A 144,179-nucleotide genomic window follows, 5' to 3' on the forward strand; every position below is an offset into this window, starting at 1 on the left:
GGACACACTGACACTCTCACACACAACCAGAAGTTGAAGACACACACACATTTACGCACATACATTTTCTTATTTGTTATTATTTTTCTTGAAATGCCATACATGGTAAGTTCGATTCTTAAGTCGTATGATTGAATGCTCAAGCCATCCCGGAGACTGTTGTTTAACCTATGTCTATAAATATGACCCTTCTTCCTGAATAAATCGGAGAATGCTTTGTACCACACTTGATCTGTGTCTGCTTGGTCATTCTCCCGAGGCCTCGCGCTGCTGCTGCCACACATCACAGGGGTTCAGGCGCCTGTTTCTTAACTGATGACCGGAATTACAAATATTCTACCTATTACTGAGATTTTGATCTAACAGTTTGGGGGCTCGTCTGGGATATTCCCAAGAAACACGGGACTGGGGGACTGAGAGGTCATCCTTCATCACAGGTAAGTTGTTTTTTAATAATTTCCTGTGGTGGTAGGATTGATTGAACTCATCCCATGTTATCCTTGGATGCAGCTCTAAGAGTTAGTCCAGGAAGATTTGTCTGGAAGGGTACTGTTTAAACGCACAGCTACCTGGCAAATATTTTGGCAATCCCTCCGGTGCGAGGAAGATCCGTGCAGATCCGCTCTGACGGAAAATAAAGTGTTGATGGGAATATTCCGGTTGATAAATTAATAAAATTGGCTGAATAATTATAATTAAAGAATTATAAAAAGACCCCTTTGGTGTGGTGTGGCAAATTAAAAATCAAATTAAGTGAAGGATGGGTCAAAAGATATCAAGACCAATACAAGATGAGACACCCCGAAATTGGATGTTTAGAAATAATTGTGGATATTGGACTGAACCTTATTTATCAAATTTAAGTGGGTGGACTCAAGGAAAAGTACAATTGGATCCTTTCCCCAAAGAAGGCTCTTTTAAGCCAGGGGATATGGAAAGTGCAAATTCAATGATGAATGGGGGCTGGGGAGACCCAGAGTGGAATTATAAGTACATGAAAGAGTCATACAGTAAATGGAAAGAAATTAAAACATATTGGGATAAAGGTCCAGAGAGGCAAAAATTGCCCCATGCCTCAGCATCCTCTTCAAATATTTGTCAATATAAGGCTCCTACAGTAGAGGAATTGAAACAACCTCTCATTCCATCAAAATTGTATCCCACCCTGCCAGAAAGTAAAGACGGCTATGCAATGATGAGTGAGACAAAACAGTGTGCAGTGGCAGCTGCAGCTGCAAGTAAACAGGCAGATGGTGAGAAATGCGAGAAGCCAAAAGATGAACAAAAATCAGAGCCTGCTTTTATGTTTGTGAGACAGGGAAATCAAATTTCCATACGTCCCGCTAAGGCAAGTGACATCGAAAGCATATGTAACAATCTACCTTCTCCCTCTCATCTGGTGAAATTTGTGCAGATCCTGAAAAGTCATACCCGTTACGCACAACTGACGGGTCCAGATTTTAGAGTAATACTCCTCAGAACTTTGGGGGATGATGTGACAGAGACAGAGATAATTGATGCGTGTCCTTCTCTGAAAACAGAAAATGATAAAATGACTGGAAAAGGGAAAGGAAGGCGAGAGAAATGTCATTATTGTGGCAAACCTGGTCATTGGGCACAAGAGTGTAGAAAACGAAAATATGATGAGCAAAGACGCAGACAGGGAGAAACAGACAAAAAGGAGAATTAAAAACTCCAACCAAGGGTAACAAATACCAAACAGAATGGAACCCCCAATAGGGATGCCTACGGAGTGAAGGAACCCCAAGTACTTCTATGCTCACTCTAAAATATAAAAATAACAAAACTGATTTACCAAATTTGGAATTGAGTGTAGATGGGAAAAAATATTGCTTTCTTATTGATACTGGTGCCAGCTGCTCATCAATTTCTGGTTTAATGTATGAGGGTCCAGTTTCTGCAAAAAGTACATGCTCTGTGGGTATTGATGGGGTTCCAATATCCTGCTCAGTTACCCACCCTTTGCCTGTGGTCACAAGTAATGGTCAACATTTTATGCACAAGTTTACTATCATTCCTGAATCACCTCTAAATTTGCTTGGAAGAGATATTTTACATAAATTGGGAATGGAAATTGTGTTTACTGAAAATGATGTTTCTCTTTTCTTCCCTTCTGTGCTGATGGTGTCCACTGAGCCACACCCTCATCCTGCTGATTACATGCTGAGTGAAGCTGAGAGTGAGGGAGAAGAGATAGAGTCACTGAAACGAGTAAATCCAAAACTGTGGGCTAAGCACAAGGACGAAGCAGGTTTTATCAATGATAAACCGTACACTGCGTTACTGAAAACAAAAACACCAGTCTATGTAAAACAATACCCCCTCTCTCCAGAGAAAGAGAAGGGCATTGAACCTGTGATTGAAAATTTGTTGAAACAGGGCATTATTATTCAGACACACTCGCCATATAACACACCTATTAATCCTATTCTCAAAGCAGATGGACAAAGTTGGCGACTGACACAAGATTTGAGGAAGATCAATGACCTGATCATACCGCTTTCACCAGTGGTACCGGATGTGGTAACTATAATAAATTCAATACCACCTACACATAAATTCTATAGTGTCCTTGATATATGCTCTGCTTTTTTCAGCATACCGATATCTGAAGAAGTACAGCCATTATTTTCGTTTACGTACAAACAACAACAATTTACATGGACACGTCTTCCTCAGGGCTACGTTGACTCGCCTGCTGTGTTCTCTGCGATCATGCACAAAACCCTCAGCAACATCAAGCTCCCACCGACTACATGATTACTACAGTATGCAGATGACCTGCTCATCTCAGCCACAACAGCAAAGGACTGTGAACAGGCCTCCATCATTGTCTGCAATGTGTTGGCAGAAGCAGGGTTTAAAGCTTCAAGAAAGAAAGTGCAGTGGGTGAGACCACAAGTCTCTTATCTGGGACACATTATCTCAGAAGGCCATTGACACCAAGCCTCACCACAAGTCATCAAGTGGACTGTTGAAATGAACTACAAAAAGACTTCCACCTTTACGTGCACGAGAGCGGGGGCATTGCAGCGGGGATACTGGCCCAGGAACACGGTACAAGTTATCGCCCTGTGGCGTATCTTTCCAAAACATTAGACAACATTACACAAGGTCTGCCTTCGAGCAGTGGCTGCTGCTGCCCTGATGGTACGAGATGCTGAAAAAACAGTCCTCTCACACCCACTGACGTTACACACCTCACACCAGGTAAATGCAATTTTACATAATCTTAGCACGCAGCACATGATGGCACAGCGTCGTTCAGGTTATGAAGCAACGTTGTTAGCGACTACAAATTTGATGATTAAGCCAACATCTGTGCCACACACTGATGTTATTGCTTTGAGAGAGTTGCTCGGTACGGCCGACCAAACCACTGACAGCACTGATGAGGTACATGATTGTTTGAAAACAATTGAAACTGAAACTGCTTGTAGGACTGATCTGTTAGATACGGCCCTAGAAGAGGGGGATAGTCTATATGTTGACGGTTCATGTTCTAAACCATCAGATAGTGTATATTTATGTGGCTATGCAGTTGTTAGGCTCCCTGATGAAGTGGTAGAAGCAGAATCATTACCATACACATCAGCACAGGCAGCGGAACTAGTGGCACTAACGAGAGCTTGTGAACTTTCAAAAGATAAAATTGTCACAATTTATACTGATTCTAAGTATGCGTACAGTGCAGTCCATGACTTTGCCAACACATGGAAACAAGAAATTTTAAGACAGCAAATGGAAAACCAATAGCGCATTCTGATTTGATAGGTGACTTAATTAATGCAGTGCAGTTGCCGAACAAAGTGGCCATAGTCAAGGTGAGGGGACATGCAGCAGGTGATTCAGAGGAAATAAGAGGTAATCAATTGGCTGATACAGCTGCTAAAGAGGCTGCTAAAAAAACATGCAAAAGGGCAATTGAATTTGGGGAAGTTGCTATGATGGCACACGTGACTAATTTGCCTGATATTGATGTCAAAATATTACAGAGCCAACCAACAGATGCTGACTTACAATACTGGGCCTCAAAAGGCTGTCAGCCAGATAAACAGGGAATTATCAGAGACTCTGAAGGGAAAGTGGCCTTGCCAAAGTCAACACTTGTGCTGCTTATACGTCACTATCACGGTCTTTCACACACAAGTGCTGCAAAGACAGCCCAAGCAATTAATGCTTTGTATTGCATTGCAGATGTACACAAGACAACCAAATTGGAGTTAGATTCGTGCTTTATCTGTGCAAAAAATAACATCCATCGACCTGTAAGTCATTCAGCTTTACCATTTCCAGAGGCTCCATTTCAACATTTGCAAATAGATTTTACACATATGCCACCTGTTAAAAATTGTAAATATTTGCTTGTGATTGTTGACAGATTCACAAAGTGGCCAGAAGCTTTCCCATGTGCGAGGGAGAATGCAAAAACGGTGGTTAAGATTTTGTGCAAAGAAATTATACCCAGATTTGGAATACCAAGTGTAATTGAAAGTGATAATGGAACACCTTTTGCATCAAAGGTAACACAATTATTGGCTAAAACTTTAGCTATTGATTGGCATTTTAACATACCGTACAATCCAAGATCGTCCGCAGTTGTTGAAAGATTTAACAGAACGATCAAAGATCGATTAACTAAAGCGTGTTTAGAGACGGGAAAAAATTGGATGACTGTATTACCAGCTGTTTTAGCTGAAATACGAATGACACCATCCTCCACTACTAAAATGTCTCCTTTTGAAATTCTGATGGGTAGGCCTTTCCCGACACCATGGGTCAAAGGCCGCGCTGGCGTTTCTTCTTTAGGTGAAATGGAGGTGATCCTGGATGACTATGTCACAGAGCTGGTCGAAAAATTGAATTCTATTAATGGTGATGTTTCACTAACTCTTCCTCTCCCCTCAGAGAAACCAACACACAAGTTTGTGCCTAACCAGCAGGTGCTGATAAGAAGTCTGAAGCCAGTCAAAATAGGAGAGCCAAAATATCTGGGGCCAGCCACAGTGATTGCAGTGACGAGGACAGGAGTGTTGACTGACCTGCAACCGCAGTGGATACATGCGAGTAGACTGAAGGCTGCCCCGTGCCAAGGGGGACGTTCAGATTAACTAGGAGAGTAAACATATGGGCGGAAAGGAGCTGAGACACGCAGCGTTACGTCCATATGCGATCTGATTAGTTAATCTGGACCAACAACTTCAAGGATCACGGAAGGAGAAAGCAGTTCAGTGACAGGCAGTGTTGGAGAAAAATCCCCTAACAACTTTGCACAATGGGACTTGTAACAATAACTTTGACCACGATTTTGTTAATTGCCATCAGAGGGCAAAGCTGGACAGGATACAACACCACCCATTTAAAGAAATGCTCCGGGAACACTGCCTGTGCTCTGTCTGCTGCCATGGCGGAGAACATGGACAACAAGGACTGTTTGATTTGTCATGCCATCCACAGCGTCTGGTCTGTTGTCCCCCTAACTTACAATGCTGCCAAGACAATCAAGATGAACGATGAAAAAAGTAATCAGACTTGCACCCTGCCAATCACCATCATAAAGATTTTAGCATTAGGAGACTGGCATAGAGGAGGACCTCAGCTATGGAATCGGAATAATGGAGCTGTGACTGTTTAAAATGAATGTGAACCTTCAACAAGGCGAACTGACCTAGAAGAAGTTAGGGTGCAATGGGAGATGGGGGACACTTGTGTGTGTAGTCAGAATGGTAAACACAAAATGGGAAATTCAGTCTGCAAAACGACGATTGACGTCACACGAACCAAAAATGGACTGAAATGTTCAATCAGAGAGATGAATGTCTCTGGGTACTGCCCATTCAGTGAACTGTTTACATCAGATAAGACACCTCTATACTGGGTGTGCGGTGGTAAAGGAGTTACTACTTTTCCCAAGGACTTTGCCTGGAGTGGATGCTGCTATCCTGCTATAGTAGCACCAGGAATTCATTTTGTTGAATTACCAAGTTCACACCCTTTGTTCAGACAGAAGAGAGAAATGCCTACATACAGAGGATACATCCTTGCAGATCCATGGACATCACAAGCGACGAGTGCAGGTTGGGGAATGTTCCCCTTTGGGGGAGTGGTTGCTGCCTTGCAAAAGATAAATGAACTGGCTTTGATGTTAGAACAAATGAAGAATGACACTGCTGATTCTATCACTCTGTTAAATGATGAAATGAGAGCAATAAGAAGTGCTGTAATTCAGAACAGAATGACCTTAGACCTTTTAACAGCTAAGGCCGGAGGACTATGCAAAATGTTGAATTTGTCATGCTGTTTTTCTATTCCAGATTACTACAACAATATTCTTGACTTGATAAATCACATGAAAACCATAATTGTTGATCCACCTGAAGCATATGACTGGGGTAAAGGGATGAGACAATGGTTCTCTAACTGGGTGACATACTTTAATTTGTTGTTTCCTGTTCTAATAATGATTTTACTACTTTTATGTTTGGCTCCATGCATATTACAATCCTTACAGGGAATGATTAAGACAAGTCTTGGAATAATCCATAGATCACAGTATAAGATTATGATTGTGTTTAGATTTTGCTTGCTATTATTTGGAAAACAGATTGATCAATTTTCTTTAAAGGGAAGCACTAAATCATAAATGATTTAAAGTGGCCATATTGTTAAATATTTTCTTATTTCTTGGGCTTCACTTTCTGACTTTCTCTGTGTCTTGGGATTTTTCCATTGTGCAGCTCATGTGCCTACCTAGACAAAACAACAAGCAGTAGTCCTTGGACACAATGACACTCTCACACACAACCAGAAGTTGAAGACACACACACATTTACGCACATACATTTTCTTATTTGTTATTATTTTTCTTGAAATGCCATACATGGTAAGTTTGATTCTTAAGTCGTATGATTGGATGCTCAAGTCATCCTGGAGACTGTTGTTTAACCTATGTCTATAAATATGACCCTTCTTCCTGAATAAATCGGAGAATGCTTTGTACCACACTTGATCTGTGTCTGCTTGGTCATTCTCCCGAGGCCTCGCGCTGCTGCTGCCACACATCACAGGGGTTCAGGCGCCTGTTTCTTAACTGATGACCGGAATTACAAATATTCTACCTATTACTGAGATTTTGATCTAACAACATTACATAAAGTACCTTTACAACTGTTTACAACAGAACTTAGGTTGAACATCATAAACAACGACTGAGATGGAGTGCAGTTGAATAAAATCCTAAAGTACTGGGCTGGGTTTCCCGAAACCTTCTTAACTCTACGTCGTTCTTAAATTATACCTTAAGCTGTACCTTAACGTTAATACGTGTTTCCCGAAACGTTCTTAGTTAAGTATACCTTCTGTAAGTCATACTTTCGTAAGGTTGGTCTGGACCACTCTTAGCTATACCTTATCACTGTTTATAGTCAATACGAATATAATTCTGAAGCTGTAATACACCCAGTGTTCGATTAGGATTATGGCAAAGAATAAAATGCAAAAAAATTCAATGCTAAATTCAAATGTGCTTTAGCGCTGATCCAGAGACAGACGCGCGCTCTGCGCTTGTCATGTAACTTTATCACAACTATTCGGTGTTTTTTACCTCATCGCACTTTATTTTAGGTTTCAGACATTTAAATACACATTTGAATTAAGTAGGCTACTGCATAAAAAAAGACATTTATAGTTTGTTAAATTCAAATTACACTGATGTCTACGGAAGCTGCAACAGTAACCCTTTTTTCATATTTGATATGTTTTATTCATATCAGATACACATTGTTTATGAAACAATAAAGTTTACTCCATTCTTCTCCCAGTTCACCGGCCACATACTTTTATGTATTTCGGGGAAGATTTCGTATAGGCTATCCGACAGCTCTAACTGCCGTGCAAACTCATCGCGTGACACAACACATTCACTTCCACATATTTTACAATCGTAAATTCATCATATAGTTAACAAGTTTGTGAATATTAAAAAAAAAAAAAAAAAAAAAAACGATATAAACGAGATACCTACATGTCTGTCAGCTGCATGACGCGTCTCCAAGGAATTAAAACTTTATTCTAAATAAAGGTCGCCTTAAACTCACGCTGATGGGAGCTCCGCGCCCCCAGAATATAGATAAATTACAATATAGATTTAGTTTGCAATTTAGATTACTTTTATAACATATCATGAGTCCTGATAAATGCAATTTCTACTTCTGAAGTGCTTATTTTTATAAAGAACACTGATTTCTCACATAACGCACTGAAGCAGCGACTGTATAGAGTGAATTATCGATTCTCGAGCCATCGATATCAACCAATTCAGCACCGCCACCATGGACAGCACCTGGTAACGTGGCACTTAAGAAGATATACCTTAAGCAACCTCCTAAGGGATAGTTCGGGGAACACGCCTAGAAACGGTACATCTTCAGTTAAGGTCTACCTTTAGAGTCTTCGTAGCGCGCTAAGAGACAACGTTATCGGGAAACCCAGCCCTGTACTTTAAATTCAGACTTAAATACAGAGTAAATGTATAAATATGAATGTATATATTTTCACAGTTAACATAAATTTAACATAAAAAGCAAACAAGATTAACTAGTTGCTAACGATATAAACCTAACATTACATAGTTTAACCATACATATTTTGGTCCAGTGTCCCAATAGAAAAAGTCATAAACTTTAAAATGCACACATAAACGTCAACTGTCACGTAACTACGCTCGGCTCATTGTTGCCATGTCTGGGATTGGGATACTTTTACACTTGTGCTGAGATTACACTACTTTTGGGATGGTTTTGTTGCGCAGACCTGGCAACCCTCCACTCCAAAACCCCACCCCTTTCATGCACTTCGAAGTGCGCGGACCCTGAATTGGGACACAGCTTGAGACTCCCGGCCTGAGATGGTGTCCCAGACGGCAATAAATAGTTCGTGAATTTGTAAATATTCATGGCTTAAACAGCTGGAAAATTGACTGTACTGCAGTTGTGGATGTTTTTCCAAGGCAGGGTTATTATAGTTAACTAAGAAAAAATAAAACTAGCTATTAAACATTTATGCTAATCGAAATAAACCTGAATATAAGAAAAAAAAATATTAGTTTTAAAAAAAAACTTAAACTTAACGAAAACTAAATGTTGCCTTTGTCATTTCGTTTCCTCCCCTGAATTTCAACCGACGAGATCATTATCTTTTCATTAACCGACAAAGTAAAATAAAATTAGAATTAAACGAAATTACAATGAATACGTGTCTGTGGCCCATTAATAAAATCCCAGGGGTTTAGTTTTAGCCTACATGAACAAATAGCAGAATAAACAACAGAACAGGATTCATCATCATCATCGGGCAGCAGCGCTTCTGAATGGAGAAATCCTATAAAAGGAATAAATAACCTATGCGCGAAATTTATTTCACCTAAATAATAAACATAATAACAAAATGAAAGGAACAAACTGCGACAAGTAAGTTATTTGAGTTTCATTTTTGAGAAGTCCATAGAAAGGAAATTCTTTTTGCTTTCTTTATTTTACAGGCATTTTTTTTCTTGTGAAATAATAGGCCTATTTAACCCTTCACAGATTCGAAATGTTACATAAATGTGACCATAAATGTCTGAGTATTTTATTTTTTTCCCGCTTTTATAAGAAAATGTAAGTGATCGCGTTGGCACCTCACGCACACACAACATTATTTATTTTTTTTATGACTGAGCACTGTTCTTAATTCACTTACCCAGCAACATCACCTAAAATATAACTAAAGCTTAAATATAATAATTCAATTTATTGCATTAGACAAATCGAATGCAAGCACATGAGAACAAATAAATAAGTCTAAGGCCTATAATAATTAATGCAACACATCTCAAACGAGCGTGTTTAACCATGCAATATATTTGTTTATTTCGTTGTGCTAACCTTAATGTTTTTTATGCCATTGCAGCACTTTTACATTATTTTTCTAAGTAAACATGCGTTTAAAAAACAAAAAAACAAAACAAAAACCTGTTTGACCATTGAGTTCGTCTCTGCTGTTTTATTTGTTTAGCTGCTTCAAGCCAAGCGCGCACTTGCAGTACCATGGCCACTTATGCATTTTTGGGCTTGTTATTTTATTATTATTATTATTATTAGCCTATTATTGTTATTATTATTTTTCCATATTAAGGCGAGACACGGCAGGTGAAAACATCATTTTTTCATGCAGTGGTCAATTTTGAGATTTTGGGCCAGTTTGCTCCCTTAACATGTAAGCTTTCATGTCAAAATAAAAAATATGTCAACATTACACATTAAGGTGGTTATTTCATAACTTGCGCCTTTAGATTTCTATCGGAAATCACCAAAAGTTAGCATTCTAACGCGAGCTCCCGTGCCGTCTCCATTCACAGAAACATGTCATGCCTCGTATCATTGTAAAGCTCTCAGTCTCATTAACAGCGCTGTCTAATCCAAATATGGATATTTCCTTTGTAGAAATAACCAACTGCGAAAGTTTGCCAGGGAATCTACAGCCGAAAACCACATCTGATTGATCGATGTGAATTTCCGACTACGTGATTGGTTCTCAGGCGTCACGCTTCCTTGTTTATTCTGCGACTGAGAGAAAATGCGACAGCACCGAAATCAAGTCAGAAAGTTTCACTAAAAATACGGCAACCGCTGTCACTTGCAAAAGCTAGTAAAAAAGAAAGTAAACAACAGATTAGACGATGAAACCCCATCAGCGAGTGTCTCATCGCGTAACCTATTGTTTGGAAAGGGAAAGAGTGTGTTGGAGGGATTGGGAATGACAGCCGCGCCACACAGGAATGGCTCATAATTCACGTCACACGATTGTATGAATTAGTCAGTGGTTTGTTGTCCTAACTGTGCTGGATCAGGGCTGAAAATTAACATCGATCCACAGAATCATGGGTTCTGTTAGTGTGTTGCTGGAGTGTAGTCTGCGTGAGAGAGATAGGTACTGCAGAAGTTTGCAGTTTTTGTGACTGCTGTTATGTGTGTTTGTTAAGGTAGTTCTATTCAGCTTAAAGGCCTGTTCACACCGGGACGAATATCGCGCACGATTTTCGCCGACGTTTAACGCCTCGTGCGCCAATGTGTGTGTGCACACCGACGCGAAAAACGCGAGGCGTAAAAGCGTCATTTTTTGAAAAAACGCCTCGGGTTCGTTTTTTTTTTGGTTTGACGCGCCGCGTTAAAAACTGGCCGACCAATGAGATTGGCGCTTTTGTTCACGTGCCTGGAGCTGCTGAAGTTACAGTAAAACACGACTTGGTGGCGCTCAAGCACAAAACGGTCTTGCCGAGCACACAAGACGACGAAGAGAAAGTAAGTAGACGAGGAAGACCCCTACAAACTATCCTTGCATCTCATTCAGCTCCCTAGCTTCCTAGCTCGTGTTATACCATATAAATGAATGTGGCCGAATCCCTGATCAGTGCCCTGACTAGTGAAGTAGAGAGCTGATTGAGACGCACACTATGGGTGCTCTGCCACAGATTTTTTTTCCCTTTTACATTCAAGAAATATTGTTGAGAATGTCTGTTTCATAAATATGTTTATTTACACTACCGTTCACTTGCACTATATATATGTATGTATGCCATTTTGTATATGCATTTTTTTTTAAATCTTCTTTTACTTTATTAATATCAGTTTATTTGCACTATCGTTAAGCACAAGCGCTACTGTCAGGGAGTGAATTTGCACTTTCACTTGGCGCATCGCCGGTGAAAATTGCTTGGGTGTGAACACAAAAAGCGTCTCGAAAAACGCTGACGATAAACGCGTGCGATATTCGTCCCGCGGTGTGTACGGGCCTTAAGGCTATTGTTATTAATAATTTATTCATTTATCAATTTCCATGTGTTTTAAATATAATACTGATATTAATAAACTGAATATTTTGTTTGTAGTTTGGGTTTCAATAGAAATAAATGAAATTATACAATATAAAAACTTTAAAGGCCGTTTTCTCAAAATGAGTTTTTTCTCACACTCAGAGTCAGATATCTCCACTTCAGTAGCACCTACAAGCACCAACTTTTCCAGACTTATACTTAGCTATATTCTGAAGACTTTTACAGAGGGATTTGTTGATATATCATTCCTATCCTGAGTTACAGGTCATTTTACTGAAAAAAACATGGCGAAAATAGGTTTTTTAAGGCTATTGTCAGTGTTCTCTAATTTACTAAAGCACAAAATAAGATATCCAGAATCCCTTCTGTAAAAGCCCTACCGTTGCGATCAAATTTGACCTCAGACGAAATTCTGGCAGTCTCAGAAGATTTGGCGCACAATCCTCCAGTGTGACTTCTACGACGAACGTCAAATTGTCTTCTTTTTTCAAGACAAGCAGTGATCAAAATTAATGATAGAGATGTCGTTGTTAGCCACCATTTCAGTCCCGCGTGTAATGCAGCTCACTGTCAACGAATGTGTATATTTTGATGATGTAAAACTCCGGACAAGTTTTCATGTGCGCGTCCATTTTTAACGCGTTTTGACTGTCTGACATTAATGACAGCTGAGATCCCACAGTGTGACATGAGGATCATGTTCGTACAGTCTACAAGTAACCATCCCAAAGGACTATTATAAATCGCACAGTGTGAACCCGGCTTTAAGTAAACAAATCGTGAAGTAATTAACCGCGTCTGATTAACCGTTTTATACAAATTTTATTGGATTTTCAATATGGTGATGAGCTTCAGGGAGGCCAGGCAGGGTCTAAAATTAACAAACACTCTACTACAGTTGCCGATTAACGAATATAAGTGATTATTCTGCCGTTTATAGCATTAAACAGTGAACGTCACACTTAAAATAACTAAAATAAAAATATAAAACTTCGTCTCAGATTTGAACGTTAAGTTACCTCAGACCGCCTCACGGGGAAAGCGCTCGTGCGCACATTAACCAAACGTAATTTATTTATGAAATACATTTAGAAAACCAAAAACACTGCACTAACATTACTCAAGATATGATTATTGTAGACAAACACACACAAATACATATATCCTTTTTAGACACTTTGAAGCGTCTGTACTTTGTTGTGAATAGGAAAAACATGATTGTGTTTGGATATGTTCTCTCAAAAATGATCTCTTCCAATATTGTTTTTTCCTCTAGGGAGCGCTTAGCTAAGTGAACAATATTTTCGCTGACAGCTTCTGCAACTGAACACTGTGTAAAACTCTAGAGGTGGTATATCCATTAATAAAAATTTGGCCCTTAGTGCATACAGGGGTGTGTAAGGAGTTAACACTGTTTGGTTCAATGGGCCATCTATCTTCCAGCTTTGGATAACCCCCACCTAACTATTAGAGGTAGTTCCTTCCTCAGCTTGATCAGTATTTTGCTCCTCTCTGTTATGCAGTAAGGTGAATCCCCATTTGAGATTCTATTCTGAATTGGAGCTTGCCTGCTCTCCTGTAGGACAGTGCTTTATTCTCGAAGCTTGTATCCACTGTGGTTGGTAATCTGTCAGAACTCCTGTCCTCATTTCAGCGATCACCGTAGCTGGTCCAAGATACTTCAGTTCTCCCACCTTTGTATCAGGCTTTTGATCAGCATACTCTGTCCTGGAACAAAGGGGTGAGTATGTCACGGCAAATAACGAGGGATGCAAGTGCAAGTCAAAATATCTCAATTATTTGAGCTTCACGCCAGAAAGTCAGATGACAAACACACAGACAGCAGGAGAGCGGCGACACAGGGACCTTGGTGGGCCGCGGTGAGATGATCGTGGTGAAGTCCGTGGGAGTGAATCAGAAGTGAAGAATCCAACGATGAAACAGTAATCCAGAGTGAAGACACGACGAAACAACTCCAAACGGAAGCACACACGAGGAAACCAGGAAACAGAACAGGGAACTCCAACAACGATCTGACAAACACGAGACGAAAGACAAGGAAATAAATAGGCAGTCCAGATTGAACACAGCTGCCGCTGATCGGCAATCAGCGGCGACGCCCACATGAAACAATTAACGTGACAGCACAACATAAACACAGACCACAGAACGAGACTGCGGATCTTCAACCGTGACAGTACCCCCCCTCCTAGGAACGCCTCTCGGCGTTCCCAGGAGCACCTACCTGCCGATTGTAATCATCGATAAGGGAGTGATCCAGGATGTCCCTCGCCGGAACCCAACTTCTCTCCTCCGGACCGTAACCTTCCCAGTCCACCAAGTACTGAAATCCGCGTCCCCTCCTTCTCGAGTCCAGAATGCGATTAACCGAATAGGTGGGTTCCCCGTCTACGAGACGCGGCGGTAGAGGAACCGGGGTAGGCGGATTAATGTGTGAATGAAACACAGGTTTGATTTTAGACACATGGAAGGCGGGATGAATTCTCCTGTACGCTGGAGGAAGTTTAAGTCGGACTGCCACTGGACTAATGATCTTGGTGACAGGAAACGGGCCAATGAATTTGGGAGCAAGTTTATTGGAGACGGAGCGGAGAGGAATGTTCTTGGTAGAAAGCCACACTTTTTGACCCACGACGTATACGGGAGGCTTCGACCGGTGGCGATCAGTCTTAGCCTTGGTGCGCGCCCCCACTTGGAGAAGAGTCTCACGGGCTTTCGTCCAAGTGCGGTGACACCTCTGGACGAAGGCGTGAGCGGAGGGGACCGCGACTGTCAGAGACCACATCCATCGGGAGGCCATGTAACCGAAAGACGTGATCAACGACAGTTACCGCTGTCTCCTTAGCAGAGGGTAATTTAGGTAAAGGGATGAAATGCGCCGCCTTCGAGAACCGGTCCACCACGGTCAAAACAACCGTGTTCCCCTGGGAGGGTGGGAGGGCGGTGACAAAATCTAGCGCGATGTGGGACCAGGGTCTCGAAGGGACAGACAGCGGTTGGAGCAACCCATCTGGGGGACGATTGGAGGTCTTACCAGTGGCACAAATTGCGCAAGCCAAAACAAAACTGCGAATGTCACGAGCCATGGCAGGCCACCAGAATCGTTGCTTGACCAAAAAAACGGTGCGATTAACCCCTGGATGACAGGCTACGTTGGAACAATGCCCCCACTTGATAACACTGGACCTTAACCTCTCCGGCACAAATAAACGGTTCGGTGGGCATCCGGGCGGAGGCGTTACCCCTTCTAAGGCCGACTTGACCTTCGATTCGACCTCCCATGTCAGAGTGGAGACCACTAATGTCTCAGGAAGAATACACTCGGGAGTAGACGGGCGTTCGGAAGGATCAAAAATACGAGAAAGAGAATCGGGTTTGATGTTTTTAGAACCCGGGCGGTACGAGAGAGAAAAATCAAAACGTCCGAAAAAAAGTGCCCACCGAGCTTGCCTGGAGTTTAGTCTTTTAGCCGTTCTGATATACTCTAAGTTCTTATGGTCAGTCCAAACAATGAAAGGTACCCCCGAACCCTCCAACCAATGACGCCATTCTTCCAACGCTAACTTGACTGCCAGCAACTCTCTGTTACCAATGTCATAATTGCGTTCGGCTGGAGATAAACGATGAGAAAAAAACGCGCAGGGGTGGATCTTGTCGTCTGAAGGAGATCGCTGGGATAGAACTGCACCTACCCCCACCTCTGACGCATCGACCTCCACCACGAACTGACGTGAAGGATCAGGGGCAATGAGGATGGGACCCGAAACAAAGCGGTCTTTCAGTTTGGCGAATGCAGCCTCAGCTGCATCGGACCACCTGAACGCCGTTCTGGGGGAGGTCAAGGTTGTCAGAGGCGCGGCTAGTTGGCTGAAGTTGCGAATGAACCGCCGGTAAAAATTAGCGAAGCCCAGAAACCTCTGTAGGGCCTTACGGGAATCCGGGCTTGGCCAATCCACCACAGCCTTAACCTTGTCAGGATCCATGCGAACTCCCTCAGACGAGACGATGTACCCTAGGAAAGAAACAGACTGTGCATGAAAATTGCATTTCTCCGCCTTGACAAAAAGCCCATTCTCTAGCAGCCGCTGAAGCACTCGTCGGATGTGTTGAACATGTTCCTGGAGAGACGAGGAGAAAATCAATATGTCGTCCAGGTAGACAGATATGAACTGGTCAACCATGTCTCTCAACACGTCATTGACGAGTGCCTGGAAGACCGCCGGGGAGTTGGAAAGCCCGAAGGGCATGACCAAGTATTCAAAGTGCCCCCTGGGGGTGTTAAAAGCGGTCTTCCATTCATCCCCCTCCCTAATGCGGACCAAATGATAAGCGTTCCTTAAATCCAATTTCGTGAAGACGGACGCTCCTTGCAAACTCTCGAAGGCTGAAGACATCAACGGCAAAGGATAAGTATTCTTTACCGTGATGTTATTCAACCCCCGGTAATCAATGCAAGGTCGCAAGGAACCATCCTTCTTTCCAACAAAAAAGAACCCCGCTCCCGCCGGAGAAGAGGAAGGGCGAATGAACTTAGCTGCTAGAGAATCAGAAATATATTTCTCCATGGCCTCCCTCTCGGGGACGGACAGAGAGTATAACTTGCCTTTAGGCGGAGACTTACTGGGAACTAAATCTATAGCATAGTCATAGGGACGATGCGGAGGAAGAGAAGCAGCTCGGGACTTACTGAACACTTCCTTCAGGTCTAGATACTAGGCACGTTTGACAGATCCGCAGCCTTTTCCTGTAACACAGAAGCAGACACAGAAGAACAAGCAGACACAAGACAAGACCTATGACACTGAGTGCTCCATTCCAAGACAGTGTGCTGACGCCAGTCCACCTTGGGGTTGTGTTGTGTGAGCCAGGGGTGTCCGAGAACAATGGGGGCCAGGGGTGAATCCATGAGAAGGAATGGAATAGACTCAGTATGATTGCCAGAAGTGATGAGGGTAATGGATGTGGTGGTGAGTGTTATGTTGGGTAGTAGCCTCAACGTTACTACCGGGCTCGATCTTTTACCGGGCAGTTGTTCAAGAAGTGCCCAGCCCCTCGACAGTAAATGCACAGTCCTTGGGATCTCCGCCGCTCTCTCTCCTCCCGGGAAAGCCGAGCTCTCCCCACCTGCATGGGTTCCGGATCGAAAGCGGGGCCGACCGTGTCTCTGTTGTTGACTCCTTGAGCCTCTGAACCCCGGGATGCGAAGACGGAACGAGGAAGATTCTCCAGACGGTTGATACGGGCATCCACCCGTAGTGCAAGATCAATCAGTCCATTAAGACTCTGAGGTAAATCCAAAACGTAGATCTCCTTTTGTACACGGTCGGCCAACCCATGCAGGAAGACGTCCCACTGCGCCTCCTCGTTCCAGTTGCACTCCGCCGCCAGTGTTCGGAACTCGATGGAATAATCCGCCACCGTGCGATCTCCTTGCTTGAGTCCCGTCAAACGTGGGGCTGCGTCCTTTCCTATGACCGCACGGTCAAACACTCTCTTCATTTCGGCGGCAAGTGTCTGGAACGAGGAACAGCAAGGATCTTGATTCTCCCACACCGCCGTTCCCCACAAAGCTGCCTGCCCGGTGAGCAAGGTTAACACAAACGCCACCTTGGACTCCTCCCTTTCAAAGGTGCGTGGCTGTAGAGAAAAATACAGTGAACACTTGTTCAGAAAGGCTCTGCAAAAACTCGGCTCACCGGCATATGTCTGAGGTGTAGGTAAGCGTGGTTCAGGTTGATCTCCTTGCGGGGGTTGTGGTGGGGGAACGGGCGGTGTGGGCGGCGCAGCGGGACCTCGAAGTTCTTGTAGCTGTTGGGAGAGCTCGGACACCTGTGTCACCAATGCCTGCACGGCGCATCCGGTAGAGAAAATGCTCTCCTGCTGTTGATCCATCCGTGCAATGCTGTGGTTGATAAACTCCGTTAATGCTGCTGAACTTGCTGCATCCATGTTGTTGGGATGCAAGTGCAAGTCAAAATATCTTCACGCCAGAAAGTCAGATGACAAACACACAGACAGCAGGAGAGCGGCGACACAGGGACCTTGGTGGGCCGCGGTGAGATGATCGTGGTGAAGTCCGTGGGAGTGAATCAGAAGTGAAGAATCCAACGATGAAACAGTAATCCAGAGTGAAGACACGACGAAACAACTCCAAACGGAAGCACACACGAGGAAACCAGGAAACAGAACAGGGAACTCAAACAACGATCTGACAAACACGAGACGAAAGACAAGGAAATAAATAGGCAGTCCAGATTGAACACAGCTGCCGCTGATCGGCAATCAGCGGCGACGCCCACATGAAACAATTAATGTGACAGCACAACATAAACACAGACCACAGAACGAGACTGCGGATCTTCAACCGTGACAGAGTAGGCTTTTCTAAGGGGAGAGGAAGACACAGAGGAACATCAGCACATACAAAATTCATTTTTTTCGATGAGGGAAGTTACGTAGTCCTCCTGTATCACCTCCAGATCACCTAGGGAAGTAATGCCTGCGCTGCCTTTGACCCATGGGGTGAGGAAAGGCCTACCCATTAGTATTTCAAACAGCGATAATTTAGTAGTGGAAGATGGAGTCATTCTTATTTCTTTCAATACCATGGGTAGCAAATCTAGCCATTTCTTTCCGGTATCTATGGAGGCTTTTGTGAGCATTCTCTTGAGGGTTTTGGTTAAGTTGTTCCACATTAGACAATGACTGACAATGTGGAATGGTGTGTTGAAATGCCAATCAGTCGACAATGCTTTGGCCAAGAGCTGCATTACCCTAGACGTGAATGGTGTCCCATTATCACTTTCAATAGTGGTAGGTATGCCAAATCGAGGAATAATTTCTTTGGTTAGAATCTTTACCTCAGACTTAGCATCCTCTTTCGGACATGAGAATGCTTCTGGCCATTTTGAAAATCTATCAACAACTACCAAAAGATATTTCAAATTACCTATTGGTAGCATGTGCGTGAAGTCAATTTGCACGTTCTGAAATGGTGCTTGTGGATGGGGCAGTGCATCATGTTTAACTGGTCTGTGCGGAATTACTTTTGCACATGTAAGACATGCATCTAACACGAGCTTCGCAGTTTTGTGTACATCTGTGATACAATATTAATGAGGATTACCTGTACTACTTTTGCACAGCTTGTGTGTGACAAGCCATGGTAGTGCCTGATGAGGATTATTAATCCTAACTTCAGAAGCGCTATTCTTCCCTTTTCATCTCTCAAGATCCCATCTTTATCTGGGGCACATTTTCCCCAATGCCAGCCCGTGTTGGCTGACTCTGCAGGAACTTAATGTCAATGTCAGGTATATTAGTTATATGCGTAGCCATAGTTACCTGACTCTGGTTACCCACAACAAATGTCGGTTTGATTTGGGCCTTTGCCGCTTCCTTGGGAGCTTCGTCTGCATTTCTGTTTCCCACATCTTGTTCATTATCCCCTACTGTGTGACCTTTTACCTGTACTATGGCCACTTCAGAGGGTAACTGTACTGCCTTAGTCAATTGTCCTATTAGGTTAGCTATGGGTTTGCCATCTGCTGTTTTAAAGTCTCTAGCTTCCCATTATTTAGCAAAATGATACACCAACCCCCATGCATACCTTGAATCAGTGTAAATAGTTACATGTTTTCATGCCATCAGTTCACATGCTCGAATTAATGCTACTAATTCAGCAGCTTGGGCCGAATTATACTCCCAAGGCGAAAGCCTCTATTACCTCTCCAGTGTCTGACACCACAGCATAGCCACAAAGGTAGACGCCATCAGAAGGAAATCTCGAGAATAGTTGGGAAGGCCCAACGCATGTGCAGTAGTGATGGCTTGTTTCAAGACAGTGAAATGTAGCTCTGCCTCATCAGTCAATTTCAAAAGACTATACTTGGGGGAGCTTTGTGGTCAATCAGGTTTCGCAAATGCATATCATGTGTGGCACAATCAGGTATCCAGGATCTACAATAGTTCATTAACCCCAGAAAACTTTGAAGCTGCTGTACAGTTCGAGGGGACTTCATTTTTCTGATCATCTGGACCCTGTCAATCGAGATCGCTCTCAAACCTGGCATTATGATGTGTCCCAAGTATGTCACTTTAGACTCGACCCACTGAAGCTTGTCTCTCGAGGCCTTGAATCCAGCTTGGGCGAGCACATTGCAGACGATCATGGAGGCCTTTTCACAGTCCTCTTTTGTTTCCACGGAATCCAGGATGTCATCTGCGTATCAGGGTGCGATCGGTGCCAACGGTGTTATCAAGTGATTTATAGCTTTTAAGTCCTGGGTCAAGCGCCATGTTTTTCCATCGGCCTTGACCACTGGGTTCACAGGCGTATTGTGTTGTCAGACAACCTGTGTTGTCTTTGTATTGTGACCACAATGATGGGTTAATCATGTGATGTACCATCTGAGGTGTGTCAGGCTGTGGTGAGACAGACTGTGTTTCACTGGGCTCCTCCCATGTAGGCAAAGGATTCACTGAGACCTGCAAACTGGACTGGAAGGAAAACACAACTTGTTTATCAGTAAATTTAATATCCATGTTCAATGTATGCATATCATGCCCCAATAAATTAATTAGAGTTCCTGTTATAATTGTAAATTTATCAAAAAATGGTTTAAATCCAGGAGCTCTTACTTCTACAAGAGGGGTTACGGGACATGCAATGTCAGTTCCTGATATACCCACAGAGTTAACAACTTGATTAGACATTGTACCGTCATAATGTGCAGAGGTCATTGATGTCACATCTCCTGAATCCAAAAGGAATGTTTGTGGCTGACAATGCACCAATGTATCAATGTAATATAAGGTAAATCTTCACTATGATTTGAAAAAGTTAGGGACATCATTGATAAGTCGGAACTGACTCTGGCTGGGGAACTCTGGCTCCACTATTGTTGTTTATTGTGCCCTATGCCCTGTGCCCTATATGTGGATACTGGTGGTTTATTTCTCTGTTGCTGTGGCTTCGCCCATTGTTTCCTCTTTTGGTGACCTTTTAATTTCCTACAATCACGGCGTATATGACCTACTCGCCTACAGTAATAGCAGACTACTGCTGAGTTTCTTTGCTGGGTCACGGGTGGTTTTAGTTCTGCTTTTTGGTCATGCACTTTCCCTTGAGGTGTCTGTTTTGCACCTATGCGTTTGAATGAGAAAGCTCTTTTCCTTAAAAAAGGTATTATGGTTTTCAGGCTCTTCCCAGTAATAAACATGGGGCGAGGTAGCTGTGCCCGAGCCTGTTGGTTTATCATTATCACATTTCAACGTTGGACATTCATCGATTAATAATGCCTCAGTGACATCTCCTTCCAACGTTCTTAACAGAACTGCTCTGTAATCTGCCCCCGAAAGGTGTGCATATTTTGTATGCGTTTGCAGAACAGTCACAAATTTACCAGGGTTTTGAGGAGAAGGCAGGCTTTTACATATTTACTCCATGTCAGACATTTTTAGTGGTTTCATAGATATTGCATTTCCAGCTCTTCGCCACACCATTCAGGCTTGATGCCTCAGTTTTTTGTTGTTGTTGTTGTTTTTTACAACTTTCGAAATATTTAGCAATATTTTAGATTTCGTCACAGACGGCACAGAGGGTTTTATGTGCACGCAAGCTGTGCTTCGCTGTGTCTGCGCTTTGGTCGACGCAGTCAACGAGCACCGATTTGCCTGTGATTTCGGGAATTTGTCGGCGATTTCTCAAAACCTGTCGGCGAGCCAAAATCGGGGCTAAAATCGTGCAGTCTGCACGATTTTCAAAGTAGTCGGGTCACTGTTCTTTTCAAACTGCATGACTATCTTGGCCAGCATTCAGTCGCTGCTGTGTTCACACTTGCACGATGGATCGGCGACAGAAGGTTTCACACTGCATTACTTTACAATAGGAAGAATCGCCGACAACTCTGTCTAGCACGCAAACTACGTTTCACAACCAAACACACGCGAGATGTGACAAGGAAACAATGCGATATCACGCGTGCAAGACCGGAGTTATTATTACTATAAAACGGTAGCCCGCAAGAAGCTTGCAATACGAATTGCCTGTGTGCTGATTTGCAGCGAAAACAAGAAAAAGAAAAGAAGAATATGGAGGAGGAAATGGTTGGGGAGACTGTGGATTGTGTGTTCTGCAATGAGAGTTGGAGGTAAATGCATAACTTTTCAATGTGCTGCTGTTGGGGATGGTCAAGCAAATGTTTGTGATTTGGTTCTGTTTGATAGAATTGTAATGTTTGTGAATGAAGCTTATATTGTGGTCTATAACTCCTCCCCGAACTCCACGCTGCTCTGTATCTTGCTCTCTCATTGGCTGTCGGTCATCGCCGATGTAGTTTTCAGTCAGACCACTTTTCACACAGCACGATTTTGAATAGCTGACAGGTCCAGATATTTAGCATGCCAAATATCTCATGGGCGTCGGCGATTCTCTCAGATCGCGTCTTTGCTCATTCACACTGCGTGATTGTCACTCGCGTGAATGAGCACTGATTTGCCTGTGATTTCGGGCATTTGTCTGCGATTTTTCAAAACCTGTCGGCAAGCCAAAATCGGAGCTAAAATCGTGCAGTCTGAACTCAGCTTTAGGCTCACACAAGACTTTTTGTCCTGATCGCCTCTATATCACCTTCTTTTGTTTGGGTGTTTTCAGCTAATTTTGGCCTCCTGCCAAATTAGTCCAGCTCTCGCCAAACTGAATTTGGGTCGCCCCTAGAACACCTTCTTTTATGTCACAATATATCAACATGCAATAACAATTGAAATTATTTTCATCAATATCAAATATTAAAAGATTTTTTTTCCGCAAATTAGTATACGCTGCCGTGATCTGAAATACAGTGTGATCAGAACTGCACTTCCAACCACTCTAGTTAATTAGCTAATCAAAGCTACTGTTGCCAGCCGTAGTGTCACAACAATGGAACTGAACACTACCACTAACATCTGGTGATTAAACCCAATCCTCACGTTTATAGTTTATTAAAACTACTGTTGCCAGTCGTAATGTAACAACAATGGAAAATAAATTCCATTAACAATTGGTGATTCAACCCAATCACTCTTACGCTAATAGTTAATTAAAACTACTGTTGCCAGCCGTAGTGTAACAACATTGGATATATTCCACTAGCTACTAGTGATTACAAAAAACCTCTCGTATTTCCACGAGATGTTATAATAGGATCCTACAGGGGTAAGTGCATACTTCCTTCAAGAAATATTCAAAAACACTTACCCCCTTTTCCGTAGGTCCTCCGATCCCCGGCACGCTTTTCTCTTTTCCCAGTTCACAGGGAGAATCCCCCCCGTTTCACGGACGAGCCCCCAGACTGTTAGATAAAATTATTTGGAGATCAAATATTTTGAGAAAATCTTTTCAGGTTGAGCAATCTAGCACAGAAAAGCAGGTACCTGGATGCCAAATATGAGACAGACAGAGTGCAGTTCAATCATTGGCACAAAGTTTATTGTCCAGGGGATACATTATATAATTAGAAAATAAGAAGTGAAACTAACAGTTCAGTAACTGAAGTACATAAAAGGACTATAAGTCAACTTATAACTATGGCGTGAGCCCTGAATCCTTTTAGGGTGTACAGAGAAAAATCAGATGATGAAAAGAGACAGGGCACAAGATGTTTCTAGAATCTCACAGTGTCCGTTTGCTCTCATGTGTCAATCGGAGTGTCTGGTAGCTGTAAACAGTGAGAGATCTTGAGGCAGGTGCGACGCTAAGCTGTGGCAGGCGCAACACTAGTAGGAGCCACAAGACGCGCTCCATTATGGGCAATAAGAGCGAATAAAATATTAAGTTAAGATGACAAATTGTGCAATCCTGCTCTTATTTATATATCTGTTTGCTCTCATGTGTTAATCAGAGTGTCTGGTTGCTGTAAACAGTGAGAGATCTTGAGGCAGGCGCGCCGCTAGTAGGAGCCACAAGACGCGCTCCATTATGGGCAATAAGATTGAATAACCCTGCTGAAAAATCCAGCTAAAACCAGCCTAAGATGGTTGACTGGTCTTAGCTGGTTTAAGCTGGAAGAAGCTGGTTTTAGCTTGTCTCCCAGCTGCTCGTGTATGTAAACAATGGAGTCGTGGCTGACCGGGTATCCTGATAACAACAGGACCAAACCAAAAAATATAAAAAGCCAAAAAATTAAAACTTGCCCACCCATAACTGTGCACTAGCCCAAAAAATATAATACAAAAAGAAAAAAACCAACACGCAACCAAAAGAACACAAGGACAAAGCTGCAGTGCTCCATGCAGCGCCAAATAATAATTTTATTTTTGCAACTTGTTTATTGACTTATTAATAGCCATTTGCTGTGGAATAGACCTATGTGCCGATCAGGTCCAGTCGGGTCTTCCCGGCCAGGTTCGGGTCCAGCTTTCAAATAATAGATGGGTCCGCATTGGTTCCGGGTAGTACATATATGGCATTTCTCGGTTCTGCATGGGTCCGGGTCCAACTTTTAAAATAATAGTCGGGCCCGGGTCGGTTTTGTGTAGCACATTTATGGGTCTCTTCGGGTTCGGGAATTTTTGGACCCGTGAAGACCCTCTACTCTGAATGCCAAAAACAAAAATCGGCAGGAATTAACAGGATTAAATGTTATTATTTTACAAAAATTTACTGTAGTCAAAAATTTTACAGTGAAATTAATGCATGCTGGGACATTTTTTAATTAATTAGTGTAAATCAAAAGCAAAATTATACTTGCATCACAGTAATTTACTGCTCGTTTTACTGTGAATTCACATTATAAAGTTGTCTTTAACCATGCCACTGTAAGAAATTATATTGTTTACCACTCAAAATACCTTTTCATTCTATATTGTTACCAAAATTTTCTTTGTAGGCCTACATATTTCTGTCCATTCTCCATAGTAACTTACGTTTCATTGCAGGTTTTTCTTCTCACTCACAAATCGCGAAGAGATATTCAACCAAAGTGGCAGAATGGCTGATCTCCACTGACTATGGGGATACTCTAAGACAGTTGGTCCCAATCCTGGTCCTGGGGTACCCCTAGCACTGTACAGTTTAGATGTTTCCCTAATCAAACACACTTGATTCAAACCATTAGCTCATTAATAAAGACTACAAGACCTCATATTGGTGTGCCAGATAAGAGAGACATTCAAAATGTTTTGGGAACCACTGTTCTAGGAAGGAATGATGCCTTACCACTGAAGGAGTGGATTCTGGAATCCACTGCCGCTTCAATATATTTCTTTTAAGTTATTAATCAACATTATTTATCTTTCTGTTCAATTATTTGAATGACTTCTTCAACGCATGTTAAAGTATTTATTTTCCTTTTCAAACACTAGAAAATAATTTTGAATATTGTCTGTACCTCTCACTGAGAGAAAAGAACATGTTATTAGTATGTTTTGGTCAAAGAACGTTGTTGCACTCTCAGTTGAAAAATTATTTTTTCCTTCAGGTGCGTAGAAGATAAACTTGAGCAAAACAGAAAAAGTGGCTGGCTGCACACTGAATCCAAAAAAAGACTGAAGTCTAGAAAAATAAAAAAATGTATTATATCAATTGCATGGTGCAATAAAGTGTGAGTTAAAAACAGGAGCATGAGCAGACGTTTCTATAGCAATTTGCTGAAACGTCTGCTCATGCTCCTGTTTTTTACTCATTTTGTACTTTGCACTTTATTGCACCATCGAGAGGATTTTACCTTATAGAAGAGGCGGAGATAGAGACAAGAAATTGTTGCAAAAGGGAGGCATTTTGGATTTTTGAACTTTATTTCCTGATGGCATGAATGAAGAACTTGATCTTTGTTGTTTCTAGTAATTTTTTGTAACACTTGTTGTTTTCATAGCTTTGAATGTATATTTCATGTAGTTTGTGCTATGTTCTTTGCTTTTCAGACTCTCTTGCTGTGATACTTGTGATAATTGATTGTTATTGGTGCTAATTGATGATTGTGATAATTGGATTAAGCTGACAGCTTTGAATTGTCTTACTAGAAAGAGGGTGATTGTTTGTTGCATTTTGAGCACTAAGGATAGCAATTAGCTGAAATGTCTGCTCATGCTCCTGTTTTTAACTCATTTGCACTTTATTGCACCATGCAATTAATATAATAAATTTTGTATTTTTCTAGACTTCAGTCTTTTTGGATTCATTGTGCGGCCAGCCACTTTTTTTGTTTTGCATCAGTATGTTTTGGGAAAGTTTCCTGCTCAGAGCAGAGCTCGAGCCAAATTCAACCTTGAAGAAGCTGTGAATCATGTGTATCTGTGTATGTGCACTAAAGGGTTCAGTGCAGGTCCTTTGTACTGGTGAACAACTGGCACTCTGCTTGAGACCAGCAGATGCCATGTCATGAACCCAAAAGGACATCCAGTACCTTAATCCAGGGTCCCCTCGTCAGCATCGTGACAAATGGAGATATGCTTCTGACTATCTGTCCATGTGTGGAAGATTACCAAATTTGTCTATTTTTCTTAGCCAATCAGAATCATTAAACCTGAAGTAATGATGTAGTTAGTTGACTTGGAAATCTGAATGTATGCAGGGCGACCTACGAACTCCTTGTGAGACTTGAAGCTGGCTTCTGCTGATGGAACTGCAAACTATTCTTCATTAATTTTCTTCATTTTATTAATTCTTTTAAACTTTTACTCTGGGTCTTTATTCAACATATCTGGTCTGAAGGATCCTTAACGGTTTATCCACAAACAACATTTTTTGCTGCTGTACAAACATTACCATTTCATTCTATAATACTGAACTAATGAAAAGTGCTAAATGCATTTTCAATTTTTTTTTTTTATTTCATCCAGTCACATTTGTATCTATATAACATTTAATTTACATTTTAAGAAATCAGTTAAAATCAACTCCTTAAAAATGTAATGGTTAAAACATTCTACATGTGTTTACAGGACTCTACATAAGCATCTAAGTGTTTACAGGATTGATCCTTCAAATTTCTTAGTATCATAGCGCAAATGTACTTGAGGCATTTCTACCATGTTATTAATAAGTGAAGATTTATGCATAATGTAACATTTCCTTGTTTTTTAAGAAACAGCTTGTGATTTTATAGCTGTGCTTTAGGCACACAAAGTACCTTCATGATATTAAAGTGACATTTTCTTTGATACCAGTTCTCGATGTAATGCAGAATATTTACATGTACGCTTATTCTACAATAAAGTTTTTTCTAGAGCGTTAACAAAAGCAGTGTATTTTAAGCATCACATTACATTATCTAGACTTACACACAAAGTAATAAGGGCCAAGATGAAGCATTCAGATACATAAATGAGATTGAACATTCAAGTGCATTTAAACATTTCCTTTAACGATAGGTGTAATTGGACATGAAAATGGGGCAGAAAACGAATTAAAAATTGAGCTGTCTGGCCCTATTAGTGTATTAAAGTCAGTATGTACATTAACTAGAATTAACAACATGATATTTATGAATTCTTACACATTCTTAAAAGACATGGGAAATATGTTACAATGTGTATTTGAAAGAAATAATGTCTATATACAGCAAGACTGCCATCGTTGAAAAGCATTTAAGATATATTTCCAAAAATCCAATACACATGTAAATTATGTGCAGATAATCAGTGGACTTCAATATACAATTTGAAATTGTGACAAGATATAATTTTAGTGACAAACCAGTATGTACTTTAGAAACTTGACAGGGACAAATGCAGAGAGCACCCTAGAGAATCAGTGTATGTCACATCCTCTGTCAAACACGCTATGCTGTTGGACTGAGCATTTTTGATCATAATCAAAAATCATGTTTCCATCCAGATGAAGCCATCCAATACAACACATACATAGAAAAAAACAACATAAAATTACATGATAATAAAATATATGCTGATTCAAAGCAGGCTTTCTAATGAGCAAATCCACTTTGGAAGACTAGGATATGTTCATGCTATTTCACAAATTAATAGTCAAATTCACAAACCGACAGAGTTGGTAAATGTAAAGTAATGTGTAATAATTTAATTGAGTTCATTTTTTACAAAATCATTATCAGCAAATGTAATGGAAGAAATTAAAAGGCTTTTTGACTTGCAGTCAGTGAGGCAAGACAAATAAAATGTGGAGCTGCACCTTTTTTTCCACAAAGTGAAAGTCACTTGAGACAAATGTTTCAACACTGACATTTTTAAAAAATATTTTCTGTTTTCCACAGAAGAAAGAAAGGCATACAGGTTTGAAACATCATGAAGGTGAGTAAATGATGACAGAATTTTCAGGGCACACAGATGTTACAAGGTCTGCGTTTTCTGTTAGTTCTGTCCCTGCTTTGAGGTTGGAAAAGAATCAGTTCTTTTGGAGAAAAAATTTTTTAAAACTAGCACAATGTGTATCACAACACAAAGCCACAAGAAGAACAACAAATAAAAAATAAGCACAGTGCATAGTGTATAAGCTCATTTTAGTGTTTTGTGATCGCATGCGTAATGTTTAGTGTCTTTAGGGTGTGTAGTCCACATAACATCCACTACATTATAAATCCAATTTTGGTGAGTCACATTCATACCCCAGTGCGCTAAATCACTGCTAACGTAAACAAACGTGGTAAAAGTAAATGAAAATGTAGTGTTAAATAATGGAATATCTATCAGTCTAACTTGCATGCCTTCTTGTATTCTTCATTATTGCGTGCTAACTGCATGAGGACAGCTGAAGTGACATGAATGACCCTCTACTTTTAAGCCCATAAAAACACATACACAAAAAAAAAAGAATTTGCAGTTAGCACTGCTGAGGGAATGTTTCACTTCTTAGGGTGTTTGAGATCCAGATCTTTTAAAGCTACCCAGCAAACTCTGAACACCCTTCTTAACACTTGAGCCGACCCGGCGGGCGACAGAATCAGCAGGTGGGCCGGGCAGACAAGAGCTGCTACTGTTGGGAGGCCGAGCATCCAAACACTTCTGATACCTCAGCTGTAAATGATGGATGATATAATTTAAAAACATTTTAGAAGAACAGCAACATATTTCAACATCAACTCGCTATTAGATTATACACACTCTTTACTGCCATGGCCAAAAGTATTGGCAGTGACATAAATTTTGTGTTTGCTGCTTCAGTATTTGTGGTGTTGATTCACAGTGTTTCTAGATTATTGTGCAGAGATTATCCAAAAAACAATGAATAAGTAGAAGTAGTAGTAGAAGAAGATTCACAAAAATGCAAATTTCAGTTTTTTCGCCCTGGCACAAAATGTGCCTGAAGCTGAACAGCAAATTTGTAAAGGAAATATGAGAGACTCCAAGATTAAAATAAATAGATTAAAGAAATATTAAAAAATGAGAGAGCAATTCATTCTTACAAAACAAAGTGTCCAGAAGAGATTAGTGAGAAATACTGGAAATAACGTGTTCAGCACTTAAAGTGGCAGTTCTTTGAGAGGCCAATAGCCTTAGTTCAGTTCAGTATGTGTCACTGCAGCTTGTTTTCTCAGATTTTATGCCCCTAAAAGGACATGGTGATGGAAAAAATGTGTGATGGGATGAAAAAATGCATTGCAATGCTTTGTGTTCTCTTGCAATTATAATTCTATTATTATCAAATCCGCTATCACGCATAATCTGTAAAGGTAACGGCGGTACTGATCACACATTTGAAACAGATATTTGTCAATGACACTCAGGTCTGTTGCGCACCAAAGACAAGGTCCTGTCAGTCATCTCTCCTTACTATCTTCACGTGACGAATGAAATCTGACACTTGCTGCACTGTGCTGTGACTCAGCAGCTTGTGATGCATGAAGCAGAGCAGACACATTTAGTTTGTAATTGAAGTGGCCGTTGTCCAACTGAACTAAATATTTTTTATTTCTATAAAAAGAGCAAAACCACAGTGGAGGCGGTGCTGCTGTGGGCTAGTAATTTAATGTATTTGCTGTCTATGGAGGCCTCACTGAGCCACTGCATTGAATCCAAAGTATCTTAATTTGTGTTCCGAAGATGAACGAAGGTCTTATGGGTGTGGAACGACATGAGAGTGAGTAATAAATGACATTATTTTCATTTTTGGGTGAACTAACTGTGACGAGCAGGGCGGGCGAGAGCCGTGAGGGAACGGTGCGAGGCCGGTGACGCGAGTGATAACGAGCATCACCTGCGAGGCGTGCCGGCCTCGAGTCTCTCACGGAGGAGCTCCGGAGGCATAAAAGGAGGAGTGTGACATCAGTGAAGGACGAGAGAGGACCAGGCCTGGACTTTATTTTATGTTTTATTATGTTTGTGTGGCCGGCAGACATCCGCGAGGGTCTGCCGGCATTACTTTCGTTTTGTTCTTTGTTTATTTTGCATTAAAGTTACGTTGAATGTTCGCCGGTTCCCGCCTCCTTCTTCCCATATTTACGAACTGTGTTACATTGGTGCCGAAACCCGGGAGGAAGGAGGGACATGCTGTCGGAGAGCCCTCGCTGCCGAGGGGGATCGCGGTGCTGCGGAGTTCGGGCAGCGCGGGAGTGGGAAGACCGCGAGAGGCTGCCCGAGGCGGTGGTGCTGGAGCCTAGTGAAAGGTGGGACGGAGAGCTCGAGGCCGTGCCCCTGGGACGAGGTGGGGTGGCTGCCGTCCAAGAGGGAGCGGAGGAGTCGCCGCCGTTCGCCGGAGCCTGCTGCCGTCCGCCATAAAGGGGAGGAGCAGGGAACGGGGGACTCGCTGCCAGCTGCCCTAAGTCGGAGGAGCCATCGCCGGCCGCCAGGAGGCGGTCGAGGATCGGGCCGTTCCACCGAGCGTCCAGTGCCACCGCATGGCACCGCGAAGAAGAGCCTCTTGGCAGGCTGAGGACCGAGCGGCAGTGTGTCGGGGAACCGGACCAAGAATTTTTTTTTCTTTCTTTTTCCTCTCTCCCCTCTCTCGTCCTGTCGCTCCCCTTGCTTCCATCTCCTTTCTCTCGTCTCGTCTGTCCTTACCCCCAGGTGCTGCGGCCGCCGAGACAGGCCCCGGGGAGGAGTAAGCGCAGTTGCGGGAGTACCCCCCGGCCTGCGAGGGGCGTTGGGGGTATGTGACGAGCAGGGCGGGCGAGAGCCGTGAGGGAACGGCGCGAGGCCGGTGGCGCGAGTGATAACGAGCATCACCTGCGAGGCGTGCCGGCCTCGAGTCTCTCACGGAGGAGCTCCGGAGGCATAAAAGGAGGAGTGACATCAGTGAAGGACGAGAGAGGACCAGGCCTGGACTTTATTTTATGTTTTATTATGTTTGTGTGGCATTACTTTCGTTTTGTTCTTTGTTTATTTTGCATTAAAGTTACGTTGAATGTTCGCCGGTTCCCGCCTCCTTCTTCCCATATTTATGAACTGTGTTACACTAACCCTTTAAACCCATTGAGAACCTGTTGTCAATCCTCAAAAGGCAAGTGGACAAGCAGAAGCTCACAAATTGTGGGCACACACTACAAGATATTCGGGGTGATTTTGGGCCGATTTGTCCCCTTCCGACAATCCTAGGTAAAGTACCGCTTATCTTCCTGCATTTTGAGGTGTGTTAGGAGTGACTGAATCTGCTTGGTAGAACGTCTGGGCCACCCCGAGCTCGAACTGTAAATATTCAACAGGTTAAATATTTATCCTATTGTGTGAGGGGAACCCCAAGGTCAAACATGTGCAGTTGGAGATTATCACGTGAAATGAAACAATACCCAGTCAGAAAGCGAGCTGACGGAGCTCACTTCCAGCTTGTGCTTTAACATGTAAAGTCCACATTCACACGTCTCTACGACTTTATCTAAACATTTTACTTAATTTTCTGTAAAAAAACAGTCCACATTATTACAGTCATTTCTTCTTGTCGGTCGTCAGCCATGTTTGTTTACTTTAAAGTCACAGATGGGACTCTGCTTGTTTGTGAATGGAATCTCTTAGTGTGTGGTGTGCTTTCCTAGTCACATCGTGTCACTCCACACACTAGAGGAACAAAATAGTTAAATCTATGATTTCTTATCGTCATGCTTGTGGTCTGTCACATTTAGAAAATCTTGTAAGATTTTAAATATCTTTTAATGTGGCCCCAGCTAATAAGGCAATAACGGATCGCCATCAGTCAGGATTTGTCCCAGAAGCTGATATCCAGCATGCCAGAGTGAATTGCAGAGGTTATGAAGAAGGGTCAACACTGTGACTCTGCATATACTGAATGTTTTTGTCAATAAAAGTAAAACTTATGAAATTCTTATTATTTTTCAGTATACTGCAAAAAATAATCTACATATATTGAAACAGCAAATTCTGCAAAACACAAAATTTATGTCAATAAATTATGACAATACTTTTGGTGACGAAAGTATACAGTATATCATCTAATTTATACTGTTAAATCAGTATGCAAAAAAGTGTGTAATTTCAGTGATGACAAACACCACTCGTTCACTGAATAAGCACATGTGAATTAAATGATGAGAGCTGCAGTGGAGGGATTACCAACTTAAACTTTGGGTTTATTCCCTAGACCAAGGATATGACATCAGAAGGCTTGGAATACAGAGCAAAAATCATATGGACCAATTTATGATAGTGTTATGTTGCTTATGTTGTGGAGCTGCCAGCTTTCATTGCAAAACTTCTCCTTTATTCCACATTTACAGAACTTGATTTTTGGGTGAATTATCCCTTAAACATAAAATATATATATATATATATATATATATATATATATATATATATATATATATATATATATATATATAATATGTGCAGCTGCTTTAACTAAAAATGTGACGTACTGTGTGCAACAACATGAACTACCTGATCTCTTCTTCATGTGAAGTGAAGAATTCATTTCACTCATAGTAAATGTGTGTTGAATTTGTACTGTACATGATTAACTATGAATCGTGTTCTAGACATATCCTTACCATGCAGGCAGCCTGTACGGCCTCACTTAGACTGGCTGCATTAGGATCACACCAGAACATGTGACAGATAAAGTCTCCAGGTCCCTCTGCCATGATGAATGCAAAAGTGTGCACATCCTTCCCGACTCCCATAAAGGACAGGAAACGCACACGACATTCGGAAAGAACTTCCTCTGTCTGTGTTCATTAAATTGAGAGTTGTAATATCAGTGATTCATCCAAGCAGATTTGTATTATACAGCGTTACGTATTACATATGCTACTTAAGTACTGCAAGATTGTCAACAAACACAAACTTGACCTCAGAAGTTAGAATGGTGAGTGTAGCGGATGCCACGTTCACAGTCACAGCTGTCCAATCCTCCTTGTCTTTGTTGATGAGGGCCGTCTCCAACGCTACATTAATAACGTCCATGCCTTCAGAAGACACATGCCAACACAACAACTCCACTTTGATTAAATTTGATTTGAACATGACAATAAATAGATGTTATTTTGAGTGCTTACAGGTGATGATATAGCCACATAAAAATGGGACAACAATCAGTTGCGGTGTGGAAAAAAACAGGTAAAGCATGCATTTTGTATATAATAGCAGTAAGGCATTAATGAAAAGAGGGCATCCTACCAACTGGCTTTGTCACTGGCACACGACCCAAATACCGCACCTGGAAGCGTTGCACCAGCTCATTCTTGGGAGCTGGGAACTCTGGAGGAGAAAAGATCAGAGTCAGTCATAACAGTATAATTCCATTATCCATTATAATACTCATTTAAGGAGGTGAGAGCAAAATATCTGATGTAAACATTTAAAGCAAACACTTGCAACAGTGTTACATACTGTATAACATTAAGAACTGCACTGGAGATCATCTACAAAACAAAAGCTAAATTCAGCATATATATCATGTTACCCTGGAAAGGGATGTCCCCAAGTCTGGAGAGCTCAGTGTTTATTCTACTGGAAGACTTCCTCTGGGCCATGATCTGGAGAAATACAAAGATAAAGCAATTACCAGTCATGAGTGGGACCACGTGTTGTGGTCTCTATCTCCAAATTGATCTCAAAGTGCAAGCCACAAAGCTGTAAATGCAAGTAACACTTGTATATAATAAATGTTGAAATTGCTATATCATTTTTTTTATCACGTGTATGACGTTAAAAAGAGCTTAGTGCAATGTCATGAAAAAAGGTCTCGATGTGCACTTGCGCTGACTAACACATCCAAAGCGCGAGCACACAAAGCCGTCTCTCTCAGACAGCATGTAATCCCGAATTAAGTTCTCTTTTTTGGCTTATTGCGCTCATACTCGTTGATCCCGCTCACTGCTATTATAAAGCTCGGATCCTTCAGGATATTTTTTTTATAAATTTCCGATTGTGTTCATCAGAAAGAAAAAAAGTCATATACAGGGTTGGGCAAAAATACATCAAAATGTATTTTAAAATAAAATTTCAAATACCTTCATTTTAAGTGTATCAACATAAACTACAAAATACACCATGTATAAAAATAAACTATTGTATTTTTGTATTTTAAAAATACTAAAAAATACTTTTACAAACAAGGGAGCATGAAATTTCATTGCAAACCTGCCATCAATTAGCCTGTTTGATCTATCCCTTCACCATTACACTGCCTCAGTTGATTAAGTAAACAATGTTTGATAGATTTATTGCATGACTCAGGCAGAGAAAAGCTAACATATACAACCAGTTACAATATGTACAGTAGGATTTTTGGATTAAAATATTCAAAAAACACTAGAACAATGCTATATGTTTTGTTGACTTGTGTACTTACATTATCCCAAATGTTTCAAAGAATGTTTAAATCCAGAGAAATAAGCAATTTTAACCAGGACACGGGCTGTGTCCGTGCATCGCCTATCAATGACATACCAGCGTTACCCTTGATTTCTGGATTTATTTTGTAGAAACCATGGAAACACCAAAGACGCATTATATTACTCATCTGTCTAATAAAACACATTATATGTAATATATTATATGTTTTATTAGACAGATGAGGAACTGTTTGAATTCATTCATCGACAGAAAACTAATCAGATTATATAGCTGCTTGTTTAAATCTCGTTTTCTTGATTTACCACGAGTACCATGTTTTACCATGACTAATATCGATCTAGCTTACTGCAGTGTGCAACAAATGTCTCATAGCAGCTGCCAAGCGAACACAGAGTAGCATCATAACTTTCAACACAAATGTATCTAATGTGATAAACAGCGCTGCGTTACCCCACATGCTCTAGACCGGCGATTGTGGCATAATAAATGTTCCACTGCTCGAGACATGTATCGCATTCGTCTCTCATTAGCAATTAGCAATTGCTCCAGTGGTCTCGTTCAGCTCCAACATCACTCAGCCCTGCTCTGCTTCATACTACAATAACGTCAATACTCTCATCCATAAACATGATTTCCATCCCGATTCTTTTCCACTGGCTGTAGACGTGAAGACAACACATCCCATGATTCCACAAAAACAAGGATAAGCCACCAAATAAGCGACCTATAGCAGCGAAAATTTACATATTGTGGCTTTAACAGACCAAATATTCACATATCCCTGTGATCCAGTGTTAATTTTGACAGCAAATTTTGGTTTAGTTTTAGTCATAGTCTTTTGACTTAAATGCCATTTAGTTTTAGTCATATTTTAGTAATCGGAAATTGTTTTAGTTTTAGTCGACTAAATCTACAGTAGAATTAGTCGACTAAAATCTAATTTAGTTAAATTGTAAGCATTAAGCATTTCCAATAAAAATGCTTCCACAGATCCAATACACTGATATAGGCACATCTGATATTCCCCAAACTGTTTGTTCACCCAACTGTACTTTGCTCACCAAAGCGGACGGTTTTTGACCGTTCAAGTGCAAAAACACGTGAAAGAGCAAAATTCAGTACTTTTCAGGGATTGACACACTTATCATTGAGGTAGGCTACTATTATAGATTACATTTAAAAAAAAAATATTAGATTTGATTTTTAGTTTTTCCTGCTTTCATTATAATTTTAGTTAAAAGTTTTAGTAATTTTTTGTATTTATGTCTTTTAGTTTTTGCTTTTAAATGTCTATAACTTTTTATTTTTTGTTTATTTTTAATACCTCAGGTTAAGCTTAAGCTTAGAAACTATTAAGTTTACATTTTTATAAGTTTACATTTTTATATATTTATCTTTTATTTCAGTTAATGTTTATTTCAAGTAATGAAGATTTCTTTGGTTTTAGGTTAAGTTATCAATAACTCTTATACTTGTAAAATATATTGAATAATGTGTCAAATAATGTTCTTAGTCTTTCCTTCCTGTGACAGAAGATACATTAGTTTACTATGAATTAAACAGAAATTAAATTAAATACAGTTTATTGTTTAAACAAAATAACAATAATGACCAGGGAAAAAAAAAAATAATTATAAACCATCCCAAAATACACCGTGACTCTTATTCTGAAATGTCTGCAGTCTGCACTGTAGCAGGCTGCTCATGAGGGAGATAAATATGCATTCTTACCACCGTCTAAAACATGCTACCATATAAACATTGTGTTGTAAACATTGTCATAATTCATCAACATTAGCTTATAAGCAATCGCTTGGCATAAATGTGCGCTATTCATTAATTGCGCAGCAGTCAGATGTGCTGCTGCACGAGCCTGTAGAGCGCACAACAGCGCCGCGTTTCCCGTGGTTAGATCAGCACATTACAATTCAAATGTGCGCATCTTCCACACAGGACAGCAGTTCTGACTGGATATCTTCCCAAATCGTCCCTCTCTTTCATTTTCGTCTCGTTTTTATTCGTTGACGAAAATTAGATTTTAGTCATAGTTTTAGTCATTCAAAATGCATTTTTATTTAGTCGTCTCGTTTTCGTCCGTGAAAAAATGACATTGACGAAAATTATGACGAAAATTATTCGTCAACGAAATTAACACTGCTGTGATCTCCCAGATGAAGGTTAGTTTTAAAGTAACCAACAGTTTGCAAATGACTAATAATTGTATCCTAATTTTGGTGTTTGGTAACGAAAGGCCTACTTTGCATCAGCAACACTGACTCAATGACAAACAAAGTAATTTATAAGAAGACAACTGATGGCGCCTGTATTCATAGCACTAATTAATCATTTGATTGTTAATCATAAATATGGGAGGGGGGGTGGGGGTGGGGGCTGCTCGGTATAATAGTTTTCAAGAACATTATGTAAATTGGTAAACTATTTAGCCTAGGCTATTAAAACGAACATCAAAACTTAACATCTGTTCTGAACTCAACTCAAGTCAAACTACTGAGTAAGCACCAATCAGAGGCCGCATTTTTATGATGTCATCATGTAGACTTCTTACAAAGTATTTTACAGTATTTTAAAACTACAAAAATACAAAACACTAAAGTATTTTGATACAAAATACAAAGCCATTTTCATTAACCCCATCAAATGCAAATTACAAAATACTACTTTGTATTTGAAATGCGTATTTTAAATACATGCATCATAAATACTGCCCATCCCTGGTCATATACACCTAGGATGGCATGAGGGTGAGTAAAATTTGGGGTAATTTTCATTTGAAAGTGAACTAATCCTTTAAATGGTCAAATACACACAAAAATTTAGTCCCTCAATTGTCCTCACCGTGAAAAGGCGGATCTCAGAATCATACAGTCACTGCTGGAAAGGGTTCATATATGCAAAAAATGATTGAAAACTGAAGAATCTGCAGGACTGCAGGATTTTTTCTGAAGAATAGAGCTCAGTTTAAATGCTAAGAACAAACAAGAGACTCATGTACAATCATCACAAAACAAACAAACAAACAAACAAACAAACAAAAAACACAGTTGTGGATCATCCAGGTAAATCACACACAGTATTAAGAACCAATGGTTCACATACATGAATGGGGTTATTTTAATAAATTCAGGTATTTTTTTTGTCTTGTGAACTAAAATGTAAACATATTTTTTATGTAAAATATCTTACTCAGGACAGTACTACATAAAAAAATAACATGCATTTTGTATGATCCCTCTTGTTTCATTAAAATTATACACACTTTCTGCAAGTAGTTCACAAACTTTTTCATGCAAAAAGTATTATTATATTATAATATTATACACACACACTGGTGTGAAAAAGTGTTTGCGCACGCACGCACACACGCACGCACGCACACACGCACGCACGCACACACGCACACTCTCTCTCTCTCTCGGGCTGTCAATAGATTAATTTTTTTAAATCGTGATTAAATCGCGCGCACTTATCTTGAAATTAAGCATAAACCATTTATCTTGTTTAACATGACCATTTTGCCATCATTGCTTATATCCAGCAATATTTTTCAGCTTTTTTCAAAGTAAATATAGATGTATTTCAGGACACCAAATAATATGATTTAATATAATTCATACATTTATGTATACCAAAGCATCCATAAAAAATAAAAAAATAAAAATAAAAAAAATAATCAAAAATACTTTTTAGGTTTTTCAACCATCTAACAATAGTTTTCAGGTATGGAAATTGAACAAAGTATATCAAATATAAAATAACTGCATATAAACTTCTTTGAATAACTAAATTAAGGTGAAACATTAAGTTACAAGAGTTCAGTCAGTGATTTCTTCGTCTTTTGATTAACATTAAAAACAGTGAGCAGGAATATTAGACTGCTGTCCCTTTAAGACAATTCAAAGATCCAGTACACTGATACAGATACACATGCACTTTCTCATTTTTCTCTTAAGACATAACCTATGTTTGTTAGGATATTCGCTAAGATGGGCATGTTGACAATTTTTGTGTGAATTTGTCCGTTTAGGTGCAAGACTTGAAAGTAAATTTGCGCAAGAGCATTTGCACGCTGTGATGCGGCTTTCCATGTACGTGCACGCATATTCTCCTTTGCGTCTTACGGATGAATGTTTAAATGGGCAAGGTTTAAATGAGTTTAGTTTCAACACAGATAGCAACGTGAGATGTTCAGGTCTCACCTGCATTTCGCGCTATCAAAACCCGGGTGATGACGCCGTAAATGACTGGTCATAGAGCTTTCGACACATCATTGAAAATTTGTTTACAGTGACTGTTTTGTCCATGTCCTTTTGATCATCACTGTTCTAACGTTTGTGCATACAGTTGCAAGAAAAAGTATGAACTACAGAAAACCCTTCAATTTGACACGCACTCAGGAATCTGTTGTTAACTTTTATTACCTTTATCCTCATACCCAACATAAGTTAGGTTGTCATCTACATCACATACTATTAAAATCACCTCACTCTCAAGTAGTTTTCTGATTAACCACTCCATTTATTATTCTTTGCTCATAAATACATGAAACGTTGTAATTTCAATAAATCTAGGATATTTTGCACTCTACAGCAAAATGCACAACTTCAGTGTTTAAACAAGAATGTGAATATTTTCAGCCAGCAGCTAATGTGTCCTTACCTTAGAGCAGATGTCATGCATGCTTGTGGCAATGTTTTTTGCAGGGGTGTCACATCGAAATACATGACACTTGAGCACATGAGTCAACTTGTCTCGGGCCACATATGCAAAGTCCCTGCAATAAGAGACAGGAGACAAACCTAAACAGCTGCATATATGTTGTGATAGAAAACATTTTATGTCAACATGAAATCTATAAAAAATGCAGACTAAGGATGCTCAGGTCAAAGACCATGTAGATTTACCCAAAAAGTGCTTAACACAGTAGAACAGTCATATGATTTGCTTAGATCATTACAAACCAATCACCAGAACAAAACAGTGAAGAAGACTTGATTTTTACTCAACTGTAAGGCAAAATTAAAACTCATTGATACAAAAACAGACCCTTCTGTGAGTTATTGTTTTTAATGTTGATCATTATTATATGAGCAAGAATGCAATGTTTCCTGAAAATCCACATGATTTCAAATGAGAGTTTTTATACAACAGTTCATCAAACAGGTAATATTAAGTGATGTACATTTTAAACAGTATTGTCATGTATTTTTGCTCTATTTTGCAACGAAAGCCATAGCAGAACTGCAGAACACAAGCTATGTTTTGTGAACAAATCTTCGGCTTTGAACGAATCAGCCATGATTGAATGACCCATTCATAAATACAGCTGCTTGATTTCATACTGAAAAAAATGAATGACTCAATGATTCACTCATAAAGACAGTGACTTACCGCCACCTACTAGCAGTTTTAATTTAATATTAATGTTAAAAATATTTATATCAATTCGTTTTTATCATCATTGCATATTTTTTGAACTTTTTTATTTAAAGCATTGCTTATTTTATAAAAGGTATTTATAAAAGGTAAAAATGCACTGGAAAATCAATTTAAGCGGACAAATATTGTCCCTTAATGGAAAAGATGTAACTGTGGTAAATGGAAAAGAGGGGGTATGCAGAAGGATGTTAAATCCCTCAGGGGGTAAGACACTTTTTGACACTAATAAATGCCTTCTGAAGTGAATTGATGCATTATTTAACAAGTTATGAAGCAAAATATCTTTGACAGCTTGCAAGTATCAAATTGATTGTATAAAGAGGCATGCGAATGATTGATTTTTGTGACATTGGAGTACTGACCTGATCTGGATAGTGTCAATTCCGAGACCGAGTCAAGACCAAGTAAAAATGCAGAGTCTGTGACAAGTCCAAGTCCGCAAAAAGTTGTACTCAAGTCTGGACTCGAGTCTGAGTTTGAGTACCCCAACTCTATTATAAAATATAATTTCTGCCTCATTCTGTGATATGAAACCACGGAATCGACTTTCAGAATAAATTCAGCTATATTCTGATTGCTTCCTATTACACACACACATTTGTTTTTGTGAATTGTGGGGACATTCCAGAGGCGTAATGGTTTTTATACTGTACAAACCGTATTTTCTATCGCCCTACACTACCCCTACCCCTAAACCTACCCATCACAGGAAACTGTGCACATTTTTACTTTCCCAAAAAAAAACAAAAACAAACAAACAAAAAAAACCTCATTCTGTATGATTTATAAGCCTTTTGAAAAATGGGGACATGGGGGTAATGTCCTCATAAGTCACCCTCTCCTTGTAATACCCATGTCAGCAGCCATATCACCCTGTAGCCCAAGACCGGTTGCCCACTGAAGCTAAGCAGGGCTGAGCCTGGTTAGTACCTGGATGGGAGACCTCCTGGGAAAACCAGGTAGCTGCTCACCCTGTGGTCTGTGTGGGTCCTAATGCCCCAGTATAGTGACGGGGACACTGTACTGTAACAAGCACCGTCCTTCGGATGAGACGTTAAACCGAGGTCCTGACTCTCTGTGGTCATTAAAAATCCCATGGCACTTCTCGTAAAGAGTAGGGGTGAACAATCCTGATATATGTGTGGAGTTTCAAACAATTTGCTAAGAGTCTCAAAAGCATCCAAAACGAATATTAAAGTTTGATGCGTTGCCAAGTTAACTGTGTTTGAGATATCACGATTCTTTTCAAAGGTCTACATGTGCCATGTTTTGACATTATTCAAATGAAGTTTGAAGCAAATCAGGTAAAAATAAGATGGTGATCTCAATGCATGCTGAAAGTAACATTTCCTGCTGCCAGTTGGTGGCGCTATAACTTTGACTTACAATAGTCACATCCATGTGATCAGCCTTGTACAACGAACACACAGCCAAAGATTCATCAAAATCAATTAATGTATGCAGAAGTTAAAACACTTTGTTTCCCTTTACTTGCTATAGATTTGTTGCCTCGGCACGGCCAAACCAAACCGTTTGAGATATCCAAAATCTGTTTGCAATTGAACAACTTCAATGTGTTACCACCAAGTTAAAAAAGTTTGGTGTAAATTGTATAAACCCTGTAGGAGTAGTAGTATAAAATTCATAGCCTGTTTTTTCAAAAAATGAACATTCAAACCAAAATAGCTGACTTCCTGTTGTTCGGAGCTAATGAATGTAAATTTGAAAATTGTCCAGCTTGATGTTAAAATAACCCCCCCACTTTTGTCAAAAGGTGGCGCTGTAGAGCCCCTGCTCCCTGCCCGTTTCTAAGGCTTTGAGGTGTGAGGTGTGTGGAGGAGGGAGGGGGTAGGGGGGTTGGACAGAGAGAGTCTACGTCTCGGTGTGTGTGAAAAATCCACATTCAAACCAAAATATCTGACTTCCTATTGGTCAGAGCTTATGACTAGATTAGAAAGTTGTCTGGTTTAATAAGACCAATAAGTATACCGAGTTTGGTGACTGTAGGTTAAACTAACCCCCACCACTTTCGTCAAAAGGTGGCGCTGTAGAGCCCCTGCTCCCCGCCCGTTTCTAAGGCTTTGCCCATGTCTACTGTATGACAATATTGATGTGTGTGTTGAGATTTATCCAATTTGAAGCATGTTAAGAGCCTAAAAAAAGTTAAAAGTTTGACGTGTTGACATGGCAACAATATTTAAAATATCAAAAATCCTGTCACAGGTCTACCTCTGCTGTGGCGATTCATATCGATATTGAACGCGATATTGCGTAGCTTATCAGTTAACTACGGCTCTGTCTATTAAATGCCGCTCCATTTGAAAGCAGGTGACGGGGATTTAGCGGTAATCAGGGAACCGGCTTTACTGACGAAATGCGCGTGACAAAAGCATTCGATATATCGCCCAGCCCTAGCTGTGTATTGACATTACACTGATGAAGTTTAAAGCAAACTGGGTAAAAATAAAAGGGTAATCTCAAAGCATTTTGTAAATGACACTTCTTGCTGCCAGTTGGTGGCGCTATAACTTTGACTCACAATAGTCACATCCATGTGATCAGACTCCTATAACGAACACACCGCTTTGGTTTCATAAATATCAATCAATGTATGCAGACATTATAACACATTTCCTGTTTTCCTTTTCTCGCCATAAATTTGTTGCCTCGCCACGGCCAAATCGTTCGAGATATCAAAAATCCGCTGGCAATTTTTCATCATCAGTGTCTTGACTTCATGCTGACCGAGTTTGGTGGTGATCAGATTAATCGTCTAGGAGGAGTATATCAAATTCCAGAGCATGCGTTTTTCAAACAACCCATAATAGCTGACTTCCTGTTGGGGTGGTGTAGAACTTGAAGCATGAAAGTTGTTCGGCCCATTGAGGTCTATATGTGTACCGAGTTTCATACTAATACGTGCAAGTGTGTTTAATATATGGACCAAGTTTTCGGACTTTGTCCAAGGGGGCGCTGTTGAGCCCCCTTGCCACGCCCAGGTACCAGCCTCTGCGGCGTACTAATGGCCGCAGATTCCAATGTGTGTGCCAATTTTCAAGAGTTATTGAGCATGTTAAGGCCCCCAAAAAGCCCCGGATGTTTTTTGACCTCCCTGAGCTGTTGTTTGTGCACCAATCTTATGCACCAAAAGCATGCTTTCATTTAATTTCAATGTGTGGTATAAGATGAAAAATAAATAAAAAATAATAATAAATAGAGCCAAATCACAGAACCTGTAAAGACAATTTTAAAGTCAGTGTCAGGTAACAGTAAGGCAGATTTTTCTGCTCACTTATGCAAGTTTATTTTAAACAGCCACTTTTATAATCATGTGAAATTTACTAATAATTTAAATGTATTAAAATAAAATCTTTAGCAAATAATTTAAAAATAATAATTGTAACTCAAACGACATTTAGAAAACTAGTCCTGTACTAATAGTGCCATAGTTCAATTTCAAATGAGTGTGAAGTTATCATTTGCAGTGTGCTTTTATATTTTAATTAACCTAATTATCAAACTAATAATATAATATTATGTTGGCCTACAAATACACTGGCTTGATTAGCTGCTTCAGGTGTGTGTTGGGTTGGGAATAAACTCTGAAGCACAATGAGTCTGCAATAAAAGGGTTAAATAACTGATCAAGGGTGTAAAACTCTCTCTCACACACACACACACTCACTCATGCACTCACTCACGCACTCACTCACAGAGACGGGTGTGAGGAGTGAGGGGGAGAGGAGGAGGGAGGGGGGTCGGACAGAGAGAGAAAGTCTATGTCTGCGTGTGCGTGTGTGTGTGTGTGAAAAATCTACATTTAAACCAAAAGACTTCCTGTTGGTCGGAGCTAATGACTGTAAATTAGAAAGTTGTCCGGCTTAATGAGAATATTTGTACCAAGTTTGGTGATTGTAGTTTAAACAACCCCCCTGCTTTTATCAAAAGATGGCACTGTAGAGGCCCTCCTCCCCACCTGTTTCTATGGTTTTGCCCATGTCTACTGGTTGACATATCTGATGTTTGTATCGAGATTTATGCAATTTGAAGCATGCATCTCAAAAGCTTCCAAAACTAAAATTAAAGTCTGATGCGTTGCCATGGCAACAGTGTTTGAGATATCACAATTCTTTTTACAGGTCTATATCTGCTGTGTATTGACATTATACTGATGAAGTTTGAAGCAAAACGGGTTAAAAAAAAAAAAAAAAAAAAAAAAAAGAGGGTGAAGCATTTTGAAAGTGACACTTCCTGCTGCCAATTGGTGGCGCTATAACTTTGACTCACAATAGTCACATCCATGTGATCAGTATCCTATAACGAACACAGGTGAAGTTTCATAAAAGGCAATCAATGTATGCTGACGTTATAACATTTCCTGTTTCAACTTTCTTGCCATAAATTCATTGCCTCGCCACGGCCAAACCGTTCAAGAATCCGTTCGCAATTTAGCATCCTCAATGTTTTGATTTCATGCTGACCGAGTTTGGTGGTGATCGGATTAATTGCCCAGGAGGAGTATATCAAATTCTAGAGCATGCATTTTCCAAACAACTCATAATAGCCGACTTCCTGTTGAGGGGACCTATAACTTGCACCATTAATTGGCTTGGGCCCTAATTATTAGAGAAATTGTGGGCTTCACTGCACACAGTGAAACACGCTTTGTGCTTACAATGTTCAGTATTGTTTTACCTTAAATGCTCTACAAAGACATAATTTATGCTGTTTGGAATGCAGTTGACCTTTATATTCAATACATGACACTAACTTGATAGAAGCAGCCAGAGACAACTGTGATTGCATCGTGTAAGAGTCCAAATCCATCTCAAAATGTAATTTGAGGGAGACTTCAAATGCTGCACTGGCAAGATCTGATGGAACTGACCAGGCACCCATCTAGACTTATGGCATGACACATGACTACCTGGAACAACATCCTTGTCGCTGAGCAGTGCATGAGATTTTTGACATTTTTGACACAGAGCCCTAAAACAACATTCAGAAAACACAATGTCTGACAAAGACCTTGCAGAAAAACCTTAGCTGTCAACTTCAAGTCAATATATGTGTTAGGACGTGTCCGTGGGTCCCAATCTTTGGGAGGGGGTACCAAAGCTGCTTGATGCGGAGGAAGATTGAGAATTACACACAGCTGGCACAGGCTCTCAAACACCACAAGGAATAAGCTGCTGAAGCGCTGCAGACTCTTGTGCCTCTGCGTAGTAGTAATAACATTAAATATTCAATATTATTGATCTGACTGCACTGACACTGTTGTATGAGAACTGAACTGACCTGGACAATGACACTGTCTTCTCCAGAGCTGCAGTATACAGGGTTCCTACACATTTTCCATTTTAAAATTCCATACTTTTCCATACTCAAATTTCCAGACCTCCTTCCAAATTATTTCTGCCATTGGTAAGCCTTGGTCTCCTTTTCTATGTTTTCTCTTCTTCATGTTTGCAGTCCGGGTCCTACAGTCTTTTAGCGTTCACACTTGTAGTTTGGTTCGTTTGTTTCATTTGGTCCAGCCCAAGAAGAAAAAAAAAAACATTTAGTCCTGGTCCGATTAGTATTCAGATTGGCAATTTTACCACCGAACCAAAAGATACCAAACCTTAAGGCATAGAGATACATTCACAATGTGATTGGTCGGATTTTATGACGTATTGCCTAATTTGAGACGGAACTTAACGAACATCCAAAACAATGCTGTGTGCTGTGGTAAATGCGCTCATTGTGTGTGTGTAGCGGTGCGTAGCCTGCATGTGATGGTATTTTGGCCAGCTGGGAACTCATGAAGAGCTTATAAAATGAGTAAAGTAAAGTAGTCAAACAGCGGCGGGATTCCATCCATCACACACAAACAATCTGCTGCGTGGAGACGCGTCTGATGCCTGACATGGGCAAACTTGTGACTATGACAAGAAAAAAAAAATGATATGCGTGAGGATTCTGTCCATTTTAGGGTCTCATTTTCCTGTTTTTGGTTAGTTTACATGTCTTTGGTCCGTGTTGCGTTCATATATCATTCGATATCATCCATCATATATCATCCATCTTTTCAGTGGTCTCGGTCCGCTTGTTGGGTGCGCTCCAGGCTTCTAAAGGCAGCGTTTACATATGTTCAAATGAACCGCATTAACCGAACAACATGCAGGAACATGCAGACTTCATATTTAAATAGCAGTCTTTTTGCATTTTAATATTCACAGACACTAGACCATAATCGTGATTTAACCCTCTGTGGTCGACAAACGTGCAGGTGCATTTGGTGGATTTTTTTTCAAGGAGAAAAATAAACTTAAAAGGTGCCCAAGAATGCTTTTTTACAAGATGTAATATAAGTCTAAGGTGTCTCTTGAATGTGTCTGTGAAGTTTCAGCTCAAAATACCCCATTAGATTTTTTTTAATTAATTTTTTTAACTGCCTATTTTGGGGTATCATTAACAATGCACTGATTTGACTATAATACAGTGCATTTACAAAGTTCACACAGCTAATATAACCCTCAAATGGATCTTTACAAGATGTTCGTCATGCATGCTGTATGCATGCTTCGAATTATGTGAGTAAAGTATTTATTTGGATGTTAAAGTTTTATTCTGAGTGAATTTGAGGCTGTCCTCCGTGGCTAACGGCTAATGCTACACTGTTGGATAGATTTATAAAGAATGAAGTTGTGTTTATGCATTATACAGACTGCAAGTGTTTAAAAAAATGAAAATAGCGACGGCTCTGGTCTCCGTGAATACAGTAAGAAACGATGGTAACTTTAACCTCATTTAACAGTACATTAGCAACATGCTAACAAAACATTTAGAAAGACAATTTACAAATATCAGTAAAAATATCATGCTATCATGGATTATGTCAGTTATTATTGCTCCATCTGCCATTTTTCGCTGTTGTTCTTGCTTACCTAGTCTGATGATTCGGCTGTGTGCAGCTCCAGACGTTAACTGGCTGCCCTTGTGGAATCCCTTTCGTGATGCTTTGAACATGGGCTGGCATTATGCAAATATTGGGGCGTACACACCGACTGTTACGTAACAGTCGGTGTTATGTTGAGATTCACCTGTTCTTCGGAGGTTGTTTAAACAAATGAGATTTATATAAGAAGGAGGAAACAAAGAGGTTTGAGACTCACTGTATGTCTTTTCCATGTACTGAACTCTTGTTATTTAACTATGCTGAGGTAAATGCAATTTTTGAATCTAGGGCACCTTTAAAATTTATGGTCATATCGCAGATAAATGCAATGCATCATTTGAAACTGTAAAGGGTCTACTTTTATTTGTGTCCAATTAAAATAACATTGTGCTTTTGTAAAATAAAAAAAACAGGGTGCGCATTCTGCCCTCTTGGTCTCCGTGAATGTTTTTCTGGATTGCATAACAAAAATGAATAAAACTCAGCGAATGCTTGTCACACAGACATGAGAAATATATCAACAGAAACATTTAAGCATCAACTTATAAATGATCTAATTCAAAACGAAAACAAATATTCTGTTTAGGGATGCACCAATACTATTTTTTAAGGACAGAGTACAAATACAGATACCTTTCTTCTAGAACTCGCCAATACCCAAGCCTATAGATTTATTAATTTCTCTCTTTTCTTGTATCTCTCTCTCTTTTTTTTTTTTTTTGGTGATGCAGTTTTTCAAGCATAACACAGTGAGACTAATGAATGTAGGACAGCTTCTTCATTATTACTCTAATGTGTGGGATTACAAATTTAAGAATCTGTTTAAGATCTGCGGATCCTACATCCTGACCATTTGGCAGGACAAGCTTAAGATACAGCAGTGTCTTTGTCTCTATGATAATGTAAAGGTATGGGTGATACTGTCAGACTGATTGGATTAGCACCTATGCATTTGAATGACACATTTATCCTTATTAGATCATGGCTGGGAAATGTAGAGAATGGGCTGATTCCTGTATTGCATTTGCATGCTTTGTTTAGATTGTCCACACCTCTACTCTATCTATCCCTCCCCCTTGAATTTATATGAACTACCAAGTCACTGCCTTAGTTAGATTTTGGATGACCACAGCGTCGCACAGAGGGTTTCTCAATAAAGAGTAACTTCTGCTTCAAGAGATCCCAAAGTCTCCTGGTCTATGCTTCTGAGATTTCCAACAAATGAAAAAAGTAACAATTTTTATGTGCTTGTGTTTTAAGAATAAAAATTTCACAGTGTCCAATAACCTTCAAAGGGCATAATTACCAATATATATATATATATAAAATTGTTGTATAAAAAGAAATTTACAAACAAATTACACACAATACAACAAATACTATAGAGATAAAAATTAAATAAACTTGTTTTTCAGATACAGTAGGTTTATTTACCATGTATACATTTATGTATAACATTTTGTTGTTTTATTAACATTAATGACAAATATAGGCTATGGTCCCTTTAAGACCGAATCCATGGATACTGACACATATCCTGTTTTCACCCAAATGTTTACGTCCACTTAAGCCGCCATAACCGACTGTATTTACGTGAGATACTCCACATGATGGACATTTTGACAACTATGTGGGCGCATTTGACCATTCAAGCGCGAGGAGAACTGATCACGCGCTGTCTGAGAGAACTGGGATTGTGCGCACGAAAGAGAGAGAGCGAGTGCGAGAGAGCACTTCTGGTCCATGTCATTCAGCGCGATTCCGCCTATTCCACCTTCACTAATCGATAACGAATTGAGATTGAAAGCATGCAGTTCGCAATGTGTGGGTTGTCATCATTAATGTTAAATGGCTCCTAGGGCAAATGCAAACGGTTACAGAGTCAAATGGACATCTCCAGGGCCCATAACCCCCTTCAGACCCCAGGGGTTAAGCGTACAGCTATAATTTTGATTTATTCATCCATAAACTGACAAATTCTGTCATACTGTTTCCATGACTGGATTCCGTTATTCTGTCCACATTTTTCGCATTGCGGAAATCATAGGGTCCTATATTTATAATGAGAAGCATTTAGAGTCCTGCTGTCAACTGCAGTTTTACATCAAAATAATTTTATTTTCTGGAAGTGAAGAATAGGCAGCATTTCATTAATTTATATATTGGAAAATAAGAAATTGTTAAGCCTATGAGAAAAAAATTGTCATCACTTGCTCCAGGGCAGGGGTAGGCAAGTTTGGTCCCAGAGAGCCACTGTCCTGCTGAGTTTAGCTCCAACCTTAATCAAACACACCTGAACAAGCTAATCAAGCTCTTCAGGATTACTAAGGCTATAGGCAGCTGAAGGTTTAGGACCGAACTTGCCTACCCCTGCTCCAGGGTATCGATTATAGCTATACTATAGCACAGAGTTATTCAATAAAAGTTCCAGTTAAAATAAATATTTCTCCCAACTGGATATAAATATAAAAGGTTAGACCAGATTTTTTAGCAGGCTATTTCATGCATTTATTTATTTATTTTTACATTTAGACACCTACATGTATGGCACATAGAAGGACTGAGAAAACATACTGGTGGTGCAGTGTTTACCTCTTAAGAAAAGTATGGGCAGTTTTTATATTTTGCTCAAAATAATAAACAACTAAAAACAACTTACATAATCTAATAAGTTAACCAGCAGTTTCAGATTTTGTTGTCTTCCCTTGCCTTCTCTAAATAATCTTCCAAATTATAACATTGTTCTTTATAAAATCCTCTTAATATGCTGAGTAATCATGCTAAATATGGAAGAAAAATAAAACGTATTGAACGATTGTGTATTTTGATTATCTTTAGTTAGAATTTAGTTATTTACATTGTGACTGTGCCTCAGATGCAATCAACTCTGGGTTTGTAAAGTTGTGAACCAAATGGCCCATACAGACATATGGCCCACAGAAACTGATGGGTGTGAATGACAAAGAAACAGCATTGCTCAGAGTAGATCGATCGCCTGTGGGAGGTCCTAACAGTGTTTTATTGTTTGTAACCCTTTTGTCTTCATGTATAAAGTTCTGTCCCACAGACAGAACATTGGGTTAAGATATTTTGGAGGCTGAGATGCTGATATCGATGCTGAAGAACTGTGCTACACTACTACCTTCAATAAATTCTTCTCCCCACAAGAACTCTGGTCAAGCTTGCATATTTTATGTATTACAGAAATTAATACATTGGCGAGCCACCCAAATGACTGCTCAGCCAAACACAGAATAATCAAACAATTTGGCGAGCCAGCCAGGAGAGACTGACAAGAAGAGAACTCATCAAATGCAACAAGGAGTGAACAGAAGAGTCTTGGAGATTCTACAGTTTTTATGTTGAAGATCAACAGACTGCATCTGTGGATACAATTTATTTGAATCAACTGGATCCTGTCTCAAAATATCCTAATTTGGTGAGTGAAACTTATCAGCTCTCTTAAAGAACTTACTTCAAAAAGAACATGTAGACCAGTAAAAATTTGTAGTGTAGTCACATACAGTATAGTGCTGTTGAGAATTTTAGGCTTGGGCCTTTCTTGTGGGTCTGTAGGAACATTTAGTTCATTCTCCTGAGACTGTAGGAGCTATAGATATAAGGTTTATAGCTTGGCCCTGTTCTCTTGAGTATGCAGGAATCATTTACGGAAGAGGTTTGGTCCGTTCTCATGAGAATGTAGGAACCACAGATATATAGTACATGGTTTGGTCCTTTCTCTTTTAGTCTGTAGAAATTGTTAAAGGGGTGATGAACTGAGAAATCAAATTTTCAAAGAGGTCATCACACTTTAAGAATATCCTGTAAGTTTTAGAGCTGAAAAATTCCTGTTAGTCCAATAAAAGCTTTAATTGACACCAGACCCAGCAAACGACAGGATTTACAAATTGGGGATCTATGACGTCAAAGGGAAGAAAGCACCGCCTCTGCAGAGGAACGCCTACTTTATCACTGCCTGTTTAGCCCCACCCACCGATTCACGCATGACATGCAATAGAATAGGTAGCCTACGTAATATAGGCCTATGTGGTGCTAAACTGGATCGAGCTACCAAGCAATAAACATGCCGTTGAGGATTACAAAATATTGTGCAGTGCCTGGACTTGACAGTAACACAACAACATGTAAGTAACTGTGTTAATTCTAATGCCTGATCTGATATGTAATGATTCATGTACAGTCAGATGTTCTTTGTCTGTGTGTCAGTAATCAAACCCGTGTCTAAATGTCAACTTGCGTTGTTTCTCTTAGTAGGATAAAAATCTATTATTCAATGATGATTAAATTATATAAAGAAAGCGGTCAAAGAAAGCCCCCTTTGCAATCTTTGGAGCAGCGCGTGCTGAAGCTATCAATCAAACAGCATGAGTATATCAGTGACTGACGCACAAAACTCCCATTTTATTTAACAAATCTTTTAGTTATATCGCGTTTGAACTGTTAGTGAAGATGAAAGCATTTGTTAGTGTACAGAAACTGAGTTGCAATGATGAGATCACTGCTTTCATGCCACTATCTAAATATAATGCCATAGATCTAAATGTAATGCAACACTTTTCACGATTAGTTAACCTTGAGAGCTGTAATAGTTAAAACACACTAAAGGAGAGAGTAATACTTGGCTATTTCAAATGGAAAGATGTTAGCCAATCACAGTAGTGGGCATTTACACTGAAGTCACACAGCAGACACGCCCCTTAAAACAGAACGTTCAAACCAGAGGGCTAAAATCAGAGTAGGAAAAATGCCTTTTATTTATAAATTATGACCATTTTGGATGTAAAAAGCATTTTAACATTAAAAGTGCACCCCAGGAAACATTATAAAACAATAAAACAACGCAGTTCATGACTCCTTTAAAGAAACAGTTTGGTCCATTCGTCCAGAGATTGCAAAAACCATAGAATGTCTTGGGACTGATGTTGCTGCAAGAATTATAATTTCTTGACTGGGTGCTAATTCAGTAGCCACTATAAGATTAAGGGGCCACAAATAGTTTGGGACTGATGTTGTTGCAAGAATTGGAAATTCCTGACTGGATGCTAATTCTGTAGCCACTATTTTAGTTTTGAAATAAATGGGTTAGAAGATGATGGCATAAAGCCATGGAACTATAAGTTTGTTAGCCTTCCAATGAAAGATACGGAAAGATCTAAAGTAAATTGTCTAAGAAAAAAAACTCTTAAAATTTTGCCTTGTGAGCTAGGACTCAAAAAGAATAGAACAAGTCTTTTCAGTCAGAAGTTTTCAGAAATGAAACAAGGAATATTAGCCTGAAAATGAATGTTTTGTCTTAAATGTAGTATTGAAAACTAAGCTGAGTTAGTAGACTAAAAAGAATAACATTAAATTGTTTTTTAACATTGGATTGTTAGGAAATTGTTAGGAGTACAAGTAGAGTGTATAATACACGATTTTGTATTTTGGAAACATATTTGATTTGTCCGTGTATCTGAAATGGTCAGTCTAAATGATTGCTGAGAATTTAAATCTGAATAAGCACCTAACGACTCTAACACCTTTTTTTCTGTTTCACACTTCTGAAGGCACATCTCCTGTACTTGCCATGGCTGAGTCTGCACGAAACAATGGTAATGGCCCTGCATTGAGGCCAACAACAGAAAGACATGGAACAGAACTTCCAAATGTTACTATTGATCAAATGATGGAAAATCTGAATGAATATTTGGACAAAACGCTGGGACTAAGGAAGTGCCAGGGTGACATCTGCCAGAAGTACAACATTAGGCACTCAGAGAATGGACAATGGGCCTTGCCGGACATTAAAAGGGCTTATGGAAAGATGCAGCACTTAAAGGTGCCCTACAATGATTTTTCACAAGATGTAATATAAGTCTAAGGTGTCCCCTGAATGTGTCTGTGAAGTTTCAGATCAAAATACCCCATAGATTTTTTTATTCATTTTTTTAACTGCCTATTTTTGGGCATCATTATAAATGCGCCGATTCAGGCTGCTTCCCCTTTAAATCCTCACGCTCCCTGCCCCCGAGTTCGCAACTCTATAATACATTGCATAAACAAAGTTCACACAGCTAATATAACCTTCAAAATGGATCTTTACAAAATGTTTGTCATGCATGCTGCATGCATGCATCAGATCGTGTAAGTATAGTATTTATTTGGATGTTTACATCTGATTCTGAATGAGTTAGATGCTATTGTCCTTGCTTGCTTAACTAGTCTGATGATTCAGCTGCACAGATCCAGACGTTAATACATTCTGCCTTGTCTAATGCCATGAACATGGGCTGACATATGCAAATATTGGGGGCATACATATTAATGATACAGACTGTTGCGTCACAGTCAGTGTCAGTTGAACTGTCACAAAAGTGGTTAATAAATATGTTTCACAGAGAACATACCAGCCAGCTACTCCAGAGCAAGTTGACAAACGGTCAAAAGATTTGCCAGATGTGTACAAACAACCACAGAAAGCTTGGCAATTTCTTCAGCATTTGCAGAAAATCTACAATTTACACCCACTAGACAGAGTGATGATTGTTAATGTGAACTTAAGGGACAATGACCAAAAGAAATGAACAAAGTGTTGAAAGAAGGACTGGTGAGTCTCAAGCAAACATTGAGGCTGGATTGGAAGCTGCACGAACATTCAACATTTAAACAACATTCTTGTTTGAACTGAAACCTGCAGAGGTTAATTGGGCTAAATTTACCTCATGCATGCAGAAGACAGGAGAAAGTGTTGCTGAGTATGAAGAACACTTCATACAAATTTGGTTGGAATATGCCGGTGTGAACAACAACGAAGATCACAGTAAAGATACTTGCATGCCTCTTAAAACTGCATTTGTAAATTGACTGAAACCTGAGATTTCTAAACCTCTTAAAATCAGGTATGATGACTGGCACAGCACTGGAACAGCATTCATGCAGAGATTGAAAGAACACAGGAGGTCAATCTCAGAGCTTTGCAAACCAAAACCTTGTCATTCAACCGGACAACGTGAAGAACGTGAATATGTGAGATACCCAAAAGCAAAAAAAAAAAAAAAAAAATCAAGGAAGATGCAGGTACTGCAACAAAGGAGGACACTGGGTTCATGATTGCAAGTTGATTTTAACACATCAAAGTGATGATGAGGACAAGTTTACAGACAAGCAAAAGCAGACTCTGCTGAAAGCTTTTGAGCCGCAGGAAAACTGAAGAACCTCTCTGCAGCACCAACTAGTGACATCTCATCTAACAGCTGATGTACACCATGTGTATAATATATATATATATACACACACACACAACAGTTCTGTCTGGTTCTCGAATCTGATTGGCTGATAGCCATGCGATATTTCAGTGATAACAGCACTCCTACTGCCTTTTCACCGTTTGTATCACTCCGCTTGAAGTGACCGTCATGGCGGCAGATCAAATCAACCGTCATTTTTACAAATACTACTTCTTGTACCACGAACTGTAGTTTTAATAGTTTTTTTAGGCGAGAATGTAGTTGTTTAGACCTGAAATATGTGTCTCATATTTATTAACAGAGCCTATTTTACAATTTGTTTTTTAACGTTTTCGGAGATGCGAGCTCGAGTGCGTCAGCGGCCGTTCAGAGCTTCTGTAACCGCCGAGAACAGCTTCATCTCGGCCAGTGCCTCGGGATTTGCCGCTGGCTCTTATAATGGTTAAACATGAGACATAATTCAATTTGAGTACATAGAACGGGCAATCATTGGTCTTATTAATCTATTATTTTATATCTATTAGAGCAAGTCGAATTGTGCTATATTAAATTTGATAATAATAAACGTTACGTTACATCCTTATATAGCACATTGGCTACAACTAGACGGGACATATCAGACTCTTCTCCGCTTCAAATACGTAGAACATTAAACTTTATAAACATATTTTTTTTTGAGTAAAGAAAACGCTTTACTTTTTTTTTTTTTTTTTTTTTTTTTTTCAAACATCAGATTTTTATTTACCTTTGCATTGCACAGAGGAGATGTCCAAACTGCGTGCGCACTTCATTCAGAGGTGAGGCGGATTAATGAGGCTTGATTGACAGTTTGAGGATCCAATGGAGTTAGGAGGTTTTGTCACACGCTCTTTAAAATCCTTTTCATTCATTAAATATTTGTAAAACCCACATACCAGCGTAAATGGTGACCTATTTTTTTTTTTAATAACTAGTGCTTTATGTTTGACTGAACTGTACAATTGTGCTTATATGTTGTTCAATAAATATCATTTTATATAAATATGTCCAGGAACTGCGTTTTATGGCTGTATATCAGCACGCAGTGATTACCTGCGGCCTCGTGCCTACGGACGAATCACAGCGTGCTGATACACAGCCATATCACACGGCTACTCGTGTGATATTGCTTTATATATTATATATATATATATATATATATATACACACAAAAATGACAAATGAAGACTCCATCCTAAAGGTGAAAGCATACACAGAAGTCTCAACAACTGAAGCCAAAGATGATGTCCTAGTAGACAGTGCTGCTAAACAAGCCGTAAAGGAGAGAAGTGCACATAAAGAGGCATTAAGACAACTTGAGCAAGACAGACAACCACACAGTAAACAGATGCAGAATGAAGTGCACAAAGAAGAAAAAACATCACTGATGGAAAATGGAGTTGAACTGCATGAAGATAACCCAATGCAGTGAGAATGACCACAGGAAAACAGGACTATGCTTCTTTGAACATGTCACAGGCCGGCCCATGCCCAATGAAAATCTGACATCTGACAGCCTTGTCCAAACTGACTCAGCCTGGCAGTACACAATGCCAAGGGTAAAGTTTTGACACCTACAGAGGGGGGGCCATGGTATAATAATTAAAAAATCTCAGGTCACTGTGAGAATCCAGGTGGAAAAGCCCACGTCAGGATCTCTTGATAGTTGAAGGAGTTAAGGTGCAAAGAAAAGAAAAGTGGATCGGCGTGAGCCAGTGGAATTTGAAACGTCTACCTAGAGACGAGGGATATATGGCAGTAGTGTTTATCAGAGTCCAGAAATGGCGGGACTAGGGTTTTTAGGCTCTAGCTTGTCGCCTGAGGAGGAAGACATAAACATATAGCCACTGATAAACAGTACTGTCCTGCCAATATTAAATAGGGACAGTTTTAGGAGCAATTAGGAGTTATTTGATTAAAATATTTTCCTTGCTAAGATACGTTTCCCTTTTCTCTTTTGTGTGATTGCAGGTGTTCCAGCACTCCAGAGGATGACCAAAAACATCCAACACCTAGACCGCACTGCAGTGACCACCTAGCTGAATATGCCTGAACGTCCACAGAAAACACTTCCTCAAGACCACAATGTCAAATAAGAAAGGACTCAAGCATTCAGGAGGATGCAGACTTCACCATGAACACATATTCTTTCATTATCTTAAATAATGGAACCTGTATACACCATACTGTATACATAAGTTATGAAAGTTTGTTTTATGATCAAAAATGATCAAAGGGGGGATTGAAAGATTATGTGTATTTTCATTATCTTTAGTTAGATGCTTTTACATTGTGACTGTGCCTCAGATGTAATCAACTCTGTCTGTGTTTGTAAAGATGTGAACCAAATGGCCCATACAGACGTATGGCTCACAGAAACTGATGGGTGTGAATGACAAAGAATTGCTCAAAGTAGATTGCAGGGTAGATCGATCTCCTGTGGGAGGTCCTAACAGTGTTCTATTGTTTGTAGCCCTTTTGTCTTTTATGTATAAAGTTCTGTCCCACAGACAGAACATTGGGTTAAGATATTTTGAAGGCTGAGACACTGACATCGATGCTGAAGAACTGTGCTTCACTACTACCTTCAATAAATTCTTTTCCATCTCTATCTCCAATTCTTGTCATCTGTATGACAAATAAAAATAAGAATTGTATGGTTGCTGCATTCTTGTTTTCTGCAGTGTTTTAGCAAAAGTATACTGACTAACTTTGACGATGTATTTTTCTGCTCACCATGTTTCTGCTGTTGTTAAAATAACCACATCATCTGCAGTTCTTAATGCGGCGCTTTACATCTTTATCGGAAAAAAAGCAACATGCATGGAGCGAAAAGAGCTTGAATGAAAGCATGTTTGGCTTTATATGACAATATTAGAGGATGAAATGCCAAAAGATCATTACAGTAAACGACCCTGAGCACTTGTGTTGTGAACCGCTCCTTTTTTGATGCACAGCTGACTTTAATCTGTAGAAACGGTAAAATGGAATAATTATGTCCGCAATCTGACATTTGAATACCAGTGTTATATAGCATGACTAATCTCTAAAAATGATTATTGATTCTCATCCATAGCCAACAGAAAAGACTTGGAAACATTGGAAAGATGGAAAAGGTGAAGAATCTTTACACAGCTCTTTTCCAGACAACAGCAGTTTGTAGTCATCACAATTTCCAAGTTCCAAAATTGACAAAAAGCAGCATAAATGCATCATCACAGTACAAATGACTCATGCTCTATATTCCAAGTCTTAAGTTTTCTGATGCTCTCAAATTTCATGCAGATGCCTCCAGACATGCTGAATGGGGGGAAAAAAAGATTTGAGAGCTGAACGAGTAGGGAAGATTAAGATAGTGAAGAGTGAATACTTAAATTTGGGTCTGTTCCACACACAAGGTTATCACATGACTGGGACTTAGAATATAGTGAAGGGGTTCCCAAACTTTTCCATTACAGGACACTTACAGGACACTCCTAGACAAGTATAATCTATCTCAAGACCCACCAAAAATTTGAGATGGTGGGGGGAGGTGTACTGTAAGCTTAATCCTAATCAAAAGTTTGATAGGACAGAAATCGTAAGTATTTAATAAAAATGTTATTTTATAGTACAACTGTAAAATTTCAATACAAATATTTACATTTTAATTTCTTAAATTTACAGACGTTAAAAAGTACATGAAATATGTCCACAAAAACTTGAAACGCGCTTGCTCCGGTCTGGATATGAACTGGATATGAACTGTATACACCGAGTGTTAAACTCATTGCAGTGTTCAGCGCAGAAAACACTCTAATACTCGTTCCGTGTGTACATGTGAAATGCTTTTTACAGACATATTTTCCGTGCGTGTTGGTAGGTAGCCAAATATGCGTGAGGGAAAGCAAACAACGCACTCTTACGACTATGTCTCTGAAAGACAACAGCGCTCACCTTGAAACATGCAGTGGATATATTTATATAATACTTAAATTGCAGCCTTTGTGATTTCGAAAATCACACTAAGCAATATCAGGATTTACATTTAATGTCGGTTTATCATGTAGCCCTAGACTAAACTGTTTGTGAATGTGAGTGTGTGTGTCATTCACTGAAACATTTAGCTGCAGCCAAGTGACATTGCACTTTTCCCACTCTGCGACCCACAGTTTGAAAACCCTTGACATAGGGCATAATACTTTTTTGTTTTTTTTTTAGAAGCTTGACAGCTGTGGCATCAATGTATGAACAGTAGTTGAATGTAAAAGAATGGCTTAAAATTGTTCCAAAATTGTTCTTTTGCGTCACACAGAAGAAAGCAAGCACACAATGCAAAAAAACAAACAAACAAACAATTAAAATACAATACACAGCACACTACCTCTCCCTGGGATCCAGGATGCAGCAGGACAGACAATAAAAACACAATAACATAGTAATTCAGCATCATATTAATTATATATTAAAAAAGCTTCAGTAAAGAGTATTGTTGTTTCTACAGAAGTTAAAAACGAGGCAAAAGAAAGGTTAAAGATCAATTATCTCTAATGCCGGCAACTCACTGAGTTGCTTACAGACTCACCTGCCATCATCGCGTCCCACTCCCCACACACGGATGCTGACGATTGGCTGAGAGTGGAGCACCGTACGCCCATGAGGCTCGATCAGATTCAGAGTCTCATTCTCCAGCACCAGCAGCATTTCTTTCCCCTACAAACCAACATAAACACAAACAATGGCATACTATCATATAGGCCTTTATCACACTTCCGAGTTTGAAAAGCAGTAGCATAAAAATAGTAGCATAAAAAAAAACATCTGTTGCAGCCTGTATCAATTGCTGTGCCCATATTTTGTGATTTAAAAGGGAGCATGCAAGCTATACTCTATGTGTATGCCCAGTACTTCAGAGTCTGATCACCTTATTTTATAGCAGAACTGCAAGAATGCAAAATACAAACAACATATCACGTTAAAGAGCATTAGAATTAGACAAATCTTAAAACATTAATTATGACTAAAGTCTATTTTGGGGGGATTAAATTAAAGGTTTTGGGGAAACATTGTATTAAACAATGTTTACATTTTTTCATGCACTTAGCCCCTAACAATAGTTATATAAATAAATATATTTACAAATAAATGGTCAGTTCTTTTTTTGTTATAAGAACAAAACATTAATAAACATATGAAGACAACACTTAAGTTTGGTAACTTAATTCAATACTGATAATACTGTATACTTGACAAAACCTTCAGCAATTATTGTGATATGAAATGTTGATACAGTCACATGCCTAACTGCTATCAAACATAGCCAATGTCTCTTTTACCCATTCATTCTTTCAAATTCTAATGATTTCCACACATATGCACATACCTCGCCCCAGATGCCAGCTGTGTCATCTAGATTGTGTTTCTGGTAGGACAGTTGTCGAATACAGTTATTAACGGCAACACTACTCCTGCCAGGAGCCATTTCCTCCTCTGATATCTCCACCCAGCCCAGAGAACGCACTGCAAAGCACTGCAAAACACACACACACACACACACACACACACACAAAAACAAACAAACAAACAAAAAAACATGAAGAAAACAAACATGGAGAAAAACATCTTGATGATGTGTATGTGATCAGTCATTTGTGTTTACCTTCGCCCTCTCAATACTGCTAACATAAGTCTGTTCCTCTTCCTCCTCAGACTGAGAAAAACTGCACACAACAAGATGACACAGAGAAGGGTCAATGCTCCTGTAACTCAAACAGTAGAGCAGAGGTGCCCAATCCTGTTCTCTTCCTGCACAGTTCAGTACCAACCCTACTCCTACAAACTTGGTTCTACAAACATTTGAGCAAGAATGGGTCACTCTCAGGAGCTCAGTGAATTCAAGCATGGTACCGTGATTGGTTGCCGCCTGTGCAATAAGTCCATTTGTGAAATTTCCTCACTACTAAATATTCCATGGTCAACTGTTAGTGGTATTATAACAAAGTGGAAGCAATTGGGAACAACAGCAACTCAGTCACAAAGTGGAAGGCCATGTAAAAATAAATAAATAAATAAATAAAAATAAAAAATAAAAATCACAGAGCGGCATCAGCGCATGCTGAGGTTATGGTGTGGGGTTGTCTTTCAGGAGTTGGGCTTGACCCCTTAGTTTCAGTGAAAGGAACTCTTAATGCTTCAGCATATCAAGAGATTTTGGACAATTTCATGCTCCCAAATTTGTGGGAAAAGTTTGAGGATGGACTATTCCTGTTCCAACATGACTGCGCACCAGTGCACAATGCAAGGTCCATAAAGACATGCATGAGTGAGTTGAGTTTGGTGTGGAGGAACTTGACAGTCCTGCACAGAGTCCTGACCTTTACCCAATAGAACACCTTTGGGATGAATTAGAGTGAAGACTGCTAGCCAGGCCTTCTCAACCAACATCAGTGCCTGCCCTCACAAATACTTTTCTAGAAGAATGGTCAAAAATTCCCATAAACACACTCCTAAACCTTGTGAAAAGCCTTCCCAGAAGAGTTGAAGCTGTTATAGCTGCAAAGGGTGGGCCAACTCCATATTAAACCCTATTAAGAATGGGATGTCATTAAGAATGTTCATGTGCGTGTAAAGGCAGACATCCCAAAACTATTGGCAATATAGTGTGTTATTTTGCTGGTTCAGGTGCGTTTGATCAGGGTTGAAGCTGAACTTTCTTTAGGAACAGGATTGGGCACCCCCTTCAGTAGTCTTAACGTGAGTGGCTTTAGATAAGCGTCTACGAAATGCATAAATGCAATGCAGTGTAAATGTTATTGTGGAGTAATACTGTGTCATGCTCAGTCGTCAAGTCAGTGATGTTTGATCGATTTTGTACCTCAGATTGATGGAGGCGTAGCGTAGAGTTGCTCCCTCAAACTCCTTCAGACTTTCATCAGAAGCTACATCCTCCTTCTGAGCAATAAAAAAAGCATTATATGAACTTAAAAAAAGAAAAAAAAGAATGAGGTGTTTGTATGTCTGTGACTCCATTATGAACCTACCTGCCAGAGTTCTTCAACACTGAATGTGTTTGGTTGTGAAACACTGCTCCATGTAATCTAATTTCAATGTGTTCATGTTTATAGACATGTACAAAGACTTTAGCATTCACATGGGTTATAATAATACTTATTATTAATAACTGCAAACAATTTCAATAAGAAAGAAAATATTTTTGTAGACATGTATATGATGACATGCGTGCACCTGTGGCTCGTCAGCTGGTGTGAGCACAGGCGATGCACTGGCTGGTCTCTCCTCCAGGGGCCCAGGTGGTTCCCACTGTGTGGTACCTGTGGGAATGTGCCAGTAGTAGGTGCCTGATGTGTCCTGCACTCGCATCCAACCAGCAGGCAGGTCCGTGTCTGTTTCAAATGCACTGCCATCCCAATAGGACTCTATAACCAACAATGAAACATGTTCTCTTTGGGCCTGTTTACACCTGGTATTAACATTTCGAGTGATCCGATCACAAGTGGTGAGGTAAAGCAGATAGCAGTATTATGCGTCACAAATGTGAATTTCAAGTTATCATTAGCTTTCTCACCAAAACCAGTTTATAATATATGGTTTTTATGGACTAAACACTTAATTAAAGTTTTTTTTTTTTTTTTTTTTTTTTTTTACACAAGATGAGCCTGTTTTTAGTAGATATGATGTTTCGAGCAGAATGTTCATTGTTATTTAAGTCAATTTCCTAGATTAAATTCATATAATCAAGTCACAGTTCTCATGCAATATGAGGAAGAAAGATCTTTCTGAAGATGAAAAGCATGAAATGGTGCAATGTTGTGCAAAAGGCATGAAAACAACTAATATTGTGTGAAACTGAATGATGATTATTGAATTATCATAAGATTTGTGAGTGATTTAGAGCACAGCAGAACTCGGTCAGATAAAGGCTTATTAATTAAAGTTCCTGTCAAAAAAATTAATTGTATTAAAAGGGCAGCTATAAAAAAGCCAGTGTTGAGCAGCAAACAGGTATTTGAAGCTGCTGGTGTCTCTGGAGTCTCAAGAAGCTCTCCATGCAGGCTGGCAGTTGTGCGTAAAGACGCATTTCAGCCACTCCAAACCAAAACTCACTAAGAGAAACATTAACAGTGGATGTAGAAATACATGAAGACTCATTTTTAAATAGTTTTATTCACTGAATAATGCCGTACTACAATGGATGGTCTAAATGGATGGATTTCTGGATGGTTGGTGAATGGCCACCACGTTCCAACAAGACTGTGACGTCAGCAAGGAGCTGGTGGGTGATGATTTGGGCTGGAATATTGGGAAGTGAGATGGAAGGTCCCTTTAGGGTCTCTGAGGGTATTAAAATGACTTTTGCAAGATATGTGGAGTTCATAACTGGCCATTTTCAGCTATGGTATAAAAAGGAGGATAGTGCATAGTACAATGCACTATTGTACAATGCACTATGCACTATCCCATGCTGCAAAAAAAACACCACAGCAATAAAACTGTTTGAAAATGTATTTCTACACCCACTGTAAATGTTTATCTGTGAGGTTTGATTAGTGGTGTCTAAAATGCATCTTTATGCACTGCCAGCCTGCATGGAGAGCTTCTTGAGACTCCAGAGACACCAGCAGCTTCAAATACCTGTTTTCTGCTCAACACTGGCTTTTTTATAGCTGCCCTTTTAATACAGTTTTTTTTTTTTTTTTTTGACAGGAACTTTCATTAATAAGCCTTTATCTGACCGAGTTCTGCTGTGCTCTAAATCACTCACAAATCTTATGATAATTTGATAATCTCCCTTCAGTTTAACACAATATTTGTTGTTTTCATGCCTTTTGCACAACATTGCACCATTTCATGCTTTTCATCTTCAGAAAGATCTTTCTTCCTCTCCATATGGCATGAGAACTGTGACTTGCTTAATAATGTGGAACAACCTCTAAGTAGGGTTTCCATAGATCTGGCAAATTATTTTGTCTGAGATTGATCCCAGTTATCTAAAAAGACATGGATAAATAAACAAACAAACATTTTCTTAGAAAAACTAAAATCTGAATGTTTTTTGTACTGAAATCTTACTGATATGTCAATTGCATAATAATTTGGAACGCAGTGTATACACGTTTGCCACGATATAATTGGTTATACCCTTTACTCAGGTAAAAGGGAAAAACACTGACTAAAACTTAATTGATAACAACAGTTCCTATAACAATAGCCTAACACTTGAGAGCTAGGTATTTTTATCGACATAAAAAAAAATCACTATAAGTAACAGGCAGCAAAGCATGTGTACTGACAGAAGTAGTTACCTTTTATTTTACAGGAACAACAGCACAAAAGTCAGCAAGATATGATTAATCTGGTTACACAACTAATACTGAGGTTTAGAGAACAACACAGTTTAATCTGACTACAGATCACCCGAAATGGATACTTGAGAATTTTCTCGGTGATCACCTGCCTTTCTATGTGACCTACCTGGCTCTTCATCGGGGGTGCTGCTTGTAGTGCTTCCCTGTGACAGCGACATGCAGCTGGAGTCCTCGTCACTGGTAACGGCATTCTTGCCAAACAGCAAACAAGCATTTCTGCTGCCACTTTCGCCTCCTTTCTTCTGAATTTCAGACCTGTCTATGTTCACGCATCCACTGGGATTTAAATTTTCCTCTTCTTCTCTTTCTGCTTCCTTGTCTCTCATCTGCTCTTGGTTTTCCTGATTATTCTCCATCATGGCGGCAGAAGAGTAAATCAGAAGATGTTCATCAGCCGCCCAATCATGCAGGTCAGAGCAGAGCGCTTTCAGGGTCTTGTTCTTCTCTTCATTTCGCCGCTGTGAGTTCTGGTTTGGGTTTCTATCTGTGGATTCATTCTTGTTTTCAACCAGATTGAGATTCTGGTCTTGCTGCTGCTGCTCTGCTAACTTGCATATTTGGTTCTGATCTTCTTTCATCCACTTGGTGTTGCTCTCAGAGAATGGAAGACCATGTTCATTTTCCTGATTTCTGCTCCATTCATCTTCCTGGTGCTGGAGGGATGCATCATCATCTAGTCCTCCCATAATGCCTTTGAGGAGCTGGATGGAGGTTGTACTGGCGTAATTGTGTCGACTCTTTGGAGAGAAAGAGGTTGACCCAGGAGTATCTTTCAGGCCTAACTTTCTTTCATAGGATAAGCAGAGGTCAAGGGTCAGTGAAGGGGGTATGTACGTGTTTTCATTGAGTAAGTCTGAGGGGCTCTTCACAGACATGACACAGAGCTGTAACAACACCACACATTATATGCATCTTTAAAAGGCACATGTAACGCCATAAAAGACATGAACATTTCACACACTAACTCACTGTGACAAACATGCTAATCCTGGCCACTAAAATAGTTAATCATTTTACATTGCAATATCACTATTCATAGCTAGGGATGACTGATCCTATAAACTGATCTGTCTCAGCACTAAAAAACAAAACAAAAAAACTTGGATTGGGTATCGATCAGATGGAATTGATCCAAATCCGATACTGTGTGCTACAAAGTTTGTTACTAAAAAGGACAAAAAGCTATTATGTAAGCACAATAAGAGATTTAGTGTAATGCAATTAATAAATTTTTTTTTGATTTTGGTTTCCACCCTGTATGATAAAAAGATAATCAAGGTAAACAATTATTTTGCCACATTCCGTTTTTGCGCACCTTCCTTTCCTTCAGTGGTGTTTTTGTTCCTCCCTAAAAGCCCAAACTTAACGTACAATTCAGCAAAAAATTGATAGAAGTAGACTATCAAGCTGGACATGCTTGATATTGAAAAAATAATTATTTAAAGTGCATTAAAAGCTGCGCTATTCCCCAGGCAACTTTCTGTGCATGCGCTCTGAGACGTTTGAGCTTGAGCAAAACTTGAGCAAAATGCAGAGCTTGGCATGTATTCAGGTAAGCACAGTCATTTATGCTCTAAGTGAATGTAAACAGTTAGGAAACAAATTGGATGTGTATCAGTATATTCGATCTGTGCATTCCGTTTCAAAGCTGGGACGCACTAAGCCGATGGTTGGCCGTCAGGCAACGCCGGGCCATTTTTGAGTGTTGGTCAGCATAGTTTTTTCGGTGGGTTTCTGCACTGCTGGCTCGTCGAATACAACATCTCTCTGAGTGCTCAAAACAAACATTTTTCTGAAGTTTACATGTCTTTAATTCAAGAAGTCTTAAAGATTTCTTAATGTCATTTTAGATTCTTGTTTTTGTGAAAATTTTCTTTTGAAATCTTCATTTTTGGAATCTTCACAAGGCCCTATATAATTCAATCTCATGGATATAGGGATGTCAATGAGGTAACATGTAGTTACGATACTGCATATTTGAACTCTTGGTAGCTTCAGAAGCTGTTAAAATGAACAAAATGTTATCTTCCAAACATCCCTAAAACAGATTCAAATATAGATTCTTATAAACAAACTTCTGAGAGCAAGTTAATGTGCTCAACTGATTTTTGGTACTCAGAGAGTTGTTTTATGCAATTCTTTTGATAGAGGGAACAAGATACATTTCAGTTTTAAACATTATTTTTCAGACATTCCTCTTTAAATGTAATATGTATCAGCTGTGTGCAAAGTGAACCACATTTGGGGTTTTTTAATCACCGAAAATGGGTAAAATTCAATTTAAAAAAAAATCAAAATTTGAACATGGAGCTGATTTGAGATTCCCATAACTATGGGACTCAACTATATAGGGCCTTGGAAATGAGGATTTCAAAAGGAAAGTTTTAGGGCTGCCCCTGACTTTTTTTTTTTCTATTCGACTATTAGTTGTTCATTTAAGCCATTAGTTCAATAATCGCATGTTTATTAAATTAATTACTTAAATATATACTGAGAAGAATACTAGGCCTAAACCAAGGGTTCCCAAACACATTCCTGGAGCCTCCCCAGCACTGCACAATTTGCGTCTCCTTTGTCTGACACACCCATTTCAGGTCTTGGGAGTCTCGACTAATGAGCTGATGATATGAATCAGGTGTGTTTGATTAAGACGACATGGAAAACATGCACCCTGCGTTCCAATGTCCATACTATACATCGTAAATAGTATGTGAGATTAAAATAAGTGTGCCCCAAAGCATAGTATGTTGAAAAGAGTATGCCAAAAGTCCCCGGATGGTCTACTACAGGGATGGACAACTCCGGTCCTGGAGGGCCAGTGTCCAGCAGAGTTTAGCTCCAACCCTAATCAAACACACCTGAACCAGCTAATCAAGGTCTTTAGGATTAGTAGAAAGTTATAAGCAAGTGAGTTTTTATCAGGGATGGAGATAAACTCTGCAGGACACTGGCCCTCCAGGACCGGAGTTGTCCATCCCTGGTCTACTATTTCCGGTAGATTTTTGAAGTGTGGATCCGTGCACACTATAAAGGCTAATATTGCCCACAACCCATTGCGCATTGGATGAGGATTCAGTTCAGAACTACAAACACGAGTAAAAAGTGTTAAAAAACTACAAAACATGGCGGATACGCGCGATCGACGCTGAGAGGTTTGACTGACTAATAATCAGTTTAACCTGATAGAAAATATATATTTAATGTTACCCGTGTTATTTTTCATCTGCAAATACCAATGTGGACTTTTATAAAGATCCAAATGGCCATTAACTTTTAAATGCATCATTATGGATTAATATGAGGAGAGTTCTCCACATGAAAGACCCACGACTGCAGATCAACGTACTTCATTTCTCTCCGATACAGTAGGAAATTAACTAAATGAAATGTGGAGGATGTAAGATGATTGACAGGCCAGTTTACGGTGACAGGATGCGACAGAGAGAAAAGACGCGATTGTATGACATGATAGTATGTCCCAAAGCTTGTCTACTCTTTTGCTACACACTCAAAAGTAAGTACTTTTTGTTTACAGAAAGAGTACATACTTTTAGGGCGTAGTATAAGTAGGCGAATTGGAACGCAGCAGCAGTGTTGGGGAGGCTCAAGGAATGTGTTTGGGAACCCCTGGCCTAAACCATTATGGCCCTGTTTCACAGACAGGGCTTAGACTAAGTCAGGATTAGACTTTAGTTCAACTAGGGTAGCTTTTTTTTCAATTTAAGTAGCTTTTATAAATGTACCCTAAAAGAAAGCATTACTGGTGTGCATCTTAAAACAAGACACTGGCATATTTTAAGATATGTCAGTGCAACTTTCTTTCATTTGAAACAGCTCAAACATGCATTTTAGTCTAGGACTAGCTTAAGCCTTGTCTGTGAAACCAGGGGAATGAGTGTATAATATAGTGCTAAACCCTGCACCCCCAGTATGTTTTCTCAGTCCCAAGGCCTTCTATGTGCCATACACATAGGTGTCTAAATGTAAAAATGAATAAATGTATCCATAAAAATAGCTAAAAAAAATCTGATCCAAAAACTGATCAAAAAAAGTATTGTCCGGACCTTCACTGGGAAGGAAATATAGAGATCGGACCTCTTAGAACTTCATTGAATAATTGAATACCCCTGGTGTAGCCTATTCATGTGTGATTGTGGGGTAGAGCTTAGATTCTCTGCCCGAGCCCGAGCCCGGACTCGGCCCGGCCCGACCCGACCCGCGGGCCGGGTCGGGCCGATATTTCCCGCCACCGTCCTCGGGCCAGGTCGGGTCGGGCCCTTGTCACGTGTCATGCGCAGCGTCTCGTCCACTCGCAGTCTCGCACGCGTGACGCATCACACCTGTTGTGCGTGTTGTACTATTCAGTAGCTTAAAGCCTCGTTTAAAGCCTCGTTTACACTACACGCGTGCGGCGCGTTACGGCTGCGACGCGGCTACCGGAGCTGATACGCGGCCACTCTAGTCAATGCTCGTGTTTACACCAGCCGCGCCGCGGTGCGTTTGAGAAGCGTCCCAGAGGCGGCTCACCGCGCCGCTTCGCTAAAGATATTTTTGACGGACGCCGCGTCCAAGACGCGCAGCTGAAATACAAAATAAAGTCAAAATAATCACCCTGAGTAAACTCCCGCTCATATTTCACATTAATACGATGCCAGAAACTGACGACAAGAGATTCGAACTTGAAATTTCTTGTTTTTTGTTGTGTTTTAACTTCATCTGTATGGCTACAGCAAAATAAAGTATGGCATAGCAATAAACACAATCAAACCGGACAAAATATAACCATTTAGCCATTAAAAACATGAAAAAATTAACGAAAACAATGTTTGCCAGGCAAATCTAGTGGTCTCGCGAATCCAGCCGCCTCGCTTCTGAAATGCTTCTGGTGTGAGTTGACACCCCTCAGAAGACGGAACAAAACCTTGTCGGAGCCGAAACGAGGCTTAAGTACAACATGGAGCTTGAAGAACCAAAGAAAAAAATAAAACAGGAGAATTAACTTTGAGCAAGTCTGGAGGAAAATCGGAGGTATGGAAACATTTTAAACTAGTTTTAATAAACAAACAACGCAGTTTACATGCTTCTTCCTTGTCGTATTATTCATTAAGATAATAATTAATAAATGCACGCACAATTATGAACTTGATAAATGTTACAGATATGTTTTACTATGCACAAACAAATGCTTTTCAACTTACATATGCAAAATTCAGAATTAAATGAATGTGCTGCAATTTGTACAAAAAGAGAGTCTAGCTATAGCCTACGTGTTTTAGCCATTAAATAAGCACATTTAGTTTCAAGTTTGTTAAGTTTTGTTTTGAAGAAAGATTTTCTTTAAAGTGAATTTCGTTTAGTATTAATTGTATCTTAATTTTAATACATTTTTCATCATCCAATTACCTGGATTTAATACATAAAAAGCAATATAGCAGACAATATAATATTGATATGGAGGCGCCGGCGCGCCACGGACACACTTACACCATTTGAAACTCGTAACACACGCTGTCACCGAATTTACAAATGCACATCTTGTTGCTCACACACATATTATGTTAAAATAACAATAGGTTGAAGTAACATTATTAATAATAATTAATCTTTAAGAATATTTGATTGAATGCTGAATGTTGAGCTTGTTCAATTTAATAAAATTAAAACTTTATTATAATTAAAATAATTTAATATTTAATATTGAGTGGCCAATTTTTGCTCATTTATTAATAGTATTTATATAATTTATATAACTGCGCAGCTCCCCCTGTAGCCTATGATCTAGCACAGCAGCACCTGCGTTAAAAAAAATAAAATAATCTGGCGCCGCCCCTGGTTATAACGGCCCACATATTAAAAATGGTCGGGTTTAAATCGGGCTCGGGCTCATAATTACAGTGGACGTGTCGGGCCGGGCCGGGCTCGGACACAACGTGCTCGGGCTCGGGTAGGGTCGGGCTTGATTTGTTGGGCCCGATCTAAGCTCTATTGTGGGGGAGGGGTGCGATTTTCGAATAATAATAAAATAATTCCCAGCAAACATTGAATATTATTTTTGCTTGAAATGCCCATATTCCACCATGAGAAATCTGGTCACCCTAGGTTGTTTACATTGGTTCACAGTATTATGTTTTAAACATTTGTTCTGTAATATTTGTTTAGCACTTTTTGAAAGGCAGATTAAAAAAGACGATTTAAAAAAAAAAAAAAAAAAATAATGCCTTAATGCCCTTTGAAGGTTATTGGATTGTGAAGTTAATTGTGGAATCAGCCATCTGAACGAATCTGTTGAATTTCAATGACTCACTCGTCAACAGTGACTTGCTGCCACCTAGTGGCAGTATTAATTTCACATTTAAAGTATATTTTCATGTTTTAGATAATTTCAAATATCAATATTCAACGTTTTATGTTTAAAACATCAAAACAAATGCATTTGTAACTGCAGATTGTTCATTTATGTCAGCTCTGAGCTGCATTAAAGTGTAAATGCATCTAAATGCCACTTCAGATGTAGCTTCTGTTTCCTCTCCATTGCAAAGATGAATTTTGTTGATAGATACTTGTTTAATTTGATTGGTAACAGCCCTATTGTGTCTTATTATTAGGGCCCAAGCGAAAATTCGCGCAGGGCCCTCTTGTTCTTCTAAGGATTATTAGGGCCCAAGCGAAAATTCGCGCAGGGCCCTCTTGTTCTTCTAAGGATTATTATTAGGGCCCAAGCGAAAATTCGCGCAGGGCCCTCTTGTTCTTCTAAGGATTATTAGGGCCCAAGCGAAAATTCGCGCAGGGCCCTCTTGTTCTTCTAAGGATTATTAGGGCCCAAGCGAAAATTTGCGCAGGGCCCTCTTGTTCTTCTAAGGATTATTAGGGCCCAAGCGAAAATTCGCGCAGGGCCCTCTTGTTCTTCTAAGGATTATTAGGGCCCAAGCGAAAATTCGCGCAGGGCCCTCTTGTTCTTCTAAGGATTATTATTATTATTTTTTTTTTTTTTTTTTTTTTTTCCGGGGCTTTTTGGGGGCCTTAACATGCTCAAAAACTCTTGAAAATTGGCACACACATTGGAATCCGCGGCCATTAGGACGCCGGAGAGGCTGGTACCCGGGCGTGGCAGGGGGGCTCGACAGCGCCCCCTTGAAAAAAGTCTGAAAATTTGGTCCATATATTAAACATGCTTGCACGTATTAGTATGAAACTCGGTACACATATAGACCTCATCGGGCCGAACAACTTTCGCGCTCTAAGTTAATCGCCACGCCAACAGGAAGTCAGCTATTAAGGGTTGTTTGAAAAACGCATGCTCTGGAATTTGATATACTCCTCCTAGACGATTAATCCGATCGCCACCAAACTCGGTCAGCATGAAGTCAAGACACTGATGATTAAAAATTGCCAGGGGATTTTTGATATCTCGAACGGTTTGGCCGTGGCGAGGCAACGAATTTATGGCGAGAAAAAGGAAACAGGAAATGTGTTATAACGTCTTAATACATATATTGATCTTTATGAAACTTCACGAGTGTGTTCGTTATAGGAGTCTGATCACATGGATGTGACTATTGTGAGTCAAAGTTATAGCGCCACCAACTGGCAGCAGGAAGTGTATCACTTTTTGAAATGTTTTGAGATCACCCTCTTATTTTTACCTGATTTGCTTCAAACTTCATCAGTGTAATGTCAATACACAGCAGATGTAGACCTATGACAGGATTTTTGATATTTGAAATATTGTTGCCATGGCAACAGGTCAAACTGTAATAATATTCTTGAGTGTTTTTGAGGCTCTTAACATGCTTCAAATTGCATGAAACTCGACACACACATCAATATTGTCAACCAGTAGACATGGACAAAGCCATAGAAATGGGCGTGGTGGAGGGGCTCAGTAGCGCCACCTTTTGACAAAAGTGGGGGTTAGTTTTTCCTACAGTCACCAAACTCGGTACACATATTATTCTCATCAAGCCGGACAATTTTCTAATTTACATTCATTAGCTCCGACCAACAGGAAGTCAGCTATTTTGGTTTGAATGTTAATTTTTTGAAAAAACAGGCTATGAATTTTATACTACTACTCCTACAGGGTTTATCCAATTTACACCAAGCTTTTTTTAACTTGTTGCGAACACATTGAAGTTGTTTAATTGCAAACGGATTTTGGATATCTCAAACGGTTTGGCCGTGGCGAGGCAACGAATTTATGGCGAGAAAAAGGAAACAGGAAATGTGTTATAACTTCTGCATACATTGATTGATGTTTATGAAACTTCAGGAGTGTGTTGGTTGTAGTAGTCTGATCACATGGATGTAACTATTGTGAGTCAAAGTTATAGCGCCACCAAATGGCAGCAAGAAGTGTATCACTTTTAAAATGCTTTGAGATCACCCTCTTATTTTTACCTGATTTGCTTCAAACTTCATCAGTGTAATGTCAATACACAGCAGATGTAGACCTATGACAGGATTTTTGATATTTGAAATATTGTTGCCATGGCAACAGGTCAAACTGTAATAATATTCTTGAGTGTTTTTGAGGCTCTTAACATGCTTCAAATTGCATGAAACTCGACACACACATCAATATTGTCAACCAGTAGACATGGACAAAGCCATAGAAATGGGCGTGGTGGAGGGGCTCAGTAGCGCCACCTTTTGACAAAAGTGGGGGTTAGTTTTTCCTACAGTCACCAAACTCGGTACACATATTATTCTCATCAAGCCGGACAATTTTCTAATTTACATTCATTAGCTCCGACCAACAGGAAGTCAGCTATTTTGGTTTGAATGTTAATTTTTTGAAAAAACAGGCTATGAATTTTATACTACTACTCCTACAGGGTTTATCCAATTTACACCAAGCTTTTTTAACTTGTTGCGAACACATTGAAGTTGTTTAATTGCAAACGGATTTTGGATATCTCAAACGGTTTGGCCGTGGCGAGGCAACGAATTTATGGCGAGAAAAGGGAAACAGGAAATGTGTTATAACTTCTGCATACATTGATTGATGTTTATGAAACTTCAGGAGTGTGTTGGTTGTAGTAGTCTGATCACATGGATGTAACTATTGTGAGTCAAAGTTATAGCGCCACCAAATGGCAGCAAGAAGTGTATCACTTTTAAAATGCTTTGAGATCACCCTCTTATTTTTACCTGATTTGCTTCAAACTTCATCAGTGTAATGTCAATACACAGCAGATGTAGACCTATGACAGGATTTTTGATATTTGAAATATTGTTGCCATGGCAACAGGTCAAACTGTAATAATATTCTTGAGTGTTTTTGAGGCTCTTAACATGCTTCAAATTGCATGAAACTCGACACACACATCAATATTGTCAACCAGTAGACATGGACAAAGCCATAGAAATGGGCGTGGTGGAGGGGCTCAGTAGCGCCACCTTTTGACAAAAGTGGGGGGGTTAGTTTTTCCTACAGTCACCAAACTCGGTACACATATTATTCTCATCAAGCTGGACAATTTTCTAATTTACATTCATTAGCTCCGACCAACAGGAAGTCAGCTATTTTGGTTTGAATGTTAATTTTTTGAAAAAAACAGGCTATGAATTTTATACTACTACTCCTACAGGGTTTATCCAATTTACACCAAGCTTTTTTTAACTTGTTGCGAAGACATTGAAGTTGTTTAATTGCAAACGGATTTTGGATATCTCAAACGGTTTGGCCGTGGCGAGGCAACGAATTTATGGCAAGAAAAGGGAAACAAAGTGTTATAACTTCTGCATACATTAATTGATTTTGATGAAACTTTGGCTTAGTCTTCGTTGTACAAGGCTGATCACATGGATTTGACTATTGTGATTCAAAGTCATAGCGCCACCAACTGGAAGCAGAAAATGTGTCACTTTCAGCATACATTGAGATCACCCTCTTATTTTTACCTGATTTGCTTCAAAATTCATCAGAATAATGTTAAAACTTGGCACATGTAATCCTTTGAAAATGGGCAGGGAGGAAGGGGTCTATAGCGGCACCTTGTAGTGCAGTAAATGTGGAGTGAATTTGACATAGTCCTTTGATGTTTAACCGTTTTAAGTGCCTATTGCCCACTGTGCACAGTTGCCCTGAAGCCACCGGGGTGGCGGTGCCACCGGGCTTGGGCCCGCCATCGCTGCTCGCAGCTATATTTATTAGGGCCCAAGCGAAAATTCGCGCAGGGCCCTCTTGTTCTTCTAAGGATTATTAGGGCCCAAGCGAAAATTCGCGCAGGGCCCTCTTGTTCTTCTAAGGATTATTATTATTATTTTTTTTTTTTTTTTTTTTTTTCCGGGGCTTTTTGGGGGCCTTAACATGCTCAAAAACTCTTGAAAATTGGCACACACATTGGAATCCGCGGCCATTAGGACGCCGGAGAGGCTGGTACCCGGGCGTGGCAGGGGGGCTCGACAGCGCCCCCTTGAAAAAAGTCTGAAAATTTGGTCCATATATTAAACATGCTTGCACGTATTAGTATGAAACTCGGTACACATATAGACCTCATCGGGCCGAACAACTTTCGCGCTCTAAGTTAATCGCCACGCCAACAGGAAGTCAGCTATTAAGGGTTGTTTGAAAAACGCATGCTCTGGAATTTGATATACTCCTCCTAGACGATTAATCCGATCGCCACCAAACTCGGTCAGCATGAAGTCAAGACACTGATGATTAAAAATTGCCAGGGGATTTTTGATATCTCGAACGGTTTGGCCGTGGCGAGGCAACGAATTTATGGCGAGAAAAAGGAAACAGGAAATGTGTTATAACGTCTTAATACATATATTGATCTTTATGAAACTTCACGAGTGTGTTCGTTATAGGAGTCTGATCACATGGATGTGACTATTGTGAGTCAAAGTTATAGCGCCACCAACTGGCAGCAGGAAGTGTATCACTTTTTGAAATGTTTTGAGATCACCCTCTTATTTTTACCTGATTTGCTTCAAACTTCATCAGTGTAATGTCAATACACAGCAGATGTAGACCTATGACAGGATTTTTGATATTTGAAATATTGTTGCCATGGCAACAGGTCAAACTGTAATAATATTCTTGAGTGTTTTTGAGGCTCTTAACATGCTTCAAATTGCATGAAACTCGACACACACATCAATATTGTCAACCAGTAGACATGGACAAAGCCATAGAAATGGGCGTGGTGGAGGGGCTCAGTAGCGCCACCTTTTGACAAAAGTGGGGGGGTTAGTTTTTCCTACAGTCACCAAACTCGGTACACATATTATTCTCATCAAGCCCGACAATTTTCTAATTTACATTCATTAGCTCCGACCAACAGGAAGTCAGCTATTTTGGTTTGAATGTTAATTTTTTGAAAAAACAGGCTATGAATTTTATACTACTACTCCTACAGGGTTTATCCAATTTACACCAAGCTTTTTTTAACTTGTTGCGAACACATTGAAGTTGTTTAATTGCAAACGGATTTTGGATATCTCAAACGGTTTGGCCGTGGCGAGGCAACGAATTTATGGCGAGAAAAGGGAAACAGGAAATGTGTTATAACTTCTGCATACATTGATTGATGTTTATGAAACTTCAGGAGTGTGTTGGTTGTAGTAGTCTGATCACATGGATGTAACTATTGTGAGTCAAAGTTATAGCGCCACCAAATGGCAGCAAGAAGTGTATCACTTTTAAAATGCTTTGAGATCACCCTCTTATTTTTACCTGATTTGCTTCAAACTTCATCAGTGTAATGTCAATACACAGCAGATGTAGACCTATGACAGGATTTTTGAGATTTGAAATATTGTTGCCATGGCAACAGGTCAAACTGTAATAATATTCTTGAGTGTTTTTGAGGCTCTTAACATGCTTCAAATTGCATGAAACTCGACACACACATCAATATTGTCAACCAGTAGACATGGACAAAGCCATAGAAATGGGCGTGGTGGAGGGGCTCAGTAGCGCCACCTTTTGACAAAAGTGGGGGGGTTAGTTTTCCCTACAGTCACTAAACTCGGTACACATATTATTCTCATCAAGCCGGACAATTTTCTAATTTACATTCATTAGCTCCGACCAACAGGAAGTCAGCTATTTTGGTTTGAATGTTAATTTTTTGAAAAAACAGGCTATGAATTTTATACTACTACTCCTACAGGGTTTATCCAATTTACACCAAGCTTTTTTAACTTGTTGCTAACACATTGAAGTTGTTTAATTGCAAACGGATTTTGGATATCTCAAACGGTTTGGCCGTGGCGAGGCAACGAATTTATGGCAAGAAAAGGGAAACAAAGTGTTATAACTTCTGCATACATTAATTGATTTTGATGAAACTTTGGCTTAGTCTTCGTTGTACAAGGCTGATCACATGGATTTGACTATTGTGATTCAAAGTCATAGCGCCACCAACTGGAAGCAGAAAATGTGTCACTTTCAGCATACATTGAGATCACCCTCTTATTTTTACCTGATTTGCTTCAAAATTCATCAGAATAATGTTAAAACTTGGCACATGTAATCCTTTGAAAATGGGCAGGGAGGAGGGGCTCTATAACGGCACCTTGTAGTGCAGTAAATGTGGAGTGAATTTGACATAGTCCTTTGATCTTTAACTGTTTTAAGTGCCTATTGCCCGCTGTGCACAGTTGCCCTGAAGCCACCGGGGTGGCGGTGCCACCGGGCTTGGGCCCGCCATCGCTGCTCGCAGCTATATTTATAATTGAATTTGATTACATTTATGAAATTGACACAAAAGATGATGCATGTATAATTAGGTTTAAAAAATGGATTTATAAAAAGGTAAAAATGCCCATAAAAGGTGAAAATCAATTGAAATGTATTGGAAAAAAAAAAAAAATTCCGTCACTGCTGACCTGAGCACCACACAGAATATGGAGAATATCAAAAATTTTAGGAGTCAGCTGTCCATGACAATCCTAAACCTGCCAAGGTACCAGCACAATAACACACTCAGCAAAAAATTGTCTAATTATCATTATCAATAAAATCCCAGAAAATATTGAGATAATTTGTCAATATTGCACACCCCTACTCTTATCTGTTTGACCAAAAATGATGGAGTATTTTAAAGGTGCTCTATGTAAGTTTTTTACTGTACTAAAGCATAAAAATACCATAAGTTTGCAGATATTTATTAAAAATGCTGCGTTCACATACTCCTTTCTCTGAAAACCATTGCTACAGCCAGTTATTTTACTTTGAAATTTGCATTCCGTGTCGGAATTTCTGTTTTTGTTTTCGTCTGTAAAAGACCGCACGTTGCCAATTTACCCAATAGTATTTCGCCACCCTGGGTTGCCAGTTGGCGGAAAACACATGCAGCGAATTGCAGTCATAGAAGCCAGCAAACAAACTGGGTCAGAGATCGCAGATTCTACCTGACCTAAAAAGCCTCAGCATCCATCTACAAATCTCTATGAACAGGAGCATATTAAAATGCGATATAACTCATTAGAGCTGCACGATTAATCATATCGCAATCGCGATGCCAAGCTTGTGCGATTATATGACGCAAAATGCTGCGATTTTATGAAATAAAATAAGTTAATAAATAAATAAAAAAATACATGTGTTGACACAACAACCCATTATCTGAGAGCTGTTTGCCCATTTTATACACCGCTAATAAAAAGAAGACCAGTCAGTTTCAGTTTAGGCAGTGGCATGTGTGGCGCGCATGGTCATGACTTTTCCGGTGTGCAGCGCAGAGAACGGGTAAAGATGGAAGCGGAGCAAACGGTCACTGAACTGGTGGCAAGAAAAAACGCTACCTCTGTTATATGGCGATATTTTGGCTATAAGATTATAAACCCAGATTAGTAGTGGTTGAAGAGGAAAGAGGATTTAATTCGGTATCGCTCGCAGCGCTGTTATCGGTGCGCACATGACGCACATACATACAAGGCTCGCGCGCAGTCCGCGCACAGAGAGAGAGAGAGGTGCGTTATAGCTCGCAAACTCCAAATTGATTTCTCTTTCGCGTCCTCAGTGCACTTGGATGGTCACATACACGCATTCTCAGCAAGTATTCATGTAACACATTCAGTTATGTCTTAACTGAACGAGGTGAGAATTCGGATGTATATCTGTCCGATGTGTGCGTGCATGTCTCACTCTTAAGGTGACAGCAACCTATAAATACCTGCTGTTGTCTGTCATGTAAATCAAACAACAAAACACAGCTTTAACAAAGATTAATCTATATTAAATTTATACAATGAACAATGTCATTTTACATTTAATTATTACATTTCTGTGCATGAAAATTAATACTACAGTTAGACCTTATACTTTATTTGTAACTTTATGTAGTATTTATCTATGCTTGTTGTAATTGGTGTACAGTATTTGTTCTTTTTACAGTCTGTACAGTTCACCAAAAAATGATCCGATCTGTGACGTCATAACCGTTGATGTGATCCGAACCGTGAGTTTTGTGATCCGTTGAACCACTACAGATTAGTAAAGAAACAAATATCTTAAATGGGATTATAACAAGTTTGCAGTAGTGCAAAGATGTTATTTAATTTCATAAAAATATTTTAATTTGAAAACGCTGTGCATTTGTTTGCTGTTGTTGCTAGTTTGAGTTGAGAAATACACATTTCAGCATTATCAGTAATCTGTGTGTGTATTTTCATTGAGAACCAAGCAAGATGACTCATGATACTATTTGTTTATTATATCGCTATCGCAAATCGCAATCGCAATATTGACCTCAATAATCGCAATATGACATTTTCCCCAAATTGTGCAGCCCTATAACTCATCATAAAATCAATAAATCAACTAATTATCTTACAGTGTGTAAGTCTCCTCGCCTTCCAATGTGAATGTGAGGAAGAGGAGGGGGCGAGGCAAACAATATTTTGAATTTGGACTGCAGTACCCATTTAAACCACTAGCTGTCATTTTTTACATAGAGCACCTATGTTGTTTCCGCTGTTATCAGAAAAACTGCAAGTGATCATGCCGGCGCCTCCATGTCATGCAGTAAGTGCACTACACTTTAGTTTTCACACTCCGCACAAACACTTAAATATGCGCCTCATACATTTATCCAAGTTAACTTCAGAGCGAGTAGCCATGTAAAGTTGCTACTACTTACATGTTTCAAAATGATAAGCCATAATTGAGGTCGATGGATAATAGGCAAATGTTTTGATTTCCTGCCCGACATACTGTAATTACCTCAAGGACCCACCGTTAATAATCGGTCCCTCACGGACTGTGTGACTTGGCCACAACACCAAGACTCTTCTAGTTTTTCTTGTATAAGGGGGTAGCCCTAGAAAGTTTATTAAGAAGAATCTAGAAGGATATTAAGATATCTTGAATACATTTAGAGTTACAGGCATGCAAACTTTGGAAAATAAATATTTATGGCATTCAGACAGGTATGTTCTATGCAACTGAGTTGACAGAAAAACATATATATTTCTAGTTCCAACATTATTTATTCTTCAGATATTCCTCTTTAAAAGAAAAAAGTATCAGCTGTATGCAACATTTGGTTTTTGACCACTGAAAATGCGTATGAATTTACACATATAGAATAGAATATTTTTATTGTCATTGCACAACTATGCAATGAAACGCTGTGCTTCTCCTCAGTGGTACATTCACATAAAAAAAACGAAATATAGACAAGAAAAACAGAGTTAAAAAAAAAGTGGGAAAGAAAAAAAGATATCCATATCTCTGGGACTGAACCGTTGAGGGTCTTTAAAGGATTGGTTCAATTCAGAATTCAAATTTCCTGATAATTTACTCATTTGGACCTTCAACCCATTGGTAGCCGTAGAAGTCCAGTATATGGAGAAAAATCCTGGAATGTTTTCCTCAAAAACCTTCATTTCTTTTTGACTGAAGAAAAAAAGACATGAACATCTTGGATGACATGGGGGTGAATAAATTATCAGGAAATTTGAATTCTGAAGTGAACTAATCCTTTAAAATGAATATACCAAAAGGAAATTGTTAAGAACCAGAATCTAAAAGGATATATCATTTTTGAACCGTCACCGTTGGCATATAATGAAACAAAGATTGCTAAACATATTTTACTAATACACCTATTAATCTCTGTGTAAAAATAAAATATTGATGCTGCCATCCTTCTCAAGTCATTTTTACACCCCTGTAAATTGGCTCCAAATCTCAGGTGAAAATTGTCATTATGACCCCATCTGCAAAATAGTGAATTCTATATAAAATAGTAGATCTATGTAATACATCTATGACATTTAATATTTTGGCTTTCATCCATATTTATATTTGTCTTTCTACAGAATTTTTTTTTTAACAAAATCAAAAAATTGAGCTGGTGAAGTTCTGAAATTTGGTTGATTTGACACAAAATGACCCTATATTGCTGTTGTTCCATAAGTTTAGTTTATTGATTTATAAAGCACATTTCAAAACAACAGAGGTTGCAACTTAAGTGCTGTACAGAAAAATTAAAACACACAAACACAAAAAGAATTAACACACTGGATCGAAACCTTGAGGACAATCGAAAACACCCTTAATTAAAACAAAGAATACAAATACGTTTTTAAAGAGGATTTAAAAGTAGGAACAGAAGGGGAAGATCTAATATTGAGAGGGAGACTGTTCCAGAGTCGAGGAGCAGCCAACCGAGAAAGCCCGATCACCTTTAGTTTTGTAACGTGAGCGAGGAACAAAAAGAAGAAATTGATTGGATGAGCGTAAGGATCTTGTGGCATTGTAAAGGACAAGCAGATCACTAATACACTGAGGAGCAAGTCCATGTAGAGCTTTAAAACAGAGCAAAATCTTAAAATCAATCCGGGACTTAACCGGTAGCTAATGGAGGGAGGCAAGCACAGGAGTAATGTGTTGATACTTTTTAGTGCAAGTCAAAAGCCCAGCCGATGCATTTTGGACCATTTGCAGTCAATTGACAGGTGAATTAGCCAAACCCAGGTATAGGGAGTTACAGTAGTCCAACTTTAAAGTAATAAAAGCATGAATTACAGTTTTGTCTTTGAATTAAAATTATTGTCTTAGTTTTAGGAATCAATCTTAGCTAAAAGAAATTGCTTTTTACAACAGCACTAATCTGCTTATGAAAACTCAGATTGGAATCAAAAATGACATCAACATTTTTGACAGTCATGAATATTAAAAGAAAGAACCAAGCTGATTGACTATGTCAGAGGTCATATCTGATGGGGCAAAGATAATTTCAGTTTTATCTTTGTTTAGCTGTAAGAAGTTCATGCCCATCCAACATTTAATGTCACACATACAGTCAAACAGACTAGACACAGAACAGCTATTGTTTTTGATAGGAAGATAGAGTTGAGTGTCATTAGCATAGAAGTGATATGATAAATTATGTCTCTGAATAATATGGCCAAGTGGAATCATATACACAGCAAATAGAAAAGGACCCAAAATGGGACCCTGGGGTACACCATGAGCAATTGGAGCATGAGATGAAAAACAATTCCCTATTTTAAAAGAAAACATTCTCCCTTTGAGGTAAGAGGCAAACCACTCCAACACAGGGAAGCCTATGTAAAAGAATATTGTGATCAACAGTGTGAACCGCTGCACTTACATCAAGCAAGACTAAAGTACAGCCAGACCCTGCATCCAGAGTGAGTAAGATGTCATTAAAAACCTTCAACAACGCAGACTCAGCACTATGTAGCTCCTAAAACCAGACTGGAATGTGTCAAAAATACTAAAAGCACTCAGATACAAAGAAATCTGAGAGTAAACCATTTTTTCCAAAACCTTGGAAATAAAAGTTTAGAAATGGGTCTGTAGTTATGCATATCAAGCTGATCTAAATTATATTTCTTTAACAACAGCTGTAGGACTGTTGAACGCTTCAGGTGTATCCGCACAGAAAAGCATGCATGTCAGACCAGCACACAGATAAAATGTTTAACCAGCAAGGTTTTAAAACACATGCAAATAGTAAACCTTTGTGATTGTAAATAACTGCAGTGTTCCGTGAGTATAACTCTACCGCTGTTTTAACATGTGATGTGAATGTATGTCACTTTGTACTACACAGTATGTTGAGACAGAGGAGCCAGGACTGCAACTGACAGAAAACACTATGTGCAAGGATGTGCAAGAGTGTGTTTTTTCGTCAATAAAATAAAAATAAATAAAATTAGGATTTTTATCTGATTAAAAAAAAAAAAAAAAAAACGATTAATCGATAAATAACGATTATTTTGAAATTATCCTAAGCACGATACAACATTTCTTCAAAAGCAGATCAAGGAGACCTTTTAATCCTCCATGATCAAAATCGCACACACCTATAGGAATGTTCATTTTGGACAAGTTTCACAGCTGCTCAAATGTCCCAAACCCACCTAATAAGCAAGGGGAAGTACTCGGAAACACTCTGAACACTGACTGTAAAATAATATTCCAAAACTAATAAAATAATATTCCAAAACTAGGACTAAGAGGGGCGTGTTATAATTTTCACAAAATTTATTTCAAATTTAACTCAAGCACTTTCAAGGACCAATATTTGTTTTCAAGTACTTTCCAGGCCTTGAATTCATGTGTCTGAAATCCAAGTACTTTCAAGGCATGGGAACCCCGATAACCGTTGCACCAAAACATACAGATAAAAGCCTCAGTCATCAGGGCTAAAGTGAAGAGAACAAAGACGCAGTTAGGAAGTTTTATTCGTCCACACTCTGCACAACTTCCTATTCTTTTCTCCTCTTATCGCTAGTAAAGCAGTAAAGACTTACATCGCTTCTCTTGTGGCTGATTGACTGAAAATTACAACCAAAAGCTGCACAATGTGGCATTGTATATTAGATTCCGAGTTGTGTTGTGTTAAAAATAGCAATAGGACAGTGTAAGTAGCTCAGTGAGTGCAATCATTTGACGTCACCGACATAGAACACAAACAAAATGGTGCCGCCCATTGTCTAAATATGTTAGTTTGGTATCGTTGGACTCGGCAAGGATTCAGGAGTCAAAGAGGCCGTTCACACAGAACGCATTTTTCTATTCCATTGCGCTAATTTCCCATTGTTTTTCTATGTAAACACGCGTTTGACGGACGTGCATGACCGTTACGCTCACGTCTCGCGTCTTTTGCAGCGCCTATCACATGAGCGCCGCATTTTTAAGACGCTGTGTCAAGTTAAAAGAATTTCTGCTTTTACATGCAGCGCAGGTTGCCTCAGGTCAGCTTGTGATGACATACACCAAGTTTGGGCTGAATACGATAAAGCATTTCGGAGATACAGCCTTATGTCTATTTTCGCAAGCGCTAGGTATGGTTTGAGAAATTGACTTGAATTCCATAACTTTTTGTTGTCATGGTCTGAAGATGATCTGGTTCAATTTTCGTGAAAATCGGAGTAACAGCCTAGGTGGAGTTCAAAAAAGTAGATTTTTCAGAACAATCAAAATGGCGGAAAAATTCTCATGATGGAAAATGATGTCATAGGGTGCAATCGATCCTCTATCTGTGTGCCAAATTTTATAACTTTCCCACAAGTGGTTCTGTGGTCTGCCATAGACTTCCAGAGCGGAAGAAATATAATACTTAAAAAGAAAAACGCCAACAGATTAGTGTTGCACGATATACCGGTGCTAGAAAGGTATCGCGATACCCTGCTTTTAAAAACGGTCCAGTTCTTCATTTTATTAGTACCGGTACTTTGAGTGCCAGCTGTATTTCCTAATGTGCGACAGCAGGGGGCAGTATGTGTGCAGCGCGCTGCTTCTAAGGCACATTGAGTGCATGTTTATTCCTCTCAACTGGTTGCAAACATAGGTGCTCTTGCAGACCGTCCACAAATTGATGAGAAAGCAGATGCACAAAGCGAAATATTATTTTGCTTATTGCCGACAGCCAGGGCAAGCCCACGGAGACCACAAAGCCCGTCTGCAAAAGATGTCACAAAATAACGCAAGCGAAGGTTGTCAAAAGCATCTTGCCATCAAATATCCCGATTTGTACAAAGAATTTAAAGAGCGACAGGTTGGTGTGATACCAGCATTATGTTTATGCTCTCAAACATTAAATGAGTGTTATTTATTTTACTCGTGCAAGCAGACCTCCGCATTATTGAGTCTAAGTTTTAATAAGTGATATCTGGTTGCAAAAATAAAATTACTTTAAAAATACATAAATATGTGAAGGGTATATACAGATATTTTAAACCAATTTATGCTTTAATATTGCTTTATTAACAATAATATAATTTTTACAATAATCTTACTGTCAAAAACACCTAAACGTATAAAAAAAAAGCATAACAGAAAATAATTTACAATTTTATTGAGCGTGAAAATAAGCATTAAAAATTATATTAAATCTAACTAACTTCATGGCAATGAAGCTCAAATCCAGAAGTATCAGCCTGCACACTGGTGTAGAAAGAAGCTCTGCCATATGTTTACTTTTCCTGCTGTTTTAGGTTTTTGCCATAGTATCGTTTAAGTATCGTGATATTTAAGTTGGGTATCGTATCGAAGTCAAAATTTTGGTATCGTGACAGTACTACAACAGATACAATAGATGCCTACGCACCTTCGGTGCTTGGCCCCTAATAACAGCTAATGCTATATGTAGCATCTTTATATAAATAAATAAAATTTCTGTCATTAATTACTCACCCTCTCAGTTTAAATATAGACTATGCATACACACAACACATTATCAATTTATATTTTCACATCCGTTAAAGGTTGCATAAATTAGGTTAGTCAGAACCGGGAACACTTCCTATAACACCCGATGTACGTACTCATTACATCATAAGAAGAATAGCATCTACGCTAATATTGGTCTCTCTGTTTATCCCAAGGTTTACCGTAGTCAGCCGGATCCGGGCCATATCCAGATCAGATTGAATGCCTAGATATGACCACAACGCATCCCTAAAATGTCAGCTAGATTGCACCAACTATCCCTTGTGAAGACCTCATCGACACGACATCCAGTGGCACAGATCCTTAACAAAACCGTTTCCATACCGGCATGATGAATCTGATCCTCAACCAGATGGAACTGGATTAAATACTTTGACTGTTCCAATCCCAATCTGACTTCTGCCCTGAAATGCTGCCTCATAACCATCAACTGTTCTTTGTTGGCCAGAGGAGGACTGGCCACCTGACTTGCCAGGTTCCTCCCAAGGTTTTTTTTCCTCTATTTTTGTCACCTGATGGAGTTTGGGTTCCTTTCCACTGTTGCCTCTGGCTTGCTTAATTGTGGACACTTGATATTTAACAATGTTTTTGATCTGCCTGCATTGACACCATTCTATGCAAATTGAACTGAGCTGGAAGATGACATCACTGTTTTCTCCAGAGCTGCTGAATAGATAAATTAACTAAATTAATAACTAATTATTTTTACAATGGAATGAATCAATACTCAACTTACTTAAGCTGGACAATGACACCATTTTCTTCTTTCTTTCTTTCTCTCTTTCTTTCTCTCTTTCTTTCTTTCTTTCTTTCTTTCTTTCTTTCTTTCTTTCTTTCTTTCTTTCTTTCTTTCTTTCTTTCTTTCTTTCTTTCTTTCTTTTTTAACGCCATACCAGCTTCAAAGGCTATATTCATGGCGAGAATAAAGTATAATTAAATCAAAGGAAGATTAAAAAAGATGTTTCAAATTAATTTCCTCTAAAAATCTTAAAACCATGCTTGGGCTCACTTGATTAAAAACCTTTTCAAAACTATCAACAGAGTAAAAACGGTTTCTCACAGGGGTAAATGTAATACAGTCTAAAAGGATATGTTTAAATGGACAATGGATTCTGACAAGATGAACATTTTGGATGGTTTTCTCCTGAGAGTAAAAATTGGTGTGTCATTTTTGAATGTCCTATTCTACATCTTGTATATATAACTTGATTCCATCGTTCATCAAAACAGAAATTATGTTTTTTCCTCACATCAGGATTTATTTCTCGCAACTTATTATTTAGACATTGATCCCATTCTGATTGCCATTTATTTTTGATGTATTCTTTTATCGTTTGTTTTAAGTCTGTAAAAGGTATAGAACACTTTATTGATTCTGTGGATAGTGCTTCTTTTGCTGCATTGTCCGCTTTCTCATTTCCAGCAATTCCTGAGTGTCCAGGTACCCAGCAAAAGTAGATGTTAAAAGCCTTTGATTTCAGCATTGATAATGTAATGAAGATCTTGACTATTGTTGGATGATCAGTTTTCATATTTTCCAGTGAATCCAGGCATGATTTTGAGTCAGTCACTATTAAGAATTTCTTCTGTGAAGATGTTTCAATAAATTTTAATGCCAACAATAAAGCATTTGCTTCTGCTGTGAAGATTGAACTTTGATCTGGAATACGTATTCCTTGATGTACTTCATTCGTTGCAAAAGCTGCCGCTACCTGGTTGCCAGATTTGGATCCATCTGTGTATATTGGAGTATACTGGGGATAAATAGCTCTTATTTCTAAAAATTGTAGCTGATAATCATTTGGGTGTGTTTCAGATTTTTGATTCTTTGATAAATCCCACAAAATAAAGGGTTTTTTGATATCCCAAGGAGGAATTTTGCAAAAGTGGGTTTGTTCCAGGATGTTTAAATCTAATTTGAGATTTTCCAGATGAGGTTTTATTCGTAGACCAAATGGACGAATATTATTTGGTTTTCTTTCATACATTATTGAATACTGGGTTGAAAAAACTGCTGGATGTGCTGGGTTTCCTTTATTTGTTTTTAATTTAATTGCATATTGTAAGGCCAACTTTAATCGTCTGTTTTCCAAGGAAGGTTCATTAGCTTCTACATATAGACTCTGAATTGGTGATGTTCTATAAGCTCCCAAAGCTAGTCGTATGCCTTGATGATGTATAGTATCCAAGGATTGTATGTATGATTTCCTGGCAGATCCATAAACAATACTTCCATAGTCCAACTTTGATCGGATCAGTGTTCTATACAAGTTCATAAGTGATGTCATATCTGCTCCCCATTTAGTTGTAGACAAAACCTTTAAAATGTTCATGTCTTTAGAACACTTCTTTTTAAGCATTTTAATATGTGGAATAAAGGACAGCTTATTGTCAAAAATTATGCCAAGGAATTTAGTCTCCTTTTCGACTTTAATGGGAGTTCCATCCAAAAATAATTCTGGTTCATTGTGTAATGAACGAAGTTGACAAAAATGCATACAGACAGTTTTTGTTTGTGAAAATTTAAAGCCATTTCGTACTGACCATGAGAGCATTTTATTTATTTTTAGTTGGATTTTTCATTCAATAATGTTAATATGCTTGCTCTTATAACAAATGCAGATATCATCTACATATAAACTACAAAGAACATCAGAACCAATAACTTGAGCAATACTGTCAATTTTAATGCTATAAAGAGTTACTGATAGAATACTTCCTTGAGGTACTCCAAGTTTTTGTTTATGCGGGTCGGACACAGTATTGTCTACCTTAACTCTAAAAATTCTATTCGAAAGAAATCTTCCAATAAAGATTGGCAGACGTCCTCTAAAATTTAGTCGATACAAATCCTTTAAGATTCCATGCTTCCAGGTGGTATCATAGGCTTTTTCCAAGTAAAAAAAAACAGCTACAGCATGTTCTTTTTGAATAAAAGCATCACGGATATAGCTTTCAAGACTGACAAGGTGATCTGTTGTGCTTCGACCTTTCCTAAAACCACATTGAGCCTTACTTATAAGTTGTTTGGATTCCAGAAACCAGACTAGACGATCATTTAGCATCCTCTCCATAGTTTTACATAAACAACTGGTTAAAGCTATAGGTCTATAATTTATAGGATCACAATGGTCTTTTCCTGGTTTTGGGATAGGAATAATTTCAGCTTCAAGCCAAGAAGATGGGATATTTCCTGATATCCAAATAGAGTTAAAAGTTCCCAGAAGCTTCTTCATAAAGAGGTGAGGCAAGTTCTTTATAAATTGGTAATGAACTTTATCTGGTCCAACCGCTGTATCATGGGATTTCCTAATTGCTCGTTGTAGTTCTTCCATGGAAAAATCCTGATTGTATGGCTCTAATTATTTGAACTAAAATTTATTTTCTCTTTCTCTTCTTGAATTTGGAATGTTCTAAAAGCAGGAGAACAGTTCTCAAAAGATGAATTCTTTTCAAATGTTCTTGCTAGAATATTTGCAATATCTTGTTTTGAAGTCAAGAGTAAGTCATGTTGCTTGATGTGCTGTATTTGCGAACCAATGGTTTCACCCTTCATTTTCCGTATCAGATTCCAGATTTTGGTTGATGGAGTACTAGGTGATATACTGGCAACAAAACTTCTCCAGCTTTCCTTCTTAACTTCATTGATGGTTCTTCTTGCTTTTGCTCTAGCAATCTTGAGTTTAATAAGATTTTCAGTTGATGGATGTTTATAGAAAAATCTTTCAACCTTTTTCCTTTCTTTGATAACCTCTTTACGTTTATCATTAAATGTTTTTGGGACTGTATCATTTGCAATAGACATTAGCGTTTCTGTAAAATTTTCCAAGGCGTCTGGGCTGTTCTCCACAAAATTTGCAAATCTCCCATAACAGAGTTTGAAATTGATACCAGTTAGCTTTTTTGATTTTCCATCTTTGTGTTTTTGCCTCTTCTTCTTTTCCTTTAATAGTAACTATTATTGGAAAATGGTCACTTCCGCAAAGGTCATCCAATACTTTCCATGATAAATCTAAAAAAACATCTGGTTGGCATATTGTTAGATCGATTGCAGAGTAAGTTCCATGCCCAGGATGTAAATAAGTATTTGACCCATTATTTAAAAGACATAAAGGTATTATTATTAATAAAGTCTTCAATCTTCTTTCCTTTTGTATTACAATGATCACTGCCCCACAGTATAGTATGACTATTAAAATCTCCCATGAGAATAAAAGGAGATGGAAGTTGATTTACAAGATCATCTAGGTCTGTGTGTGTCAAATTTAAGTCTGGAGGAATATAAATGGAGCATATTGTAATGGTTTTCTGCAGAGTTAGTCAAACTGCTGTCACTTGTAATCTACTATTAATACTGATGGGACTATGGATTACATTATTTCTTACTAATATTGCTGTACCACCAGAAGCTCGTTTGTCACTGGGACCAAAGGTGGCAAATATTGTAAAATTTTTAAAAGAAAATTTACAATCAGTTGAGAGTTGTATTTCCTGAAGGCATATTGCAAGGGGGTCAAAAGTTGTAGTTAAACGCTGTAATTCTGTGAAATTTGCTCTGATACCACGACAATTCCATTGGATGACAGATTCTTTCATTACCGGTTAGGAAGAACAGGAACATTTGTCTTAACTCTTCCTTTTGGAGATGGGCTTCTACTATAATGTTCACTCTCTTTCATTTCCACATCTTTTATTTGTCTTGTCTTTGATGTTTCTTCTTGAGATGCTTTAGATTGAGAGTTTGCTTTTACTTGTCCTCTGATTTCCAGTTTCTGAAATTTGCCTGAGGTTCGTGTCATGAGGTTTATCTTTGTACATCCAAGTGATGTCTGTCTGGCAATCTACTGACCTCACAGATTTTCAGCAGAAGCAAAGGTTTTATTCAGAGTAAAAATAGGTATCGTAGTCACTTGTTTCTTTGCTTCGATATAACTGATCTTCTTTGTACATCTGATTTTTTGTATTTCCTTTTCTTTGATCCAAATGGGACACTGTTTTGATGCAGCCGAATGATCACCTGAGCAGTTACAACATTTTGTTGGTTTCTCACAACTCCCCTTGTCATGACCTTCTCCACAGTTACAACAGATATGTCTGTTTTTGCAACTATTAAATCCATGTCCATACTTTTGACAATTGAAACATCTCAGAGGATTAGGTATATATAGGTCTACGGGAACACTCAGATACCCAATCTGAATTCTTTCTGGAAGGAGTGGTTCCCTTTCGATACTTCACTCGTACTGCGTATGGGGAAAGGTCTCCCTTTTTCCCCGCTGCTGAAGCCTTTTTCAATAACGCAGTGTAACTGCACCGTCATTGGTTCACTCATAGACAAGTTGTTGAACCAATGGCGGCGCGGCATAGCTGCGCGGCCTATGGCGACAAAGCGCGCGAATATTCCCGCCGAAATGGGCGGGGTATAGGGCTATATAAGCAGGCGTTTCGCCATAGGATTTCAGTGTTTTCTCCTTCAGCGACGACATCTACTTCTCTTCGCTGATCTCCGCCTGAAGCCGAAGAAGCTCGCCGCCTTCTGCTCTCGCCGCCGTCTGAAGAGGCTCCCGCAGCGGACTCGCCTGGACTCGCCGGTGGAAGAAAGCGCCGGCGCCCTCGCGGACTGCAGCTTCTAGCGCCGTCGCCGAGCCGCCGCCTCCCGCTTCCCGCTTCCGGCCGCTTCCTGTGCGTCCCCTGCCGCCATCCGGCGCGCCGCCTGAGAGCTTCATCCGCGGCTTAAACGCCGCTCTAAAGAGCGATTTCCAGCGGTTTTCACCGCTCTAAGAGCTTCCGCGGCCCTCGCCGCTCTAAAAGAGCCACCCAATTGCCGTTTTCACGGCAGCGGCGTCTCACGATGCCCCGCCACTCATGTGGTACTTGCAGGGCCCCCCTGCACGACGACGATGGACACAGCGAGTGTGTCGCTTGCCTGGGCAAGCCCCACGCAGACGGCGCGCTCGCTGGAGACTCATGCCCGCACTGCGAGTGTATGAGTCTCGCTTCCCTGCGCTCGCGGGTCGCCTTCTTCACTGAAGGCGATCTCGCCGCTCGCGCCCTCCCGTCTCCTTCCTCCCGCGAGCCGGCGAGGAAAAGACAGCGGGGTAGAGCGACTCAGCGCCAGGAGTTGAGCGAGCTCACGCCGGCCCAGCCCCCGCGTGCCTCGCCCTCTCCTCCCAGGGAACTCTCTCCCGTTCTGTTCTCTCGCCCTGAGCAGCGTCCCTCCGCAGAAGCGAGTGACCTCGTCTCATTCGGGGGAACAGACGACGAACAAGACGACTCCATGTCTCTTGCGGCTTCCGAAGCGGAAGGATGGGCTGGCGAGCCGGAAGACCCCGCTCCACCGCCTCCCTTGGAACCCATCGAGCATGGCCAGGGCATGGATGCCGAGCTCTTCCGCATCCTGTCTAGAGCCGTTGAAGAACTGGACCTCGAGTGGGCCCCTCCAGAGGAGCCGTCTCGCAGCCGCCTGGACGAATGGTTTCTGCCAGGCCGCCGCCAAGCACCTCGCCAGCGTTCAGCGCCCTTCTTTCCTGAGGTCCACGAAGAGCTGACGAAGTCGTGGCGCGCTCCTTACTCTGCCCGCCTCCACACTACGCACCGCTCCGCCCTCACCGCCGTCGACAGCGCCGAGGAGAAGGGATACGAGCGCTTGCCACCCCTAGATGAAGCGGTGGCTGCTCACCTCTGTCCTCCCGCGGCTGTGGGTTGGAAGACGAAGAGGGCCCTTCCTTCCAAGCCCTGTCGGACCACCTCTACTCTGGCTGGACGGGCTTACACCTCGGCGGGCCAAGCTGCCTCTGCGCTCCACACCATGGCCATATTTCAAGCATTCCAGGCCAAACTCCTCCGCTCTCTGGATGAGTCTGGAATCGACGCGCCAGCCTTCAAAGATCTCCGCAGCGCCACGGATCTTGCCCTGCAAGCTACGAAGGCTACGGCCCAGGCCATCGGTCGTTCCATGGCCAGCCTGGTCGTGTTGGAGCGCCACCTGTGGCTCAACCTAACGGAGATCAAAGACCTAGACAAGACGGCCTTCTTAGACGCCCCGGTCTCGCCTTCTGGTCTCTTCGGGCCTGCAGTGGATGGCTTCACTGAGCGCTTTACTGCCGCGCAGAAATCGTCTCAGGCTATGAGGCATTTCTTGCCTAAGCGCTCCAGCTCCGCTTCTGCGTCTAGCCGCCCCAGGACTGCGCCGGCTCAGCAGAACAAACCAGCCCCACCTGCAACACAGGCAGCGCCGCCCCAGGAGCATCGCCAGCGCTCGCGCCCTGCGAAGCGCCCTCCCTTCCCGAGGCGCCAGGGACCCCGGCCCAGGATTGTGCTGGACCCGGTGCCTCCGAAGTCGTCCTGATTCGTCGGACAGGAAGAGGATGGGGGACCGTCCCGTTACGACCGGACCACCCCAAAAGCTCCCACGAGTAATTTCCCCTCCGCCTCGTTTATTTCCGGGCGTGGGAAACATACTCCAAGTGACAGCTGGGCCCACACCTGTTGCGCCCACTCCAAACGCCGTTTTCACGGCGGACAAATTTTTACCTCATCACAAAAAGAGCAAATTTCCTCTTCCACCCCTCGCGGTGTACGACCCTCTCAACGGCGGTCTGTCACCCAACATTATTCAACCCCTAGCCACTCGGGCCGAGGCCTGGCAGGCCATCCCCGATGTGTCAGAATGGGTCATGGGGATCGTAAACCAGGGCTACTCGCTCCAGTTTGCACGACGGCCCCCCGCTTCGCCGGGGTGCTTCAAACATCGGTCAATCCGGACGACGCTCATGTCCTCCGGGCCGAAGTCATGTCGTTGCTGGAAAAAGGAGCTGTGGAAATGGTTCCTCCGTCAGAGAGCGAGACAGGCTTTTACAGCCGCTACTTTCTGGTCCCCAAAAAGGATGGCGGTCTCAGACCCATCCTAGACCTCAGGCTTTTGAATCACTCCCTCATGAGACGGAAGTTCAAAATGCTGACGCTGAAGCAGATCCTCGCGCACATTTGCCCCGAGGACTGGTTCTGCTCGCTGGACCTGAAGGATGCGTATTTTCACATCCAGATAGCCCCCGTCACAGACGATTCTTGAGATTCGCATACGAAGGGGTGGCATACCAATATACGGTCCTGCCCTTCGGGCTGTCTCTGGCTCCCCGCACTTTCACCAAGTGCATGGACGCGGCGCTTTCCCCTCTGAGACAGATGGGAATCCGGGTTCTGAATTATCTCGACGACTGGCTCATCTTAGCCCGTTCGCGAGACGAGCTGGAACGCCACAGATCCGTGCTCCTCAGCCATCTACAATGCCTGGGTCTCAGGGTCAACTTAGCCAAGAGCTCGCTATGCCCCACTCAACGAATTTCGTTTCTGGGAGCAGTTTTCGACTCGGTCCGTATGACGGCAGTAGTCTCGCCAGAGCGCGCCCTGGCAATTCAGCAGCTCACGGCATCTGTCACGAACAAAGCCTATCTCCCTCTGAAGTTTTTCCAGAGGCTGCTAGGGCTGATGGCTTCCGCCTCCCCGGTGCTGCAGCTAGGCCTTCTTCGGATGCGGCCTCTTCAGTACTGGTTGAAGTTCCGGGTTCCTCCCAGCGCATGGCGGCACGGCCGCCTATGTCTCAAGGTCAATCGGGCCTGTCTTCTAGCCCTGAAACCTTGGATGGATCCAGTATGGTTCCAACGCGGAGTCCCCTTACAGGCGGTCTCACGGAGGACGGTGCTCTCAACAGACGCCTCCAACTTGGGCTGGGGCGCTGTGTGCGAGGGCAGACCGGCCTTCGGCTCGTGGAGCCACGAGGAAAGCCATCTACACATCAACTGTCTAGAGATGCTAGCAGTGATGAAAGCCCTTCAGTTCTTTCAGGCTTACTTGACGGGACGTCATGTTCTAGTTCGGTCAGACAGTATGACGGTGGTGTCATACCTGAACCACCAAGGCGGTCTTTCGTCCAGCCGCTTATGCGCTCTGGCGAAACGTCTGCTGGAATGGGCTCTTCCGAGGCTTCAGTCGCTCAGAGCGACTCATGTTCCTGGCAGGAACAATCTGGGTGCGGACATGTTGTCACGGAGCAACATCCCCTCCGACGAGTGGATGCTCCACCCCCAAGTGGTCCTCACGATCTGGGAGTTCTTCGGGAAGGCAGAGGTAGACCTCTTCGCCTCAGAAGACAACTCTCATTGCCCAACATTTTTCTCGAAGGAAGTAGATGCTCTGGCCCACACATGGCCCAGCACGCTCCTTTATGCTTTCCCTCCGATCGCACTGATCCCCCAGGTCATCAGGCGTATCAGAGAAGACCAGCACAGAGTCCTTCTGGTGGCCCCGCTCTGGAGGAACCAGGTTTGGTCCTCAGAGCTATTCAGGCTCTCTCTAAGAGCCCCGTGGCCGATTCCCCTGAGACGGGACCTCCTCTCTCAGGCAAACAGAACAATCTGGCACCCACAGCCGCAGCTCTGGGCTCTGCACCTCTGGTCCCTCGATGGGAGCCGACTAGCCTCCCCGAGGACGTCCTAAATACCATTTCTCAGGCTAGAGCCCCATCTACGAGGCGCCTCTACGACCAGAAGTGGTCAGTCTTTGTTGATTGGTGTTCAACACGCAACATAGACCCTGTGGAGAGTGACGTATCTTCCATACTGTCTTTCCTCCAAGAACGCTTGGAAATGGGGCGCTCCCCTTCCACGCTTAAGGTTTACGTAGCAGCCATTGCAGCGTTCCACGCTCCTATTGCTGGCCAATCGGTGGGACGAAACGGGCTCGTGATCCGTTTTTTGAGAGGTGCTAGGCGTTTGAATCCTCCTCGCCCTCTCACTATTCCCTCCTCGGACCTCTCGTTGGTCCTCAGGGCCTTGAAAGGAGCCCCATTTGAACCAATGGGTTCAGCCGACCTCAGGCCCCTAACACTAAAAACCGCTCTGCTACTAGCACTAGCATCGGTAAAGCGTGTTGGCGATTTGCAGGCCCTCTCTGTGAACCCTGCATGCCTCGAATTCGGGCCTGGTGACTCTAAGGTCGTTCTGAAACCTAGGCATGGCTACGTCCCTAAAGTGCTCTCAACTCCGTTTAGAGCTCAGGTCATCTCGCTCTCTGCTCTTCCTCCCTCGGCGGACGAACCAGAGCTGCAGCTACTCTGCCCAGTCAGGGCATTGAGGACCTACATAGACCGATCACAGTCTTTCAGACTGTCGGATCAGCTCTTTGTTTGTTTTGGCGGCCGCACCAAAGGGTCTCCGGTCTCGAAACAACGCATTTCCCGTTGGATAGTGGATGCTATTAACCTGTGCTACTCCTCACTGGGCACTAATTGCCCCATAGGAGTCAGGGCCCACTCCACTAGAGGAATGGCTTCCTCGTGGGCTTGGTCCAACGGAGTTTCCATCCAAGACATCTGTGAGGCGGCCGGCTGGTCTTCGCCGTCCACCTTTGTCAGGTTCTATCACCTCGATGTCCTGACCTTACAAGCTCGGGTCCTGTCGGTGTGATTAGCGGCTTCCAACAGGTCCCGCTTCACGCCACCATAGGAAGTATCTTCCTTCAGTGTAACCATGGGTTCGGTTAGGCTTTGCCTCCGCTTGTCCTTTTTGCCCCCTCTGGGTGGCCAAATGCAAGCTATATCGTTCCCAGCCGTGGCACGGCGTGGTTGAATTCGTTCCCCATACGCAGTACGAGTGAAGTATCGAAAGGGAACGTACTCGGTTACTAACGTAACCTCGGTTCCCTGAGATACGGAACGAGTACTGCGTCACTTGCCGTGCCACGAGGCTGCGGCTCAGGGTCGTCGCTTCAGTCGATTGACACTGAAATCCTATGGCGAAACGCCTGCTTATATAGCCCTATACCCCGCCCATTTCGGCGGGAATATTCGCGCGCTTTGTCGCCATAGGCCGCGCAGCTATGCCGCGCCGCCATTGGTTCAACAACTTGTCTATGAGTGAACCAATGACGGTGCAGTTACACTGCGTTATTGAAAAAGGCTTCAGCAGCGGGGAAAAAGGGAGACCTTTCCCCATACGCAGTACTCGTTCCGTATCTCAGGGAACCGAGGTTACGTTAGTAACCGAGTACGTTTAATAAAAGTGATGATGTATGTATTAGTTTTAATTATTCTTTCTTCTCTTTTGATTATTATTCGTTTCACATTTGTTACTCCTTGAGTTTTAAGTTCATCTGTTATTTCTTCTTCATCTACGTCATCCAGTTCTCTAGTACAAATTATCCCTTTACTATAGTTCAAAGTTGGGTGAGGTGATGCCTTTATCTGAACTCCTGCCAGCATATTAGCATGTAACAGGTTTTCAGCATTTGCCTTTTTACAGCATTCAACAAGAATTTGTCCCGAACGTAATTTTTTTCACTTCTTTAACGGTTCCTGCTATTCCTGCAATACCCTTTTGTATGGCAAAAGGGGATAGCTTGGTGATTGGGAGATCTGAAGAGACAGATTCAATAGTAATAAACTTTGGCCAATCATCATTACTCGACAGAGTAAAACCTCTGTTTGCTGCACTGGTATCCGTATCAGGTTCCAAAAAAACGTTTTTTTTTGAGTTGTGTTTTGTAGCCATATTTAAATGTTTAAGTTTCATTATCTCTACTCCCCACCCACCTCGGAGCCCAAAAAAAAGGGATGCACATTGCTGCGGATCTCCAGCAGATTATGCATCAGGGATATAAAAATGGTATACTCAAGCAAAGTAAGCTATCATTTGCTCAAATCGCTTGATTGACCCTAAGCCAACGCCTTCTGGGGATATATATTGTAAAAAATGTATTTCCCAGGGCATGTCTTGACCAGCCGATTGATTGGATCGAGCCATTCCAACCTCCCGTCTAGGTGAAGTAGGAGCCAAAGTACCGTGTTGAAATAATGGAAACCTCAGTAAACCACATTTCTCAGGGACCAGGATCTCTTCCTCCCCCGACACGGGTCGCAACTCACGGCAAACGAGTAGTCCCATTTGGGATATTTATGATGTGTTTATTTCCAAATTCTTTCAGTGTGATGATGTAATAGTTGCACACAAGAATATAAGAATATAATTTTAATTAAAAATAACTAGCCCTAGTAAGGGGGGCTAAAGGGTTGTTCTCTCTTGCCCAAGGAGAAGACCCTAGCACTACGGAGGGAAGGAGCGTGCCACCATTTTCTTCTAGAGCTGCTGTGCAGCCAAAATTATCACTGTAAAGATGCTTTGACACAATCTGCATTGTAAAAAGCACTATATAAATAAAGGTGATTTGACTTGACTTGACCCTCATGTAGTTCCAAAATCGTAAGACCTTCGTTCATCTTTGGAACAAAAATTAAGATATTTTTGATGAAATCCAAGGGGTTTCTTTATCCTCCATAGAAAGCAACGCAATTACCACATTCTTCTCTTCCGTCATTCTCCTATGCTCTTAACGTTGAATAGACGGTGCAGGCTTCCGGGTTCTAAGTCAGAATGCCGACTCAGTATTGGCCGACACTGTACACGTGAGCAGCACAACGCATGCGTGTGCTGCTGATGCAGGAGCCGGCCAATACTGAGTTGGATTTCTGACGTAGAACCTGGAAGCGCTGCATCATAAACAGCATATAATCAGCCAATTTGCTTGTAATAAATGGGAATCAGCCATGAAAAATCATAATTGGGGCATCCCCAGTAAAAATGTTAAATAAAATTTTTTTTTTTTTTTTTCATTGTAAAAAGGCAGTTTTCACAGAGCAGTGTTTTTCTAGCTTTATTAATTTGTAGTTTGTATGGTTAATATTAATGTAGGCTAATTGTCAGTGCGCTAAGGTTTACAAAAGATCATTTGGCCTGCACATGGTTAAATTTTTTCCCATCCGGCCCTCAATTTAAAATGAGTTTGACACCCCTGCTTTAAGGCAAACATGCTCAGTTTCATAAATGATTCTCGGGATACTAAAAGCAAATTATAAATGGTCAGCAATTTCAAATGAAAGATGAAGGTTGTATTAATGTTGTAGATGATGTTTTCATCCCTTTGAATGAAAATGCATTGTAGCATCTGGACCAATCAGACACACGATTATTCATTATATTTAAAGAATAATCCAGAAACTCTCCCTCACAAGTCCTGTTAATCTCCCACAACTGTAACACAGAGACAGAATTTGTGTCCTGTTCCTATTTTATTGCTGTCAGGAATTCTTTCTGAGAAGGACAAATAAACCCTCTTAATCCTATATTTTCTATATATAATCACATGAGAAATGTATAAATGTGTATCCAATTTTCTCCTCTCGTGATTTTCCTTTTATAAGGTTTATTCTATGTATTAATTCTCTCTTTTAAACTATTTTGGTATTAATGTTTCAAAGTTGCAAATTTATAGTTAACTAAAATCACATGGGTAGCATGTTTGGTATCTACGGACTCCAACTTTCGTTTCCTATTTGGTAATTTATGTTACATGTTACTAACTCTGTGACATTAGTATTACAAGAATCTAGAAGGTTCTTCTCTCAAACATCCAATCCAATGTGTGACATCTTCACCCTTTAAAATCACTGATCACAAGACCACGGTCTCTTCCTTCTCCTCTTCTCTTTTACTGAGAAATGCTGATGTGAAGATGATGCTAAGAAGCTAGAAGCTTCTAAGGAACCCCAAGCTTGTGTCAGGCTTCGGGCTAGACCTTCAATTCACTAAAGATCCTTAGAATCCAACTGGTTCTCTTTCATCATGACAATATCAGCAAAGATTCAACGGGAGCCTCCACAAATTGCATCAGGACAGTTTTAATTCAAATGGGCGAGACATGCAAGTATCAAACTTGGTCTCATTATTTGATACACTAAGTATATTTACCCCTTTTTAAGAAGGGCCTGTTAAAACTAAACTGATGGTTTGATCAAGGCTGTTGATCGGCTGAATTTCAAACAATGTTGTAACTTCTTGCTTTCCTGTATTCTGCTTCAGCTCTCTCTTTCCCTTGGTCAACTGTATGCATGTATGTGTGTGAATGTTACGAGTAGTTAAGTGTTTAGTCTAGTTAATAAAGTTGTCCATGTTTCATGCTCATATACTGAAGTCTCTAATCATGCAGATCTTGACTACATGCTCTGAGTAGTACGGTACATAAGATTGTTATTTCCCATAACCTGGAAATGAACATTTCTTAGAATTAATAAGCAATTAACAGTGAATGTTCATTGGCGAAACTATTCGTAAATTGTAAATTGATTGTAATAAAAAGTAAATTGATTGTAATATTAATTTTATTAACCGATTATAATTAGTTATGATTAAGTATCATTTATTTTGAGCTAATTTGCTACAGCATTGATGTAGTTAATCATTTGTATAACTATGGTGTACTCAGTTTTACATAAATTAGTGTAGATATACTTTTATAGACATCTGTCAAATTGCCAGACATGATATACGACTACTGATTTCTGTTAGTTGATTTCTTATAAAAACAATACTCGAGTTACTCGACTACTCATGGTTCATGCTACTGTAAATGAAAAGACATAAAAAGGTTCTTATCAATAAATGTTTATTAATTCATAACCGAATGCAACAATTATAAAAGTAAATTTTGATCCTAACATTTGCGTTGTATGCATATAACTATATGTGCATGGCTGCATGCATACAGTAATTTAATAATAACTTATAATAATAACTTTAATATTTACCAAGTTTTCAACAGTAATAAAAAGAACAAATAGAATCTTACTTCGACCGGCTTGAAAGTTTATAGTCAAACAAGTCATCGCCACTATCGTCCTCTCCCCGCACGCAGTCTTTGGTTGAGCTCATGGATCGCCGGTTTGCATTTAGAAATACAAGCGCATCGAGACATCAGTACTGAGGGAGACCTTCTTGCCTTTCATTTCAGACGCAATGTCCGTTTTTAGAGAGTCGTAGAAAATTCACCAATGCTCGTTTGCTTCGTGGTGTGCGTCTCACTAACATTTGCTTTTGCTATTGGATGTTTCAATCATAGTTAGCTGTGCATAGCTGTCATACTGCTGTTGTATTTTAAAGAACCCAGTCATGACAGTGCGTATCAATAGTAAGCGCGTGTAATCTCGTAGAATATATATGCCAAAATGAATTTTGCCGTGCATATGATACGCAGTTTTTCACGTGCATATGATACGCACTTTATAACGTATAATATAGGGACGAACCCCACACCACTAATCCTTCCCAAGACTACCAAGCATATTATATACACGCCATAAAGTGCGTATCCAATGCACGCGAAAATTCATTTTGGCATATATATTCTATGAGATTACACTCCCGTTTCTGCCACAATTGAGTAAAAAAAATATATAATTCTGTAAGCCATACTAATGAGAAACTTTCTCATAATTATGACTTAGTATCTCATTATATTGAGAAAGTTTCTCATAATAATGAGATACTCAGCATCTCATAATAATGAGAAACTTTCTCGTAATAATGAGAAACTTCTACGAATGCGCAAAGCAGCGGAGCAGTGACACGCTAGCGACATCCGCTGGTCAAATGCGATAACTCCACAACCATGGCACGTTCTGCAAAAGTGTAATCTATAATATCATTAAATAAATAACATTATTGATAAATTATGAGTAGCCTATATGACACGGGATATAGTCGTTTATTCATTTGTAACATTCATTTGTATTTTTGTGTATGAACAAGCAGAAACGCAGAGTGGTGATCCACTAATAATGAGTGGTGATCAATATTATGAGAAAGTTTCTCGTTATTATGAGAAACCAAGTCATTATTACGAGAACGTTTCTCATCATTATGAGATACTAAGTCATAATTACGAGAAAGTTTCTCATTATTATGACTTAAAGAATCATATTTTTTACTTTACTGCGGCGGAAACGGGCTTCCATACATTCTCGTCTGATCGGGTTGATTATAAAGTAGTCTTATAGAGTTGGCAAATTACAATATTTTTGTCATCCTTGATGAAATACTTCCACATCTGATGCGTAGTGTCTGTTGGTGACATTTGCATTTTGAATTAATTTATGGTTAAAGGGTTAGTTCACCCAAACAATTCTGTCATTTATTACTTACCCTCATGCCGTTCCACACCCGTAAGACCCTTGTTCATCTTCGGAACACACTGATTCATTATGCTCCGAAGCTTCATGAAGCAGCGTTTTGAAATTGGTCATCACTAAATAAGTCGTTATTTTGTTTTTTTGGGCACACCAAAAAAATTCTTGTTGCTTTATAATTTTAATATTGAACCACTGTACTCACATGAACTGATTAAAATATGTTTTTAGTACATTAATGAATCTTGAGAGAGGAAATGTCATTGCTCCCTATTAAGGCCTCACAGAGCCATCGGATTTCAACAAAAATATCTTAATTTGTGTTCCGAAGATTAACGAAGGTCTTACGGGTGAGGAACGGCTTGAGGGTAAGTAATAAATGACATTATTTTCATTTTTGGGTGAATTAACCCTTTAATGCATGCTCAAGTAGTCGACTGTTTCCGACAGCACCGACTAGTGGTTGAAGTAGTCGATCTCTCGACTACTCGACTAGTCTATGCAAGCCCTAATATATATATATATATATATATATATATATATATATATATATATGGGTCAATGACATGACAGGTCTTTTTTTTTTTGTCCAAAGCCTTAATAATAATAAAATAAGATAAGTAATAGAATAAGTAATAGAATAAGCAGTAATAGAATAAGCAGTTGAAATGGTAATAGAATAAGCAGTTGAAATTATTTCAGAGAATAGAACATGCCGTTCAGGTAGCATTTTTGTGTGTCCATTTTACTCCATGTCTATTGTAACATCCTCAAAACAAAAAGTTTTATAAAACGATAAACATCACATTTCAACCCTTTTAACCATTGTTTAAGAAAAGGGATTTGTGAATATTATTATATTTTCTAGATACATTATTAACCAAATTATTTTGCTTTTTAGAATGCACATCAGCTTCTTTTTCCGTTAAAACTGGATTCCCCTTTAAATGTCTTTTCAAAGTAGCTATACTAAACTGAGAGGTAGCCATCCAAACATTCTACGTTTTTTTTAACCTGAGGACAAATGTATAATGTTTGTGACCTGTTCAATTCAGTATGCACCACATATGCAAATTCCTAGACAACGTATCTTTAATTTGGCCAGAATCAAACAGGTAACTTAATTTTCTCCAAGCAGAGATTCTGTTGAATGTTTGTGCCACACACAATTCATAAATGTTGTTCATTGACCTTTCATGTGCCTGCTTGATAATTAAGAAAACATTGTTTGGAGGACACATCAAATAGGCCTGTTTAATGTTATTATAGAATATATAATGTTTTATATTTAAATACGTCTGAAAAGTCGTTGAAAGTATTAAAAAAAGAAAGAAAATAAACAAACAAACTAATAAATAATGAAAAAAAATGTTCCCAACTAGAGTCCCCCCAGTGAATCTCGGCCATTTCCAGCCATGATTAAAATATAATAAATAAAAGCCTGATTCATGACATCTGCCTAATATCTGAACACACACATACATACATACTTTCGGGTTAGATAAAGATTATGTCGGGACAGGACTAAAGAGGATCGAGGATAGGATCTGTCTGTCTCTCCCTGCTGATGTGTTTATCTGTCGTTCTCCCAATCGCATTCACACATTCATCGTTCACGCCATATGCGATAAACACAACGCACTCATTGTGCATAAGAAAACATTCACTCACCTCACCATTAATAAACTCGTCTCATGAATGTCGATCTCCGTTGATGTGTTTCAGAAATCTTCACCTTCCACCATCACTGTTATACAGCTAACGCTGCTAAAGCTAGCCCACGCAACACCCCAGACGACATGATGACGTAGGTACAGCGATGCAGCTAATGCTTGCAGACCACATCCTACTTGGGAATAATGCTGCCTTCACGTACTATCGGAAATTTTATAATTCCCACATCTGAAGTCGCTATTACGAGCTCATCGCATTCAAGTTTCGAAATGGGAGGGCGTTCATGTGCATTTTTTACCTAGGAAACTCGTATTTACGATAATACCGAGAGCACGTGAAGGCAGCATTACGTTTGGACCACCGCTCGAATTCGGACATTTTACCTGTGAACTCGGGGCAGATCGGTCCAGTCTATGGGTCCACCCCGATCATTTGATCTCACTTCCAAGCAGTGGCGGTTCTACCCCCCCCTGAACTTAAATAAATATACACTATATTAATATGCCAAAAATATATACAATCAGATATATAAAAAGTAAAAAAAGCAGAGAGCAACAATATTATTATCAACAAAAAATATTAAGAATATTATACAAATAAAATATGTATTATAACATTATGAATGAAATGTGCATTGTTTGGAAGAAAGTCGAGGTGTGTGACTGACTTTAGCCTATTATTAATTATATTACTGGGCTGCGTTCCAGTTCGGTTTAGACACGCTCTCGCGAACTTCCCTACACACTTCCCCTCGGGGGAATCCCTGCCGCCATTTTGAAGTGCGTTCCACTTCGTGAAGTGGACGAGGGAAGTTTATATGGACAGACCCTCGCTCCCTCGATTTTGACCGAGGGAGCGAGTCTACTTCATATGTACACATCAGGCAGCTCCATAACCCACAATGCAACACGATTGTGACGTCACCGCATATCACGTTTATTTTACCCCACCACAAACAACTCTATGATATATTAATTATTTTTTAAACATTTAAAACACACATATATACATATAGAATGCTGTATTAAACAATTTTGTAAGGGGAAAAAATAAATAATAAATCAGCTCCATTGCGTATTTCAAGTGATCAAGGGCTTAGGATGTTCCAGTTCAGCCCATACAAAGGTTCCGCCAGAAGTGGGCACTCGTGCAACGTAAGTAATGATGTACATCCGAGTCAACGAGACCGAGTGAAGTTAGCGAGGGAAGGGCATTTAAAAACCGAACTGGTACGCAGCCCCCCGCCCTATGAGGCGCCGTACTGGACAAAAGCGAGGCGAACGCCGCGAGCGAGCGAACTTGCGCGAGAGAGACCGAGTGTGCGCGCGAGCGAGCGAAATTGCGCGAGAGGGACCGAGCGAGCGAACTTGCGCGAGAGAGACAGAGTGTGCGAGCGAGCAAACTTGCGCGAGAGGGACCGAGTGTGCGCGCGAGAGATACCGAGTATGCGCGCGAGCGAGCAAACTTGCGCGAGAGAGACCGAGTGTGTCCGAGAGCAAGCGAACTTGCGCGAGAGAAACCGAGTGAGCGCGCGAGAGAGACCGAGCACACACATTTAATGTGTACAATAATTGTACAAAATATTTGTGTACAATATATATATATATATATATATATATATATTTTTTTTTTTTTTTCAGGATTCTTTGATGAATAGAGCGTTCAAAGTTCAAAAGAACAGTGTTTATTTGAAATATTATTTTTTGTAACATTAGAAATGTCTATGCTGTGACTTTTGATCGTTTTAATGCATCCTTGCTGAATAAAAGTATTATTTTCTTTAATGTCTTAAAAAAATCTTGAACTTTTTATTAATCAAGGAATCCTGAAAGAAAGCTACACAACTGTTCTCAACATTGATAATAATCATAAATGTTTCTTGAGCAGCAAATCAGCATATTAGAATGATTTCTGAAGGATCATGTGACACTGAAGACTGGAGTAATGATGCTGAAAATTCAGCTTTGATCACAGGAATGCATTACTTTGTAAAAATATACAAAAAATAGAAAACAGTTATTTTAATTTATTTATTGTAATAATATTTCACAATATTATTGTTTTTACTGTATTTTTAATTAATGTAGCCTAGTGAGCAGACGAAACTTATTTTAAAAATTAAAAATCTTGCTGATCCTGAACTTTTGAATGGTAGTTTATATTGGGATCAGTAAATATATATAAAAATGTACATGTATCAGTATATATACCTGCAAATGTACATGACTCTGATCTTTAACAAAAAAGCTCTTCCTGTCTGCACTCAATTCATAACATAGCTGGCATGTTCATGTGCGAAGTAGAAAGTGTATCAAACAATATCAGAGCCCTGGTTAGAAGGACTAGTTTACAGGTAAGAATGTTACTTATTGTTTTGTTTTTGTATATTAATCACAAGTGGGACCCATTTTCTTGCATTGTATGCAAGAAAATGCAATTTCCTCCAGATTTAATATATATATATATATATATATATATATATATATATATATGTATATATATATATATATATATATATATATATATATATATATATATATATATGCATTTGATAAGAGAAGTCATGTACATGAATGGGATCAGGGTAAGTAAATAATGAGTCTTTATTTTTAAAACTATACTGCTTTATATGTTAATCAGTATGATAACAGTTTTAAAAGGAAAATAAAAAACAATGTTAAAGAAAAAAAAATGTAAATTGCACAGTCCAATGAGAAGAACTAGTGTGTCAATAAACCTAATAAAAAAAAAAAAAAAAAAAAGGCTAAGACCTTACAGCAACTTTGAATAGATCTGATCATGCTGAGGAGGTCTGAGAAGAAAACATTAAGAAAATGTTAGTGAATAAAGCACATGCACATAAAGCAAAAATGTTTTAAATGAAAATGAACTGTTTAGTAGATTGAGACTAATAAAGTAAATACATGAGGGTGTATGTTTGTTACAGTATTGAAAACAAGACAAAATATAATCTTAACAGAATCTTTTCTTTATCTGCATGTAAACAGAAGTTGAGAGGAGGGAATAATTAAGTAATTGAGTGTGTGTCTGGAAGCTATGCTGTATGCTACACACAGCAAAACCTCCAGTGTTAAATGAACACTGTTAGTGTTTAATTAACATTGCCAGTGGATCCAACCGGATTATATAAACACTGGCAGTGTTAATTTAACACTGGATGTTTTGCTGTGCAGGTAACATGCATATGTAAATTTGCACATCTCACAAAGTCTACAAATGTACATGACTCTGATTTTACTAAATCAGAAACAGCCTACAATGTAAATGTAAATAATCTCTCTCTCTCTCTCTCTCTCTCTCTCTCTCTCTCTCGCAGGTTCGCTCGCTCTCGGACACGCTCGGTCTCTCTCGCGCGCTCACTCGGTTTCTCTCGCGCAAGTTCGCTCGCTCTCGGACACACTCGGTCTCTCTCGCGCAAGTTCGCTCGCTCGCGCGCACACTCGGTCTCTCTCGCGCGCACACTCGGTCTCTCTCGCGCAAGTTCGCTCGCTCGCGCGCACACTCGGTCTCTCTCGCGCGCACACTCGGTCTCTCTCGCGCAAGTTCGCTCGCTCGCGGCGTTAGCCTCGCTTTTGTCCAGTATGGCGCCTCATAGCCCTGTACGTTCCATTTGAGAGAGACCCAGAGGTGAAATGTCGCCCGCGCCTCTCGCCCCACCCCCTTTTACACTTCTCTCACAACACACAGCTTCTGTGCATTGTACATTTTCAGCAAGCAGGGGCGCCGGCAGCTGCAGGGAGCGCCAATTTGCCAATTCCACACACAGTGAAATTATATAAATGATGAAAAACCGCCTCGCGACGCAGATTTTTTTTTTTTTTAATCTGCTCGTGCTGCCGCCCCCAATGTGTCACGAAAAAATGACGCCCCGGGCGGCTGCCCGGTTCGCCCGTGCCTAAAACCGCTACTGCTTCCAAGATGGCGGCAAGATCCCTGTTTGCTGCTTTTTTTTTTTTTTTTTTATATAATAATAATAATAATATGAAACACACATAATGACAACAATATACTACATGCCAGAGAGCAGGAAAACAATATACCTTTTAAAAAGATTCAGTTTTTACAGCTTTCTTATTTGAAGAGTCAGAAATCAAATACATACAATTTTAACTCTTCCAGAAAAATGTTAAAGAAAGGCTTACAAAATTTACATTTGTGTACAAGATATTTGGCGAGAAACAAAATAAGATTTCAATTAAATTTTAGGAATTATACCACAAAAAAATACTCAAAATGTTTTTCCACAGATTCTTAGTATATTCACAATACCAAAATAAATGAGATACATTTTCAGTTTGGAGATCACAGAAGGAGCAATTTACTTCAAAATCATCAGAAATAAACCTTTGTAAAAAAAAAAAAAAAAAAAAAAAATGTGGGATAGCACCGATGAATAATTTTATAAGAGACTATTAAGAAATTAAATAAACATTGGTCAACTGTCTTAGAAGTCTGAGCATCAACATAAAGAGATGTAGCGGAATAAGCTAGACGTGAAAGACCCTCTGCTTTAGAAAGTAAAGTTCTACCCTTGAGAGACAAATCTCTGTGTAACCATAGATTTAGTTTCTTTTTGGTCTTTTCCATAATCGGAGAAAAGTTATCAAAACATCTATTTTTCATATCCTTAGAAATAAGTGATCCCAAGTAAGTGATTTTATCTTTCACTGGGATGCAGTCTATATTTGTCAAACAACAATTTTTAATTGAAAATAGTTCACATTTGTGGATATTTAGGTGTAAGCCTGATGCTTGAGAGAATAATCTAATACTATTAACAGCTAGAGAAACCTGAGCATGTCATGTAAGTTATGTAAAAACAAAAATAACATCTGCAAGTTGACTTAGTATGATCTCTCTTTCTGCAATATTAATGGCCTGTATAGCGCTTGCCCTAAGATAAACAGAAAGTAGTTGACCAGCTAGTAAAATAAATATGGTGATATCAGGCAGCCTTGCCTAATTCCATGTAGCAAGCTTGGCTCCCCTTAATAAGACATGGGCTCCCCTGAAAACATGATCTGTGAAATTTTGGGGGGTCACAAAAAATATTGACGATGTGTTATTTTGACATGCAATTTCAGTTTTGTGTAATGTGATCATTGTGGATTATTATGTGTAAAATTGCAAAAATATCATTCATTCATTCATGCATTCTTGTCATGAGCATCAAGGTGTGGGGGCGCTGCAGTGCAAATTTCACTGTTGAGGAGTACATGTTAACTCGAACAGCAAAGGAAGCTGACCCCAGGCCTGTGTTAAGGTGAGGCATGTTATTCGCAATTATGTGTTGTGGCTGGGTTGTTATAGGTCTGCGTGACTCTCGATGTAGTAAACCTAATTGAACGGAGGAATTTTGGTAATCTTCTGTAGCCTGACGAGTAACTTTAACCGTTGTTCTTGTGAACTCAAAGACAGCCTGATGCTTTGTTTATAGACTATTTGTGGGTGGCTGTTTGTTATTTCACCTATCAATTCGTGTCGATAATGTATAATAATGTACTACTTGCATAAAGCAAGTAGTGTACACAGTCATAGTTTTTATGTATCTTTGTAACTCATTGAAAGCCCTTTTTTTGAGGCAAGCACTAGTGCACTTTACTTTTTTAAGACGTTTAGCAAAAATTAAGGCTAAAATTTTGTAATCATTATTAAGAAGACTTATAGGACGGCAATTATCAAGAAAAAGAACTTCTTTTTTTGGGTTTAGGGAGTACTGTAATAAGGCCTTGTGTGAGTGTATGGGGGAGACAGACTTTTAAAATACTTTCTCTGAAAACTTGCAAAAGAAAAGGTGCTAAATGTTTTAATTAGTAAAACTCGGAAGACAAGCCATCCACTCCTGGAGATTTGTTAAGTTTAAAACAGTTAATAGCTTCAGTGACTTCCTCCAAACTAGCGGTAGATCACACATGTTTCTGTCTGCCCTGTTAATTTGACAGAAACTAGGTAATGAATTGAAGAAACCTGTAGCTGCTTCATAATCAAAAGAGGAACTATATAATTTTTTATAAAAATCAGCACAGAATTGTGCAATTTCTTTTGGGCTGTCAGATATAAATTCATTAATCTTTAATCTATGAATTGTATTGTGACTGGAATTATGTCTCTCAAGTAAAAATTTTGTTCACCATGCTCTAACCAACACTGTCTAGATCTGATATAAGCTCCTTCAGCTTCGGTTCTATACATCACGTTTAGTCTATTCTGCAAATTAGACAGTTCCAAATTTTCTTAGTCAGACAATGTTACTATAGGTTTTTGAGAAATAAATGCTATCTTAGAATTTTTCTTAGACTTAATTTTCTTCAGACCTCTTCTTTTTAACTAAATCACTACCATATCTTCTTAGATATTTGCCCACCTCAAATTTGAACAGTTCCCAATAAAGACTAAAGTTTTTTTCCTTTGTACCTAAATACTCTAAAATTAATGCTTCTAAATTAAGTTTAATAGACTTATGTTTCAAATGAGAGTTGTTCACTTGTTTCACAGAAAGATGCTCTATAATTATAATCCTGAGTAAGAGACAAGTGTAATATATATAGCTTTATGATCAGTAAGAGGGGTCATTAAAATAACAGATGAATTGTTAATAAATTGTTTGGAAACTACCAAAAATCAATACGAGATTGGTATGAGCCTACTTTATTTTGCCATGTATATGATATTTTAGAAGGAAATTTTTCCCTCCATATATCCACCAGTTCAAAGCGTTCCATAAATTCTTTTAAATAATTTCCTAAGGTGGAAAGGTGGCCATCTATCAAGAGTGGTCTCAAGAACAGTATTAAATTGCCTCCCAAAAGTATTATTGCCTCCCATAACTATTAAAGAATCAGGATATTTATCTAGCCAAAACAGTAACCGTTCTTCAACACAGTCTAGTAAGCCTTCGTTTTCAGATTTGGAATTATACCCATAAAAGTTAAACAAAATATTCTTGGAACACTGTGAGTTAAACTCAATCACTAAAAGAAGGTAATGTCCCGTAGTAAGATGACTGTGTAAGATGCAACCAGAAAAATTATTTTGAAATGTACAAACACCCGCTGAATGTTCTGAACCATGTGAAGCCCAAAGATTATTGCCCCATTGTGAATGGCAAAAGTTTACATCCTGAATGGTATAATGTGATTACTGGAAAAAAACAAAATCTGTTTTAAGGGTTTTAGTGAACAAAAATAACGCCTTACTTTTAATATTGCATCTTAACCCCCTCGGATTTAAGGAAACAAAGGATAACGACATGTCAACAACCAACCTTGAACAAGAGCTGCTTCAGTCAGCTGAACAATACTATAGGCTACTTAGCCAATAAACAAAATAAACTGTGAAAAAGTAACTTATAAACATAATACAGAAAGACCTGAGAATCAATGTTTACACCAAGTAAGTTCACAACAAACAGTCATGGCTTCATACCATTGCACCGTTCAAATTAGTCAGACATCGTCACGCAAGGGGGGTACACCTCCCTCCCTTTAATAAAAGCTCGGCCACCCACAAAGTACGCTTTCTTACCAGCCTTGTGTGCGATATCAATCACAGGCCATAACAGCGGTCTCTTTTCGCGATCAGTTTTACACTGGTCTTCGGTGAAGCGAAGCTTATTTTCTTGCAGAAAAGACGATTTTTTGGCCACTTTCCAAACTGCGTCACAAAGTGCACGAGAGATGAACTTCATGATGATCACTCTGGAATCCTTCTGCTCATTCCTCTTGGGACCCAGGCGATGTACTGCTTCTATGCCATCCACAAGCCTAGATTTCTCCTCCGATAACAAAGCTTGACAGATCTTTATGACTTCCCTCCAGACGTCCTCTGCCTCGTTCTCGTGAACTCCATATAATTTGAGGTTCCTTCGCCTAGAGTATGCTTCCAAATCGTACACATGGTTTTCAGTCTGATTGATCGTAGTAGTACACTTCTGTACCTTTTGTTCAATGCAGGACACATTTTCTTTAAGCATAACAACTTCAGCACAGCTTGATTCAGTTTTTTTCTCCAATTCGTCTAATCTAGCACCCAACTTTTTTCAATTCCATCTGCCCGATCGTTGAGCTGGGAGAGCGTGGTGATGATATTGTCACTATCCATTGTGATTTCTTTTTTTCTTTCTCTAACTGGCAATTGAGGGAAGTCTTCGTCATTAACAGTAATCATCTGTTCGACATAATCATGACAGATGTCCATCAAGACATTGGTAGTAGCAAGGGAGTTAGCACCTGTGTTCAATCCTTTTCTTTTTTGCTTTAAAGACATGTTTCCACCACAAGTCAACCAAGTATCATATATATAACTAACTTGAGATGAATGATAGAAAATGGGGTCTTTTATAACAAAAGAAATACTTCCCTTTCGAAAGGGAACTCTACACTGCGTTTTTACCACATTTGGGGAACATCACACGTGAACCGATGTCTGAAAGCCATGTATCAAACCACTCCAATCCTTTTGGCCGGAGACAGCCTATGACATCATCATAGCGCGACTGGGAATATAAGGAGCGCCTAGAGAATCAGTCAGTATCTTTTCGTCTTTCAGGACTGTTTTGTCTGATCGCGATTTTATTGAATCCGGTAAGGGAATCTTATATTATGCCTTACAATCGTTTCAGAGAGTGTTCATCCGTGTCCCAGGTTTTGACACTTGATGTACACATTCTGGGCGTTTTTCCGTCTGGGAGAGGAGCGCGCATAGACAGTGCTTGAGGGCGCTCTCTATGTTTTTCTGTTATTTACTGTGTGCAAATAAACATAACATTTTGTAATGTAAATGATGAATACTGTGATATGACACTAAAGCACAATGTGGCTAATGCAACAGCCGGATGGAAAATGATTAATAATTATCTTAAACCCAACAATTCACATTTATATGCAAGTATAATGAACATCCATGTAAATCAAATAAATACTTACAAGCGATGCTGTTGCAAGGATAAAGATAACAAAGATATATGGCGATTAAAGAGAGCCATCGTTACCACTGCCCGCATGGAGCATTCACTACTTCCTGAATTAAAGCAACGTCAAACTTGCCACTAGATGGAACTCTAAACCATAAATGAAGTGAACAGGAAAATAAGTGCCATGGATCACATTAAGGAATTACAGACATTAAGCAATTAAATGTGTTATCAAATTAAATAAAATATGAAAATCAAACTTGTTCCAGCACACTCCCCGCCTGGCGTGGACAACACGCCACTACTCTCAAGTCATTTAGATAGATCTAATCAAGTTTCTCAGGAGTAAGGAGAAGGATTATCTTAGTGATAGGCCGTATGAAGACCTTTGGGCCTTCCTTTTTAAAGACCTTGACTTCTACCTTACGGACTTTGTTGTCCTTGCTTGGGAAGAGTTGAGTAACAACTCCCATAGGCCATTCATTCCTTTTTTGTTGTTCATCCTTCAAGAGCACAATGCTTCCTAGTTCAATGTCAAGCTTACTAGAGAGCCATTTTCTTTTTGGTTGCAAAAGAGTCAGGTACTGCTTTTTCCATTTATCCCAGAAGGTTTGTGCTAAGTGTTGCACCCGGTGCCACTGCCGGTTATGAAGGTCTTTGACCCAATCGCCAGCCGGGACAGGAGCAATTGTGACCTTTTGAGTTAGGAGTGCATTGGGTGTGAGTATGAATGGGTCATCAGGGTCATTTGACACTGGGACAAGAGGTCGGGCATTGATTATAGCAGCAACTTCCACCATTAGAGTGGAGAGTGTCTCATGTGTGAGTGTTGAAGGTCCAAGCTGTTGGAACATTGCATCTAGTATCCTTCTAGCAAGCCCAATCATCCTTTCCCAGGACCCACCCATATGAGATGCATGAGGCGGGTTAAACTGCCAGATACAACCTTGATCCACGAGAAATTTTTTGACAGAGGTATTGTCAAGATTAGAAGAAATGTTAAGCTCCTTGCAAGCACCTACGAAATTTGTTCCTCGGTCAGAGCGTATGAGCTTCACAGGGCCTCGAATGGCAATAAAACGCCGCAGGGCATTTATGAAGCTAGATGTATCTAAAGACTCAATAAGCTCAATGTGCACAGCTCTCACACTCATGCAGGTAATTATTACTGCCCACCTTTTGCTCTGTGCATGACCACCTCTGGTACGTCGTGCTACCACACTCCATGGGCTGAAAACATCTAGCCCCACGTTTGTAAATGGGGGGTCAGTGGATACACGATCTGCTGGAAGGTCAGCCATTTTTTGAGTCTGTGGTTCCCTTCGTAGTCTTCGGCAAGTGACACATTCATGAATTACACTGCAAACACGTCTCTTACCACCAACTATCCAATAACCAGCAGCACGCACTGCACCCTCTGTGTAATGGTGTAACACTTTCTCATGATGATGTTTAACTAAAAGTGTTGCAATGTGATGTTTTCCAGGGATGATAAGGGGCTTTTTTGCTTCTAGCTCAATCTGTGCTTCTGTTAATCGTCCTCCTACTCTTAGCAGGCCGTCTGCATCTATGAATGGGTCTAAGCCTTTAAGGAGGCTTTTTTTGGGTAGCTTGTCCCCTGTTTCCAAGCTCTTATACTCTTGGGCATATGTCTCCTGTTGGACTGCTTTGATGATCGTTTTTTCAGCACATGAGAGTTCTTCAACTGTTGGAGCACTGGAACAGTAATGCCAGCCCTTGCAGCTTGATGTTTCTGTTGTAGAATCTTTATGAAGCTGACGAGATATATGAAGAAGACGTGCAATGGCATGAGTGATAGACTTCCAAGTGGAAAATTTGGAGAAGCGTTGTGTTCCAAGACTCTTACTCATCATTGTGGTCTTCAATGTGGAGACTTGGGGATGTACCTCTGTATCTGAAGAAGGATCCACAAGCTCATATGTGTTCTCTTCAGGTAGAGTCTGGTTATTTTTCAGAAATTTTGGTCCATGAAGCCACTTGGTGTCTTGGAGATGAGCAGCAGTGATAGACCTGGTTGCAATGTCTGCTGGGTTCTCATCTGTGCGCACATACTTCCATTGATTTGGATGTGAAGACTTGCGAATCCGGACTGCCGGAGACAATAGATGGCCACAGCAGGAGATGGACTGTTGCCAAACACATGAACCCGTATGCGGTACTCAATGATGTCTTCAGATGGGTCATTATTACGGAACCACAGAAACCTTAGGAAATTGCGGTCACCCTCTCTCACTAGGAAACAGTAGAACATTTGTTCATTGTCAGCTGTTATGGCCACAGCTTCCTTGCAAAATCGCATAAGCACCCCAAGAAGGGTGTTGTTCAGGTCTGGTCCAGTTAAAAGAACATCGTTCAGCGAGACATCCTCATGACGGGCACTGGAATCAAAGACAACTCTTATATTCCCGGGTTTTTTAGGGTGATATACCCCAAAGAGAGGCAAATACCAGCACTCTTCTCCTTCCATGAGAGGGGGAGCTTCTTCAGCATGGTTGTTCCTAAAAACTTTTCCCATAAAAGTAAAGAAGTGCTGTTTCATCTCTGGGTTTCTATCAAGATTACGTTTCAAGGTTGACAACCTTTTCATGGCTTGACATCTGTTGTTAGGGAGTCTGCACCCACTTTGTTGTCATCACAGGTAAGCTTAAACACTTATTGACCAAACTGACCATCTTTGTGATTGTAAACAAGTTGCTCCATAGAACACATTACATTGTAATTTTTCCAATCATTACTGTTCATCTCTTTCACATGAAAAACATTTGGACAGGGATCAAAGATGGAAGGACGTTGTTCCTTTGTGTTAGTGAAGAATGTACTCACAGTAGTAGACTTGTGAATGCCGTTCAGCCAAACGTTGCCAACTATCACCCATCCTAGGTCAAGCTTTTGTGCATAAGGAGCAATTTGAGGACCGTTTACCTGTCTGCGAACCTTATGGACTCTGATAATGTCACGACCCAGAAGAATCATGATTGGAGCATCTGGGTCCAACTCTGGTATGAATGGAGCAATAGGTTTCAGGTGAGAGTGATAGAGAGCAGCGCTGGGTGTGGGAATCTCTGCCCTGTTATCAGGAATGCTGTTACACTCTAGCAAACTTGGTAGGGAGAGGATTACCTTTCCATCTACAGACTCTATTTGGTAGCCAGATGCTTTTCGACCAATGGTCTCTGTCACTCCAGAACAAGTTCTAAGGGTATACGAAGAAGCTGGAGCGTTTTCTTTGAAGGCATCAAAGAATTCAGAACGAGCTAACGACCTATTGCTCTGCTCGTCAAGGATCACATAGACTTTCAGTGCTTTCTCAGGATGGTCTTTGGGGTAGACTTTCACCAAGCTGATTTTTGAACATGACTTATTTCTAAAGTCACCTTTGCAAACTTCAGTGCAATGAGCTTCCACTTCAGTCGGTGCTGTGGAAACTTCCTCCCCGCCATGCTGTGATGAGGATGCTACCTCTTGAGCTTTTAGAGCTGGGCCTGGATGCAGTGCAGAAATGTGCTTCTCACTTCCACACTCTGAACATTTAGTTGCAAATCTGCAGTTCTTAGCTGTGTGTGTAGTGGCTAAGCAACACTTGAAACAGATTCTTTTTTCTTTCAAAAATGCAAAACGTTCCTCCAAAGGCTTCTCACGGAAGGAACGGCATTTCCTCAGTAAGTGAGGTCTTTTGTGAATAGGGCAAAGCATCCTCAGCTTTCTGTTCACCTTTATCTGTGTCAAAATGAACAGGGGAAGATACACTTATCTTGTTAACTGAGACCTCTCTTGATTTGCTTGGCTTCCAACCAGTCTTTTCTGCTTTATGAAGTGAATCTGTTTGAGTAGAAAAGTTGAACCCTGGGTCATTCCTTATTCTAGCTTGCTGACTTATAAAGTCAACCAAGACCTCAAAGGGGGGAAATGAAACACCATACCTCTCTTTATAACCAGATCCATGTGACAGCCATTTTTCTTGTAGATTAAACAGCAGCTTCTGAACTATGGGATTGATACCCCTGGCTGTGTCCAGATATGACAGGCCTGGAAGGTAACCATCAGCTTTGGCTCCATAAGGAGATCACTCAATTCATGAAGCTTTGAGTAGTCTTTGCTTGAAATTCTTGGAAAAGTTTCAATACGCTTGAAGAGTGCTCTTTCGATAACCTCTGGAGCACCATAACACTCTTCTAATCTAGTCCATATCATGTCAAGACCCTTCAATGGCTGATTAATGTGTATGGCCCTCATGCGTTTAGCGTGCTCAGCTGATTCTTTTCCCAACCATTTGACTAACAAGTCCATTTCTTCACTAGGTGTCAAGTTCAGACCACTTACAGCACTTTGAAATGACCGCTGCCAGGCTCTGTAGCTTTCTGGTTGGTCATTGAACTGTATTAAACCAGTGTTAACAAGTTCACGGTGAGCAAAATATCTGACAAAGTCTGAAATGTCTGTCTTGTCTTGTTGAGAAGGTTGAAGTGTTGGACTTGCCATTTGGAAAGGAGATGTGCTGCTTTGGGCTAAACGTGTGTACCTTCTGCGTTGGTTATCATCTTGAGTGTTACCAGAAGGATGATGCATGGCTGGTGAGAATTGTGATGGTTGAGCAGAATTTTTCCATGGTTGCATATGATAAAATTCACCATCGTCTGAGCAACTCTCTGCCTTGAAACGTGTAGCAGGAACGGAATTTCTAACAGGTAAATCTGTGTGAGGCTGTATGATTTCATCTGGAGGGAGTGGCTCTGCTTTTGATGCTGATTCTGTGACTGCATGTAGATTCATCTGTTCAACGTATTCACATGTCTGCTGTATAACATCAATAGGAGCTGTTACCAGTGGAGGATCATGTTTACTATGGACGCTGGTGTCAACAACTGCTTCTAGAGCTTCTGCCTCAGCTACGGCTGCAGCAGTTTCTCTCTCTAACACCATTTTATCCATTTTTGCCTCCAATTTGGCTTTCTCCACCTTTATTCTTTCCTCTTCATCTGCATACATTAAACGTGCTTTGGCTGCTTCAGCTTTTGCTCTTGCCATTGCAGCTGCAGCATTTGTAGAGGAGCTGCCTGATCGTGAACATGACAAATATGATCTGGTATTGAGTGAGGGTGTGGACTCCATTGCACACACAATACTCGTTCAATTTACTTGAATCTTCTCAAACTGCTGCTGTAACTTTTCCTGCAGCCGCTTTTTCACTGTACTGTCCTCAACATGTTTTTAGTGTTTTGACAGTCAGATAAACTCCCTTCCCTCACATGACTCCGAATACAAGAAGTTCGTTTGCCCACAGGTTTAATGGTCTTGGGTATGGAGTGAAACTACAAATAAACAAATAAACATATTTCAATAATAATGTCCAGGAATTACCAACAACTACAGCATCATATCAACATCCACAATAATGTGTGCAAATAAACATAACATTTTGTAATGTAAATGATGAATACTGTGATATGACACTAAAGCACAATGTGGCTAATGCAACAGCCGGATGGAAAATGATTAATAATTATCTTAAACCCAACAATTCACATTTATATGCAAGTATAATGAACATCCATGTAAATCAAATAAATACTTACAAGCGATGCTGTTGCAAAGATAAAGATTACAAAGATATATGGCGATTAAAGAGAGCCATCGTTACCACTGCCCGCAGGAAGCATTCACTACTTCCTGAATTAAAGAAAACTTGCCACTAGATGGTGCTCTAAACCATAAATGAAGTGAACAGGAAAATAAGTGCCATGGATCACATTAAGGAATTACAGACATTAAGCAATTAAATGTGTTATCAAATTAAACAAAATATGAAATCTGTAAAATCAAACTTGTTCCAGCACAATATATATATTTTATAAACATATAACATGCTCAGATGCTTCTTATAGTCAGACTGATGGCTGGGCCCAAGGTGATTATTTTTCTGATGGCCCGCTTTTCCGGTTTGATTATGAGAGGCTCTTTTAGGCTTAAAAGAACCCTAGATTCCATCCTTTCATGTAGAGAAAAAAGAAAATGAGGAATCTTCTGTCTTTGAGCCGCAGAAAGGTAAGCTGGGTCTATAGTTTATGTTTTAAAATATGTTGACCTTGTTTTTCATGTATAGTTTTCCCTGAGCATATACACAGGAGGCTGGTCTGTCTCAAGCTGAGGCTCAGAGACAGGGCCAGAGGTCCAGTATGGCCGCTCAGGCGCCTCCTTCTTTTGGGAGCAAGTCACAGAGACGGCGGGACTCGAGGAGGAAGAAGCAAGTTTTAAGGGAGGTGATCGATTGCAGACGCCAGCTCCATTGGAAGTCGACACACGCACACAGACTGGAGCTCATCTGTTGTGAAATTCAGTTACTTTATGACCGTTTTGTGCCTGTCTGCACACCCTTTGATTTTGTGGTTTAATAAAAAGCAGTCAGTAGTCAAGCCGACACTGTCCTCTTTCTTCCTTACATATACGAACATTGTTACACTGGTGCTGAAACCCGGGAAGGAAGACGGAAGCCGCCGCCATGCAAATGCCCTCTGCTGCACCGTTTGTGGAGATTATTACATCCCTCGCAGTCATGCAACAAGATCAACACCAGACTTGCGACAGGATCAGGAGAGGCGATTCCAGGCCGTCCTCCAAGCCCAGCAGGAAGACTGCGAGAGTTTCCGGAGCTGGATTGACCGGAGGTTCGACCAGAAGCCACTGAACAACGAGTTGGCCCGCCCACCGCCCTGTAGCGAAATTAACTCAAAGGGGAAATATTAATAATTATTAATAACTCATTATAATTATTAATTATGATTAATTATGAATATGTAAATCCATTAATCGGATTAACTGGATCTAGCTACATTAAGATTAATATTACGATCAATTATCTAAACTTATCAAATCATCAAAATCAACAACATGTTAGACCCAATGCCGACTAAACTACTGAAAGAAATGCTTCCAGAGGTCGTAGGTCCACTTATTGATATAATTAATTCATCTTCAACACTAGGATACGTGCCAAAAACTTTTAAGAATGCTATTATTAAACCTCTTATTAAAAAACCTCAACTAGATCCGAGAGATTTAGTAAATTACAGGCCAATCTCGAATCTACCTTTTCTGTCAAAGATACTAGAAAAGGCAGTTTCAACACAACTGTGCTCCTTTTTAGAAATAAATAATATCTGTGAGGATTTCCAGTCAGGATTTAGACCATACCATAGTACTGAGACTGCTCTCGTTAGAGTTACAAATGATCTACTCTTATCATCCGATCGTGGCTGTATTTCTCTATTAGTGTTATTAGATCTCAGTGCTGCTTTTGACACTATTGATCACAACATTCTTTTAAAAAGACTTGAAAACTATATTGGCATTAGTGGAATTGCTTTGGCATGGTTCAAATCTTACTTATCTGACCGTTATCAATCTATAATATTAAATGAAGAGATGTCGCATCGATCACAAGTTCAATATGGAGTACCACAAGGCTCAGTACTAGGACCGTTGCTTTTCACTCTGTACATGCTGCCCTTAGGAGAGATAATTAGGAAGCATGGCGTTAGTTTTCACTGCTACGCTGACGATACTCAGCTCTATATTTCCTCGCGCCCTGACGAAACCTACAAATTCACAAAACTAACAGAATGCATAGCTGACATTAAAAACTGGATGACAAGAAATTTTTTATTATTAAATTCAGAAAAAAATTATATCCTAATCTTTGGAACAAAAACTTCCTCACGAAAAAACCTTGAATACTCTCTAACACTTGACGGATGCTCCATTAAATCTTCGTCCTCAGTTAGGAACCTGGGTGTGCTCTTTGATACCAATCTTTCATTTGAAAGTCATGTTTCTAGTATCTGTAAAACCGCCTTCTTCCATCTAAAAAATATATCTAAATTACGACATATGCTCTCAATGACAAATGCGGAACAGTTGGTTCATGCATTCATGACCTCAAGACTAGATTACTGTAACGCTCTACTCGGTGGCTGTTCTGCTCGGCTTTTAAACAGACTACAGTTGGTCCAAAATGCGGCAGCTAGAGTTCTTACTAGAACCAGAAAGTATGACCATATTAGCCCAGTTCTGTCAACATTACATTGGCTCCCTATTAAACATCGTATAGATTTTAAAATCTTGCTACTTACTTATAAAGCTCTAAATGGTTTAGCTCCCCAGTACCTAAGTGAGCTCTTAATGCATTATAGTCCTTCACGTTTATTGCGATATCAGAATTCAGGCCAGTTGATAATACCCAGAATATCAAAATCAACAGAAGGCGGCAGATCCTTTTCCTATTTAGCACCTAAACTCTGGAACAATCTTCCTAGCATTGTTCGGGAAGCAGACACACTCTGTCAGTTTAAATCAAGACTAAAAACACATCTCTTTGCTCTTTGCTCATAACACATTATCAATACATTAACATTTTTCAAATCCGTTAAAGGATTGTTACGCTGCAATAATTAGGTCGGCCGGAACCGAGAACATTTCCTATAACACTAGATATACCTGTACATCAGAATAAGATCTCTACGCTAATATCAGTCTCTCTGCTTATCCTGAGGTTTGCCGGGTGCTGGATCCAGGCCGTATCCAGATCAGATGGAGAACCTGTGTCTGGACCTGACTACAACGTAGCCCAGGAGCCAATGGGCCTACAGATCCAGTTCTGGCTGCATCTATAATTCAGATTTTTAATCTCCGTATCCGCTTACATATATTTATATATAATCTATTTTTAATCTCTATAAGAAAAATTTATAATTCAGATTTTGATCTCCAGATCCATTTACATATATTATATATATCTTCCAAGGGGTTTTTTCTCTCCTAGGACTTTTTTCCCAGTGCTAGCACGCTGGGTTTTTCTCCTAGGGTTTTTTTTCCACCCCTGGGAGTCAGCCGACATTGGTTTAATGTAGCACCATCTTGTATATGTTACATATTACCACGCCTGCTTGTACAGCTTATTTTTAACCACTTCTCTTTTTCTGTGCTTCTAATATGTAAAGCTGCTTTGAAACAATTACCAATTGTAAAAAGCGCTATATAAATAAATTTGACTTGACTTAACCTGAATTAACCTGTTCGTCCAGTGAACACTCAGTGTTGATTGTTTATTAATTCTAAGAAATGTTAATTTCCAGGTTATGAAAAAATAACATTCTTATTGTACCGTATCTAAATCGGGATCTAAATCACTTAAGAGGCAACTTATTAGCAGACAGAGTCAGAACCAAACTTGTATCGTGCACAATTTTTATTAACTAACTCACAAACACATAACTAAACTAACAAACACATAACATAACATACACAAAGGGTCACACATACGTAGGTCAGGATGAGTAATGATAGAGTTGAACCGGAAGAGGTACTGTTACTAGAGCTAAAGGAAAAAGTCAAAGACAATCTGGAAGAGAATCATCAATTTCCTCAGTAATAAAACACCTTTGCTGACAAAGGTAAGTTTTACACATCAGTAATAAATTGCTATTTAGTTTTCAAATGTACGATACTTGCAAGATGCCTTTAGGCTGAGGAGCATCGGCTCTGCCATCTGAGGAGAGATCTTGAGGATTCAGTCCGAAGTTGTTGCCAGTCTTTTCTATGTTGGACGATGAGCACATGGCTGGGTTGTAGGCCAAGGGTGGCAGGACTAGGCCTACAAGGCCTAGGCCTGCGGCAAAGATGGTTCAGTTTAGTCGTCCAAAATGCAAGGAAAGAGAGGGAGTCCAACCTCTTAGGAATGATGGGGCCAATGAAGATGCTGTATTTCCAGGTGACAACACACCCCCTTGTCGGGGCTTTTATGACCAAGAAGATTAACTGGCTGAGTTTTGAAGAAGAACTATTAAAGATTCTTGTAATACTAATGTGTTGCACAGGTATGAACATACCACATACACAAGCGTTTAAATCTGCTCGATACGAACCCATAGACACTAAACATGGCATGATTGAAGTTACATTAAATGTCATAAAACTTGAAAATCATAAAACATGTAAATACAATGACTGCAAAACAACACTGTAACAATAGATACCATTTCCTGGAAATATGCATGTTCGGTAACACTTTACTTGAAGGGGTGTGCATAAGACTGACATGACACCTTCATAATCATGACATGACACATGTCATGAATATGACGGAGGGTTTATGCATGTTTATGACAACTGTCATTAAGTGTCATTTATGTCAGTTATGTCATTTTTAATGCAAAGATGACATTGTTTGAGATGTCTAAACCAATAAATGCATAAACCAATGCATCATAACCTGTCAGTGTATTTGTCATGACAACTTGACATTAGCAAAACATCATAACCTGTCATAAACATGACATAGCAGATTAATTATCAAACTTAAAAAACTACTTAGCTTTATGGGTTAACATTACATTACATTATTTTGGTAACACTTCAATATAGGGAACACATATAAAAATGATTAACTATGACTTTTCCCTCAATAAACTCTTAATTTACTGCTTATTATAGTTAATTGTTAGGTTTAGTTATTGGGTAGGATTAAGAATGTAGAATAAGGTCATGCAGAATAAGGCACTAATATGTGCTTTATAAGAAAAAATATTTAAAAAAATAGCCAATATTTTAGCCATATGAATGCTAATAGTAATAAGCAACTAGTTAAAAGACTCTAAAATAAAGTGTTACCATTATTTTATAACAGTGTCATCTTTTTTAAGAAATTTTAAATTGTCTATTATCTGAACTTCTGTTGGTGGAAACTTAAAAAAAAATAAAAAACAAAAACAAAAAAAAACATGAAATGAAAAATAGTCATGACGCTGTTATAAAATTATTTGTCAGAGTATTGTCACTTAATGACAAGTTCAATTTGTACCACTTTACTTGAGCTCATGATACATATTCATGACACTATTATAATGGCCTCATGACAGCCAATGTCAAAACCAACCACATGACAGTTTAATGTAATGTTAACACATAAAGCTAAATAATGTCAAGTTGTCATGACAAAGACACTGACAGGTTATGATGCATTGGTTTATGTCAAGTTGTCATAACTCGGACATCTCAAACAATGTCATCTTTGCATTAAAAATGGCATAACTGAGCGAATGACACTTAATGACAGTTTTCATAAACATTCATAAAACCTCCTTCCTATTCATGACATGTGTCATGTCATGATTATGAAGGAGTCATGTCAGTCTTATGCACACCCCTTCAAGTACATTCCTCTGTGCAATAAACTTGTAACTGAGAACTTCTCGGGGGATGGGGACAGTCAGATCCCAGAGTGAGCTTAAAACTATTGGTGAACTAACAAATAATTGTGTCTGATTTGTCTCAGTCATTACATAATTCCCCCCTTTCGCTTGTTATTGTCTCTCTTATGGCAACAGTGAGCGACGTTGAAGGTGCAGAAAGATCAGACACATCACTGACACACAAGGCTGGAAGGCTGTGATGGTCCCTGGTTGTATGTGTCTCCTGGAGTGGTGGTCGTTCCCTGGTGGTTGATGCAGACAGTGGGCAAGCTAAGTTCTCTGAGCTGGTGCTGCAGGAATTGAGGCATCCAGTGCCTTGAAGGTGTGTCACCTGTCACCCTCAAGTCAGTTAGTGCGGGCGAGACATTTGCTGGTGGCAAGGTTCAGGTTTTTGAGCTTGCTCAGCAGGTGTCGAGGTATCAGGTGCCTTGACAGTATGTCACCTGTCATTTGGACACCCGTGAAGCAGGTGGTTGCAGGAAGAGGATATGGAAGTTGTAGTGTGAAGAGTGTTTAGGACTGATTTGGGGTTGATGACAGAAGGAGTCTGAAGTTTATTGTGTCCCGCTGCTCTTGTGGCGGCGCCGACTTGAGCAGGTCTGAGTGGTGTTGTGTAAGTGGTCAGAAGTTTGTGTTTCTGAGCACTCCTCAGGTAAGTGCTGTCCAGGGAGCTCTCTTACTAGTGTTAGAAGCTCCTACAGGTTCGGTGCAAGCATTTCCAGTTGCCCTTGAGCAGCCTCTGGGGGGCTGCTGTGTAAAGGACAAGGAGGTTGTTGCTGGAAGTCTTTGAATGTCACTTCATGTGCCATTTCAGGGTTCATCTGAATTAATCCTTCTCCTCCTGCGACTGCAGAGGATTTTGGGAAATGAGCAGGTAAGGTGTCCAGTAGAAGGGTTTGGCTACTGGAGGCTCTTCTGCTGATTCCATTTGGGTGAGAGCGATGTCTCTCCTGCCGTGGTTCTTTCTGCTGCGGGTAAGAGTGTCTCAATTCTCTTTGGGTCATGTCACGTCCATCTTTGGTGTTGTCAAGCTGCTTGGTCAGAGCTTCAGTCCCAGATCTGGACACATCAAGGTGACATTTACAGGCCCTGATTCTGGCGTTCAAAATTTGCTGTTTTTAACCGTGACTCTATGTGAAAGAGTTCTTTTTCAGGTCCTCTCTGGCTGCCTTCTCCAGCTGCTCTTGTTGCTGAGCAGCTGTCATAGCCTTTTGAAGTTCGTGGATTTTTTTCTAACTCTCTATTTTGCCAGGGTCCTGGTGTCTGTCCCGAGCATCCATCTCAAGCTGTGGCTTCTGGCATGCGTAAGCTCCTTGTGAGTCTCTGTTATCTGGAGTTTGAGGTTGTTCACCTCCCGTTTCAAACATGTGAGGTCGTGGGCCAGGAAGAAGTTGGCTTCAGTCAGATCTTTGTGATCATACCTCTGGTTAGAGTCATCTGCCTTTACTTCGCTCCCTTCGTTGCCCAGTTGCTTTTGGCTCTGGTGCTGCAAGTGATCAGCAGCCCTGGTTAGGAGGGTGTTCCTCACAACACTTAGCCAGTCCTTTGGTCTGCCAGCTGGGCAGTTAGGCTGAGCATTCTGCAACATTTTGGCACACTCGTGGTGAGAGTAAGGGCAAAGGGACTAATGCAAGATCAAATAGAATTTGGAGCTGAAGGCACAGTGTGCAGCTAGGTGTATAAAATCCAGCTAGGTTAACACTCTGAGGTCTGAAAACGCGCCGGCGCGTTTTGCAGGTTTTTTTCACATTGCAGCAAAACAGACTTAAAATACTCCATTTTTTGTCATAAAGACATAAGTAATATATCAATTGAAACTATAGAATATCTTCTTTTATTTGTATACACTCAGAGTAAAAACAAAATGTTGTGCTTTTTGTAAAATAAAGAAAACTAACATGATGCGTGATTTCTACTCTCCCTCTGAACGAAGTCCAATCTGATAGTTCTAAGAAAATTAACTGTCACTTAGTGAATACTAATCACAGAAAAATTATACTTATGTCTAAAAAAATGTTAAGATGTCAGGTTTTAAATCATGTAAGTCAAATCGAAAACAAACCTTCTGTGTTTATGTAATCTGTATGAAAAGAGAGCCATGTCAGAAGTCCGTGATTCAGCTCATTATCCGCTAATGCGGCCACGCCCACGGAGGGAGCGCTATTCAGATGCAAATTCAGAGGCAATGCATGCATTCATTGTCTCAATCGTGTATTTATTGTCTTGAAAAGTGTTTATCTGGATGTAAAAGTCATGGTTAGCGGGCTCTAGAAGACATGCAGTTAGTTCCTGTTTTCTTTTCTTCTATAGATGAATTTTAGATGAGTTTTTGTTTCTTTAGCGCCCTCCAGATGCAGTATGAATTGGAAACTCCATTCATGGAATAGCCTCTTCTTTTAGATGAATTTGAGGACTAAAAATGCACAGAGAGCGCCCTCCGACTTCAAGTATGAATCGAAAACACCAGCGCTCATAGTAATGACAATGAATATTAAATAAATATAACTCCTCTGTATAGAAAACATAAGCATATGAGAATCCAATATTTCTCCAAATGTGCATGCTTTTAAACTAAAAGCCTATATTCAGACTCTTTGCATCACAGAAATATATTATATTTTAAAGTATAATATTAAACCATTACTTTATATTGTAATAATATTTTTCTGTATGTTTCATATATCATGATGAGCTTGAGACATCACAGAAGGTTTTTTTCACAGCCTACCTGACTGAAATGCCTCATTAATATGCAAGTCATTTCAGCTCATTACTATGCAATTCTTTTGTCTTCTCAGGTGAGAATGGCCCATTATTCAGTGGTGATTCACGCCTCCACGCATACTGTGTTTCTTGGCAAAAAGTGTCTCACAAAAACTAAATCAATATATTGTTTTATATGAAGGAGTAGGCAGCATAATGTTTACATAATTCTGAAGCAAAAACTCTAGTCTACAACCTCTAATACCCTAAACTATTGTAAAGACAGATTTACTATACTTTTTTTGGCCTTATTTCAGTGACTTAAGTTTTTTGTTTTTTCAATAACCACGCATAAATGTTATTCCTTCAAAAACACAAACATGTACATACATGTTCCTCACATATAATTGTAGCCTAGTTTGTGCTGAATACAGTGTAATGACACTTTTTCCATTAATATGTTTATGAACAACTGAAAAAAGCATAAATGTCAGGGCATGTCAAAACTTCTCCAGGCCCCAAATCAGCCTCAGACTCCAGAGGGTTAATAAATGACTTAAGATGGTTCTTATGGTCAAATTATTTCTCAGAACTTGCTGATGGCTCACAACAGGTTTGACCTCTGAACAAATGGAAAAGATAAAAGGGAGAGGAAGAGGAGAGCTTTCATATTAGATTGTGCTTATTAGTGGTGCTCAAAATTATGCCATAGCAATCGTTCAGATTACTTTTGTAACTGGCTCATAAATTGAAGCAACTGTTGTAAATTAACAAAATCAAAAAGGAAAGTATGTCTAGGTAGTTGTGGTCCTATTGGGAAATTAAACCACACGAGGAGAAAGGAAAATGTAAATAAATCACATAGATGAAATAAATAATACTAATAAAAATGAATAGCTGATGGCTATTATGATTACAAATCAATACAAAGATTGACCTGGTATTGGGAATAGAATGAATGACCTGGTATTGGGAATAGTCAATAGCACTAGTAATTAACAGCTGCAGCATGTTCAGAACCAAACCATTTGTGTGTTGAAGTTTAGTTTAGCATGCTATTGACAAGTCTTAATAACTCCTAGAATTCTTCTTTAACTAAACTGTTTACATGTAATTAAATTTAGATTTAATTAACCTAGTAACTGCAGATTTAGCTGCACAGTGTTCAGGGAGAAATTCACCTAAGTGCATGTGAAATTAGCTGAGAAGAATTCACAGTAAGGGAAGATCAGAAAACCAGGAATGTGGTTAAAGGCAATTGGTTAAGATCACTTCACACTGCAAGTCAAGTCAAGTCACCTTTATTTATATAGCGCTTTTTACAATGCAGATTGTATCAAAGCAGCTTTACATTGATAACTGGTACATAATTTAACTTAAAGAACTTAATTTAAACTTAAAGAATAGTGTCAATGCAGGCAGATCAAAGCACTGTTGAATAAATGTCAAGAATACTGTTGAATATCAAATGTCAAGTCAAATGTCAAGTGTCCCCAACTAAGCAAGCCAAAGGCGACAGCGGCAAGGAACCCAAACTCCAACAGGTGACATCAGGTGGCAAACAAGTGGCAAATATGTGTTAAAATGGAGAAAAAAAACCTTGGGAGAAACCAGGCTTAGTCGGGGGGCCAGTTCTCCTCTGGCGAACAGTGCTTTGTTACAAATCAGGTTGCTATCATAAATCTAATAGGATCGCAACATTCAAAGTATTTATTTCAGTTCCATCCAATTGAGGATCGTATTCATCAAGCCGGTATGGAAGGTTTGTTGAGGAACTGTGCTACTGGCTGTCGTGCCGATGAGGCCTTCACAGTAGACGATCTAGTCGACTCGATCTCTGCTGATACTTCAGGGCTGCGTTGTGGTCGCTGCATACATACAAGCTGTAGTTAAAGGCTTCAAGTAAATAATGCTAACCGTTAACTATAGTAGTTTAGTTAGCCACCTTAGCTGGAGGGCAGCTAGGTTGCATTAGCTTAGCTCCCTAGCCTGGTTTGTTTACAATATGATGTCACAAGGTGTCGAGTTAGTACTTCCTTTGACAAGTTGTTGTCATGAGAAGCAGTGCATGCCCAAGCAATTCTACAGTTCATGAAGAATGTCTGTGCATTTGAAACGAGTTACGCATTGAGTTACAAAACGCATGTACTTCAACAATTCAAACTTAAATTCAGTCAGATGCAAGTATGGTTTGACATTTGTAAATTTTACTCATGTAAAATTCTTGAAACATCTTTTGACTAATTTAAAGAGTAGTTACCCAGATCAAATTGGTCTAGGCGCACAGAAGTCTCGTCTTGTGAATAGATACTGATGTTTCTATCGGCCAATGAAACATAGTATTGATCACCCGGTGGTTATGCTTGTAGATGCAGCTAAAGTTTAGATAAATGAGTCTCTCTGACTATAATTTCGCAGGCCTTTGCTATGTAGAAAGGATGCCGACATCCAAATCTACATTCATATAACACTGTACTGAGATTTTTCATCAGAAACAGGTTTAGCACTTCTACAACTGGTATTTCTTCAACCAAAGTAGAGTAATTACTGATACAGTTTACATGCTGCTGAACTGAGATTCCTTCATCAAAACAGGCTTACGCTCTAATACTGAAATTAGGTTTTCTTTGCTAAAATCAGATTAACTTTACACTGATACCCTTTGACCTATTCAAATGTGGCAAGACTCTCTCTGTTACAGCACAGGTGTCAATTCAAGCTATAGATTTATCTGCATCTAGCATGCCAGAACCACCGATCTACATGCGAATCGAACGTCGTGTCAAATGTCATTTCGGACTCTTTTAGTTGGACGTGGTTAGGCCGTGCTAGCTTAACCAGTTCAATCTAGTGTCACAGTGGCATAGTTGGAGTTCCCATTTCCTTTGACAAGTCGTTGTCATTGAAATCAATGTACAGTGTGCTTTATTCATTATGCTAACTAGGAACCTTTGTAGAAGCTATAGCCGCGTTTCCACCGAAATTACCCGGAACAATTGTACCAGGAACTTTTCTCCCAGGAACTTTTTGTCCCCCCAGACCTGGTGCCTTCTGCGTTTCCACATGGTCTAAAGTACCGTGAATATTAGGCTAATTTGTCCTGTGACTGCGCGCGACTGTTTCTTCCTGTCAGTGACAGACCGTAATCATTCTTGTGCAACAGAAAAAGCAGTATGGAGGAGATTCAAGGAATGTTGCTTCTGCTCATTGTGTATTGGTTTACTAAAGAAATAATGAACCAAATGGCAGAAAACATATGAGCACTGATAGTAAAGCGTATACAGAAAGCTCGTAATTCTCGATATAATATGAGACAACGTGTCTTATCAGCAATTGCCGACATCGACCGTGAGATGGCTGGGACAACCAAGTAGACTCCATCCATGCGCCTTCTTCTCCCGCAAGCTCAACCCGGCGGAGGTCAACTATGACATCGGTGACCATGAGCTCCTGGCCGTCAAGCTCGCGTTGGAGGAATGGAGGCATTGGCTGGAGGGAGCCAAACACCCCTTTCAAGTTCTGACCGACCATAAAAACTTGGAGTATCTCTAAGCTGCAAAAAAGGTTAAACCCCCGTCAAGCTCGCTGGGCCATGTTCTTTTCAAGATTCGACTTCACTATCTCCTATCGTCCTGGCTCCAAGAATCTCAAGGCTGACGCCTTATCCCGTCTCCATGCTCCTGATGAGAAAATTGAAACTCCAGAAACCGTCCTTCCAGAATCCATCTTTGTGAATCCCATCCAGTGGTCTGAAGAAACTCTGCCCTCCTCCAATGCCTCCACCCACACTCCGCTGGATTGCCCGCAGGGTCTTCAGTACATCACCGGAGCACGACGCACTCAACTCATCCACGCAGCACACTCATCACTTGGCACTGGTCACCCAGGGGTCAATGAGACCCTTTCGCTGCTTAAAGCGCGCTTCTGGTGGCCCAACTTGGCCAGGGATGTCAGAAGGTACGTGCAGGGCTGCAGGGAGTGCGCCATCTCCAAGAGCTCTCGTCATCTGCCGGTCGGCAAGCCCAATCCTCTGCCCGTTCCTGAGTGACCATGGTCACACCTGGGAGTTGACTTCATAAAGGATCTCCCACCTTCTGACGGTCACACCTGCATCCTCGTGGTAGTGGATAGATTCTCCATGGCCTGCCGGCTGATTCCTCTCCAAGGTCTACCTACCGCTCTCACCACTGCAGAACTAATTTTCAACCACATCTTCCGTTACTATGGAATCCCCGAGGACATTGTATCTGACAGGGGCCCCCAGTTCATCTCCCGGGTCTGCAAGGCCTTCTTGTCGCTCCTGGGTGTGACCGTAAGTCTGTCGTCCGAATACCACCCCCAGACGAACGGGTAGACGGAACGGAAGATCCAAGAGATCGGCCGCTTCCTGCGTACCTTCTGTCACGGCCACCAGGACTCCTGGAACCAGTACCTGGGTTGGGCCGAGTACGCCCAGAACTCCCTCCGTCAGCCTTCCACCGGATTAACACCTTTTCAATGCGTACTCGGCTACCAACCCCCACTGTTCCCCTGGGACGGGAAACCCTCCAACGTTCTTGCTGTCGACTACTGGTTCTGGGAGAGCGAGAGGGTGTGGGACTCAGCCCACCATCAGCTGCAGAGGGCCCTGCGCAGACGCAGGATGACAGCCAACCTTCGTCGCTCCAACGCTCCCAACTACAAACCTGGGCAGAAGGTCTGGCTGTCGACCAGGGACATCAGACTGCGTCTGCAATGCAAGAAACTGAGTCCCGCTTCATTGGCCCGTTCACCATCATTCAGCAGATCAACCCCGTCACGTATCGTCTTCAGCTCCCTCCACAATACAAGATTACACGTCTTCCCCCTTCCACGTCTTCTGGAGGATGGAGCTGCATACGAGGTTCGTGAAATTCTGGACTCCCAGCGCCGTGGTGGTCTCCTGGAATACCTCGTAGACTGGGAGGGCTACGGGCCAGAGGAGCGGTCGTGGGTCCCGCGGAACGACATCCTTGATCCCAACCTGCTACAAGCCTTCCACACCAGCCACCCGGACAGACCTGCCCCACGCCCTCGAGGAGCGGGCCGTGGGAGGGGGGGTACTGTCACAGACACGTCAGGCTCCACCTCCCTGCAATACCCACGCACTCAATCACCGGAGTTCTAATCACCGCCACCTGCACGTCATCATCCCCGCAATCACCAGCACTATATAGCCCACACTCACACACACAGTCTTTGTCCGGTCTCGTTTGATATACAGACTCATGTATACTTACCTCAAGGACTCCAACCTGCTACTTACCTGCTACCAGCGATCCCAGTCTCTCCAGTGTCTCCAGTCTTCCTCCTGTGTTCCTCCCTCTGTGTGTGTGAGTGTTCCTCGTCTGCCATTCTCCACCTCATCAACCACGCATTCCATCTACAAGCAACAAAGGACAGTATCAATTCCCTATCATCACATTGAACTCTCTATCCACCATTTACTCACCTGCTGAGTTGCTGAATTTCAATAAACAACCTTACTTGCTTTTACTTCTGCCTCCGTGCCATCTGTACCGTAACAGTGTCACTGTTTTCACGATTTTTGCTCAGCTGTTGAGAAGGTACTTATGCCCAAAGTTATTAAATTACCAAACAGTGAAAAGTTAAAAGAAATGGCTACATATTCTGAACGCAGATGGGGGTTGCCACAGTGTGTAGGTGCAATTGATGGGTCACACATCCCCATTCTTGGACCAGAGGACTACCACACAGAGTACTTCAACCGAAAGGGCTGGCATTCGATCATCCTGCAGGCTGTTGTGGATGGAAGGGTTCTTTTTTGGAATGTGTTTGTCGGAGCACCAGGAAGCCTGCATGATGCCAGAGTGCTGCGTTTGTCAGGTTTGTGGGGCCTAGTGGATAGGGGTTTGTTACTACCTGATGTAACAAAGAACATTTGTGGACATGACGTGGGGTACTTTGTCCTTGGTGATGCAGCTTATCCTTTGAAGAGCTGGCTGATGAAACCTTTTATAGACAACGGACAACTGACACCCCAAAAACAAGCAGAGCCAGGGTGGTGGTGGAGAATGCTTTTGGCAGATTAAAAGGAAGATGGAGGTGTTTGCTAAAAATAAATGACTGCAGTACGCACAAGGTCAAATCCCTGGTGATAGCATGTTGTGTTCTGCATAACCTTTGTGAAATGAATGGTGATGAGTTCAGAGAAGAATGGGTGACAAGTGCATTAAACCAGCCAGACGGTGCTCTGTCGGCCACTGTAGAGGCTGAGGGACTAGATGCACGCACAGCTCTAATGCAGTTTTTGACGACAGCATAGTAAACTGCAGTAACACTGCGATGTAATGTGAAAGGCTGTAATGTGTAGTGTTTTTATGCTGATACACCTGTTATACATCATTGCAACGAAAACAGTGTACAACTTTCTTTTAATAAATACAATTTGCTGAAAGTGTAAACTGCAGTATCACTGTAATGTAATATGACAGTCTGTAATGTGTGTTAAATTTTAACTTTAAATACACAGCTTATTGGTGTTTAATGGATAAACTGAAAGTCAGTGCTTCCTCACAGCATTATGAATATTAATAGTATTTGGGAATTCAAGCAGTATCTCTTTTTACATATTGCATATGTAATGTAGTATGCGTTAAATGTTTTAGGATTTCCAAAAGTGCTAGAATAACGATTGAAAACAAAAGACACTGGAAATTAAGAAAGTGACACTTCAAACTTTATTTTACATTAATATTACTGACATAATTAAAAGATAAAATAAATTTTACAAATAGAAATAAAACTTTGGAACAATAAAATAGTAATGTGCAAATGTATTTTTGAACCTAACCAATAACAGGCCGCAGCCCGGCCTAAAAGTCCTTATACTTTTTTTTTCAACAGTGCAAAGACACACAGCAAATGCTGGGCAATGTGGCTACTTTTTGAAAGACTGTACAAACTCTCCAAGAACAAACAGAAACCCAGCCTGAAAGTCTCTCTGTTGGCGTCTGCTTTCTTTAGATTCTGACTGTAGGAATGCCAACTCTTGCCTCCTCATCTCTCTCTCCTCTGCCTGGCTCTCGAGTAACAGCTGCATGTACTGGTCTCGCTGTTCTTGTCCACGCTGCAGTACGGCTCGGTTAGCATCATCCATCTCTCTCAGTGCATCAAGGAAGTCACTGTCCCTTTTCCTCTTCCCTAAAGTGGAAGAATTATAGTAAACGTATGTTAATAAACACACAAGTCCACCCTGACACAAAATGAATCATCAAATAATCATCAAAAGGTTTTCAATAAATAATCTTCATTTTAAACCATTTGTGTTGGAACATCACATTCCATATTTTAATGTTTTATCATGGGCAATGTTAGTTCTAAATATAAAATTAACACAATGTCACAAAACCATTAACATTACAAATAGGTCAGTTTGGAAGTAACGTTATAATTTTGGACAAAAGACGTGTGTGTGATTCAGTGGGAAACATGGGATGAGGGCTACTGGTGATTGCATTTCAATTCATTGCAACACGCTGGCCTCTGTTGCCTGCAATTCATTCGGGCCACTCGTTTCATCTGGAAAAACATGGTGTAAAAAAGTTAGATTGATTTTTTTTACTACAATGATTTTAAGACGATATCATTTAGATGTGATATATACATATATTTATTTACCTTCAACCCACTGCTCATCGGATTCTGGCATGGCTTCCAACAATGCAGTAGCGGAGTCTTTTGTCACCGCTGAACCAGAAAAGGACGGTCTGTGTCCTAGCAACACATCCAGGCGGTCAAACCACTTGTTAGTACGCCGATCGGAACCACTTCTATTGTTGTGATCCTTTATTTTCTTGTAATCTTGCTTTAGTATTTTCAACTTCTCTCTGCATTGTTTTCCAGTGTGCACATTCCCAAGCTCGCATAACCGACTCAACATTTTCAGGTATACCTTTTCATTGCGGGTCGCCGTTTCCAGTTCCCGCTGGATTTCCTCTTCCGCAAATACACTTAATAAAGCCTGCACCTCCTCGTCGGTCCAACGACCATATTTTTTATTACACTCCATTGTTGAATGCAAATTCTGTTCGCACCGAAACAAATTTTTTAAAATGGCGGATGGAATTTACTGCTGCATGGAGTTGACCAATCAAATGCGACATGAATCCGACCAATCAAATGCGGCGTGAATCCGACCAATCAAATGCGGTGTGAATCCGACCAATCAGCATGTTCAGTGCCTAGTCCCACCCCTGAAAGTTCCTGAACTTTGAAGGAGTACCACCTTGCCATCAGGGACTTTTCTGAGGGGGAAATTTTACCCGGAACTTTTTTTAGTTCCTGGTTCCTGCGGTGGAAACACACTGAGTACCAGCCCAAAGTCCCTAGTTCCTGGGTAAAGTTCCTGCGGTGGAAACGGGGCTTATGTGGAAGGCACTGTGTTTGCAGTTCAAAGTCATTGGGGTCTTGAAAACCCCCTGCTGAGGGGCCTTGTATGTTACAGGCCTTCTGCGTCAGGTCACATGAGTGGCATTGTGTGAGGGCAGGTTGTGCTGTCCAAAGGGGTGACTAGCTGTTGTAGGAGGCAAAGATCCTGTTGGTGTCCTCCATTCATTCTGAGTCTGTGGCAGTAACCTTGGGACTTTCAGATCTGCCCTGCTTGGTGTCGGGGGCAGCACTCAATCTGCATTCAGGCTTCTGGGTCTGAGAAATCCTTTATGCAGACTGGCTTCAGCTGCTGATAGTCTGATTGGAGTTTTTCTGGCTGTTAAGTCAAAAATCAAAAACTTTTGCTGTTGCTGCTGCTGTGAAGTCCGTCAGGTTGCAGGTTCCTTGTGTGGTCCATTTATAGTTGTTCGGACTGTTCCAGTTCTTTTCGGACCACAATGTGTTTGCCTCTCACGCTGCTGAATTGTGGAGTCAGTGTTTGGCTTTCAATTCTGCATGCGGATGGCCTTCACTCCTGAAGAGTGGTGACTTCCCTCAGTTGCTCTGCTCTGTCATGGTTCTTGCATCTGTCCTGTGCTTTCTCCTGCTGAGTGGGTTGGTTCTCTGTGGAACTCATGACTTGCAGCATTCATTCAATGACCTCCTGTTGGATGCCTGTATGAGCATGGGCTTAGGAGAAAATGAAGCTCTTTGTGGCTCAGGGCAGGTGTCAAGTGTCCGCCGGTGCTGCCGATCTCGCTGTCCCTTGCTCTGCGGTTGCAGGTCGTTGACTGCTTTGGCTGAAGGGCAACCATCACATTGTTCCGCTGGGTCTCCAGGGGGTCCTGGATGGCAGGGCTGGATGTCCTGGGCAGACTGACACACTTATGGGGACATGAGAGAGAGATGGCACAGGCAAATGCATGTTCGTACAGCTATGTGGGCCATGTACGGAGTGAATGGCTGAAGTGGGGGAAGCTGGTATGAGACTAAGGGGTTTAACTATCTTGGATGATGGCTGTAAGTTGTGTTGACTGATGACTGGTTGACTGGTACACGTCATTAAACTATTACTCAGAATACTGATGGTTCCTTTCCAGAAATGATCACCATAAGGTAAATGAATAGAACAAACTGGTAGAAAAAAAAAATAATAAGATGAAATAAGAAAAGGAAAAGGAAGGAAAGAGGTTTTTACCTATTCAGTTTTGCTAGGAAATATGGTTAAGCAGGTGTCACTGGTTCAAGTAATGACCTAATCTCTAGCCTAACAGAGAAACGGCAGATGCCTTGAGGTCAGAGGAAAAGAAACAACGGGAAGAGTTTCTAGTACTTTCCGGAGCCAAAAGTGCACTGGATGGCGGCCATACTTCATGCACTCAGCACTAAGGAGTGAGAAGGGGTAGCTAAGAGATAGGCATTAGGATAGTAATAACCTATAACTCATTATGCCTCATTAAGGAAACAACAGTTTCTAGAACTACTGTAATCTTATAAAAAGAGGGAAGGGGGTGATGGTAGAATAACACACATATAAAAAGGGTAAAAACAGAAGGTCCTTTTAGCTCTAGGGAACCTAAAGGGAAGGTGAATGCCCAAGTTTGCTTAATTAAATGCTAAGTTTAATTAAAACCAACTTGGCTGAATAGAGATATTCAGGCTTAAACAAAAGAAAGTGAATGAAATAAAATGACCCATAGAGTAGGAATAAAGTTGAAATAAAAATGAAATTAGAATTTCCTAATAGATTTGGGAATCTAAAAGGAAAGGTAAATAGACAAAATTGATTTAATTAAATTTTTAAATTTAACTAAATTCAACCTGGCTGCATAGGGATAGTCAGGTGAATGAAATATTAGAATGAAGTAGAAATGAAATAGAGAAATAGGGTTAACAAAATAAATAAATAAATAACTAATAAGTAAACTTGTAAATTCCTTGTAGCTTTAGGAGATAGGAAACTAAACAAATTGATTTACTTAAATTTTAGATTTAATTTAAATCCAACTTGAATAGGGATACTCAGACTTAACAAAGTGAGTGACACCGCACACACACACACACACACACACACAAATGATTTAAACCAGAGATGGGTGCCTTTGAGGAGTGCCTTGTGAAGCTTCGGACCCCTGTGAATCATTTGTCTTGAGCCAGTGATTCGGAGCATGTGTCGAACTGCTAGTCACGTGATTTCAGTAAACGAAGCTTCAGGATGCGTCATAGTGGTTTCAAAGTGATTTGAAATGTCTATGGTTCATCTCTAAGTCCCATGAACCCATGTTTATACCTGATTTGTATATGGAAATGTATATAACACATTTAAATGACGCATTTGACAACGAGAAGAGACGTATTGTCATGTTTGTCTGGTATAGTCCAGTTTTCATTAACAAGCTCTACAGTTTACTGAAATATCATGTCTTAACCGAAAGCCCATGTTTAAGGATATTAGATGATTCGTTGATCACTTTTAATTGATTACAACTTCAATTTTAGGTTTATTAAAGATGTCTCGTTAAGTCTTCGCTACGCTTACTGTTCTGACTCACAAGGGGCACTTTGATATACAGGCTTAATACAAGCCTAATTTTGTTCAGTGAATCGTTTGTGACTAAATTGATTCATTTGATTCCGAGCTTCACAACGCTTTGAAGAGGTGGATTCTGAAATCCACTGCCACTTCAATATATATCTTTTAAGTTATTAATTAACATTTATATTTCTGTTAAATTCTTTGAATGACTTCTTCAATGTATGTTAAAGCATTTATTTTCCTCTGTACCTCTCACTGAGAGAAAAGAACATGTTATCAGTATGTTTTGGGGAAAGTTTCCTGCTCAGAGCAGAGCTCAGATCAACTTCAACCTTGAAGTAGCTGTGAATCATGTATCTGTGTATGTGCGCTAAGTGTTCTGTGCAGGTTCCTTTGTACTGGACAACTGGCATTCTGCTTGAGACCAGCAGACGCCATGTCATGACCCCAAAAGGACATCCGGTACCTAAATCCAGGTTCCCCCTCGTCATCACCGTGACGAAGGGAGATATGCTTCTTACTATCTGTCCATATGTGGAAAATTTCTAATCTTGTCTGTTTTTCTTAGCCAATCACAATCATCCAACCTAAAGTAATGACGTAGTTAGTTGACTCTGTTAGAGTATAATTATTGAGAAAATGTGATTGTACGCAGAGCGGCCTACAAACTCCTTGTGAGACTTGAAGCTGGCTTCTGCTGATGAAACTGCAAACTATTCTTCATTAAATTTTTCTTCAATTTATTAATTTTTTAAACTTTGACTCCGGGTCTTTATTCAACATATCTGGTCTCAAGGGTCCTAAACTGTTTATCACCAACAGTTTATGGTGGAGGATTATGCGGGCAATCATTCTTTGGTGACATCCCTGGCTAAACAACAAACAAGGTAGGTAGGAAGCTGTTTTATTATTTGGTTAGGGCTGTCTGAGTGGAAGAGATTGGGGCAGAGCTTCACTCAGCATCACATCTGAGCTTCACTCAGACGTGAGTGAGGAGTACCGTAGAACCGGATTTGGAAGCCGGGGAGGTACACTAATGCCCCAATCTCTTCAGAGCTTCACTCAGACGTGAGTGAGGAGTACCGTAGAACCGGATTTGGAGGCCGAGGAGGTACACTAATTATACTAGCTTTATGATATTGATGATCATTGAATTTGATAGTATAAGAAGTCGCTGAAGCCACATGACGGCAGGCAGCGCATCGAACGCATTCCAAAACAGGGACACAAAGTGATTAAAGGAACACTCCACTTTTTTTGAAAATAGGCTCATTTTCCAACTCCCCTAGAGTTAAACAGTTGAGTTTTACCGTTTTCGAATCCATTCAGCCGATCTCCGGTTCTGGCGGTACCACTTTTAGCATAGCTTAGCATAGTTCATTGAATCTGATTAGACCGTTAGCATCGCCCTTAAAAATGACCAAAGAGTTTTGATATTTTTCCTATTTAAAACTAGACTCTTCTGTAGTTAAATCGTGTACTAAGACCGACAGAAAATGAAAAGTTGCGATTTTCTAGGCTGATATGGCTAGGAACTATACTCTCATTCAGGCGTAATAATCAAGGAACTTTGCTGCCGTATCATGGCTGCAGCAGGCGCAATGATATTACGCAGCGTCTCTCACAAACGTCTCCATGGTTGCGGGGCACGCCTGAATGGGAGTATAGTTCCTAGCCATATCAGCCTAGAAAATCACAACTTTTTATTTTCCGTCGGTCTTAGTACACGATTTAGTAAAGGACCCTCTTGGCGCAACCGAAGTTCAGCATCCTCCAGCCCAGTGTGGCACGACTACTGGATCGCAACTCCGCGCCCTCCCACTGCACGCAGCCTGCATCATCAGTGGAAGACGTCTCCGCTACCGGATTGATCACCCGACTGTGTGGAACGTAAATATAAACTTACCAAACCTCTTTTCTAGAGACCTTGGCATTAGTTTATACATGCAGCATATGTTTTTCTAACCTGTTTAGATAACAGTTATTTGAGGTCAGTTTGTTACAAATAATAGGAATATTATTTGTTGAATGATAAATAAGCAATTATTTATCACCATTTTACCAGAGCCATTAGGTGGTTCCCATAAGCATTCCCATACGATTCTCGTCGATCCTACATTCAGTTCAACAGCGTTGCATTTATCCATTCTGTGTTCACTTCATTTAATTGTTTCTTTGATTTAATTCAGTATTCTCCTTTGATTATTATTTTACTATCTTTTAGAAGTGCATATTCAATATTTCATTATTAATCATTGTGGTATTTACTCTTGCATGTCTATTGTTAATAAATTTCATTGATTTTATTATAACTGTGTCTTCCTTGTGTTGATGACCAAAGACTCTACTAGTTGACCGGACTCTCACAAATCCTTCAGATAAATCAGTTGACCGACTCCCTCCATTTTACATTAATTCTGAATTACTGAACAGCTCTTTTGGAGTGTTCTTAAATTGTTAAGATAGTATTCTTAACTGGTGCCCCATATTACAAAAGGAGGGAGGGGTCATCTGATACACTCATAACCACGCCTTAAGTGACACATGATCAAAAATCACTACGTCACAGGTGAATGGAGTAAAAATCACTACAGCAGTTTCATCAAGCAGAAGCCAAAGCTGTGTTGTTTAAAGATCGCTGCCTCCATCTCTTTCAGGTGAGTATTAACTTTGACTAAAATATGGCTGACAAATTGAGTAACTTGATCCGTAAACTTGATCAGTCCTGATACAGATAATGAGGTTGAAGAGAGCAAAATGCTGTAAGCAGCTCTGCTCTGAAGCTCTCACTTCAAAGACAGAGACTATTAAAAAAAAAAGGTTAGTCATGGTTTTGATTCTGATTGGAAAGTTAAACAACAACCAGACTGGCTACGAACAAAGAAAGAACCAGAAAAATTTAACTTTTTAGTTGTTTGTGCTTATAAATCAATTTGTAAAAAGGGCGGAGTGTCATTAACCCTGGATGAAAAAAAAAAAAAAAATCCCAGCAGTAACTGAGGGATGGTTCAATTTGATTGTCCAATGCAATAAAGATGACAAGGAGTCTTTTAATTGTGGTGAGCAGGGCCATCTCGCCTGTAATTGTAAAAACCCACCTAAAAAAGGTGTAGACAGTGTGGGAAACTTGGCCATATTGCAAAATATTGTAAACAAAAGAAAGAAAAGAAAGAAACAAAAAAAAGAGACTTCCACTCTGTCTGAGAGCTTGTGAAATTGAGAAAGAACAAGAGATAACAATAAGGTCAAAAGATTGTATTCTTAAGGAACTCCTTTTGAAGGGAAATTTATAATAATAAGTTTTATATTCAATGGACAAATACAGGTTAATGTAAAATTACAGACAATGAATCCAAAACGTGAGTTAAAAAAAATATATATATAAAAAGTAAATAGAGGTTGAAAATAGGGATGATTGGATCTTCTGAAAGAATGTTTCATTTCATGGAAAAATATTTGAACAGTCTTAAGTATGTTTTCTTGTGATGAGCACATCACTACTGTGAATGTGAATAACTAAATGATGTAGGACCTCTAAGTTCTAAATGTTTGATTTTTGATGGTCAAAGTGACAGGACAGACGGTTTAAATGGCAAAAATGAGGCTGCCAGTGTCACAGAGACTCAACCTTATCGGAAGTTTGTAATGTCTAAGTTCTCTGATATATGGGTGAAAGACAAATATAAAAATAAGGTTTATTTGAAAACAAAATGTTAATTCTGGCAAAGTCTAAAGTTGGGCCAGAGTTACAAGAAATAGATAAAGCTTGATGTTAAAAGTTATAAAAACAAAGTGTACCAGTCCTGAAATCCTCAGAGTCTCTCTCTCATTCAAAGTCAGCTAAAAGCTGTTATCTGAGCTTGTGTCATAAGTGAGAACAAGCTCTTTATAGTGAAGCACAGTGTCTAAGTTGAAAATCATGGACACAGAGATGTTAAAAGAAATGATTGCCATACAGAGGGCCATTTGTTGTTAAATGTGTCAAAGTAAAACTTAGTGAGAGTAAAGATGTCTTTAAAATGGTAATACAGACCTTGAATGATAGAAGTGACTATTTTGATTAATTTTTTCTATGACCAGTAACTTTTTGTCTGATCTTTGTCACCACCATGTGCAGGGCCGATGGCTCCAGTTACAGATGTGACAGAACATTACACTGAATGGACAGTGAGAATTAAATTCACTGAGAATAGTCTCAGCACTAATATGTTGCTGCTCAGAGAATGCACAGTCTAATGATTTCAGTGATTAAATACTGCTGTAATTAACCTGTCTCCATGTTTTAACACTATTAGGCAGTCCAATGGCTCTGGTGGCTCTTGAATGCAACTTCCCGAAGCTGCAGAAAACACCTAATAATGTTTGAAGAAAACTGTCAAAGATTTCATAATGGGAAAGAGCGGGTACCAGTGTGCACGAGGTGATTTCTCAATGATGGGTAAGATCCTCTTTGGCCAGACAGAGGACAACCTAAGGCAGGGGGTTACAGCCGCCACTGGGCATCTACCCTGGAGGGAGGTGTTTATGCGAGATGGGTATGAGAGTGGAGCAGATGTCTGTGAGGCCAGCAGCATCATTAAGGGGGGATGACCTGTGAAAGGTACAGCAGTCTGCCCCAAAAATGCTCCTCTATACCACTCACCAGAAACCGCATTCCTAAGATGGCTTGTTTTTCATTGTGACAAGCCCACGACTTTGCAACTATGCAACTATGCCAGGGGACAAGACCCTGAGGAGAAGAAGATTATTGATAAGAGCTGATAGGAATGAGCTTTCAAGAGCCGACTGAGACCATGAGGTGATTATCCTTAATTTCTGGGGAGACCAGAGTAAAGTTTAGTAACAATGTTGGTTGCCCTATTGGCAAGAACTGTATAGAAGTTTTAGATTCAACAGTATGAATCACTAAATCAATGAGGCTGTGTTGATTTTGAACTAATGTGTCTGTATTATAGTTTTTACTCCTGCAGGTCATTGGACATGGCAGAGGATAATTCGTAGACATGGTGGTGGTTAAAGATAAAGACTGATTTTGAAGATTCAAGTGACAGATAAGTGCATTCAGCATTTAAAGTAAGATAACCTCAAAAATGGCTACTAGCATAACATATTTTAGATGCTGGTAATGGTTTTTATTTGAAAGTTAAACATTTACATTTTAACCTTTGCGAAAAACAAAGGGTTCTATATAATAATTTAATATTAAATTCTGTCAATAATTTGGTTTCTGCAAAACAATAGAGATAAGTGGGACTGAGACAGTAACGATAATATATTTTTAGGTCTGCAGACTAACAATTTGATGGGATAGAGTGACAAAATTATAAGCAGTTGAAATTATTGTGATGAAGGAAAAAAAAGAGACACTGTTTCAAAAACAGCTTTAAAGAAATTGATAATGTCTTATAGTACAAATTTGTATAATTTATAAGTGTTATGGAAGAAAATCTGTCCGTTTGTGTTTTTGTTTGACAATTTTGGTGCAGTGAGTAATAATGAGATCCCTGCCAAAGAAGAGGGTTAAGATTTTGGTCATTAAGATTTTGGTCAGCCTATGCAATTATAATTGACAAGAAACTTGAGTTTAAAACTGACTTTAAAGGAAGTCTTAATTATTATTAAATTAATTTGAATGCTGTACTTTTGACAGTCTTAATACTGTGAAATGTTGTGAAAATTGAGTTTCAGATTAATAATAATTAGGTATTGAGTATTATTAACAGTGAATGTCATGACAAAGATATCAGTCAAGACAAAGAAATTGTTACTCTAACTAAATTTATATGTTTTGATGATTATTTAATTTTGATGAAAGGTTTTTAACGAAATGTTTTAAAATTCAAAGGTTTAGGTTTATTTTTATTTATATTGTTTATTTTTTGTGGGCTATAATGTTGTGAAAAGAAATCTTAACAAAAGGATTATTAAGTAAAAGTAACAATTCTATGTTTTATTGAAAAGGATAATTGAAATGGTTCTGGTCATGTAAATTTGTTTTCTTTTATTTCTATTTTTAACGGTGTGTTTAAAAAAAAAAAAGGACATCATGGTGCATGATGTGTCTATAGACCGTAAACTGAACAATGATTTAAGAAACTTAAAATACCTAGATGGATTATGATGGGTCTTATTTATTTTATTTTTGTTGTTGTTTATTTTGAGTTAGACCACAATTTTGTTTTGTTTTTTGTTTTTTTTTTACCTTAAAAATTATCTATAAAGGGTATAGTGAAAGTAGTGGATTTACGATCCATCTTCTTGTATTGATCTGTATCTTGTATAATGAATTGGAAATTATATTTTTCTAAAAACCAGTGTATATATATCCTGGTGTTTATGATTTCAGGCAATTTCTGTATTTAGTATCTGAGGAGTGACTGAGGGTCTGGCCCATGCCAGGAATGCAGTACTCGTTTAGCCCAGCTTCCAGAGAATAAATATGTATTTGCTTTTTAGTTAAGGAATTTGATGATAAACCAAATAACAAAGATTGATGTTCAGATGACTATGTGTAAGGACTGAAGGTCAATAATGCACTATGTACTCTGTAGAATATTCTGTTCTAGTTAAGCCCTTCGAGGGAAAACCTATTGTCTATTTTATACAATTGTAACCTGCCAGGGGAGCATTGGTGAGCAATGTTAAATTTTGGAGCGGCCTACGAACTCCTTGTGAGACTTGAAGCTGGCTTCTGCTGATGAAACTGCAAACTATTCTTCATTAAATTTTTCCTCAATTTATTATTATTATTTTTTTTAAACTCTGACTCCGGGTCTTTATTCAACATATCTGGTTTCAAGGGTCCTAAACTGTTTATCCCCAACACTTTGTGTTCCCATCAACAGTTGGGAAGCCTATAAGACCCAAAGTCTATAAAGTCTTCGGCTTGAATGCTTCACGCTTGCACGCGTCTAGGTGCTAGCAGGGTGCTAGCAGCTTTTAGTCAAGCTAAAGGGTTTTAACTTGTAGGGTATACGTGTAGGGTTTCCCTTGAGCTAGGCTACACGCGGTTTGTTGTTTGCACAACAGTCTGTGATGTGGGTGCTGTTATCGGACTTTCAGAGGTGTCTGCTCTCCACGCTCTATTGTCATGCGTTGCCAGGAGACCAATGCCAGCCTGCAACACGATCAGAATAGAGCAGAATTCTAACTGTGCTACAAGTCCGCATTGAGTGTGGTCACGCATAGCTCACAAATCACAACAACACATCACTTCACAGACAGTGGTGATTGCTAGTTAGCTAAGCTAGAATTTACACCACAAATTTGTTGCGTGTGTTTCATATGTTCTGCCGTTCAAGGGAATGCGCATTCAAGCCCCAGTTTTGCTGTTTTTATTAAAAATTTGTATGTGCATGTATAAGATGTCAATAAAGATTATCAGAACACATGATTGATTGCTGGTCCATCTGCAAACAATTGCTTAAAACGATGCCCGCATTCTCCACCAAATATGTAGCAAAATTAACTCAAAGGGGAAATATTAATAATTATTCATAACTCATTATAATTATCAATTATGATTAATTATGAATATGTAAATCCGTTAATGTAGCTACATCCAGTTAATCTGATTAAGATTACTATTACGATCGTCCAGTGAACACTCAGTGTTGATTGTTTATTAATTCTAAGAAATGTTAATTCCCAGTTTATGGAAAAATAACATTCTTATTGTACCGTATCTAAATCCTGATCTAAATCACTTAAGAGGCAACTTATTAGCAGACAGAGTCAGAACCAAACATGTATCGTGCACAATTTTTATTAACTAACTCACAAACACATAACTAAACTAACAAACACATAACATAACATACACAAAGGGTCACACACATATGCGTAGGTCAGAATGAGTGATGAAAGAGTTGAGCCGGAAGAGGTACTGTTACTAGAGCTAAAGGAAAAAGTCAAAGACAATCTGGAAGAGAATCATCAGTTTCCTCAGTAATAAAACACCTTTGCTGAAAAAGGTAAGTTTTACACATCAATACTAAATTGCTATTTAGTGTTCAAATGTACAATACTTGCAAGATGCCTTTAGGCTGAGGAGCATTGGCTCTGCCATCTGAGGAGAGATCTTGAGGATTCAGTCCGAAATTGTTGCCAGTCTTTTCTGTGTTGGATGATGAGCACATGGCTGGGTTGTAGGCTGAGGGTGGCAGGACTAGGCCTACAAGGCCTAGGACTGCAGTAAAGAGTGTTCAGTTTAGTCGTCCAAAACGCAAGGAAAGAGAGGGAGTGGCATTGTTCGCTGGCTTTTAACCTCTAGTCAAAGTCCAGCCTCTTAGGAATGATGGGGCCAATGAAGATGTTGTATTTCCGGGTGCCAACACACC

At 40.0% G+C, this 144,179-nt stretch overlaps 1 protein-coding gene and 1 pseudogene across 6 annotated transcripts; one reads left to right on the forward strand and one right to left on the reverse strand.

Moving 5' to 3' along the window:
- Positions 1-26,602: 26,602 nt before the first annotated feature.
- apbb1 (amyloid beta (A4) precursor protein-binding, family B, member 1 (Fe65)) lies at positions 26,603-102,152 on the reverse strand. 6 transcript variants are annotated; one of them, XM_067398459.1, is made up of 14 exons: positions 101,999-102,151; positions 63,749-64,526; positions 61,502-61,692; positions 61,297-61,353; positions 61,131-61,207; positions 59,916-59,976; positions 59,640-59,786; positions 58,842-58,969; positions 39,293-39,407; positions 33,720-33,792; positions 33,434-33,514; positions 33,107-33,222; positions 32,806-32,982; positions 26,603-28,885 (listed from the first exon to the last, which is right to left on the reverse strand). In XM_067398459.1, exons 1-14 carry the CDS (start codon positions 101,999-102,001, stop codon positions 28,721-28,723), a joined length of 2,169 nt encoding a protein of 722 aa, XP_067254560.1. In that variant the 5' UTR covers positions 102,002-102,151; the 3' UTR covers positions 26,603-28,720. The 6 variants fall into 6 exon arrangements, with proteins under 6 accessions (XP_067254560.1, XP_067254561.1, XP_067254562.1 ...); XM_067398460.1 differs by having other exon boundaries at positions 101,994-102,131; XM_067398461.1 differs by having other exon boundaries at positions 63,749-64,428; positions 101,994-102,112.
- LOC137029757 (5S ribosomal RNA) lies at positions 40,928-41,044 on the forward strand (annotated as a pseudogene).
- Positions 102,153-144,179: the final 42,027 nt, after the last annotated feature.

This window comes from Chanodichthys erythropterus, chromosome 10 (assembly GCF_024489055.1).
Source record: "Chanodichthys erythropterus isolate Z2021 chromosome 10, ASM2448905v1, whole genome shotgun sequence".
In the NCBI taxonomy this organism is placed as follows: domain Eukaryota; kingdom Metazoa; phylum Chordata; class Actinopteri; order Cypriniformes; family Xenocyprididae; genus Chanodichthys; species Chanodichthys erythropterus.

Bases quoted from the DNA above. Each gene is read 5' to 3' on its own strand.
- apbb1 (XM_067398459.1), bottom strand. The intron at 58,970-59,639 runs GTATGTGCATAT...GTTGGTTTGTAG, and splicing joins CAGCTGGCATCTGGGGCGAG to GGGAAAGAAATGCTGCTGGT. The intron at 28,886-32,805 runs GTAAGGATATGT...CATCATTTACAG, and splicing joins CCGTACAGGCTGCCTGCATG to CTGAGGTATCAGAAGTGTTT.